At 38.8% G+C, this 144,179-nt stretch overlaps 5 non-coding genes across 5 annotated transcripts; 2 read left to right on the forward strand and 3 right to left on the reverse strand.

Moving 5' to 3' along the window:
- Nucleotides 1–32,039: 32,039 nt before the first annotated feature.
- On the reverse strand, nucleotides 32,040–32,147 carry LOC148571425 (small nucleolar RNA R71). Its single transcript, XR_015908602.1, has one exon. It is a non-coding gene; the product is annotated as a small nucleolar RNA R71 (small nucleolar RNA).
- Nucleotides 32,148–48,746: 16,599 nt separating this feature from the next.
- On the forward strand, nucleotides 48,747–48,854 carry LOC148571426 (small nucleolar RNA R71). Its single transcript, XR_015908599.1, has one exon. It is a non-coding gene; the product is annotated as a small nucleolar RNA R71 (small nucleolar RNA).
- Nucleotides 48,855–54,671: 5,817 nt separating this feature from the next.
- LOC148571427 (small nucleolar RNA R71) lies at nucleotides 54,672–54,778 on the reverse strand. Its single transcript, XR_015908478.1, has one exon. It is a non-coding gene; the product is annotated as a small nucleolar RNA R71 (small nucleolar RNA).
- An 8,646-nt stretch (nucleotides 54,779–63,424) lies between these two features.
- On the reverse strand, nucleotides 63,425–63,528 carry LOC148571428 (small nucleolar RNA R71). Its single transcript, XR_015908368.1, has one exon. It is a non-coding gene; the product is annotated as a small nucleolar RNA R71 (small nucleolar RNA).
- An 8,382-nt stretch (nucleotides 63,529–71,910) lies between these two features.
- Nucleotides 71,911–72,018, forward strand: LOC148571429 (small nucleolar RNA R71). Its single transcript, XR_015908473.1, has one exon. It is a non-coding gene; the product is annotated as a small nucleolar RNA R71 (small nucleolar RNA).
- The last annotated feature ends 72,161 nt before the right edge of the window (nucleotides 72,019–144,179 follow it).

Consider the following 144,179-nt stretch of genomic DNA (forward strand, 5'->3'; position numbering starts at 1 on the left):
AAAGCAAAAAAGTGGCATGACAAGAAATTGTCATCCAGAGTCTTTGAGCCAGGACAAAAAGTTCTGCTGTTCAACTCTAGGCTCAGATTATTCCCCGGGAAATTAAAATACCGATGGAGGGGACCATATGTGATTACAGGAGTGTCACCATATGGATATGTTGAGCTTCAAGATATTGATTCTGACAAAAAGTTCATTGTTAATGGATAGAGAATCAAACATTATCTTGAAAGCAATTTTGAGCAAGAATGCTCAAAACTGAGCTTGAATGAAGCTCAGTAAAGGTCCAGCTAAAGACAATAAAGAAGCACTTGCTGGGAGGCAACCCAGCCATTGGCAAGTTATTTGTTTTAATTAATACTTGTAGAAGTTTGATATACATTTTTCTTCAAAGGTTAATCATCAAAATTGAAAGAATTCACAGAGTTATAGAAGGATTCAGTGCAAAAAGCAGAGAAAAGGAGCTTGCTGGCAACAAAACGCCAGTAAAGGGCATTTTGGGCATTAAACGCCAGAATGGGTACCATTCTGGGCGTTTAACGCCAGTAAAGGTACCATTTTGGGTGTTAAACGCCAGAATGGGTACCATTCTGGGCGTTTAACGCCAGAATTGCAGCATCCTGGGCGTTCAGAAAAATGCCCAGTGATAAAGGGGTTTCTGGCGTTTAACGCCAGCCAGGGTACCTGGCTGGGCGTTAAACGCCCATAATGGCCAACAATTGGGCGTTAAACGCAAGAATGGATACCATTCTGGGCATTTAACGCCAGAAAGGCAGGGGGAGGAGATTTTGTTTCCAACTTCAAATTTTTTTCAAATTTTCATGTTTTGACTCATAATCTTCTGCATAAACATGTTTCAAACTTTCATCATTCACCCTCAATTTTCCAAAATTCAACAATTTTCTAAATTTGTTTTCAATTTTCTTTCAAATCCTTCCCAAATCTTTTCAAAAACTCAATTATCCTCTTAATTTCTTTCCAATTCTTTTTCAACTCATCATATCATCTCTTATTTCTTAGATGCATAACCAAATTTTCAGATTTAACATCTTTATATATTTTTCAATTACAAATCTCATCTTTTTCATATCATGATTTTATTTTCTTCCATCCATCATATCTCTATGTCATATCTCTTTCAATTTTTTTGAAATCCCTCCCCTCCTCCTATAAATATACATTCGGCCATCCCCTCCTCTCCACCATTTGAATTTGCTCTTCTTCTCTCTCTCCCTTTTCCTTTCTTTTGCTTGAGGGCAAGCAAACCTCTAAGTTTGGTGTGTTTTTCCATGATCACTGAGCTAAGACTCATCAAGATCATGGCACCTAAGGGAAAACAAACCAATTCAAGAGGCAAGAAAGAGAATACTTCAAAGAGTCTTTGGAATCAAGAGAGGTTCTTAACCAAAGAGCATGCAGACCATTACCACAAAATAATGGGTCTGAGGTCAATGATCCCGGAAGTTAAATTCAATTTGAAAGAAGATGAATATTCGGAGATCCAAGAGCAAATTCGAAACAGAGGATGGGAAATTCTAGCCAATCCTGAGACAAAGGTTGGAAAAAATATGGTTCTGGAATTCTACTCAAATCTATGGCTAACAAATAAGCAGAGAATATTTGGAACCGCCTTTCACACCTACCGAACTATGGTCAAAGGGAGGCTTATTTACTTCCATCTGGATAAAATAAGAGAGGTCTTCAAACTGCCTCAACTACAAGATGATCCAGAATCCTTTAATAGGAGAATGGTGAGAGTAGATAAAGGGTTTGATCAAGTTCTAAAGGACATATGCCTCCCTGGAACTAAGTGGATAACCAATTCAAAAGGTGTCCCAAACCAACTCAAGAGGGGAGATCTCAAACCAGTTGCAAGAGGCTGGTTGGACTTCATTGGGCATTCTATATTGCCCACTAGCAACCGCTCTGAGGTCACTGTCAAAAGAGCAGTGATGATTCATTGTATTATGCTGGGGAAAGAAGTGGAGATTCATCATCTGATTTCTTATAAGATTTACACAACTGCAAACAAGAACTCCATTGAAGCCAAACTGGCCTACCCAAGCTTAATTTCTCTACTATGTAAAGATGCTGGGGTGAGGATGGGAGTAGATGAATTCATCCCAATCGAACACCCAATCACCAAGAAGTCAATGGAAGGACAAGTGCAAGACAACTCTATCAAAAGGAGGGCGCAGGAGTTCCTCCTAGAAATTCCTGAAATTGACTACTGGACCCGCCTAGAAGCATCTGTTACCAAGCTACAAGAAGTTATGAAACAACTTAAGGAAGAACAGCAGAATTAAAACTGCATGCTCTGCAAGCTGCTGAAGGAACAGGAGAAGCAGGGGCGTGAGCTACAGGAGTTGAAGCGCCAGAAGCTCTCCCTTGAAGGACTAAGCACCCCAGAGATTGAGGGAGCATCCACTTCTCAAAATCAAGGTTGTTGAGTCCTAACTCTGTGATAACCTTTATTATTAAGAGTCTATTTTAAGAGTCATTCATTTTTCTATTTTTAATTATCTGTCTTCTATTATTATGGGTCTGCTCTTGTATTTATTTTTTATTCTTGTTTTTAGTCCATAATCAATAAAATTTAAAGTTTATGTCTTAAAGCTATGAATGTCCCATGAATCCATCACCATTCTTAAATGAAAAAAAAATGTTCTTAATTGAAAAAGAAAAAGAAGTACATGAATTTCGAATTTTAAACAGTTAAATTATTTTGATGTGGTGGTAATACTCTTGTTTTCTAAATGAATGCTTGAACAATACATATTTTTGAATTTGTTGTTTATGAATGTTAAAATTGTTGGCTCTTGAAAGAATAATGAAAAAGGAGAAATGTTATTTGATGATCTGAAAAATCATAAAATTGATTCTTGAAGCAAGAAAAAGCAGTGAAAAGCTTGCAGAAAAAAATATGCGAAAAAAAGAAAGAAAAAGAAAAAGCAAGCAGAAAAAGCCAATAGCCCTTTAAACCAAAAGACAAGGGTAAAATAAAAAGGATCCAAGGCTTTGAGTATCAGTGGATAGGAGGGCCCACAGGAATAAAATCATGGCCTAAGCGGCTAAACCAAGCTGTCCCTAACCATGTGCTTGTGGCGTGAAGGTGTCAAGTGAAAATTTGAGACTGAGCGGTTAAAGTCGTGGTCCAAAGCAAAAAGAGTGTGCTTAAGAGCTCTGGACACCTCTAATTGGGGACTCTAGCAAAGCTAAGTCATAATCTGAAAAGGTTCACCCAGTTATGTGTCTGTGGCATTTATGTATCCGGCGGTAATACTGAAAAACAAAATGCATTGGGTCACGACCAAGACTCATAAAGTAGTTGTGTTCAAGAATCAACATACTTAACTAGGAGAATCAATAACACTATCCGAATTCTGAGTTCCTACAGATGCCAATTATTTTGAACTTCAAGGGATAAAGTGAGATGCCAAAACTGTTCAGAAGCAAAAAGCTAAAAGCCCCGCTCATCTAATTAATACTGATCTTCATAGATGTTTTTGGAATTCATTGTACATTCTATCTTTTTTATCCTATTTAATTTTTGTTACTTGGGAACAAGCAACAATTTAAGTTTGGTGTTGTGATGAGCGGATAATTTATACGCTTTTTGGCATTGTTTTTAGTATGTTTTTAGTATATTTTAGTTAGTTTTTATTATTTTTTATTTAAAATTCACTATTCTAGACTTTACTATGAGTTTGTGTGTTTTTCTATGATTTCAGGTATTTTCTGGCTGAAATTGAGGGACCTGAGCAAAAATCTTATTCAGAGGCTGAAAAAGGACTGCAGATGCTGTTGGATTCTGACCTCCCTGCACTCGAAGTGGATTTTCTGGAGCTACAAAAGCCCAATTAGCGCGCTCTCAATTGCGTTGGAAAGTAGACATCCTGGGCTTTCCATCAATATATAATAGTCTATACTTTTCCTGATATTTGATGGTCCAAACAGGCATTCCAAGTCAGCTCAAGAATTCTGGCGTTTAACTCCAGAACTGACACAAAAGCTGGAGTTAAACGCCCAAACTGGCACAAAAGCTGGCGTTTAACTCCAAGAAAAGTCTCTACACATGAAAGCTTCCATGCTCAGCCCAAGCCCATACCAAGTGGGCCCCAGAAGTGGATTTTTACACTAAACACCCTAGCTTACTCATTTTCTGTAACCCTAGGTCATTAGTTTACTATAAAAACTACTTTTAGTGATTCATCTTGTACCTCATGACACTTTACACGTTTCATATTGTATTCTCTATGGCATGAGTCTCTAAACCCCATTGTTGGGGGTGAGGAGCTCTGCTGTTCTTCATGAATTAATGTAATTACTACTGTTTTCCATTCTATCACGCTTGCTTCTATTCTAAGATATTCATTCGCACTTCAACCTGATGAATGTGATGATCCGTGACACTCATCATCATTCTCACCTATGAACGCGTGCTTGACAACCACCTCCGTTCTACCTTAGATTGAATGCATATCTCTTAGCCTCATGATTCAGATCAGAGTCTTCGTGGTATAAGCTAGAATTATTAGCGGCCATTTCTGAGATCCGGAACGTCTAAACCTTGTCTATGGTATTCTGAGTAGGATCTGGGAAGGGATGACTGCGACGAGCTTCAAACTCGCGAGTGTTGGGCGTAGTGACAGACGCAAAAGGATCAATGGATCCTATTCCGACATGATCGAGAACCGACAGATGATTATCCGTGCGGTGACAGCGCATTTGGAACATTTTCACTGAGAGGATGGGAAGTAGCCATTGACAATGGTGATGCCCAACATAAAGCTTGCCATGGAAGGAGCCTTGCGTGCATGAAGAAGAAGATAGTAGGAAAGCAGAGATTCAAAAGACAAAGCATCTCCAAAGCCTCAACCAGTTCTTCATTACTGCATAACAAATATTTATTTCATGTTCTTTTACTTTTTATAATTAAATCTGAGAATTATTGATATCCTGACTAAGAGTTACAAGATAACCATAGATTGCTTCAAGCTGACAATCTCCGTGGGATCGACCCTTACTCACGTAAGGTATTACTTGGACGACCCAGTGCACTTGCTGGTTAGTTGTGCGGAGTTGCAAAAGTGTGATTGCAATTTCGTGCACCAATTACTCTGTAGGAAGCTCACTCCAGATGATGAAAATAGCTGAAGAAGCTCAAGATCTCATAGACATTGTTGCCAACAATCAATACTTCTATTCTTCTCAGAGGCAACACAACCCACACCAAAGAAAGGTATATTGGAGCTTGAGGGTGTAGATACTATATTATCATAGAACAAATTAATGCATCAACAAATCCAACAGCAGATGGAAATGATGGCAAAAAGAATAGATGGACTTCAACTAGCTGCAGTGAGCTGATACGCGGTAATTTGCCTCTCAACAAATTTCCTTCCGGCAAGTGCACTGGATTATCGTCAAGTAAAAACTCACTGTAGAGTAAGGTTGAATCCCATAGGGATTGGTAGATTGAGCAATGTTAATTGGAGAATTATACTAGTTGGGCAAAATTGAAATTAAAATTGGGAATTGCAGAAAGTAAATTGGCGGGAAGCTTAAATTGCAAGAAAGTAAATGAACAGAAATTAAATTGCTGAAATTAAATGACCGAAGCTTAAATTGAAAGAAATTAAATTGGAATGGGAATTGCATGAAATTAAAGACAGATAGTAAATAGAATGGGTAGATCAGAGATGGGGATTCATTGGGTTTTAGGAGATATTGAATTCTCCGGATCAAATCATTTTCATCTCTTCCTCAATCAATGCATTCATTGACATTGCTTGGCAATCTTAGATTATTGGATCCCAATGTCTTGTCTCACCAATCTCTCTAAGCATGAACAATTTCCCAATGTCTTGATTTAATTGCTCATGAGAATAGTTGAAGTTCGGTCACTAACTATACCACACAAATTCATAGATTAAGGTATTAGTAGGATTACATGTCACTATATCCATCCAACCCACAATCTAATCCAATGTGAGAAAGCAATTCTAGCATGAACTCTTCATTCCTCTCTCGAGGCTCCGAAGAATTCCAATTATGGATAACTTCTCTCTCAAGACAACTATACAATTGAATTAAGACCGAAAGCTTTCTAACAAAATCAAGAGAAAAGAGAGAAGAAGAAGATGTAAACTACTATTGATCCATTGAATTACAATAGAGCTCTCTAACCCAATGAAAGGGGTTTAGTTGTTTATAGCTCTCAAAATGGAAATTACAATTGAAAGAGACATTGCTGAAAATTAAAGAATTGCAGAAAGCTAAATTGAACTGAAAAGTGAAAAAGTCCCGAAAAAGGTCCAAAGGTCCTCTCCAACTTAAATTCTAAGCTATTTATACACTCTCTTCCATTGATCTTCAATCTCTGAATTGGGCTTTTGGCCTTGATGGAATTGGGTTGAATTGACTCCAATTGGTTTCCTTTGCTGTTGAGAAGAGATTGGTTTGAATTGCAGAGTCTGATGCTTCACGTTGGGGTCAATGTTTGATGGCCAACATTGACTCAAATGCTCTTCAGAAAATCCAGAGAAACTTGCTGTCATTGGCATTTGACTCAACATTGGAGGGCCAACGTCCCGCTATCCACGCGTACGCGTGCTTTGCGCGTTTGCGCACAAGGGGAAAAAATTCTCATTCATGCATACGCGTGTGCGTGGATGCAAAGATTTCATTTTACAGCTTTAAAACCATGCAGGGGACGTTGGCCTCAGCATTGGACCTCCAACATTGGCGTTTTCACGGGTGCGTGTACTCCACGCTTACGCGTGAATCCCCCTTTTTCCCATCCACGCGTACGCGTCACTGACGCGTACGCGTTGATTCAAGTTTTTCAAATCCAAAGTCTGGGTTCCTTATCGCGAATGTTGGAGGCTAGCGTTTGAGGCAACGTTGGACTCTAACGTTCGTGTAATGACGCATACGCGTGACCCATGCGTACGCATGGATGGTCAAGTTTTCCATTCCACGCGTGCACGTGACTCACGCTTGCACGTGGATACGAAAATTTTTCTTTTTCACGCGTACGCATCATAGACGCGTACGCGTCACTTGAAAATCATTCAACCCCAGAATTGGTCTTTTTATCAACACGTTGGGGGTAACATTGGACTCCAACGCTCCCTCCAACGTGAGCATCAGCAAAATATGCAGAGAATTTCTCTGCTTCTCTCCCAACATTTGTGGCAACGTTGATGGTCCAACTTGGCCACCAACGTTGCTTTCTCTTCATCTTTTCCGTGCTCCTTCTTAAACCTTCTTCCATGCTTTCCTTCACCTATCATCAACCAATAAATGCATCAAAGCCTTACTAAAGTCATGAGAATTCTTATCATTCTTAACATACAAGTAATCATAGCATGAATCATCATGAAATTACATCAAATTACTCATGGTTGAATGAATCTAGGCATACATGAATTTCTACCCAATTTGCTTACTTATAGCTCAAGAAAGTGCATAAAACCTATTAAAAACAAAGAAAAAGGCTGGTGAAACTAGCTTAAGATGCCCTGACATCACAACACCAAACTTAAATCTTGCTTGTCTCTAAGCAAGTACTGAATTATTAAGAAAGAATGAAACAGAAGGTGATGTTCATATCAGCAAGGAATTATTAGTAGCTCATGGGGTTTTATGCAGACAATGCAGTAGCTCTCCTTTTTATTGATCTTTAGGTATAGACTGTCTCCTTTAAGCATCCATTAACACACTACTATGACCTCTTATTATTCACTCATCCTTGGTACTTGCTTTTCTTTATTTTCTTTTTCTGTAAACTTTAGCTCAGTGTCATGTGTTGTAGAAATTTCTTGGCTTATTTGTACTCAACACATATACTTGGCTCACAATTCTTCTTAAGACATTGATGCCCAACACCTCTTTGGGTCACTAAATGCCTTGTAACTAGGTTGCTCTTGATAATGGACTTTCAATTGATAATACTGGGTTAGTTAACCCAAGTTACCAAGTGTTAAAGCACTCCATAGAACCAAATCATCCAAGAAGATCCTAGTAGAAAGACACCACAGGCATATGTCCTAAGGTCCAAGCTATTGGTGTCTAGCCTTATTATTTGCTTTCTTCTGTTTTTGTTGCTACTTTTGTCTTTTCTTTTCTTTTCTTTCTATTTGTTTTTTCTTTTCTCCAAGGACTTTTATTTGCTAAGATTCATAGACAGCAAGCTAATTTACACTAAAGGGAAACAATCTATCCTTTTATTCATTATAAGTGAGCTACTACATAACCAAACATATATGCCACCACTTACTGTTATTTTACTACTTGCTAAAAAGGAACTGTTCCACTTCTTGTTCAAACATTTCTTTTATTGAACTTGAAAAGACTCTGGAGACAAGATAAGCATTTAACAAGTGACAGTAAAAGCACACACACTTAGCTAGCATACTTATTGCAAAATTAAACACACAGAAAGCAAAACAACTTAAAAAGTTACTATCAACTAAAACAAACATGTTCTTTCTTTATTGAATGTGATAAACAAGGAGCAGTTCCACCTTTTATTTTTTATCCTATTTGTCTTTCTTCTTCTTCTCGCTTGCTTGCTTACTAGTTTCTCCCTTGCCTTTGCCCTTTAGCTTTTGCCAGAATCCAGCTTTCTTCATTGTCTCTTCTACTCTTTTTTCAAGGCGTATTGCTTTGTCTATTTCTCTGTCACTCCTTTCCTTGAAGTATTCATCGTAAATTGGAAAAGCTGGGTCCATGTTTTGCAGATGTTCAGCAATGTAGTTGAGCTTGATTTGGCCATTTATGTTATAATCATCTTGAACTCCATATCTTGCATCCTGAAGGGTCGTGAACTCCTGGAAAGCTCTCATGTTATCAACTTGAAGTTGGGCCAGCTGGTTGAAAGATTCTTGAAATTGTGAAGCTTGTTCCCTTTGCATAACTAAGGATCTTGACTCATAATCTCTCTGTTGACTCATTATTCTCAACTAAAGCTGCTCTTGTCTTTGTTGAGTTCTCATGTATTGTTAATGGAATTCTTCTTGCTTCTCTTGAAATCTCATGTACTGTTTTGATAACCTTTGAATTGCTTCTTGCATCTGCCCCATGTCCATGTTGTTTTGTGGTTGGAATTGTTGCTCTTCTTGTTCTTCTTGTTGTCCTTCTTCCTCCCTTGGTTCTTCTCTCCTTGTCCTCTTTTGTGGTCTTCGACTTTGTTGTGCCTCTATGATATTCATCATCCTTTCGAGGGTCATAGGCATGCCGGGATGTAGCCATGTTGGGTTTGCATCCTCCAGTGGAACTCTGGCCTTCATGCATAACCACATTATAGTGCTGGGGTAGTATAGCCAGGATTCAGCAGAATTTTTCTCTGAGATCTTTTGAATGTCATTTGCAATGATCTCATGAACCTTTACCTCTCCTCCCACTATTATACAGTGTATCATGACAGCCCTTTGCCTGTTAACTTCAGAGGTGTTCACTGTGCCCAGAATTGATCTCTTTATAAGTTCATACCAACATTTTGCCTCAGGAGTGAGATCTCCTCTTCTCAGGTACTTGTGCCCTCCTTCATTGTCTCTTTCCCAGTCAGTATTTATCACACAGATATCATTGCAAATTTCATCATAATCGGGGTTCTCGTTCACTCTTTGTTGGTACCCTAGCTCATCAAAATGTGCTTACCTTAGTCCTAAGACCTTTATAATGGCCTTTGGGCTAAAGTCTACTTCTACACCCCGTACAAAACTCTTGTATGTTGGTGCTTCAGTCATATCCAGCCTTGTAGCATTAGCATAGAACTCCCTTATGATGTTTGCATTAATCCTGGTGATTGGTGAAGTCATCTCTTCCCACTTCCTTTTTTTGATCTTGGCTTTTATTTCTGGGCATCTCTCCTCGGGAAACAGGAAAGAAATTTCTGGATATATCTTTTTGTCATTCATCCACCCAAGTTACATTTGGTGGAACCATGATCTGAACTTCCATCGATCATAGTCATTTTCAGCTTCCTCAGTGACAGGTTCCTTTCCTCTCCTTCTTTTAGAACTTGAAGAAGAAGCCATGCTTCCCTTGATGGTTGGCGGAGTTAAGGTTAAAGGTTTATGAAGAAGATTGGTTGGTGTGATGCACTCTCGGGGGAAAAGTGTTTGAAGTTAAGGTAGTGTTATGGAAGCAAGTAAACAAGGTTGCTTTGTTGCACTAATAACACGGCTATTGGGTTTCAGTTTTAGAGAACACAAGAGTTAAATATTTAAAGTGCAAGAAGTGTGAAACTATAGTTTACATGCACGGTTCAAGGGAGGCCATTTATAGTAAGCTTTAATGAAGAATTGATGGCTAGGATTCTCTGGGACAAGTCATGAATTGATGGTTTGCATGTAAAGATGGATGAAGACAAAAGTTGCCTCTTCCTTAAGCATGTGTGGTCGGTCTTCTAAGGGTTTCTTCCCAAGGATGTGCAGATCTTGATCCTTACAAAGCAACCTTCCAAGCCATGTGACTCACTTTTGTCTTCATGCTAGCTTTACTCTTCCTTGTCTTGTCCCTTTCATCAAAAAATTCTTCTGCATACCTATCGATCATGTCACAATAAATAGAAAGATTAAAATAAGTGGTGGTGAATACATGGCAAGCAATGCTTAAATTTTAACTAAAAATTTGACTAGTGTTCTTTATAATTGCTCATCCATCAGTGACTCCCCCTTTTTTTTATATATATTCTTGGAGGACACCAAACTTAGTGTTTGGTTATATGGTTCAAAGTGTTACTTCCTCCAAGTATTATCATTGAAGTCTCACGGGATTATTGTCACTTTTAGTTGGACCATTATGAGAACACTTTATTATTATTTTTCTATTTCTAAACATGAGCTAAAAATTATAAACATGGTTGCACTTTCATGACTTTCAAAACTCAAAAGAACTTTGACTCTCATGACTTGTTCATGTAATATATAGAACACCAAACTTAATGTTTGGCTATATATTCCAAGAAACACATGTCAAACTGGAACTATGATCATTATTTTTGAAAGGTATCCTAGTGTGCATGTACGCACACCAAACTTAGAATTGGATCATATGTGAAAGATCAGACTTTCTGTCAGTAAAGAATTTTTATAAAAATAATCGCGTTGTAAGTATAGTTTCTAAACCAATAGAGAATCCTTTCGTACAAAAACTTTGGTTGTCACAAGTAACAAAACCCAATAAAATTTATAACCGAAGTATTTAAACCTCGGGTCGTCTCTCAAGGAATTGAAGGGAGGTGTGTTTATTATTGGTTATGGAAAAAGGTATGTTTTTGGATTTTTGAAATAGGGAACAAGTAAAATAAATTGGCAGAAAATTAAATTAACAATTATAAAAATCTCTTGCAAAGGTATAAGAACTGGAAACCCTATCCTAGTTATCCTTATCAGGTGTGATGAGAATTGGATTTTGCTCCCACATAGTTAACCCTTACTAAATAAAGGAAAGTCAAGTGGACCAATCAAATTGATCCTCAAGTCCTAGTCAACTCCTGTGGAAATACTAGCTTCAGAGCGATCCAAATCAATAAGCAATTCCCAAATCTCAATCAACTAAGTTTGACAACTCAAGTGTTACCAATTACTTAACCAAAGCCAAGGGAGAAGAAATCTAATTTAAATTGAAAATATCCATAACATAAATAAATCAAAGAAATCTTAATTTTGAAATATCTCAAATTATATTAAACAAAGAAATCAACTCTAACATGAAGTTCATAAGCCAAATTGAAAAGATAAATAACAATTAAAGTAATAGAATAAATAAAAGTAGAAAATAAAAGTAACATTAAACCTGGCATTGAAGTAATAACCTAAACATAATAGAAATCCTAAATCCTAAAACCTAAGAGAGAGGAGAGTGCCTCTCTCTCTAGAAACTACATCTAAAAACCTAAAATTGTGAATATGAAAGTTGTCTATTCCCCTCCTTTTTGATTCCTCCATTTTTTGACTTATATTTTGTGTTTCTGGCTTGGATTTGGGCCAAAAAAGGCCCAAAAATCACTGAGGGCATTTTCTGTAGATTTCTGCACGTGGCGTCTGTCACGCGTTTGCGTGGGTCACGCAGTCGCATCATTTGGAGTTTTTCCTTGTCACGCGTATGCGTCAATCACGCATACGCGTCATCTGCGTTCTGCTCAAGGCACGTGTCCGCGTGGTCCATGCCTACGCGTCGCTTTCATTTTGCGCTAGGCGCGCGTCCGCGTCGTCCACGCGTACGCGTCGCTGCCTTTCCTTCAAAACTCCATTTTTATGCTTTCCTTCCAATTTTTTATGTTTCCTTTCTGTCTTCTAAGCCATTCCTGCCCTATATAGCCTAAAAATACTTAACACACAGATCACGGCATCGAATGGTAATAAAGGATAATTAAAATTAATATTTTTAAAGCATAGGAAACATGTTTTCACATATATTATAAAATAAGGAAGGAAAAGTAAAATCATGCAAATCATATGAATAAGTGGGTGGAGAATTGATAAAAACACTTAATTTGGGCACAAGATGAATCATAAAATAGGGGTTTATCAACCTCCCCACACTTAAACAATAGCATGTCCTCATGCTAATTCCAAGAGAAAAGGGTAAAGGTAGAATGCTAGAATCTTATGCAATGCAATCTATTCTAAATGCAAGCTACCTAAATGAATCATGCAATTCTAATTACTATCCACCTATATATATAAAGCTTACATGTGGTTAAATTGCTTCATATTTTCAAGGAATCATATATGTATAATTAAGGTCAAACCATATTAAAACATGTTCACAATTGAGTTGAGTTAAAATATTTCACAAACTTGTAAGACAATTAACAATTTAAACATGGATATATGTAAATGAGCTATTGAACCCTCACTGGATTCGTGTTTACTCTCTAGTCACTCAGTGTTTGGGGTTAATCACTCTATTCTTTTCTATTCATGCTTTCTAAAACTTTGTTCTTCATCTAACCAATCAATAAACATATAATGTATACATACAAACATCATGAGGTCTTTTTCAAGGTTGTAATGGGGCCAAGGTAAAGGTAAGAGTATATATATATGGCTAAGTGAGCTAATAATTGAATCCTTAATTAGTCTAAGATCTCACCTAACATATACATATTCTATATATAATTAAAATTATGCTTAGCTTCCCATTATTGTTCCTACTTTCTTATCACATACTCATGTATTAATCTTTTATTTTTGATTTTATCCCATGTGCATTGATTTCTTTACTAACTCAATACTGGGGTAATTTTTGTCCCCTTATTTACTTATTTAATTAAAAAGGATTTTTTTTTGAGACATAAACACAATATTTTCAATGCACATGGTATTTTAATTATTTTGGTTTTACATGAGCATGCTCCCAAATTTTTGATTAATTAATTTAATCCTTTCCTATCAACCCATGTTCCCATGTTTCCCTACACTTGGTTGATACACAATCTCTATCTTAAGCTAACCAAGGATTCAACTTGGGATTTTTAATTTATTTTTCTGCTTAAGGATAGTAATGTGGTTATAGAACAGAATGGGATTAAAAGGCTCAAAGGGGCTAACAAGGGTGATGTAGGAGGTAGGCTTATTTGGGATAAGTGAGGAAAAATTCAAATGATGGCCTCAATCATATGCGGGTATGTATCTACATTCTATATTCGACATATAGATTAAAACAAAGTAAAGATTACAAGCATAAAAAAGAATGGCGAAATACACAGGAATGAAGTTTATGGTTGAATGCAACTATATAATTAAGCTCAAAAACTCACGGGTTGTCTGTTCTTTAGCTCAAAAACCATATATCAGTTATGTATGTCATGCAAGTAGAAATCAAGAGTTTCCATTCAACTCAATGTGAATCTTAGAATGGCTTTTTATAAAATGAGTATTTTCCTTGAAAAATGTTGTCAATTAACCAACATTTATTGTTATATATATATAAGGTATGGATTGTTGTGATTCTGTTATACTAAAGTTTCTAGTTTACTCTTTTTATTTTCAATTAAACCAAATTATCATATGCTAAAAGGGTAAACTAAACTAATTAATCCATATATTCTATATCACAACTTAATAAGCTAAAAGTGCAAACTAAACTAAATATCTAAGATATATATGTATAGACCAAAGTACAAAATGCAGAAATAAAGTAAAAATACAGTAAAAAAAATGTGCAAGTACTGAAAGATAAATAAGTTAAGATAAAATAAAATAAAAATAAAAATACAGAAAATAAACAAAATAGGATAAAAGAGAGTCTGAAAGTGGTTCACCAAAATAAAGTTCGCCAGAGATGGCGACCTCCCCACACTTAAATAATATCATCGTCCTCGATACTCAATCAAGCTGGGTGTGAAGAAGGGTCATCTCTGAACGGATGTGCAGTAGGTGTCTCTGTGGTAGTCTGAGGCTCTACAGTCTGTATGAGTGTCGGAGGGTCTGCCTGCTGAAGCGGAGGCTCTGTCCGTAGAGGGATCTCTGGATCAGCCGGCTATATCTGATGGGCTCCTCATGACGTGGCACAACCTGCTCAGGTCCTCCCTGCTCAACCTCTGCACGTGCCTCTTCCTCGTGATCGTCTGCCTCCGCATCAGATGGCTCTGATGGTGTATCAGGCTCGGAAGGGATGTCGTGGTGGCCAGATCGGATCATCAACTTTAAGTGCAAGCGACGCTCCATACGATCCAACTCTCGAATAGACGGCACACTAAGTGGTAGATGGGCTCTGAAGCAGGTGGAAGTACTGTTGTGGTGGCTGGCGTAGAAGTAGATGAAGGGGCAGCAGAAGATGTGGCTACCTCAACAGAGGCAGTGAGAAATGGAGGTCTGTAGCCCAAAGCCTGAAACTTCCTACTGTGAGGGATGATCTTTTTACAGTCGACGGTGGTTGGCTTCTCATCTGCTAGCTCCCAAGGCACCTCAGCTCGGCGGCCCAACTGGTGATCAAATATGGAATAGGGAGGGTGCCTCTGACATGGACTCTGGCCATGTAATACCGGATAAAGCAGGGAAGATATAAGTCCTTTCTCTCCATCACACACCAGATGAGGGTAATCATGGCAGCTGGCACCTCAGTCTCATGAGTGCTCGGCATCACGTAGTTACTCAAAATCTGCTGCCAAAGCTGAGCCTCATCATTCAGATAAATGAGCTTAATTCCCTTTGGGGCCACTGTGGACTTGCTCATGACCCATGGGACAGTAGGATCAAGAGCTATAGTCCTCTTGTCTGTGTCCCAGTCAAATCTCATGAATCTCATATCCTCCTCAGCCTTTTGGTAACCGTCTGGCTGATCTGACTTAGGCTGAAGTTGGAGGATTTCTTTAATGGCTTCCTCAGTAATCAGAATTTACTTTCCTCTAAGCTGTACTGCATCCAGGGACGTTTTAAAGTAGTTACATTAGAATTCTCTGACCCAGGATGAGTTGACTTCAGTCAAGTTTCTTTCCAAGAAGAACCAGCCTCTCTGTTTAATTTGTTCTGAAGTGTATTGTTTGAGTTCTTCTGGAATTTTGAGGGTCCTTTCCAGGTATAGGTTCCTGGAAGTTGCAAAAACTGGATACTTTAGCTCACAGTATCTGTTAGCAAACTTGACAGGGTCTGTGGCAGGCAGTAGCTGATCAGCCTTTTCCTGCGGTGTAAAGTTCTTTTCCCGCTAGAAATTGTCATGGAGGATATCCAAAATAGAGGTAGAGGATTCTCCTCTTTTCCTTTTGCCAGTAATTGCTTTGCCCTTTCCTTTGCTTTTAGGGTCAGACATCCTTAAAAGCAGAAATTCCAGGATACAGTTTAAGAACTAAAGCAGGAAAATAGGTAAACAAATAGGAATTTATCAATAAAAGCATATAGGCAAAAGTTGAATAAAAGAGCAATATATACATGAATTGAGTCAAACATAAGTAAATTTTGGACTGTATGCAAATGAAAAGTCCGAGAGTAAAAATCACAAACCAAAATCAATAATATGCAAAATTCTTGTTAATCAGGAATAGCAGGCATCATGCCTTGAAGTGGTTTTAAAGTGGTTAGTTGAAAACTAATAGAAAAGTTAGAAAGTTAAAGTAGTTGAGAGTTTTTTTTAAAAAAAAATTGAAGTTAAAGTAAGTGGCATGGTGTTGTGGTTCCTAATTTAACTAAAATGGCACAAACTTGAATAACAAGTAACTCAAATTCAAGAAAATATTGCAGATTATTGATGATTAATCAAAGAAAAGAATTGCAAAATTAAAGTAGAATCATTAATAATGTTATTTAATGAATAAGGGAATCAGAAAGAATAAGAAAGCTAGCCTGCGCATTCATGAATTGCCTTGGTTAAAACCATTTAGTGCAAAATTAGAAATTTCCAAAACTAATTCATGAATGGTAGTTGAGTGAAATAATATGCTGAAAAAAAAAATTTGGGCAGCATTTCGTCTAAAAATTGGACATTCTCGGGTAATAAACAACGGCAAAAATAGTTCATATGATAATAAAATAGTGCAGAAAAGAGTAACAAATAGTAATTCACATGAATTCAAAATAAACAAACTCAATCTGCATCAAAGAATAGTAAAGAACAGCATATGAACAACATCATCATCACAACATATTGAAAATTGCGAAATAGATAAAACAATTAACAAGAACGGTGCAATTATCAGGTCTAAATCCACTAACCACATCCTAGCTACCTAACCACCTAAAATCCACTACGATCATGCATCTCAAACTATCCTAATTTGAGCATAATTTGAAAAAAAAAATGCAACTAACTAACGGAAAGAGGAATCGCTGTTTGGCGGAACCTGGTGTGCAGAGGAACAAGAATTGGGCTCAGAGAGATAGTGGTGGTGGTGGCGTGGCGGTGCTGGGTGGCGAAGCGGTGGCAGTCCGTGGTGGAGGCAGGACGGTGGTTCTGAGTGGTTGGGGGAGAAATGGGGATATGGGGGGAAGGGAAGAAGGGGGCGAGTAGGGTGAGGGTTATGGGGGGTGGTGGTCGGCCAGAGGTCCTGGGATGTAGCGGCAGCGCTGGGGCGGCTCGGTGACGGAGTGGGGCTTGTGGAGGGGGAAGAGTGGTGGGAGAGGAAGAAGGAGAGAGGAAGAGAAGGAGGGGTGGTTCTGGCGACAGTGGTCACGGCAGTCTGGGTTAGCGACGGTGGTGGCGGCGGTCCTGGTCGGCGATGGTAGTGGTATGGTGGTTGGAGAGAGGAGAAGAGAGAGTTCAGAGGGGGATTGGGGGGAAAAGTGATGCGAAATGGGTTAGGGTTTCGTGTGGGTGGTGTTAGTGGATTCGAATCCACGTGAACGCGTAGGTCACGCGATCTCGTGATTGAGGCAAAAAGGGAAATGACGAGAACGCGTCATTGACGCGATCGCGTGATTGAGGGGTAATGAAAGTGATGCGTACGCATGGGGCACGCATACGCGTCGCTCAGAATTGTGCTAAACTCACAATTCTAGTGTCTTTTTGGCGCAACTCTCCGTTTCCTTTTAAAGGGCAATAATATTCATGCGATGCGTACGCGTCGCCCACGCTTTCGCGTGGTGTGTGTGAAGTGAAAGTGACGTGACCGTGTCGTTGACGCGTTCGCGTGGCCCAATTTATGCCTAACGCACAACAGCCGCACGATTCCAGCCCAACTTTCTGGGCGTTGGATGTTTGACGCCGATTTGCAATCGACGCCCACGCGTGGCCCATGCGCACGCATGGCCCATGCGCACGCGTGGGGTGCAAAATTTTTTTTTTATTTTTATATATGCAGTATGCAAATGCAAATGCAGGTATGGATGTTATGAATAATTCCAGGTTCAATAAAAATAGAATAAAATGAAACTTAAAAACAAACAAAACGAAATAAAATTAAAAGTAAAAAAAAAAAAAGAGCGATCATACTATGGTGGGTTGTCTCCCACCTAGCACTTTTGGTTAAAGTCCTTAAGTTGGACATTTGCTGAGCTCCTTGTTATGGTGGCTTGTACTTGAATTCATCTAAAAATCTCCACCACTGTTTGGAATGCCAACAGCCTCCGGGGTCCCAAACTAGGCATATAAAGCCTTTGAGTAAATTCAAACAGGTGTTCAGGTTCCCGGGGTGTTGAATGTCAGAATAGATTCCAGGATCCCAAACCTTGCTTTTGTAACCATCTTTGTCTTGATCTACATTTTTCTAGCCCGGCAGTACGGGATTTGAATTCTCACTAAGATGACCAAACATCCTTCGAAACCCATTCAATCAAACTCAAAATCAATCCTTGTACCTCAAATTGAAGCGTGGAGCTTTATTGAATCTTGCATACCATCTCTGAGTGCGAGCCATTTTCCTCTTACTCTTAAAGCTGCAAAGAGCTCTAAGCTAGCTATCTGTTTCAAGTAAACCATATTCAAGTGGAAAAGTAAATATAAAGGCTAAGAATTTTACCCACTTGAAGTTTGTATTGGATGGTAATCGCCTTGGAAAAGGTGTTTCCAGGGGTTTTGCAAGCTCTACTCCCTTGTATTCTTCTGTGAATTCCTCTATTTTCTTGCAAACTTCTTCAACTGCAACCACGTCTTGATCAATGTCTTCGATATCCTCCTCATCACTCAAGTCATAATTTGGAGGTTGAGAGAAGTCTACCTCCGCATCATCTTCGTATTCACTTGGGGAAGATTCTTCAGTCTCAAAGAATTCACTTGCGGATGCAAGTTCATTACTAGGAGAACTTGACTCGTGATTATCATTATCAAGGAAACTCGCTTCTTGAATTGTTCCATCCAGTTCTTCATAAGATACCTGCTTTGGGGGCTGTGCACTATCCTCATTAGCATCAATTGCAAATTCCATGACGAAATTCTCCACAATTCTGGATTCCCATGGAGGTTCAGCATCTCCTAAGTCTTCAACCAATTCTTCTTCTTCGATAATTTCACCTTCCTCCACTTGTTCCAGTATAAAGTCATGCTCCTTACTGTCCATTGGAGTTTCCAATATCTCCTTCATGCTACGTTCTTCATTAGATTGTCCACATAAAGCCATGGGGGTTCCTTGAGTGTCCGAACGTCGGGAAGGTAATCGATTGATTGCTTGATCCAGTTGGTGAAGGGTTGCATGAAATTTTTCCACTGTTTCCTTGAGATGCTCCCGTGATTCTTGGGTCGATGGATATAGACATGGTGCATAGGGAAGTGGTGGTTCTTGGGAGTAATTGGATTGGAACTGGGGTGAGTAAGGGTTAGGGTCATATGGAGGTGAGTATTGATAGGTGGCTTGTGAGTGTGGTGGTTCATAGTTATGTTGATGAGGTGGCTTATAGGTGTATGATGGGGCTTATTGGTAACCACAAGTGGGTCCACCATATCTATCATCTTGGTACACACCTCGAAATGGCTCTTGACCGTAGTAATTTGGTGGGTGATGGTTGTCACGAAGGGGTCCACCATAACTATTGTCTCGACATGCATTGTTGAATGGTCATCGTCCATGGTACTTTGGAGGGTGTTGTTGCCTAAAGCGTTGATCAGATCCTCATGGCTCCGTCCGTCTCTGATTGTTTTGACCTTGATGCATGTTCCTGTTATAGCATCCATTCCTTTCAACAATATTTGTACCAAACTCAAAGCGACGAGGGTGAGAGTCATTGTAACTAATAGAAAGTTAAAAACAAAAATAAAAGCAAATAAACAAGCAAAATAAAATATTTACAATAACCAATAATAAGGCACACGTTTGCAATTCCCCGGCAACGGCGCCATTTTGAACGATCAGATTTTCTGTCAGTAAAGAATTTTTATAAAAATAATCGCGTTGTAAGTATAGTTTCTAAACCAATAGAGAATCATTTCGTACAAAAACTTTGGTTGTCACAAGTAACAAAACCCAATAAAATTTATAACCGAAGTATTTAAACCTCGAGTTGTCTCTCAAGGAATTGCAGGGAGGTGTGTTTATTATTGGTTATGGAAAAAGGTATGTTTTTGGGTTTTTGAAATAGAGAACAAGAAAAATAAATTGGCAGAAAATTAAATTAATAATTATAAAAATCTCTTGCAAGGTATAAGAACTGGAAATCCTATCCTAGTTATCCTTATCAGGTGTGATGAGAATTGGATTTTGCTCCCACTTAGTTAATCCTTACTAAATAAAGGAAAGTCAAGTGGACCAATCAATTTGATCCTCAAGTCCTAGTCAACTCCTGTGGAAAGACTAGCTTTAGAGCGATCTAAATCAATCAGCAATTCCCAAATCTCAATCAACTGCTGAGTTTGACAACTCAAGTTTTACCAATTACTTCACCAAAGCCAAGGGAGAAGAAATCTAATTTAAATTGAAAATATCCATAACATAAATAAATCAAAGAAATCTTAATTCTGAAATACCTCAAATTATATTAAATAAAGAAATCAACTCTAACATGAAGTTCATAAGCCAAATTGAAAAGATAAATAACAATTAAAGTAATAGAATAAAGAAAAGTAGAAAATAAATTAAAGGAACATTGAACCTGACATTGAAGTAATAACCTAAACATAATAGAAATCCTAAATCCTAAAACCTAAGAGAGAGGAGAGAGCCTCTCTCTCTAGAAACTACAACTAAAAACCTAAAATTGTGAATATGAATGTTGTCTATTCCCCTCCTTTTTTATTCCTCTATTCTCTGACTTATATTCTGTGTTTCTGGCTTGGATTTGGGCCAAAAAGGGCCCAGAAATCGCTGAGGGCATTTTCTACAGATTCCTGCACGTGGCGTCTGTCACGCGTTCGCGTGGGTCACACGGTCGCGTCATTTGGAGTTTTTCCTTGTCTCGCGTATGCGTCAGTCACGTGTACGCGTCATCTGCGTTCTGCTCAAGGCACGCGCCTGCGTCGTCCACGCGTATGCGTCGCTTCCATTTTGCACTAGGCGCGCGTCCGCGTCTTCCACGCCTACGCGTCACTGCCTTTCCTTCAAAACTCCATTTTTGTACTTTCCTTCCAATTTTGTATGTTTCCTTTCTGTCTTCTAAGCCATTCCCGCCCTATGTAGCCTGAAAATACTTAACACACAGATCACAACATCGAATGGTAATAAAGGATAATTAAAATTAATATTTTTAAAGCATAGGAAACATGTTTTCACATATATCATAAAATAAGGAAGGAAAAGTAAAACCATGCAAATCATATGAATAAGTGGGTGGAGAATTGATAAAAACACTTAATTTGGGCACAAGATGAATCATAAAATAGGGGTTTATCAATATGATTCTAAATGTCATGGATAATTGTCAAAATTGTCTTGAATTCATGCTAGAGCAACACTTATTATTCATAATAAATCATTAAAAAAAGGAAAACTAAATCATGGGCTGCCTCCCATGGAGCACTTCTTTAGCGTCACTAGCTTGACAGTTGGTCTTTATCATGGTGGATTGTAGTGCCTTAGGTCTTCTCCCCTTACAGTGAAGCGGTCTCCACTTGATTCCTTAATGATTTCTACATGCTCTAAGGAGAGGACCTTTTTGATGGTGAACACTTGCGGTAATTGAGATGGAATGATTAGAAGTTGGGGTGGTGTTGGTTGATGGTGGGCTGATATTAGCTTGTCTCCAGGGGAGAAACCCTCTGTAGGAATCTTCTTATTTCTCTATCCTCTTGGCAATTTCTTCACAACTCTTTTCTCTTCTTCCAATAGTTTTCTAGTGATCATTGATGAGCGGATAATTTATACGCTTTTTGGCATTGTTTTTAGTATATTTTTAGTAGAATCTAGTTACTTTTAGGGATGTTTTCATTAGTTTTTATGTTAAATTCACATTTCTGGACTTTACTATGAGTTTGTGTATTTTTCTGTGATTTCAGGTATTTTCTGGCTGAAATTGAGGGACTTGAGCAAAAATCAGATTCAGAGGTTGAAGAAGGACTGCTGATGTTGTTGGATTCTGACCTTCCTGCACTCAAAGTGGATTTTCTGGAGCTACAAAACTCAAAATGGCGCGCTTCCAATTGCTTTGGAAAGTAGACATCCAGGGCTTTTCAGCAATGAATAATAGTCCATACTTTGGCCGAGTTTAAATGACGTAAAAGGGCGTTGAACGCCAGTTCTACGCTGTTGTCTGGAGTTAAACGCCAGAAACAAGTCACAAACCAGAGTTGAATGCCAGAAATACGTTACAACCTGGCGTTCAACTCCAGAAATAGCTTCTGCACGTGTAACACTCAAGCTCAGCCCAAGCACACACCAAGTGGGCCCCGGAAGTGGATTTATGCATCATTTACTTACTTCTGTAAACTCTAGTAGCTAGTTTATTATAAATAGGACTTTTTACTATTGTATTAGACATCTTTGGATGCCTAGTTCTTAGATCATGGGAGCTGGCCATTCAGCCATGCCTGGACCTTTCACTTATGTATTTTCAACGGTAGAGTTTCTACACTCCATAGATTAAGGTGTGGAGCTCTGCTGTTCCTCAAAGATTAATGCAAAGTACTACTATTTTTCTATTCAATTCAACTTATTCCGCTTCTAAGATATTCATTTGCACTTCAATCTGAATGTGATGAACGTGACAATCATCATCATTCCCTATGAACGCGTGCCTGACAACCACTTCCGTTCTACCTTAGATTGAATGAGTATCTCTTGGATCTCTTAATCAGAATCTTCGTGGTATATGCTAGATTAATGGCGGCATTCATGAGAGTCCGGAAAGTCTAAACCTTGTCTGTGGTATTCCGAGTAGGACTCTGGGATTGAATGACTGTGACGAACTTCAAACTCGCGAGTGTTGGGCGTAGTGACAGACGCAAAATGAGGGTGAATCCTATTCCAGTATGATCGAGAACCTCAGATGATTAGCCGTGCTGTGATAGAGCATTTGGACCATTTTCACAAGAGGATGGGACGCAGCCATTGACAAGGGTGATGCCTCCAGACGATTAGCCATGCAGTGACAGCGCATCGGACCATTTTCCAGAGAGGATCAAAAGTAGCCATTGACAACGGTGATGTCCTTACATAAAGCCAGCCATGGAAAGGAGTAAGATTGATTGGATGAAGACAGCAGGAAAGCAGAGGTTCAGAGGAACGAATGCATCTCTATACGCTTATCTGAAATTCTAACCAATGAATTACATAAGTATTTCTATCCTTATTTTATGTTTACTTCTTATTTAATTTCGAAAACTCCATAACCTTTTGATATCCGCCTGACTGAGATTTACAAGGTGACCATAGCTTGCTTCATACTAACAATCTCAGTGGGATCGACCCTTACTCGCGTAAGGTTTATTACTTGGACGACCCAGTGCACTTGCTGGTTAGTTGTGCGAAGTTGTGATAAAAAGTTGAGATTACAATTGAGCGTACCATGTTGATGGCGCCATTGATGATCACAATTTCGTGCACCAAGTTTTTGTTGTGATGAGCGGATAATTTATACGCTTTTTGGTATTGTTTTTAGTATGTTTTTAGTAGAATCCAGTTACTTTTAGGGATGTTTTTCTATAATACTTCTGCAAGAGTTTGATATAGAAATAAGAGACAGAAAAGGGACAGAAAACCAAGTGGCTGATCATCTATCCCGGATAGAGCCAGTAGAAGGGACGTCCCTCCCCTCTCTTGAGATCTCTGAGACTTTTCTGGATGAGCTTTTATTTGCCATTCAAGAAGCACCATGGTTTGCAGACATTGCGAACTATAAAGCCGCAAGGTTCATACCCAAAGAGTATAACAGGCAACAAAAGAAAAAACTAATTACTGATGCAAAGTACTACTTGTGGGATGAACCCTATCTCTTTAAGAGATGTGCAGACGGAATAATCCGGAGATGTGTGCCTAGAGAAGAAGCACAGAGGATCCTATGGCATTGCCATGGATCACAATATGGAGGCCATTTCAGAGGTGAGCGGACAGCCATCAAGGTCCTCCAATGTGGTTTCTATTGGCCAACACTCTATAGAGATTTCTGAGAGTTTGTACGTAACTGTGACAGTTGCCAAAGAGCTGGTAATCTGCCCCATGGTTACGCCATGCCTCAACAAGGAATCTTGGAGATTGAGTTGTTTGACGTATGGGGAATTGACTTCATGGGACCTTTCCTACCATCATACTCAAACACTTACATTCTGGTGGCAGTTGACTACGTATCAAAATGGGTAGAGGCCATTGCCACACCCACCAATGATACTAAAACAGTGCTGAAGTTCTTCCAGAAATATATCTTCAGCAGGTTTGGGGTCCCTAGAGTACTAATCAGTGATGGGAGCACTCACTTCTGCAACAAACAGCTTTGCTCTGCCATGGTCCGGTATGGGATTCGCCACAAGGTAGCGACTCCATATCATCCACAGACTAATGGGCAAGCTGAAGTCTCTAACAGAGAGCTAAAAAAAAATCCTAGAACGGACTATAAGTACCCGTAGAAAGGATTGGGCAAGAAGCTTGGATGATGCTCTGTGGGCATACAGAACAGCATTCAAGACTCCTATAGGGACCTCTCCATACCAACTTGTGTATGGTAAGGCATGTCACCTGCCCGTGGAACTGGAACATAAAGCCTACTGGGCAACCAGATTCCTAAACTTTGATGCCAAATTAGCTGGAGAAAAAAGATTGCTCCTGCTAAATGAGCTAGAGGAGTTCAGATTCACTACTTTCGAAAATGCCAAGCTTTATAAAGAAAAATAAAAAAAGTGGCATGACAAAAAGCTGTCATCTAGAATCTTTGAACCAGGACAAAAGGTTCTGTTGTTTAACTCTAGGCTCAGGCTATTCCCCGGGAAATTGAAGTCCCGGTGGAGGGGACCATATGTGATTACAAGTGTATCACCATATGGTTATGTGGAGCTTCAAGATATTGATTCCGATAAGAAGTTCATAGTTAATGGACAGAGAATCAAGCAGTATCTTGAAGGCAATCTTGAGCAAGAGTGCTCAAGGCTGAAGCTAGATTAAAAGCTCAGCAAGGTCCAGCTAAAGACAATAAAGAAGCGCTTGCTGGGAGGCAACCCAGCCATGGGGCATCACTTCCTCTAAGCATTTTGCCCTATTCTTGATTTTTTTGTTTATATAAAGTTCACTGATACTAAGGTAAAGAGTCAATTGTATAAATTCACAGGGTTACAGAAGGATTCTGTACACAAAACAGAGAAAAAGAGCTCACTGGCAAGAAAATGCCAGTAAGGATAGCCATCTGGGCGTTAAACGCCAGAAAGAAGCATCTTCTGGGTATTGAACGCCAGAAAGAAGCTCCTTCTGGGCGTTTAACGCCAGATTTACAGCGTCCTGGGCGTTCAGAAAAATGCCCAGTGATAAAGGGGTTCCTGGCGTTCAACGCCAGAAAGAAGCAACAGCTGGGCGTTGAACGCCCAGGAGAGGCAGCATTTGGGCGTTCAACGCCCAAAATATGCAGCGTTTGGGCGTTCAAACGCCAGGATGGTGGAGAGGAGGTAAATTCGTTTTTTCTTCATATTTTTCATTTTAATCCTAATTTTCATGTTTCAATTCATGATTTCTTGCATAAACATGTTAAGAACCCTGATTTCTAAAATCCCTAATTTATAAAAACCCTTCTTTAAAAATATTAAATGTATCTTAATCCATAAGCACAAATCCTTTTTTTTCAATCCAACTCAACTCTTTTTCAAAATTTTCAAAACAAATCTCTCTCTTTTCATTCAAAAATCTTTTCAACTAAACAATATCTTTTTCAAATCTCCATACTATCTTTTTCAAAATTCCAAATATATCTTTTTCAAATATCTTTCATATCTTTTCAATTTTAAATCATATCTTTTCTTATCATATTTTTTTTCTAAAAATCATATCTTCTATCTTATCTTTCTCCCTATTTTCGAAAACCCACCCCCCTCTCCCTTTAAATATGGGTTCGGCCTCCCTCTCCTCCCATCCACCATTGCACCTAGTTCTCCTTCTCTCCCTCTCATTTCTTTTCTTTTTGCTTGAGGACAAGCAAACCTCTAAGTTTGGTGTGCTTATCCGTGATCACTAAGATCATGGCTCCTAAAGGAAAACAACCCACTCCAAGAGGCAAGAAAGAAAGCGTTCCAAAACCACTTTGGAATCAAGGGAAGTTCTTAACTAAAGAACATTCAGACCATTATTACAAAATAATGGGTCTAAGATCAGTGATCCCGGAAGTTAGATTCGATCTGAAAGAAGACGAATATCCGGAGATCCAGGAGCAAATTCGAATCAGGAACTGGGAGATCCTAGCTAATGCTGAAACGAAAGTGGGAAGGAATATGGTCCAGGAGTTTTATGCTAACATGTGGCATACAGACAGGCAAAGACTATCTGGATCTGCTATCTATGACTATCAGACCTTGGTCAGAGGAAAGATTGTTCATACCCATCCTGACAAGATCAGGGAGATCTTAAAGCTGCCTCAGCTGAAAGACGATCCAGACTCCTTCAATAGGAGAATGATGAGAACAGACAAGGGCCTGGATAAGATTCTAGAGGATATATGTATCCCTGGAGCCAGGTGGACCACTAGCACGAAGGGTGTCCCAATTCAACTCAAAAGAGAAGATCTCAAACCAGTCGCCAGAGGATGGCTGGACTTCATTTGGCATTCTCTGCTGCCCACTAGCAACCGTTCTGAAGTCACTATTAGAAGAACAGTGATGATCTATTGCATCATGATGGAAAAAGAAGTGGAAGTTCATCAACTGATTTCAACTGAATTCTACAAAATTGCAAACAAAAATTCCAAAGATGCCAGGTTAGCTTATCCAAACTTGATTATATGCTCTGTAAAAACGCTGGAGTAAGGATGGGAATAACTGAGTATATCTCAGTTGAGCGGCCAATCACCAAAGCATCAATGGAAAAACAACAAGCACAGGATGACCCCATCAAGAAGAGAACACAGGAAATTCTCCCAGAAATCCCTCAATCTGAATACTGGGAGTATCTGGAAACATCTATCACCAAGATGCAAGAAGCTATGGAACAAATACAGAAAGAATAGAAGGAACAAAGTAGCATTCTTTGCTATTTGCTTAAAGAACAGGAGGAGCAAGGGTGTGATCTAAGGGAATTGAAGCGCCAGAAATTATCTCTTGAAGGACCAAGCACCCCGCAGATTAAAGGAACATCCACCTCCCAGAACAAAGGTTGTTAAATTCCAATCTTAGCCTTAACTCTGTGATAACTGTTTTTATTAGTTTTACCTTAGGAGTCATATAGTAGTAATTAGTATCTATATTTTTTATTTTATCCCCAATTAAGCTATAATTTAATTTTATCATCATCATTAAACATGAATAAAATAGAAGAATTTCTTTAGAATAAGAGGCAATATTTTTCGAGTTTTTAAGATAAATTCTAATTATTTACATGTGGTGGCAATGCTTTCTGTCTTCTGAATGAATGCTTGAACAGTGCATATGTCTTTTGAATTTGATGTTTAAGACTGTTAAATATGTTGGCTCTTGAAAGAATGATGAACATGAGACATGTTATTGATAATCTGAAAAATCATAAAAATGATTCTTGAAGCAAGAAAAAGCAGCAAAGAACAAAGCTTGCAGAAAAAAAAAGCAAGCAGAAAAAGCCAATAACCCTTAAAACCAAAAGGCAAGGGTAAATAAAAAGGATCCCAAGGCTTTGAGAATCAGTGGATAGGAGGGCCTAAAGGAATAAAATCATGACCTAAGCGGCTAAACCAAGCTGTCCCTAACCATGTGCTTGTGGCGTGAAGGTGTCAAGTGAAAACTTGAGACTGGGCGGTTAAAGTCAAGGTCCAAAGCAAAAAGAAGAGTGTGCTTAAGAACCCTGGACACCTCTAATTGGGGACTTTAGCAAAGCTGAGTCATAATCTGAAAAGGTTCACCCAATTATGTGTCTGTGGCATTTATGTATCCGGTGGTAATACTGGAAAACAAAGTGCTTAGGGCCACGGCCAAGACTCATAAAGTAGCTGTGTTCAAGAATCAACATACTGAACTAGGAGAATCAACATCACTATCTGAATTCTGAGTTCCTATAGATGCCAATCACTCTGAGCTTCAATGGATAAAGTGAGGTGCCAAAACTGTTCAGAAGCAAAAAGCTACTAGTCCCGCTCAGCTAATTAGAATCTGAGCTTCACTCCAAAAAAAAACTCTAAGATATTGTTGCTTCTTAAAATTATTTGTATTCTATGTTATTTATCTAGTAGCTTGAGGACAAGCAACAGTTTAAGTTTGGTGTTGTGATGAGCGGATATTTTATACGCTTTTTGGGGTTAATTTCATATAGTTTTTAGTGTGTTTTAGTTAGTTTTTAGTTTATTTTCAGTAGCTTTTAGGCAAAATTTATATTTATGGACTTTACTATGAGTTTGTGTGTTTTTCTATGATTTTAGGTATTTTCTGGCTGAAATCGAGGGAGCTGAGCAAAAATCTGATTCAGGCTGAAAAAGGACTGCTGATGTTGTTGGATTCTGACCTCCCTGCACTCAAAGTGGATTTTCTGGAGCTACAGAACTCCAAATGGCGCACTTCCAATTGCGTTGGAAAGTAGACATCCAGGGCTTTCCAGCAATATATAATCGTCCATACTTTGCTCATGTATAGATGATGTAAACTGGCGTTCAACGCCAGTTCTATGCTGTAGTCTGGCGTCCAGCGCCAGAAACAAGTTAGGAGTTGGAGTTCAACGCCAGAATTAGATCCAAAGCTGGTGTTGAACACCCAAAACAGCCCTATGCACGTGATTAGCTTAAGTCTCAGCCCCAGCACACACCAAGTGGGCCCCAGAAGTGGATTTCTGCACCATCCATCTCAGTTTACTCATTTTCTGTAAACCTAGTTTACTAGTCTAGTATTTAAACAACTTTTAGAGACTTGTTTTATACCTCATGACATTTTAGATCTGAACTTTGTACCTTTTGACGGCATGAGTCTCTAAACTCCATTGTTGGGGGTGAGGAGCTCTGCTGTGTCTCAATGAATTAATGCAAGTAATTATGTTTTCCATTCAAACATGCGTGTTCCTATCTAAGATATCCATTCGCACTTCAATGTGAATATGATGAACGTGACAATCATCATCATTCCCCCACGAACGCGTGCCTGACAACCACTTCCGTTCCACTATAGAATGAATGAATATCTCTTGGATCTCTTAATCAGAATCCTCATGGTATAAGCTAGATTGATGGCAGCATTCAAGAGAATCTGGAAAGTCTAAACCTTGTCTATGGTATTCCGAGTAGGATTCAGGGATTGAATGACTGTGATGAGCTTCAAACTTGAGAGTGATGGGCATAGTGACAGATGCAAAAGGATAGTAAATCCTATTCCGGTACGATTGAGAACCTGCAAATGATTAGCCGTGCGGTGACAGCGCATTTGGACCCTTATCACTGGAAGGATGGATGGTAGCCATTGACAACGGTGATCCACCAACACACAGTTTGCCATAGGAGGACGTGCGTGCGTGAATCAAAAAATAGAGGAAAGCAGAATTCCAGAAGACAAAGCATCCCCAAAACTCCAACATATTCTCCATCAGTGCATACAAGTATAATTTTTGTTCTGCCCCTTTTATTCCTTGCAATCAAAATTGATAAGTGAATTATTTTATTGTTTTCCTGACTAAGAGTTACAAGATAACCATAGATTGCTTCAAGCCAACAATCTCCGTGGGATCGATCCTTACTCATGTAAGGTATTACTTGGACGACCCAGTGCACTTGCTAGTTAGTGGTACGAGTTGTAAAAAAGTGTGATTTACAATTCGTGCACCAAGTTTTCTTTTTGTTTTCTTTTCAAAAAGTTTTCAAAAATTTTTCAAAAATCTTTCAAAAATTTCTCCTTTGTTTTCGAAAAATTTTTAAAATAAAAATGATTTCAAAAAAATATATTTTTCTTCAGAATTTTTAAGAATGAATTCTAGTGTTTCATGAAGCATGTTGAAGCCTGGCTGGCTGTAAAGCCATGTCTAATCCTTCTGGGTAGGGAATGTCAGGCGTGTCATGTCTGAGTTACATACTAAAGCTTGGCTGGCTATTAAGCCATGCCTGACCCTTTGATTGGAGTTTAGACTAAAGAGCATAAGATTCCTGGAATTCATATTAAAAATTTTGGAATCCTTATTTTTCTTTTTCAAAATGATTTTCGAAAAAATTAAAAGAAAATACAAAAAAAATCATAAAATCATAAAAATCAAAAATATTTTTTGTGTTTCTTGTTTGAGTCTTGAGTCAACTTCAAGTTTGGTGTCAATTGCATACTCATCTTGCATTTTTCGAAAATTGCATTCATGCATTGCATTCAACATGATCTTCAAGTTGTTCTTGATAAAACCTTCTTGATTGATCTTCATATTATATTGTTTTGTGTTGTATGATGTTTTTCATATGCATTCTTGAATTCTTAGTGCCTAAGCATTAAAGATTTCTAAGTTTGGTGTCTTGCATGTTTTCTTTGCATTAAAAATTTTTCAAAAATATGTTTTTGATGTTCATCATGATCTTCAAAGTGTTCTTGGTGTTCATCTTGACATTCATACCATTTTTGCATGCATTCATTGTTTTGATCCAAAATTTTCATGCATTGCATCATTTTCATGTTTTTTCTCTCTCATCATTAAAAATTCAAAAATAAAAAAAATACCTTCCCCTTTTTCTCTCTTAAAATTTCGAAAATTAGATTTGACTTTTTCAAAAATTTTTAAAATCTAGTTGTTTTTATGAGTCAAATCAAATTTTCAATTTAAAAATCTTATCTTTTTCAAAATCTTTTTGAAAAAAAAAATCAAATCTTTTTCACTTTTCTTATTTATTTTCGAAAATTATAAAAATATTTTTCAAAAATCTTTTTCTTATCTTTATCACATGATTTTCGAAAATAACATCATCAATTAATGTTTTGATTCAAAAATTTCAAGTTTGTTACTTGCTTGTTAAGAAAGATTCAAACTTTAAGTTCTAGAATCATATCTCATGATTTCTTGTGAATCAAGTCATTAATTGTGATTTTAAAAATCAAACCTTTTTCAAAACTAATTTCAATCATATCTTTTCAAAAATATCTTCTTATCATATCTTTTTCAAAAGCTTGATTTCAAAATATCTTTTCTAACTTCCTAACTCCTTACCTTTTCAAAATTTGTTTCAACTAACTAACTAACTTTTTGTTTGTTTCTTATCTTTTTCAAAACTACCTAACTAACTCTCTCTCTCTAATTTTCGAAAATATCCTCCCTCTTTTTCAAAATTTCTTTTTTATTGACTAATTATTTTAATTTTTTATTTTAATTTTTGAAAAATTACTAACCTTTTTCAAAAACTATTTTCGAAAATCACTAACTCTTTTTCAAAAATAATTTTCAAAAATCCTTCTCCGTCATCTCCTTCTAATTATTTATTCATCTACTAACACTTCTCTTCATCTCACATCACTGCTCATATCCTTACCCATGTGTTTGGATTCTTCATTTTTCTTCACCCCTATTCCTTTTCTTCTTCTACTAACAATAAGGAACCTCTTTACTGTGACATAGAGGATTCCTCTTCTTTTCTTGTTCTCTTCTCTTTCTTATGAGCAGGAACAAGGAAAAAGGCATTCTTGTTGAAGCTGATCCAGAACCTGAAAGGAATCTGAAGAGGAAACTAAGAGAAGCTAAATTACAACAATCCAGAGACAACCTTATTGAAAATTTCGAACAAGTAAAGGAGATGGCAGCCGAACCCAACAACAATAATTCAAGGAGAATGCTTGGCGACTTTACTGCACCTAATTCCAATTTACATGGAAGAAGCATCTCCATTCCTGCCATTGGAGCAAACAACTTTGAGCTGAAACCTCAATTAGTTTCTCTGATGCAGCAGAACTGCAAGTTTCATGGACTTCCATCTGAAGATCCTTTTCAGTTCTTAACTGAATTCTTGCAGATATGTGATACTGTTAAGACTAATGGAGTAGATCCTGAAGTCTACAGGCTCATGCTTTTCCCTTTTGCTGTAAGAGACAGAGCTAGAGTGTGGTTGGACTCTCAACCCAGAGATAGCCTGAACTCTTGGGACAAGCTAGTCACGGCTTTCTTAGCCAAGTTCTTTCCTCCTCAAAAGCTGAACAAGCTTAGAGTGGATGTTCAAACCTTCAGACAGAAAGAAGGTGAATCCCTCTATGAAGCTTGGGAAAGATACAAGCAACTGACCAAAAAGTGTCCTTCTGACATGCTTTCAGAATGGACCATACTGGATATATTCTATGATGGTCTATCTGAATTGGCTAAGATGTCATTGGATATTTCTGCAGGTGGATCCATTCACCTAAAGAAAATGCCTGCAGAAGCTCAAGAACTCATTGACATGGTTGCTAATAACCAGTTCATGTACACTTCTGAGAGGAATCCTGTGAGTAATGGGACGCCTATGAAGAAGGGAGTTCTTGAAATTGATACTCTGAATGCCATATTAGCTCAGAATAAAATATTGACTCAGCAAATCAATATGATTTCTCAGAGTCTGAATGGAATGCAAGCTGCATCCAACAGTACTCAAGAGGCATCTTCTGAAGAAGAAGCTTATGATCCTGAAAACCCTGCAATAGCAGAGGTAAATTATATGGGTGAACCTTATGGAAACACCTATAACCCATCATGGAGAAATCATCCAAATTTCTCATGGAAGGATCAAAAGCCTCAACAAGGCTTTAATAATGGTGGAAGAAACAGGTTTAACAATAGTAAACCTTTTCCATCATCCACTCAGCAACAGACAGAGAACTCTGAACAAAATACCTCTAATTTAGCAAACTTAGTCTCTGATCTATCTAAGGCCACTGTGTGTTTCATGAATGAAACAAGGTCATCCATTAGAAATTTGGAGGCACAAATGGGCCAGCTGAGTAAAAGGATCACTGAAATCCCTCCTAGTACTCTCCCAAGCAATACAGAAGAAAATCCAAAAGGAGAGTGCAAGGCCATTGAATTAAACACCATGGCCGAACCTGTGAAGGAAGGAGAGGACATGAATCCCAATGAGGAAGACCTCCTGGGACGTCCAGTGATCAATAAGGAGCTTCCCTCTGAGGAACCAAAGGAATACGAGACTCATCTAGAGACCATAGAGATTCCATTGAACCTCCTTATGCCATTCATGAGCTCTGATGAGTATTCCTCTTCTGAAGAGAATGAGGATGTTACTAAAGAGAAAGCTGCCAAGTTTCTTGGTGCAATCATGAAGCTGAATGCCAAATTATTTGGTATTGAGACTTGGAAAGATGAACCTCCCTTGTTCACCAATGAACTAAATGATCTGGATCAACTGACATTGCCTCAGAAGAAACAGGATCCTGGAAAAGTTCGTAATACCTTGTACCATAGGCAACATGATCTTTGAAAAGGCTTTGTGTGACCTTGGTTCAGGGATAAACCTCATGCCCCTCTCTGTAATAGAGAAACTGGGAATCTATGGGGTGCAAGCCACTAAAATCTCATTAGAGATGGCAGACAATTCGAGAAAACAGGCTTATGGACAAGTAGAGGACGTGTTAGTAAAGGTTGAAGACCTTTACATCCCTGCTGATTTCATAATCCTAGATACTGGGAAGGATGAGGATGAATTCATCATCCTTGAAAGAACCTTCCTAGCCACAGCAAGAGCTGTGATTGATGTTGACAGAGGTGAACTAGTCCTTCAATTGAATGAGGACTCCCTTGAGTTTAAAACTCAAGGACATCCTTCTGTAAACATGGAGAGGAAGCATAAAAAGCTTCTCTCAAAACAGAGTCAACCAGAGCCCCCACAGTCAAACTCTAAGTTTGGTGTTGGGAGGCCATAACCAAACTCTAAGTTTGGTGTTAAACTCCCATATCCAAACTCTAAGTTTGGTGTTGGGAAGTCTCAACAATGCTCTGAACATTTGTGAGGCTCCATGAGAGCCCACTGTCAAGCTATTGACACTAAAGAAGCGCTTGTTGGGAGGCAACCCAATTTTTATCTAATTTTTATTTTCATGGTTTTTCATGTTTTATTAGGTTCATGATCATGTGGAGTCACAAAATAAATATAAAAATTGAAAACGGAATCAAAAACAGCAGAAGAAAAATCACACCCTGGAGGAGGATCTCACTGGCGTTTAAACGCCAGTAAGAAGCATCTGGCTAGCGTTCAACGCCAGAACAGAGTATGGTTCTGGCGCTGAACGCCCAAAATGGGCAGCATCTGGGCGTTTGAACGCCAGAATTGCACCCTGGAGAAGAGCTGGCGCTGAACGCCCAGAACAAGCATGGTTCTGGCGTTCAACGCCAGAAAAGGGCAACAAATGGGCATTCAACGCCCAGAACAAGCACCAATCTGGTGCTGAATGCCCAGAGTTGTGTGCAAAGGCATTTTACATGCCTTATGGATGCAGGGATGTAAATCCTTGACACCTCAGGATCTGTGGACACCACAGGATCATCTCAGGATCTGTGAATCTCGCAGGATTCCCACCCACCTCACCCTCTCTCTCTCCATTCATGGTCATCCCTTCTGTTTTCCATTCACCATTCACATCCATACACACATCCCTCCATCTCCTCCATATCTTCTTCTTCTTCATCTATTCTTTCTTCTCTTGCTCGAGGGCGAGCAATATTCTAAGTTTGGTGTGGTAAAAGCATAAGCTTTTTGTTTTTCCATTACCATTAATGGCACCTAAGGCCAGAGATACCTCAAGAAAGAGGAAAGGGAAGACAATTGCTTCCACCTCTGAGACATGGGAGATGGAAAAGATTCATCTCACAAGCCCATCACTAAGAAAAGGATGGAGCAAACAAGAGAGCACATTCATGGATCTCAACAGGCACATGAAGAAGCTCATCATCAAGAAACCCCTGAGATACCTCAAGGGATGCACTTTCCTCCACAAAACTATTGGGAGCAAATCAACACCTCCCTAAGAGAATTAAGTTCCAACATGGGACAATTAAGGGTGGAACATCAAGAGCACTCCATCATCCTTCATGAAATAAGAGAAGATCAAAAAGCAATGAGGGAGGAGCAACAAAGACAAGGAAGAGACATAGATGAGCTCAAGGACATCATTGGTTCCTCAAGAAGGAAACGCCACCATCACTAAGGTGGATTCATTCCTTGTTCTTAACTTCTCTGTTTTTCGTTTTCTTTATGTTAAGTGCTTATCCATGTTTGTGTCTTCATCACATGATCATTAGTATTTAGTAACTTTGTCTTAAAGTTATGAATGTCCTATGAATCCATCACCTCTCTTAAATGAAAACTGTTTTAATTCAAAAGAACAAGAAGTACATGAGTTTCGAATTTATCCTTGAACTTAGTTTAATTATATTGATGTGGTGACAATGCTTCTTGTTTTCTGAATGAATGCTTGAACAGTGCATATGTCTTTTGAAGTTGTTGTTTAAGAATGTTAAATATGTTGGCTCTTGAAAGAATGATGACAAGGAGACATGTTATTTGATAATTTGAAAAATCATAAAAAAATGATTCTTGAAGCAAGAAAAAGCAGCAAAGAACAAAGCGTGCAGAAAAAAAAAGAGAAAAAAAAGGTAAAAAAAATATATAGAAAAAGCAAAAGCAAGCAGAAAAAGCCAAAAGCTCTTAAAACCAAGAGGCAAGAGCAAAAAGCCAATAACCCTTAAAACCAAAAGGCAAGGGTAAATAAAAAGGATCCCAAGGCTTTGAGCATCAGTGGATAGGAGGGCCTAAAGGAATAAAATCCTGGCCTAAGTGGCTAAACCAAGCTGTCCCTAACCATGTGCTTGTGGCGTGTAGGTGTCAAGTGAAAACTTGAGACTGAGCGGTTAAAGTCAAGGTCCAAAGTAAAAAAAGAGTATGCTTAAGAACCCTGGACACCTCTAATTGGGGACTTTAGCAAAGCTGAGTCACAATCTGAAAAGGTTCACCCAATTATGTGTCAGTGGCATTTATGTATCTGGTGGTAATACTGGAAAACAAAGTGCTTAGGGCCACGGCCAAGACTCATAAAATAGCTGTGTTCAAGAATCATCATACTGAGCTAGGAGAATCAATAACACTATCTGAACTCTGAGTTCCTATAGAAGCCAATCATTCTGAACTTCAATGGATAAAGTAAGATGCCAAAACTATTCAAGAGGCAAAAAGCTACAAGTCCCGCTCATCTGATTTGAGCTATGTTTCATTGATAGTTTGGAATTTATAGTATATTCTCTTCTTTTTATCCTATTTGATTTTTCAGTTGCTTGGGGACAAGCAACAATTTAATTTTGGTGTTGTGATGAGCGGATAATTTATACGCTTTTTGGCATTATTTTTAGTATGTTTTTAGTAGAATCTAGTTACTTTTAGGGATGTTTTCATTAGTTTTTATGTTAAATTCACATTTCTGGACTTTACTATGAGTTTGTGTGTTTTTCTGTGATTTCAGGTATTTTCTGGCTGAAATTGAGGGACTTGAGCAAAAATCAGATTCAGAGGTTGAAGAAGGACTGCTGATGCTGTTGGATTCTGACCTCCCTGCACTCAAAGTGGATTTGCTGGAGCTACAGAACTCAAAATGGCGCGCTTCTAATTGCGTTGGAAAGTAGACATCCAGGGCTTTCCAGCAATGTATAATAGTCCATACTTTGGCCGAGTTTAGATGACGTAAAAGGGCGTTGAACGCCAGTTCTACGCTGCTGTCTGGAGTTAAACGCCAGAAACAAGTCACAAACCAGAGTTGAACGCCAGAAATATGTTACAACCTGGCGTTCAACTCCAGAAAGAGCCTCTGCACGTGTAACACTCAAGCTCAGCCCAAGCACACACCAAGTGGGCCCCAGAAGTGGATTTATGCATCATTTACTTACTTCTGTAAACCCTAGTAGCTAGTTTATTATAAATAGGACTTTTTACTATTGTATTAGACATCTTTGGATGCCTAGTTCTTAGATCATGGGGGCTGGCCATTCGGCCATGCCTGGACCTTTCACTTATGTATTTTCAACGGTAGAGTTTCTACACTCCATAGATTAAGGTGTGGAGCTCTGCTATTCCTCAAAGATTAATGCAAAGTACTACTGTTTTTCTATTCAATTCAACTTATTCCGCTTCTAAGATATTCATTCGCACTTCAACCTGAATGTGATGAACGTGACAATCATCATCATTCCCTATGAACGCGTGCCTGACAACCACTTCCGTTCTACCTTAGATTGAATGAGTATCTCTTGGATCTCTTAATCAGAATCTTTATGGTATAAGCTAGATTGATGCCGGCATTCATGAGAGTCCAGAAAGTCTAAACCTTATCTGTGGTATTCTGAGTAGGACTCTGGGATTGAATGACTGTGACGAACTTCAAACTCGCGAGTGCTGGGCGTAGTGACAGACGCAAAAGGAGGGTGAATCTTATTCCAGTATGATCGAGAACCTCAGATGATTAGCCGTGCTGTGGCAGAGCATTTGGACCATTTTCACAAGAGGATGGGACGTAGCCATTGACAAGGGTGATGCCTCCAAACGATTAGCCATGCAGTGAAAGCGCATCAGACCATTTTTCAGAGAGGATCAAAAGTAGCCATTGACAACAGTGATGTCCTTACATAAAGCCAGCCATGGAAAGGAGTAAGATTGATTGGATGAAGACAGCAGGAAAGCAGAGGTTCAGAGGAACGAATGCATCTCTATACGCTTATCTAAAATTCTAACCAATGAATTACATAAGTATTTCTATCCTTATTTTATGTTTACTTCTCATTTAATTTCGAAAACTGCATAACCTTTTGATATCCGCCTGACTGAGATTTACAAGGTGACCATAGCTTGCTTCATACCAACAATCTCCGTGGGATCGACCCTTACTTGCGTAAGGTTTATTACTTGGACGACCCAGTACACTTGCTAGTTAGTTGTGCGAAGTTGTGATAAAAAGTTGAGATTACAATTGAGCGTACCATGTTGATGGCGCCATTGATGATCACAATTTCGTGCACCAATCATTATGTCAGGGGCTTCCTCATTAACTGCTCCTTCCAACTCTCGTGGCTTCAGTTCCTTCTTAAGTTCTCTTGGTTGCTGTATCTCTTGAACTTCTTGCTTGTTCACGAAAGACTGTTTCAGTGGTTCAGCTGCTGATTTACTGTTACTTCCCTTTGTGCACATGTTACTGTGATCATTTTTTGACTCCTTAGGTTCTGGCTCACACTCAGATGTAGGTTTGAACACATGGAATGTGAAGTGTTCATCATATATTCTTAGGATTAACTCTCCTTGTTCCACATCTATCAGGGCTCTAGTAGTGGCTAGGAATGGTCTCCCCAGAATAATGGGATGAAGGTAACTTTCCTCCATGTCCATAACAATAAAGTCAGTGGGGAGGAAGTAGTTTCCTATTTTCACCAATAGATTTTCAACTACTCCTTCAGCCTTCTTCTGAGTTTTATCTGCCAATTGGATGATTACATCCATGGATCTCACCTTATTGATTTGCAACTTCTTCATAAGTGATAGAGGCATCACATTTATGCTAGCTCCTAAGTCACAGAATCCTCTGTCAATTTTTGTCTCTCCTATGGCACATGAAATATGAAAGCTCTCTGGATCTTTCTTCTTCATGAGTATGTCTTTCTTGATGAGGGCACTGCATTCCTTATTCATTGTCACTGTTTGTCCCCCTTTTAAGGTTCCTTTCTTGGTCAACAGTTCTTTCATGCACTTCATGTATGTTGGCATCTGTCGGAGAATTTTGATGAAGGGAATGTTTACACTGAGGGATGCAAACATGTCCAGGAATCTTAAATATGACCTGTCTTTCTCACTTCCCTTGAGTCTTTGGGGAAATGGTGCTTGATGACATGTCACCATGTCATGTTTTTCTATGCTTTTTCATTTGTTTTCAATAGGTTTTATGCACTTTCTTGAGCCATAAGCAAGCCAATTGGGTAGATTTTCATCTTTCCTCTGATTTAATCAACCATGTATGAATTCATGCTATTTCATGAGGTTTTATGCTATAATTATCACATATTATGAAAAAATGAATATCTCATGATTTTAAGCATAGCTTTGATGTGTTTGGTTGATTAATGATAGGTGAAGAAAGCTTGGAGAAAGGTTGAAGCAAGAAGGAATGGCTAGGAGTAAAGAGAGGACAATGGAATAAGTGAAAATGAACCAGGAAGCAAAAAGCTGGACCAAAAGTTAGCCTTAAACTTTTGCACAAACTTTTGGGTGAAAAGTTAGCCCCAACGTTAGCCCCTAACTTTTGGGCTAACGTTGGCACATGAAAGTTACTCCCTGGGCACCAAAAGTTTGCGCCAACGTTAGCCCCTAACTTTGTGGCTAACGTTGGCATGAGAAAAACACTCCCTGGGCACCAAAAGTTTGCGCCAACGTTAGCCTCTAACTTTTGGGCTAACGTTGGCACATGAAAAACACAAACGGGGAGCAAAAGTTTGCGCCAACGTTAGCCTCTAACTTTTGGGCTAACGTTGGCGCCATAAGTGCACTAAGGAAGGCCAACGTTGGAGCAAAAGTTAGACCCCTAACTTTTGCACCAACGTGGGTATCAGCAAAACATGGGAGCTGATATGAAAAGTTGGACCAAAAGTTTGCCTCAAACTTTTGGTCAAACTTTTACTCAAACTTTTGCAAAACTCCAACCCGGTTCACTTGGTTCACTTTGGTTCCTCTCCAAACTCCAAGAGCAATCAACCAAGGCCTCTATCAACCCAATTCCATCAAGAGCAAGGGCCCAATTGTCATCACTCAAAGGCACAAGAGATAGATAAAATAGGAATTTCATTTAATTGTAATTTGTTTTGAATTTCATTTTCATTTTGTAAAAATGCCTATATAAGGCATCATTCTCATTTTAGAAAGTAAGCCCGAATAGAGAGAATAGAGGCGAGCTCCACTAGGGAGCATTAGGAATATAGAACTCTCTCTCTTTAGTTTTTCTTTTTGTTTTGAATCTTGGGTTGAGAATTGAAGAAATTCTGTTTCAATTTCAACTTGAGAATTCTCTCTGTTTTCCCCTTCTACAAACTTTCAGTGAATTGCAATTTGAATTAAAACTCTCTTTACTGCTTTCATCTCTATTTCTTCTGCAAATTGTTTACTGTTGAATCAAGGAAGGAATTGAGATCTAGACTTGTTTTCTAGTCTCTTGGATCCCCTGAGATCTTCACTTGTCTTTCTAGATTTCACAATTGAATTGCATTTCATTTTCTGTTCGATTCCTCAATTCAATTTACATTAAGCCTGCTGCAAATCTCATTTACTTTCCTGCACGTGTGTTCCTCTGCATTTTACATTTGAGCCACTGTGATCTGAATTTACTTTTCATGCAATTTTAATTTCCTTGCAATTGTTCTAAGCTTTGATTTACTGCTTTCATTTAATTTCCCTGAACCCAATCCCCTTTACTTTTCTTGCAATTTAAGTTTCAGCTATTTTACTTTCTTGTTCTTTAAGTTACTGTCCAATTTACTTTCTGCACTTTAATTTTCCTTGTCATTTACTTTCTGCTGCATCAATTATCACACAAATGTTAGCTTGACTAAACTAATCACCCACTAAAGTTGCTTGATCCATCAATCCCTGTGGGATCGACCTCACTCCCGTGAGTTTTATTACTTGATACGACCCGGTGCACTTGCCGGTTAGTTTTGGGTGTTTTGGCGAAAATATCCCCGGCAACGGCGCCAAAAACTTGATGGGATATTTTCGCGGAGAAACGAATTTCTCCAAAACACCCAAAACTAACCGGCAAGTGCACCGGGTCGTATCAAGTAATAAAACTCACGTGAGTGAGGTCGATCCCACAGGGATTGATGGATCAAGCAACTTTAGTGGGTGATTAGTTTAGTCAAGCTAACATTTGTGTGATAATTGATGCAGCAGAAAGTAAATGACAAGGAAAATTAAAGTGCAAAAAGTAAATTGGACAGTAACTTAAAGAACAAGAAAGTAAAATAGCTGAAACTTAAATTGCAAGAAAAGTAAATTTGCATGAAAAGTAAAGGGGACTGGGTTCAGGGAAATTAAATGAAAGCAGTAAATCAAAGCTTAGAACAATTTCAAGGAAATTAAAATTGCATGAAAAGTAAATTCAGATCATAGTGGCTCAAATGTAAAATGCAGAGGAACACACGTGCAGGAAAGTAAATGAGATTTGCAGCAGGCTTAATGTAAATTGAATTGAGGAATCGAACAGAAAATGAAATGCAGTTCAATTGTGAAATCTAGAAAGACAAGTGAAGATCTCAGGGGATCCAAGAGACTAGAAAACAAGTCTAGATCTCAATTCCTTCCTTGATCCAACAGTAAACAATTTGCAGAAGAAATAGAGATGAAAGCAGTAAAGAGAGTTTTAATTCAAATTGCAATTCACTAAAAGTTTGCAGAAGGGGAAAACAGAGAGAATTCTCAAGTTGAAATTGAAACAGAATTTCTTCAATTCTCAACCCAAGATTCAAAACAAAAAGAAAAACTAAAGAGAGAGAGTTCTATATTCCTAATGCTCCCTAGTGGAGCTCGCCTCTATTCTCTCTATTCGGGCTTACTTTCTAAAATGAGAATGATGCCTTATATAGGCATTTTTACAAAATGAAAATAAAATTCAAAACAAATTACAATTAAATGAAATTCCTATTTTATCTATCTCTTGTGCCTTTGAGTGATGACAATTGGGCCCTTGCTCTTGATGGAATTGGGTTGATAGAGGCCTTGGTTGATTGCTCTTGGAGTTTGGAGAGGAACCAAAGTGAACCAAGTGAACCGGGTTGGAGTTTTGCAAAAGTTTGAGTAAAAGTTTGACCAAAAGTTTGAGGCAAACTTTTGGTCCAACTTTTCATATCAGCCCCCATGTTTTGCTGATACCCACGTTGGTGCAAAAGTTAGGGGTCTAACTTTTGCTCCAACGTTGGCCTTCCTTAGTGCACTTATGGCGCCAACGTTAGCCCAAAAGTTAGAGGCTAACGTTGGCGCAAACTTTTGCTCCCCGTTTGTGTTTTTCATGTGCCAACGTTAGCCCAAAAGTTAGAGGCTAACGTTGGCGCAAACTTTTGGTGCCCAGGGAGTGTTTTTCTCATGCCAACCTTAGCCACAAAGTTAGGGGCTAACATTGGCGCAAACTTTTGGTGCCCAGGGAGTGTTTTTCTCATGCCAACGTTAGCCACAAAGTTAGGGGCTAACGTTGGCGCAAACTTTTGGTGCCCAGGGAGTAACTTTCATGTGCCAACGTTAGCCTAAAAGTTAGGGGCTAACGTTGGGGCTAACTTTTCACCCAAAAGTTTGTGCAAAAGTTTGAGGCTAACTTTTGGTCCAGCTTTTTGCTTCCTGGTTCATTTTCACTTATTCCATTGTCCTCTCTTTACTCCTAGCCATTCCTTCTTGCTTCAACCTTTCTCCAAGCTTTCTTCACCTATCATTAATCAACCAAACACATCAAAGCTATGCTTAAAATCATGAGATATTTATTTTTTCATAATATGTGACAATTATAGCATAAAACCTCATGAAATAGCATGAATTCATACATGGTTGATTAAATCAGAGGAAACATGAAAATCTACCCAATTGGCTTGCTTATGGCTCAAGAAAGTGCATAAAACCTATTGAAAACAAATGAAAAAGCATAGAAAAACATGACATAGTGACATGTCATCACAACACCAAACTTAAACCTTGCTTGTTCCCAAGCAAGAAAAGAATCATGCAATAAAGATTGACAATCCAAGGCAAGAAGAATAGCAACTCAATGTTCATGGTAAACTAGTTTTCTAAGCATGCTACAATCACAAAATAAATGTAAATGATTGATGCTTTCATCTAGATCAATTTATGAAATCTTTTTCTTATATTTCTTCCTTGAAACAAGCTTTTGATTTTCTTATTAGCTTCTCCTTTTGGGTGCTTTGCCCCATGAGTTGATAACAAAGCTACGACTTCTAAATGCTTTGTTTTCAAGTATTACCACTTGATACATAAGCACCACAAGCATTTGATTAGAGGACTTCATTAAGCTCATTTTTCTTTTCTTTTCTTGACTCTCTAATCCTTGATGCTCAGAGCCTTGAGCTTTGAGGGAGTGCTTTTGCACTTTGAGCCTAACCTTGACTTCTAAGTATTTTGTTTTCAAGCATTTGGCTTGATACATAAACACCACAAGTACTTAACAAATGAATTGCCATTGGTACTCAGAGCCTTCAGCTTTCTCATTTTTTCCCTTTTTCTTTTCTTGCTTTAATTGTATTTGCCTCTTCAAGGTTTTCATGATTTTCAAAAGATTTCACAAAATGTTCTAGATGAAAACTTCAATTAAATAAAATCCAATGCAATTGAGCAACAATTAATCATACTAGCTTTCCAATACTTGTATGCACATGCTAAACTCTTTTTTAGTTCCTTGTTTGTTTATGATCATGATGCTTTACTGCTTTTGAATTCACAAAACTCAAGTTGGTAATCACAATGGCACAACACCATGTTGCAATTTAGAAATCAAACTAGGCCTTTTCATACACTCATGCATACAGAGAAGGTAAAGACAATCATGCAGTTTATAGTGCTTGAAACAAATGAGAGGAAAAGGAACTTTACAACCTTGTAGTTCATCTTCTCTATTGTTGTCATTTTCCTCTCATTCTCCTCCTTCCCATACCAAACTCAGAATGCTTGCTCATCCTCAAGCAACTATTAGAACCGTGGCTATGGGGCTAAGATGGATCATGAATGTCTTACACAATAAATGTTAGTAGTACATGTGTTTCAAGCAAGCAAAATTAAAGATAATAATCAAGTCACAAGAGACAGAGACATTGTGATTGCAAGCTTAAGAGGGTGAGCATAATACTTTGCATAAAGAATAAGTGGCACACCAAACTTAGTGTGACACTTTCACTTGGAATCAATGCAAGTATCCAATAAAGATTTGAAGCAAATTGTGTTGCATAGCAACACCAAACTTAGAATGCAATCCTATGTCCATTTATTTGAATTAAAACCAGGCAAATGAAACTGTTCTTTATTAAATATAATCACTAAGCCAAGAATCTGTCATTAATAAAGCTCTCTTGGTGATGTATTAATAAACACAGCAAATAAGCAAACTAAAATGAAAGCATTAAAAATAAAGAATTAACTAAAGTAAACAGAATAACAAAATATCAAACCAAAAGAAAATTAACACTGCAAAGACATTATGGTTATGCAGACAAGTGGTGTTGCTGAATGATTTGCATAGAAAAATAGGTGGCACACCAAACTTAGAATCTTGGTGTGTCACTTTCATTTTTGATTTGATGCAATCATCCAAAAAGATTGAAAAACAATTTGTTGCAAGGCAACACCAAACTTAGAATGTAACCATATGCCAATTTATTGAATTTAAACAAAACAAAGAACGAAAACAAAGCAGAGAAGAGAAATTATACCTACGGTTGACATGTTGTTCACTTTGTTCCTCTTCTTCCAGTTTGTTAAGAGGAATGACTTCAAGAGAGGAGAAGATTCAGCTATTGCCCCTTGTCTTGGTTTCCTCTTAGCAAGCTTTCTGTTGTACATGGCTTGATTGAGCTTGCTTGCTATTGGTCCAGGGGTTGGATTGCTTGTGGTTGACCTCCTCTTGAATATTGTCCTTGGTAGTTTGGTCACAATCCTCTTCTTGGTGCTTTTGTTAATTGCCTTGACTTCTTTGAATCTAGGTCTTGGTGGTTGTGTGATTGTTGGAGTCTTCTTTTCATCAAGAGTCTCTTGTATTGGTGGTTCCATGAACTCCTCCTTTATGTACTTCTTTGCTTCACTTGAGTTTGGAATTCTTTGGTTGTCTTTCTCACTTTCTTGCTCTTCTACTTCCTCCCTTGCACCCAACATTTGACTTAATAGCTTTTTCATTGAGGAGGTTTGTTGATCTTCCCAATATTTCTTCATCTCCTCTTCATATTTTTCAATCACAGATTCAATTGTTGAGAGTTTTTGGGTCAGGGAAATTTGTGAGAGTTGTGGTTCTTCATGTTCCTTTGTTATCTCAAGTGTAGTTTCATTTTTAACCACCTCATTCTTTATTGAAAGTTCACTTGATGCAGTAGCCTCCTCATCTTGTTTTTCCACTTCCTCACTCACAAATTGGTCTTCATCTTCACTGTTTGATGGTTCTAAGTTCCCCCTTGATTGCCCTGAGGACTCATTCATCTTCTTGAATACGAATTCTTTCCAAGATGGGGATTTTGTGTATCTTTCCACTAGTTTTCTCTGTATTTCAATGGCTTCAAGGTATTCCTCATCTGTTAATTCAAGAGATGAAGGTTGAGAGTAATATTGGTGACGTGAATGTGTTGTGGTGAAGTTGTGTTGATGGGTGTGGAATGAGTTGTGTGATTGATGGGATGACTGGTATGGACTTTGGAGGAAACTTTGTGTTGAGGCATAATTAAGTGATGAAGAACTTTTAAATGAGAGACTGGGACGTGAGGGTGGATGCTCTTTCATTCTTTGGTGATACTCCCATCTACCATGAGGATAATAATTTGAATTATTTTGTAGTGGTGGTTGGTATCCCACATGATTTTCTTTCTCATCTTGTGGTTCTGAAGCATGGCTCCATGAATTGGAGAGCCCAGAATTTGAAGTTTCTTGGTGATATTCCCATCCATCATTAGAGATTGGTGATGGTGGGTGATATCCCATAGAATTTGTTTGATCATAAGATGAGTTGAACTCCATTTGAGTTTTGTAAAACGCACAACCAAGGAAAATTGAAATTACTCATATCAAAGATGAGAATTTCTTAGTGAGGCAAAAACTCAAACACCTTGGTTTCACTTTGAAACAGAAAACAAAAATAAAGAAAATGCTTGATCTAGACTTCTCACCCACATAATCATTGTTGATCTAAATCAATCCCCGGCAACGGCGCCAAAAACTTGATGGGATATTTTCGCGGAGAAACGAATTTCTCCAAAACACCCAAAACTAACCGGCAAGTGCACCGGGTCGTATCAAGTAATAAAACTCACGGGAGTGAGGTCGATCCCATAGGGATTGATGGATCAAGCAACTTTAGTGGGTGATTAGTTTAGTCAAGCTAACATTTGTGTGATAATTGATGCAGCAGAAAGTAAATGACAAGGAAAATTAAAGTGCAGAAAGTAAATTGGATAGTAACTTAAAGAACAAGAAAGTAAAATAGCTGAAACTTAAATTGCAAGAAAAGTAAATTTGCATGAAAAGTAAAGGGGACTGGGTTCAGGGAAATTAAATGAAAGCAGTAAATCAAAGCTTAGAACAATTGCAAGGAAATTAAAATTGCATGAAAAGTAAATTCAGATCACAGTGGCTCAAATGTAAAATGCAGAGGAACACACGTGCAGGAAAGTAAATGAAATTTGCAGCAGGCTTAATGTAAATTGAATTCAGGAATCGAACAGAAAATGAAATGCAGTTCAATTGTGAAATCTAGAAAGACAAGTGAAGATCTCAGGGGATCCAAGAGACTAGAAAACAAGTCTAGATCTCAATTCCTTCCTTGATCCAACAGTAAACAATTTGCAGAAGAAATTGAGATGAAAGCAGTAAAGAGAGTTTTAATTCAAATTGCAATTCACTGAAAGTTTGCAGAAGGGGAAAACAGAGAGAATTCTCAAGTTGAAATTGAAACAGAATTTCTTCAATTCTCAACCCAAGATTCAAAACAAAAAGAAAAACTAAAGAGAGAGAGTTCTATATTCCTAATGCTCCCTAGTGGAGCTCGCCTCTATTCTCTCTATTCGGGCTTACTTTCTAAAATGAGAATGATGCCTTATATAGGCATTTTTACAAAATGAAAATGAAATTCAAAACAAATTACAATTAAATGAAATACCTATTTTATCTATCTCTTGTGCCTTTGAGTGATGACAATTGGGCCCTTGCTCTTGATGGAATTGGGTTGATAGAGGACTTGGTTGATTGCTCTTGGAGTTTGGAGAGGAACCAAAGTGAACCAAGTGAACCGGGTTGGAGTTTTGCAAAAGTTTGAGTAAAAGTTTGACCAAAAGTTTGAGGCAAACTTTTGGTCCAACTTTTCATATCAGCCCCCATGTTTTGCTGATACCCACGTTGGTGCAAAAGTTAGGGGTCTAACTTTTGCTCCAACGTTGGCCTTCCTTAGTGCACTTATGGCGCCAACGTTAGCCCAAAAGTTAGAGGCTAACGTTGGCGCAAACTTTTGCTCCCCCTTTGTGTTTTTCATGTGCCAACGTTAGCCCAAAAGTTAGAGGCTAACGTTTGCGCAAACTTTTGGTGCCCAGGGAGTGTTTTTCTCATGCCAACGTTAGCCACAAAGTTAGGGGCTAACGTTGGCGCAAACTTTTGGTGCCCAGGGAGTAACTTTCATGTGCCAACGTTAGCCCAAAAGTTAGGGGCTAACGTTGGGGCTAACTTTTCACCCAAAAGTTTGTGCAAAAGTTTGAGGCTAACTTTTGGTCCAGCTTTTTGCTTCCTGGTTCATTTTCACTTATTCCATTGTCCTTTCTTTACTCCTAGCCATTCCTTCTTGCTTCAACCTTTCTCCAAGCTTTCTTCACCTATCATTAATCAACCAAACACATCAAAGCTATGCTTAAAATCATGAGATATTCATTTTTTCATAATATGTGACAATTATAGCATAAAACCTCATGAAATAGCATGGATTCATACATGGTTGATTAAATCAGAGGAAACATGAAAATCTACCCAATTGGCTTGCTTATGGCTCAAGAAAGTGCATAAAACCTATTGAAAACAAATGAAAAAGCATAGAAAAACATGACATGGTGACATGTCATCAGTGCTTGTGGCACAAAGGGCTTGAGGTATTCTTTCTTTTTTTGTTCCTTCCTCTGTTCAAGGCAAGCCATTTCTTCTATCTCCCTTACATTCTTCCTTGACTCTCCTTTATTATGCTCTGAGTGTCTGGAGCATTCTTCCTTCAGACCTTCTTCACTGCTTAGATTGATTGACTTGCATTCTTCCCACCTTACCTTCTTCATTTCCCCTCTCGGTTTTTCTCTGTATCACTTGGGAAACTATCAGTGGACTTTGGAGCCTGTTGTAAAAGATGTCCTACCTGAGATTTGATATTCTTAAGAACCTTCCCTCGGCTTTTCATACTACCTCTCAATTCTTCCTGGAATTTTTTCATGTCTTCACACTCTTTGTTAAGGTTTACTATTATAGCTTCTAGTTTTGCCATTCTGTCATCTTCATATGGTGATGGTTGGTTGGAATTGGGGTGTTGAGAGTGGTTGTTGTGGCTTTGGTATGGTGGCTGTGAATAAGTGTTGTGTGGTCTGGTATGGTTTTTGGTTGGAGTTTTGGTGAGTGGAGTTGTTATACTGGTTTGGGTTATGGGGTCTGTGATCTTGGCCTTGGCTTTGTTGGTTCCCCCACCCAAAGTTTGGGTATTTCCTCCAACCAGAGTTATAGGTTTTAGAGTATGGATCATTAGCTTGCCTAGATGAGTTCCCTAGGTAAATTAGCTTCCTCCCAGTTAACTCCTTCTTTTGTATCCAACTCTTCTTGGGGTGATGGTTGAGTATGGATAGCTGCAGCCTGATTCTTCTCCATTTGCTTGGTCAATTCAGCCAGTTGCTTGGTGATCATCTTATTCTGGGCCAGGATTGCATCCATATGGTTTAATTCCAAGACTCCCCTGTTGTTGCTCCTATCTGAGGCATAAAAATACTCATTGTCAACCACTGTCTCTATAACATCAATGGATTCTTCAATGGTCTTCTTCTTGTTGATGGAACCTCTAGATGAGTGGTTTATTGCCTTCCTTGATTCACAATTCAGCCCTTCATAAAAGATGTGGATTTGCACCCACTCATTAAACATGTTAGGGGGGCATTTCTTTGTCAAATCTTTGAATCTCTCCCAGGCTTCATAAAGAGTTTCACCATCTTACTGTCTGAATGTCTGCACTTCAGTTCTTAGCATGTTTACTCTTTGTGGAGGGTAGAACCTTGTTAAGAATCTGTTCATTACATCTTCCCAGGTGGTCAAGCTTTCCTTGGGGAATGATTCTAGCCATTTTGATCCCTTGTCCCTCAAAGAAAATGGAAACAGTAGCAATCTATAGGTGTCAGGATGAACACCATTAGATTTAACTGTGTCACATATCCTTTAGAATTTAGTGAGATGCTCATTAGGATCCTCTTGTGCACTTCCTCCAAAAGAACAGTTGTTCTGGACAAGAGTTATGAGCTGAGGCTTCAATTCGAAATTATTAGCATGGATAGATGGCCTTTGAATGCTGCTACCATAATTTCCTGGATTTGGATTGATGTATGATCCCAAAACTCTCCTCTCTTGTCCAGCAGGGTTAGCTCCACCTCTTCTGGCATGTTTGTTCAAAAGAAATTTGCAGAGAATAAAATGAACAACTGAAATTAAATTGCAATTAATCAAAAGAAAAAGTAAAGTGCTCAATCTAGTTATCCTTCAATTTAGTAATTGTCAATACAAAACCAATCCCTGGCAAAGGTGCCATAAACTTGATGTGCAGTAATTTGCCTCTCAACAAATTTCCTTCTGGCAAGTGCACCGGATTGTCGTCAAGTAAAAACTCACAGTAGAGTGAGGTCGAATCCCACAGGGATTGGTAGATTGAGCAATGTTAATTGGATAATTATACTAGTTGGGCGAAATCGAAATTAAATTAGGAATTGCAGAAAGTAAATTAGCGGGAAGCTTAAATTGCAAGAAAGTAAATGAGCATAAATTAAATTGCTGAAATTAAATGACCGAAGCTTAAATTGCAAGAAATTAAATGGGAATGGAAATTGCACGAAATTAAAGACAGAAAGTTAATAGAATGGGTAGATCAGAGATGGGGATTCATTGGGTTTTAGGAGATATTGAATTCTCTGGATCAAATCATTTTCATCTCTTCCTCAATCAATGCATTCATTGACATTGCTTGGCAATCTTAGATGATTGGATCCCAATGTCTTGGCTCACCAATCTCTCTAAGCATGAACAATTGCCCAATGTCTTGATTTAATTGCTCATGAGAAGTGTTGAAGTTCGGTCACTAACTATACCACACAAATTCATAGATCAAAGTATTGGTAGGATTACATGTCACTATATCCATCCAACCCCCAATCTAATCCAATGTGAGAAAGTAATTCTAGCATGAACTCTTTATTCCTCTCTCGAGGCTCCAAAGAATTCCAATTATGGATAGCTTATCTCTCAAGACAACTATCCAATTGAATTAAGACCAAAAGCTTTCTAACAAAATCAAGAGAAAAGAGAGAAGAAGAAGATGTAAACTACTATTGATCCATTGAATTACAATAGAGCTCCCTAACCCAATGAAAGAGGTTTAGTTGTTCATAGCTCTCAAAATGGAATTACAATTGAAAGAGACATTGCTGAAAATTAAAGAATTGCAGAAAGCTAAATTAAACTGAAAAGTGAAAAATTCCCGAAAAAGGTCCAAAGGTCCTCTCTAACTTAAATTCTAAGCTATTTATACACTCTCTTCCATTGATCTTCAATCTCTGAATTGGGCTTTTGGCCTTGATGGAATTAGGTTGAATTGGCTCCAATTGGTTTCCTTTGCTGTTGAGAAGAGATTGGTGTGAATTGCAGAGACTGATGCTTCACGTTGGGGTCAACGTTGGATGGCCAACATTGACTCAAACGCTCTTCAGAAAAACCAGAGAAACTTGCTGTCATTGGCGTTTGACTCAACGTTGGAGGGCCAACGTCCCGCTATCCACGCGTACGCGTGCTTTGTTCGTTTGTGCACAATGGGCAAAAATTCTCATCCACGCGTACCCGTGCTGCATGTGTGCGCGTGGATGCAAAGATTTCATTTTATAGCTTTAAAACCATGCAGGGGACGTTGGCCTCAGCGTTGGACCTCCAATGCTCCCTCCAAAATTGGCGTTTTCATGCATGCGCATACTCCACGCTTACGCGTGAATCGCTCTTTTTCCCATCCACGCGTACCCATCACTGACGCGTACGCGTCGATTCAAGTTTTTCAAATCTAAAGTTTGGGTTCCTTATCGTGGACATTGGAGGCTAGCGTTTGAGGCAACGTTGGACTCCAACATTCGTGTAATGACGCGTACGCATGACCCATGCGTATGCGTGGATGGTCAAGTTTGCTATTCCACGCGTGTGCGTGACTCACGCTTGCGTGTGGATACGAAAAATTTTGCTTTTTCACGTGTACGCGTCTTAGACGCGTATGCGTCGCTTGAAAATCATTCAACCCCAGAATTGGTCATTTTATCACCATGTTGGGGGTAATGTTGGACCTCCAACGCTCCCTCCAACGTGAGCATCAGCAAAATACCAACGTTGCTTCCTCTTCATATTTTTCATGCTCCTTCTTCAGCCTTCTTCCATGCTTTCCTTCACCTATCATCAACCAATAAATGCATCAAAGCCTTGCTAAAGTCATGAGAATTCTTATCATTCTTAGCATACAAGTAATCATAGCATGAATCATCATGAAATTGCATCAAATCACTCATGGTTGAATGAATCTAGGCATACATGAATTTCTACCCAATTTGCTTACTTATAGCTCAAGAAAGTGCATAAAACCTATTAAAAACAAAGAAAAAGGCTGGTGAAACTAGCCTAAGATGCCCTGGCATCATGAGCACAGCAAGCCAACCTTCAAATGGATGGGATCAATATGATTAAGGTTTTAAGAAATGCAATAATGAGCAGCAGCCTGAGCAAGTTCAGTACATGCGCAACACCTCAAGTTCTTTCCAAAATGACTTCCATGGTGATACATACAATTTATCATGGAGGAGCCATCCTAACTTGAGGTGGGGTGACAATCAAAATCAATGGCAGTGTGATGCCAGGGCATTTTGGCCAGTTTTACTGACCTTTTCTTTACTGTTTTAGGGTAGTTTCATGCACTTTCTTAGGAAATAAGCAAGTTTTGGATAAATAATCATTTACATCTTGATTCAAGCAAACATTGTGAATTTTATATGATTTTATGAGAATTATGCATGAATTGAATGATAAGATGAATGATGCAAGATCTCATGGGTTAGAACCTAGCTTTGATGCACTTTAATTGCTTGATTTCAGGACAAAGGAAGCAAGGAAGATGCCACGTTAATAGCCACGTTAGTCTAACTAACGTGACCATTAACGTGGAATGGAGGATAGCTTGCAACGTTAATGAGAAAAGTGATTGCCAATAACGCCTGCGTGAGCCATCATAGCCCACGTTAGTTGCCACGTTAACTACGTTAACGTGGAAGCTAACGTGGAAGAGAATCAAAGCTCCAATGTTAGTAGTAAAAGTGAATGCCACTAACGTTGGAAAAGGGGGCACACCTAGCCACGTTAAGAGTCACGTTAAGTACACTAACGTGAAAGGAAAGAAGTGCCAACGTTAGTGACACTCACCTTTGTCACTAACGTTGGATATGGCTATCACTACCACGTTAGATGTCACGTTAACCTAAATAACGTGAACTGTAACGTGGGAAGCAGGGTGTTTGAAACGTTATGACAAAGGTAAGTGTCACTAACGTTCTCGAGGCTAAGGCATGCCCACGTTAAGAGCCACGTTAGTTATACTAACGTGGACTCTAACGTGGGAAAAGGAGGTTAAGAGCAACGTTAGTGAAAAAGCTAAACCCCAATAACGTTTGCGAAGAATTAAGAGGCAACGTTAGTGGTCACGTTAGTGCCACTAACGTTCAAGTTAACGTGAACCATCTTGGGCTAGAAACGTTAGTGAAAAAGGTGATTGTCACTAACGTTCTCGAACCCACATTTTCACTTAAACGTTAACGCCACTAACGTCCTAGCTGAAGTCCATGCCTACTTCACACTTTCTCTGCAAGTAAAGCTGAGCCCACTGAAGATTCCAAACTGCTTCAAACTCAAGACCCAAAGGCCCATATCCAAAGACATGAAGAGCCAACTAGAAGATCAGAAGAGTAGTATATATAGGAGTAGTTTTGAACTAGAGAAGGGAGCTTTTGGGGGATTGGGAGAACTACTCTCTGTATAATTTTACTTCCTCTGCAACTTGTAGTTTTACTTTCATAATGCATTCTCCATCTTTATTTTCTACTCCTAGAGCTATGAACAACTAAACCCCTTTCATTGGGTTAGGGAGCTCTGTTGTAATTTGATGGATCAATAATAGTTTTCATTATCCTTCCTCTTTCTTTTCTCTTGATTTTACTAGAAAGCTTTCAATCTTCATCCAATTGGGTAGTTATCTTGGAAAAGAAGCTATTCATACTTGGATCTCTTCGGAACCTTGGAAGAGGAATGAAGAGATCATGCTAGAAATGCTTTCTCATGTTGGACCAAATTGGGGTTTGGATGGATATAGTGACATATAATCCTACCAACATTTTGATTTGGAAATACATGTGGTATAATCAGTTGACCATACTTCATCTCTTCTCATGAGCAATTAGACCAAGGAATTAGCTACTGATCAAGATTTGAGAGATTGAATTACCAAGGAATTGGAATTCAATCACTTAAGATTGCCAAGGAGATCAATGAATGCATTGATTGAGGAAGAGATGAAGATGAACTTGATCCGGAGAATACAACATCTCCTAAGCCCAATGAACTCCCCATATCCTATCTCACCCATTCTATTTAATTTCTGCAATTACTTTCCGCCATTTACATTCAGCTCTTTATTTCTAGTATTTACATTTTCTGCTATTTACTTTCCCGCCATTTAATTTTCTGTAACTCTCACATTAAATTCTGCTTAGCTCAACTAGAACGTTCCTCTAATTAAAGTTGATTGACCAATCAATCCCTGTGGGATTCGACCTCACTCTATTGTGAGTTTTTACTTGACGACAATTCGGTATACTTGCCGAGGGAAATTTGTTGAGAGACAAGTTTCCGTGCATCAAGTTTATGGCGCCGTTGCCGGGGATTGATTTTGTATCAACAATGATTAAATTGGTGGATAACTAGATTGAGCATTTTTTTTACTTTGTTTGATTTCATTTGACTAATTCACTTTCAGTTTAGCTGTTTTCCTTTTTTTCCTTACCCTTGTCTTAGTTGTTTACAGTTCAGTTCACTAACCCACTAACTATTTGGTATATTGCATCACTCACACTAACAGCATTTCTAACAAGAATACTCTCTGCATCTACCCCTTCTTGCTTTTGCCTTGTTGGTTGTATGACAGGTAGAAGAAGCGGGGCTTCAACTTCTTTTGATTCTGAACCTGAGAGGACCTTCCTTAGATTAAGGAGGGAAGCAAGAGGAAAGAGAGTAGTTGGTACGGAGGAAGAAGAGGAGTATTTTGAACCAGACATGGATGAGAATATGGAGAACCATCATGAAGAAAAAGCTCACGACCATGGCAGAGAAGGCCCTGTGCATCATGCTGGGCAAGAGAGAAGAGTTCTGGGATCTTACATCAATCCAAACCCAGGAAACTGTGGAAGTAGCATCCAAAAGCCAACCATACATGCCAATAACTTTGAACTTAAGCCATAGCTCATCACCCTTGTTCAGAACAACTGTTCGTTCGGAGGAGGTGTCCAAGAAGACCCCAATCAACATCTAACCACCTTCCTGAGGATATGTGATACTGTGAAGTCTAATGGTGTTCTTCCTGACACCTATAGACTGCTCCTATTCCCCTTCTCACTCAAGGACAAGGCATCTAAATGGCTGGAATCCTTCCCGAAAGAAAGCTTAACAACCTCGAAAGATGTAGTGAACAAATTCTTGGCGAGATTCTATCCTCCTCAAAGAATCAACAGGTTGAGAGCTGAGGTCCAAACTTTCAGACAACAAGATGGTGAGATTCTATATGAAGCATGAGAGAGGTTTAAGGATCTGACAAGAAGGTTCCCCCCAGATATGTTCAATGAATGGGTACAGCTACACATTTTTTATGAAGGCCTTTTTTATGAATCAAAGAAGGCAGTAGACCACTCATCCGGGGGATCTCTAAACAAGAAGAAAACCATTGAAGAAGCCATAGATGTCTTTGAAAGGGGCAACACTAGAGGAGTAATGGAGCTAAACAACGTGGATGCACTGCTGGCCCAGAACAAGCTGATTACGAAGCAGCTGGCTAACCTTACCAAGAAGATGGAGAGGAACCAAGTAGCAGCAATCACCACCTCATCAGTAACTCAAGAAGGAGTGAATGCAGAGGCAGAGGGTGATCAGGAACAAGCCAACTACATTGGAAACTCACCCAGGCAGGCACATGATCCATACTCCAAGACTTACAATCCTTGTTGGAGGAACCACCCAAACTTTGGGTGGGAAAACCAACAAGACCAAGGCCAAGATCAGAGACGTCACAACCCCAACAATAATGCAGCTTACCAACATTCCACACAGAGATCATATCAGCACCTACCTAACAACACACCTCAACATCCATACCAAAGCCCGAATGGCCCTTCTCATCACTCCAACTCTAACTCACCATCATCCGAGGACAGACTCTCAAGGATAGAGACTTTACTTGAAGGAATATGCAAAGAAATTCAAGATAACAAGGTGTTCAAAGAGGAGGTGCGAGCTAATCTCAAAAACCAGGGAGACACCATTCAGAGGCTAGAATTTCAAGTGGGATACCTCTTTGAGAAGATTCCCAAACCCACTGACAGCTTCCCAAGTGACACAGAGAAAAATCCGAGAGGTGAAGCAAAGAAAGTAAGATAGGAAGACTGCAAGATGGTCACTACAAGTGATAAAGGGACTGAGGAAAATCCGAACAAACCATTAGAACAACCTGGAGACACATCAGCAGAGAAACAGGAAGAGGATCACCAAGAAACCAAAATTACACAGAAGGAGCTGCTGAGGCTCTATGCTCCTTTTCCCCAAAGACTCAAGGGTGGTGTAGAAAAGAGAATATACTCAAAGTTCCTTGACATATTTGCATCTCTCCATGTGAACATACCATTCATCAAGGCTCTTCAACAAATGCCCTCATACATTAAGTATATGAAAGAATTGTTGACCAGGAAAAGCTCACTCAAGGGAGGGAAAACAATAGTGATGAATAAGGAGTGCAGTGCTCTCATTCAGCCAGAGTTGCCTACAAAGAGGAAGGACCCAGGGAGTTTTCACATCCCCTGCGCCATAGGAGAAACAATGTTTGACAACGGACTCTGTGACCTGGGAGCAAGCATCAACTTAATGCCTTTATCCCTTATGAAGAAGCTGCAGATCAATGAGCTAATGCCCACAGACGTAGTCATCAGGCTGGCTGACAAAACTCAAAAACAAGCAGTGGGAGTGGTTGAAAACGTGTTGGTAAAGGTTGGGAACTACTTCCTTTCCACAGACTTTGTCATATTGGAAATAGAAGAGAGTCACATCCACCCAATCATATTGGGAAGACCGTTCCTAGCTACAGCCAGAGCGCTCATAGATGTGGAGCGAGGAGAGCTAATATTGAGGATACATGACAAACAACTCGCATTCAATGTCTTCAAACCCTCACAAGAAGCAGATCAGAAAAGCAAGGAACTAAGGAAAGAGCACGACAAAGCACTGGTGGAAGAAACAAGCATTGAAGCACAGGGAATTCCTTTGGTTGATGAACAAGATAATCAGCAGCTATCACAACATAAGGAAAATCAGGAGGAACCAAAACCACCAGAGTCATGAGAGACCAGCAACAAAATTTCCTTGAAAGAAGAGGTCACAAAGAATACGGCAATGTCAAAAGAAACAAAGAAGAAGGCACCACAAGGGGGTGGAGGAACAAGAAGATCCCTACAGAGGATTTCTCCCCAAGGGATAAAGTGATCTAAGCTTATTTCCCAGTTATCCCACCTCATCTCCCCACCATCCCATCTCAGCTACCTAAAGTTTTCACCATCAACAGGATTCTCTCCTTAGAACATGTGGAGATCCTTGATAAAGCCAATGGAGATAGATTTACTGCGAGGGGGGAAGCTTTGAAGCATTACCAACCACCCTGACAAAGTCAGAACGTCAAGCTAGTGAAGCTAAAGAAGCGCTTCATGGGAGGCAACCCATGTTTTATATGCTTTTAAGTAGTTAATGATGCAAGGTTCATGAATTCCAATTCAACTCTGACATATACTTAAATGAATCCTTTTATGCAACATATAGTGAAGAACAGGTTTGGTGTTCAAGGCACACTAAGAGAACATGAATTCAATTCATATCATGTCACTCTTAGAACCTTGAACAAAACTTTGTACACCACATGGCCACAAACTAAGTTTGGTGTCACCAATGTTGCATACATGGACAATTCAATAGACAGTTGGTTTGCAGTCATGAATAGCACTTAGTTAGTTAGAAACAAAAACTTTAAAAAAGTAGCTATCCCATTTTGTTTTAAATTTTGCTGCCACTTTCCACAATATCATTAATCACATCCCTTTTATTTTGTAGGAAAAGTGATGGGACAATTGAAAGAGGAAGGGTTCGGCCACCACAAAAGAAGAGGACTATACACGTGTCTTCATGGGGAATGCATTGGGAAATGTTGCCATGCAACATTGGAAGAATGACACGCTCGGAAACTGAACCAACCCCCTTCATAAAGTTGATGATCCTTGTGCTCATCCTATGCTAAACCTCATCCGTTCATCACACAACCACTCCATCAATCCACACCTTTCATTCACTCCCCATATCCCTATATAAGTGACTCTTATTCCATACTCCCTTTCACATTCCAATTTTCATCCTTTACACTTCCCACTCTCGGCACCCAACTCCCTTTTTTACCCATCAAAGACACACTCCCCACCTTCACAGATCAACTCCTACTCATGGCGTTATCGAGCTCCAGGAGACAAAAGAGGAAGGAACCGCTGGAGAGCATCCCTTTCGATGAAGGAAAATTCAAAATTGCATTCCATGAACTCGAATTCGAACGGATAAAGCTCAAAAAGATATTGCCTGAGTTAACATTCTAGTTTAACGAGGATGAGTGCCCACAGATTCGAGAGAAGATTGAACAAAAGGGCTGGCAAAGGCTCACGAACCCAGAAGCAAGGATAAATGCAAACCTCATCAAAGAGTTCTATGCAAATGTGGTCAGAGAAGACAAAACCAAGGCCCCCACCTTCAAAAGTTATGTGAGAGGAACAGAGGTGGACTTTAGCCCAAATGCCATAACAAGGACTCTTCAGCTGAAATCGCCACATTTTGATGAGCCCAGCTATCATGTAAGAATAAATAATGGCCCCGACAATGATGAACTTGAAGAAATTATGAACGATATGTGTGTTATAGGATCTGACTGGGAAAGGTATTCGGATAGGAGACCTCGGTTCATCAGGAGAGGAGACCCTATCCCGGAAGCCAAGGGATGGTTTGAGCTTGTGAGGAGATCTATCCTCCCAGCCGCGAACAATTAGAAGGTTAACACTACTCGAGCTACTATGGTACATTGCTTAATAAAGGGTGGAGGCATCAATGTGCACGAGATTATAGCTGAGGGGATTCAAGAGTCAGCCGAGAAGAATGATCCAGGTGCTAGACTTTGGTACCCTAGCACCATCCTTAGACTGTGTACGAAAGCCAAGGTAGTCTTCGAGGACAGCAATCCAAGTTGGGTGAACCCTGGAAGGTCAGTCATGCTACAACGAATAACTTATGTGGCACCTGCCCAACAACAAAGAAGGCCTCAAATAAGGAAAAGAACATCACAAGAGGGACCTCACCGAGAAGGAGCTCATCAAGAAGAATACCAGCAAGAAGAGTACTATGATCCAACTAACATCAACTTGAATCACATTCACGGAGCCATTGAGGAGCTAGCAAGGAGTTATATGGAGGGATAAGAACAACAACTGCACATTCAAGCCCAAAGGATGGATTGTCAAGAAGAACTGCTCTCTAATTGGATGGGTCAGCAGAGGGAGTGGCAGAAGCAACAAATAGAGTAGCAACAGGAGCAATACTCCCAGCTTACTCAAGCCATCAATCAAGTCACTGAAAGGCAAGAGTGTCAAGACAAACGCCTTCAAGAACTCAACCAACGTCAGCTAGCTCAAACAAAAGCATTCAATGAGTTCAGCATGCTCAATGAGGGACAACAACTACATAGGGAAGAGTTCAACATAAACACTCAAGCCAAGTTGAACTATATGTCTAGGCATATGCATAATTTGCACTCTGCAATCCCTAGGTATGATACAGTCCAAAAAGATCTAACAGAACAAGAGGAAAGGAAGGTGAAACAGCAGAAGAAAACATTGAAAAAGAAGATGGAAGATGCTGGCTTCTGGAAAAAGTTGATTAGAAAAAGCAAGGGAAGTGGGGGTTCAGGCTCTCAAGAAGGACACAAAGAGGACAAACAAGAGGGAGAGCATGAGCACTCCAATGATTAAAAGGTGGTGGAGTTCCCCCTTTGTTCCATCTTTTTCATGTTTTAAATAAGGAAAATCATGTATGAAATAGAACATGCTTCCATGGTAATTTAGGATTTTAAATTCTGCCTTTAAGTTCATTGCTTAGGTCTATGCTAGCTGTGCCAAATTATCTGCTGCATTTTCACCTTGCTTACTTGTATGCTTGTCCTTTGAAGTCAAATAAAAAGAGATGTTATGAAAGACCAGAGTGATGTTCAAGTTGTGGATTAAAGTTCTTAAGCTTGTGGTGTAGTAATCACTTAGCTAAGTTGGTTCACCAACAAGGTAGGAAGGCAACTATCTGTCCTGAATCATATGCTTGAAACACACCCCATGAGACTAGCTACATAATAAGATCCTAATAAGAAAAAGGAAAATAAAAATGAAAATTGAGAAATAAAGAAAAAGAGTAAGAAATAAGGCTAGGCACCAAGGGTTGAATCTTAAGGCATATGTCTGTGGTGCTCCTGTGCAAAGGATATACTTGGATGAATAAGCTCTCAGGGGTGCCTTATCACTTGGTAACTTCGGTTAACTAACCCGGGATTATCAGCTGAAAGTCCACTATCAAGAGTAACCCTTGCTACAGAGCACTTAGTAACCCAAAGAGGTGCTGGACACCATGGTCTCAAGAATAAAAATAACAAACCATGTGCCTGTGGTGTGAATGTATGGGGGAAAGAGACTTGAGGGAGTAAGTCCTTAGGAGTGTCTTAACACCCAGCACCTTGGACCAACTGGTTCGGGAGTGCTGGCTGAAAGCTTATCTTAAAGAGTCGCCCCCTTACAAAGCACCTAGTCTAAAGAACACAATCAAACCCTGAAAAGAAAAAGGGATCAATAAATAAAAGTCTCATAGGGTGCAGTCAAGTGAGTATTCCAAGGCATGGTAAAGGTCTGAAAGCCAATAAAGGAATGAACCTAAGTTTCCATGCATGAAACCCCATAAAACCAAGGACATGACTTCCAAAATAATGATTCATTTCTCTTGTCATTCATTCATCATTCTTATGTTTCAGTACTTGCTTAGGGACAAGCAAGCTTTAAGTTTGGTGTTGTGATGCCAGGGTATTTTGGCCAGTTTTACTAACCTTTTCTTTACTATTTTAGGGTAGTTTCATACACTTTCTTAGGAAATAAGCAAGTTTTGGGTAAATAATCATTTACATCTTGATTCAAGCAAACATTGTGAATTTTATATGATTTTATGAGAATTATGCATGAATTGAATGATAAGATGAATGATGCATGATCTCATGGGTTAGAACCTAGCTTTAATGCACTTTAATTGCTTGATTTCAGGACAAAGGAAGCAAGGAAGATGCCACGTTAATAGCCACGTTAGTCTAACTAACGTGACAATTAACGTGGAATAGAGGATAGCTTACAATGTTAATGAGAAAAGTGATTGCCAATAATGCCTGCGTGAGCCATCATAGCCCACGTTAGTTGCCACGTTAACTACGTTAACGTGGAAGAGAAACAAAGCTCCAACGTTAGTAGTAAAAGTGAATGCCACTAACGTTGGAAAAGGGGGCACACCTAGCCACATTAAGAGTCACGTTAAGTACACTAACGTGAGCTCTAACGTGGAAGGAAAGAAGTGCCAACGTTAGTGACACTCACCTTTGTCACTAACGTTGGACTAAGCCACTATTAGCCACGTTAGTTGCCACGTTAATTGCATTAACGTGGAAGCTAACGTGGAGGAAAGGAATGATGAGCCAACGTTAGTGACACTCACCTTTGTCACTAACGTTGGAGATGGCTATCACTAGCACGTTAGAAGTCACGTTAACCTAAATAACGTGAACTCTAACGTGGGAAGCAGGGTGTTTGGAGCGTTAGTGACAAAGGTAAGTCTCACTAACGCTCTCGAGGCTAAGGCATGCCCACGTTAAGAGCCACGTTAGTTATAACTAACGTGGACTCTAACGTGGGAAAAGGGGGTTAAGAGCAACGTTAGTGAAAAAGGTAAACCCCAATAACGTTCGCAAAGGATTAAGAGGCAACGTTAGTGGTCACGTTAGTGCCACTAACGTTCAAGTTAATGTGAACCATCTTGGGCTAGAAACGTTAGTGAAAAAGGTGATTGTCACTAACGTTCTCGAACCCACATTTTCACTTAAACGTTAACGCCACTAACATCCTAGCTAAAGTCCATGCCTACTTCACACTTTCTCTGCAAGTAAAGCTGAGCCCACTGAAGATTTCAAACTGCTTCAAACTCAAGACCCAAAGGCCCATATCCAAAGACATGAAGAGCCAACTAGAAGATCAGAAGAGTAGTATATATAGGAGTAGTTTTGAACTAGAGAAGGGAGCTTTTGGAGGATTGGGAGAACTACTCTCTGTATAATTTTACTTTCTCTGCAACTTGTAGTTTTACTTTCAAAATGCATTCTCCATCTTTATTTTCTATTCCTGGAGCTATGAACAACTAAACCCCTTTCATTGGGTTAGGGAGCTCTGTTGTAATTTGATGGATCAATAATAGTTTTCATTATCCTTCCTCTTTCTTTTCTCTTGATTTTACTAGAAAGCTTTCAATCTTCATCCAATTGGGTAGTTATCTTGGAAAAGAAGTTATTCATACTTGGATCTCTTCGGAACCTTGGAAGAGGAATGAAGAGATCATGCTAGAAATGCTTTCTCATGTTGGACCAAATTGGGGTTTGGATGGATATAGTGACATATAATCCTACCAACATTTTGATTTGGAAATACATGTGGTATAATCAGTTGACCATACTTCATCTCTTCTCATGAGCAATTAGACCAAGGAATTGGCTACTGATCAAGATTTGAGAGATTGAATTACCAAGGAATTGGAATTCAATCACTTAAGATTGCCAAGGAGATCAATGAATGCATTGATTGAGGAAGAGATGAAGATGAACTTGATCCAGAGAATACAACATCTCCTGAGCCCAATGAACTCCCCATATCCTATCTCACCCATTCTCTTTAATTTCTGCAATTTACTTTTATGATCATCTTTCCAAATCCCCATTTAACATTCTGCAATTTACTTTCTGCCATTTACATTCAGCTCTTTATTTCCAGTATATACATTTTCTGCTATTTACTTTCCCACCATTTAATTTCCTGCAACTCTCACATTAAATTCTGCTTAGCTCAACTAGAACATTCCTCTAATTAAAGTTGATTGACCAATCAATCCCTGTGGGATTCGACCTCACTCTATTGTGAGTTTTTACTTAACGACAATTCGGTATACTTGCCGAGAGAAATTTGTTGAGAGACAAGTTTCCGTACATCAAGTTTATGACGCCGTTGCCCGGGATTGATTTTGTATCAACAATGATTAAATTGGTGGATAACTAGATTGAGCATTTTTTTTACTTTGTTTGATTTCATTTGAGTAATTCACTTTCAGTTTAGCTGTTTTCCATTTTTTCCTTACCCTTGTCTTAGTTGTTTACAGTTGAGTTCACTAACCCACTAACGTTTTGATATATTGCATCACTCACACTAACAGCATTTCTAACAAGAATACTCTCTGCATCTACCCCTTCTTGCTTTTGCCTTGTTGGTTGTATGACAGGTAGAAGAAGTGGGGCTTCAACTTCTTTTGATTCTGAACCTGAGAGGACCTTCCTTAGATTAAGGAGGGAAGCAACAGGAAAGAGAGTAGTTGGTATGGAGGAAGAAGATGAGTATTTTGAACTAGACATGGATGAGAATATGGAGAACCATCATGAAGAAAAAGCTCATGACCATGGCAGAGAAGGCCCTGTGCATCATGCTGGGAAAGAGAGAAGAGTTCTGGGATCTTACATCAATCCAAACCCAGGAAACTGTGGAAGTAGCATCCAAAAGCCAACCATTGATGCCAATAACTTTGAACTTAAACCACAGCTCATCACCCTTGTTCAGAACAACTGTTCGTTTGGAGGAGGTGTCCAAGAAGACCCCAATCAACATCTAACCACCTTCCTGAGGATATGCGATACTGTGAAGTCTAATGGTGTTCTTCCTGACACCTATAGACTGCTCATATTCCCCTTCTCAATTAAGGACAAGGCATCTAAATGGCTGGAATCCTTCCCGAAGGAAAGCTTAACAACCTGGGAAGATGTAGTGAACAAATTCTTGGCAAGATTCTATCCTCCTCAAAGAATCAACAGGTTGAGAGCTGAGGTCCAAACTTTCAGGCAACAAGATGGTGAGACTCTATATGAAGCATGGGAGAGGTTTAAGGATCTGACAAGAAGGTGCCCATATATGTTCAATGAATGGGTACATCTACACATTTTTTATGAAGGCCTTTCTTATGAATCAAAGAATGCGGTAGACCACTCATCCGGGGGATCTCTGAGCAAGAAGAAAACCATTGAAGAAGCCATAGATGTCATTGAGACTATAGCCGAGAATGACTACTTCTATGCCTCTGAAAGGGGCAACACTAGAGGAGTAATGGAGCTAAACAACGTGGATGCACTGCTGGCCCAGAACAAGCTGATTACCAAGCAGCTGGCTGACCTTACCAAGAAGATGGATAGGAACCAAGTAGCAGCAATCACCACCTCATCAGCAACTCAAGAAGGAGTGAATGCAGAGGCAGAGGGTGATCAGGAGCAAGCCAACTACATTGGAAACTCACCCAGGCAGGCACATGATCCATACTCCAAGACTTACAATCCTAGTTGGAGGAACCACCCAAACTTTGGGTGGGAAAACCAACAAGACCAAGGCCAAGATCAGAGACGTCACAACCCCAACAATAATGCAGCTCACCAACATTCCACACAGAGATCATATCAGCACCTACCTAACAACACACCTCAACATCCATACCAAAGCTTGAATGGCCCTTCTCATCACTCCGACTCTAACTCACCATCATCCGAGGACAGACTCTCAAGCATTGAGACTTTACTTGAAGGCATATGCAAAGAGATTCAAGATAACATGGTGTTCAAAGAAGAGGTGTGAGCTAATCTCAAAAACCAGGGAGACATCATTCAGAGGCTAGAATTTTAAGTGGGATACCTCTCTGAGAAGATTCTCAAACCCACTGACAGCTTCCCAAGTGACACAAAGAAAAACCCGAGAGGTGAAGCAAAGAAAGTAAGATGGGAAGACTACAAGATGGTCACTACAAGTGATAAAGGGACTGAGGAAAATCCGAACAAACCATTAGAACAACCTGGAGACACATCAGCAGAGAAACAGGAAGAGGATCACCAAGAAACCAAAATTACACAAAAGGAGCTGCTGAGGCTCTATGCTCCTTTTCCCCAAAGACTCAAGGGTGGTGTAGAAAAGAGAATATACTCAAAGTTCTTTGACATATTTGCATCTCTCCATGTGAACATACCATTCATCAAGGCTCTTCAACAAATGCCTCATACATTAAGTATATGAAAGAGTTGCTGACCAGGAAAAGCTCACTCAAGGGAGGGTAAACAATAGTGATGAATAAGGAGTGCAGTGCTCTCATTCAGCCAGAGTTGCCTACAAAGAGGAAGGACCCAATGAGTTTTCACATCCCCTGTGCCATAGGAGAAACAATGTTTGACAAAGGACTCTGTGACCTGGGAGCAAGCGTCAACTTAATGCCTTTATCCCTTATAAAGAAGCTGCAGATCAATGAGCTAATGCCCACAGACGTAGTCATCAGGCTGGCTGATAAAACTCAAAAACAAGCAGTTGGAGTGGTTGAAAACGTGTTGGTAAAGGTTGGGAACTACTTCCTTCCTACAGACTCTGTCATATTGGAAATGGAAGATAGTCACGTCCACCCAATCATATTGGGAAGACCGTTCCTAGCTACAGCCAGAGCACTCATAGATGTGGAGCGAGGAGAGCTAATATTGAGGTTACATGACGTACAACTCCCATTCAATGTCTTCAAACCCTCACAAGAAGCAGATCATGAAAGCAAGGAACCAAGGAAAGAGCATGACAAAGCACTAGTGGAAGAAACAAGCATTGAAGCACAGGGAATTCCTTTGGTTGATGAACAAGATAATCAGCAGCTGTCACAGCTCAAGTAAAAACAGGAGGAACCTAAACCACTAGAGTCATACGAGACCAGCAACAAAACTACCTTGAAAGAAGAGGTCATTGGTGCACGAAATTGTGATGTCCAGGCTCAAACTATTCCTGGCAACGTGAGCAACTTGGTGCTCTGATCTCAATACATAATTGTCACAACTTCGATACAACTAACCAGCAAGTGCACTGGGTCGTCCAAGTAATACCTTACGTGAGTAAGGGTCGAATCCCACAGAGATTGTTGGTATGAAGCAAGCTATGGTCACCTTGTAAATATCAGTCAGGCAGATATAAAGTGATAATGGTGTTTTCGAATATTATATAATAAAATAAGGATAGAGATACTTATGTAAATCATTGGTAGGAATTTCAGATAAGCGAATGGAGATGCTTTTTGTTCCTCTGAACCTCTGCTTTCCTGCTATCTTCATCCAATCAGTCTTACTCCTTTCCATGGCTGGCTTTATGCAAGGGCATCACCGTTGTCAGTGGCTACATCCCCTCCTCTCAGTGAATAATATGCTCACGCACCCTGTCACGGCACGGCTATTCATCTGTCGGTTCTCGATCATGCTGGAATAGGATTCACCCTCCTTTTGCGTCTGTCACTAACGCCCAACAATCGCGAGTTTGAAGCTCGTCACAGTCATTCAATCATTGAATCCTACTCGGAATACCACAGACAAGGTTTAGACTTTCCGGATTCTCTTGAATGCCGCCATCATTCTAGCTTACGCCACGAAGATTCTGGTTAGGAGATCTAAGAGATATTCATTCTAGCTTATTTCATGTAGAACAGAAGTGTTTGTCAGGCACGCGTTCATAAGGGAGAAGGATGATGAGCGTCACACATAATCATCACCTTCATCACGTTCTTGGGTGCGAATGGATATCTTAGAAGCGAAATAAGATGAATTGAATAGAAAACAGTAGTACTTTGCATTAATCTTTGAGGAACAGCAGAGCTCCACACCTTAATCTATGGAGTGTAGAAACTCTACCGTATGAAAATACATAAGTGAAGGTCCAGGCATGGCCGAGATGGCCAGCCCCCTAAAACGTGATCACAGGATCAAAATACAATCCAGGATCCAGAGATGGTCAAAAAGACGTCTAATACAATAGTAAGAGGTCCTATTTATAATAAACTAGTCACTAGGGTTTACATGAGTGAGTAATTGATGCATAAATCCACTTCCTGGGCCCACTTGGTGTGTGTTTGGGCTGAGCCTGAGTGTTGCACGTGCAGAGGCCATTTGTGGAGTTGAACGCCAGTTTCTGTGCCAGTTTGGGCGTTCAGCTCTGGTTTTGGATCCTTTTCCGGCGCTGGACGCCAGATTTGGGTAGAAGGCTGGCGTTGAACGCCAGTTTACGTCGTCTATTCTTGGCCAAAGTATGGACTATTATATATTGCTGGAAAGCCCTGGATTTCTACTTTCCAACGCAATTGGAAGCGAGCCATTTCGAGTTCTGTAGCTCCAGAAAATCCACTTTGAGTGCAGGGAGGTCAGAATCCAACAGCATCAGCAGTCCTTCTTCAACCTCTGAATCTGATTTCAGCTCAAGTCCCTCAATTTCAGCCAGAAAATACCTGAAATCACAGAAAAACACACAAACTCATAGTAAAGTCCAGAAATGTGAATTTAACATAAAAACTAATGAAAACATCCCTAAAAGTAACTAGATCCTACTAAAAACATACTAAAAACAGTGTCAAAAAGCGTATAAATTATCCGCTCATCACAACACCAAACTTAAATTGTTGCTTGTCCCCAAGCAACTGAAAATCAAATAGGATAAAAAGAAGAGAATATACTATAAATTCCAAACTATCAATGAAACAGAGCTTCAATCATATGAGCGGGACTTATAGCTTTTTTTGCCTCTTGAATAGTTTTGGCATCTCACTCTATCCATTGAGGTTCAGAATGATTGGCATCTATAGGAACTTCAGATTTTGAATAGTGTCATTGACTCTCCTAGTTCAGTATGATGATTCTTGAACACAGCTTCTTTATGAGTCTTGGCCGTGGCCCTAAGCACTTTGTTTTCCAGTATTACCACCGGATACATAAATGCCACAGACACATAATTGGGTGAACCTTTTCAGATTGTGACTCAGCTTTGCTAGAGTCCCCAATTAGAGGTGTCCAGGGTTCTTAAGCACACTCTTTTGTTGCTTTGGACCTTGACTTTAACCGCTCAGTCTCAAGTTTTCACTTGACACCTACACGCCACAAGCACATGGTTAGGGACAGCTTGGTTTAGCCGCTTAGACCAGGATTTTATTCCTTTAGGCCCTCCTATCCACTGATGCTCAAAGCCTTGGGATCCTTTTTATTTGCCCTTGCCTTTTGGTTTTAAGGGTTATTGGCTTTTTCTGCTTGCTTTTTCTTTTTCTTTCTATTTTTTTTTCCATTATTTTTTTTTTCGCCTCTTTTTTTTTTCTTTTTTTTTTTTCTGCAAGCTTTGTTCTTTGCTGCTTTTTCTTGCTTCAAGAATCATTTTTATGGTTTTTCAGATTATCAAATAACATGTCTCCTAGTCATCATTCTTTCAAGAGCCAATATATTTAACATTCTTAAACAACAACTTCAAAAGACATATGCACTGTTCAAGCATTCATTCAGAAAACAAGAAGCATTATCACCACATCAATATAATTAAGCTAAGTTCAAGGATAAATTCGAAACTCATGTACTTCTTGTTCTTTTGAATTAAAACATTTTTCATTTAAGAGAGGTGATGGATTCATAGGACATTCATAACTTTAAGACAAAGTTACTAACTACTAACGATCATGTAATGAAGACACAAACACAGATAAGTACATAACATAGAAAACGAAAAACAGAAGAAATAAGAACAAGGAATGAATCCACCTTAGTGATGGTGGCGTTTCCTTCTTGAGGAACCAATGATGTCCTTGAGCTCTTCTATGTCTCTTCCTTGTCTTTGTTGCTCCTCCCTCATTGCTTTTTGATCTTCTCTTATTTCATGAAGCATGATGGAGTGCTCTTGATGTTCCACCCTTAGTTGTCCCATATTGGAACTTAATTCTTCTAGGGAGGTGTTGATTTGCTCCCAATAGTTTTGTGGAGGAAAGTGCATTTGAGGCATTTCCGGAATCTCATGGTGATGAGCTTCTTGCGCTTCTTGAGCTCCATGACTGGGCTCTCTTGCTTGCTCCATCTTTTTCTTAGTGATGGGCTTGTCCTCTTTGATGAGGATATCTCCCTCTATGTCAATCCCAGCTGAATTGCATAGGTGGCAAATGAGGTGAGGAAAGGCTAACCTTGCCATGGTGGAGGACTTGTCAGCCACCTTGTAGAGTTCTTGAGGTATAATCTCATGAACTTCCACCTCTTCTCCAATCATGCTGCTATGGATCATGATGGCCCGGTCTATAGTAACTTCAGACCGGTTGCTAGTGGGAATGATTGAGCATTGAATAAACTCCAACCATCCTCTAGCTATAGGCTTGAGGTCCAATTTTCTTAGTTGAACCGGCTTGCCTTTGGAGTCAATCTTCCATTGAGCTCCTTCTACACATATGTCCATAAGGACTTGGTCCAACCTTTGATCAAAGTTGACTCTCCTTGTGTAGGGGCGTGCGTTCTCTTCCATGTATGGCAAGTTGAACACCAACCTCACATTCTCCGGGCTAAAATCTAAGTATTTCCCCCGAACCATTGTAACATAGTTCTTTGGATCCGGGTTCTTACTTTGATCATGGTTCTTGGTAATCCATGCATTGGCATAGAACTCTTGAACCATTAGGATGCCGACTTGTTGGATGGGATTTGTTAGAACTTCCCAACCTCTTCTTTGAATTTCATGTCGGATCTCCGGATACTCATTTCTTTTGAGTTTAAAAGGGACCTCAGGGATCACCTTCTTCTTGGCCACAACATCATAGAAGTGGTCTTGATGGGCTTTGGAGATGAACCTTTCTATCTCCCATGACTCGGATGTGGAAGCTTTTATCTTCCCTTTCCCTCTTCTAGAGGATTCTCCGGTCTTAGATGCCATCAATGGTAATGGAAAAACAAAAAAGCTATGCTTTTACCACACCAAACTTAGAATATTGCTCGCCCTCGAGCAATAAACAAAAGAATAGAAGAAGAAGAAGAAGAAATATGGAGAGGGAGAAGGAGATGTGGTTTCGGCCAAGAGGAGTGTAGAGGGGTGTGTTATGTGAATTTGGTGAAGAATGGAGGTCTTTATATAGGGTAGGGAGGTGGGGTATTGGTTCGGCCATATGGGTGGGTTTGGGTGGGAAATTGGTTTTGAATTTTGAAGGTAGGTGGAGTTTATGAGGTAGGTTTATTGGGAAGAGTGGGTGGATGTGAGTGGTGAAGGTTTAGTGGGGAAGAGAGATTGAGGTGATTGGTGAGGGGTTTTTAGGGAAGAGTGTTTATGGGGTTGTGTGAAAGAGAGTGGTGAGAAGAAGTGAGTGGAGGTAGGTGGGGATCCTGTGGGGTCCACAGATCCTGAGTGGATCCTGTGGGTCCACAGATCCTGAGTAGATCCTGTGGGGTCCACAGATCCTGAGGTGTTCAAGGATTTACATCCCTGCACCCATTAGGCATGTAAAAATGCCTTTGTACCCAACTCTGGGCGTTCAGCGCCAGGTTGGTGGCCATTTTGGGCGTTCAACGCCCATTTGTGTGCCATTTCTGGCGTTGAACGCCAGAACCATGCCTGTTCTGGCGTTCAGCGCCCAGAAGCTGCCCATTTTGGGCGTTCAGCGCCAGAACCATGCTCTGTTCTGGCGCTGAACGCCAGACAGATGCTCCTCCAGGGTGTGATTTTTCTTCTGTTGTTTTTGATTCCGTTTTCAATTTTTATATTTATTTTGTGACTCCACATGATCATGAACCTAAGAAAACATGAAAAACAATAAAAATAAGAATTAGATAAACATTGGGTTGCCTCCCAACAAGCGCTTCTTTAATGTCAATAGCTTGACAGTGGGCTCTCATGGAGCCTCACAGATGTGCAGAGCTTTGTTGAGACTCTCCAACACCAAACTTAGAGTTTGACTGTGGGGGCTCTGGTTGACTCTGCTTGGAGAGAAGCTTTTTCTGCTTCCTCTCCATGGTTGCAGAGGGAGATCCTTGAGTTTTAAACACAAGGGAGTTCTCATTCCATTGAAGGAATATTTCACCTCTGTCAACATCAATCACAGCTCTTGCTGTGGCCAGGAAAGGTCTTCCCAGGATGATGGATTCATCCTCTTCCTTTCCAGTATCCAGGACTATGAAATCAGTAGGTATGTAAAGGCCCTCAACCTTTACTAATACATCTTCTACTTGTCCATAAGCCTATTTTCTTGAGCTGTCTGCCATCTCCAGTGAGATTTTAGCAGCTTGCACCCCATAGATTCCCAGTTTCTCTATTACAGAGAGGGGCACGAGGTTTATCCCTGAACCAAGGTCACACAGAGCTTTAAAGATCATGGTGCCTATGGTGCAGGGTATTATGAACTTTCCAGGATCTTGTCTCTTCTGAGGCAATGTCAGTTGATCCAGATCACTTAGTTCATTGATGAACAAGGGAGGTTCAACTTCCCAAGTATCAATGCCAAATAATTTGGCATTCAGCTTCATGATTGCACCAAGAAACTTGGCAGTTTGCTCTTCAGTAACATCCTCATTTTCTTCAGAAGAGGAATACTCATCAGAGCTCATGAAGGGCATAAGGAGGTTCAATGGGATCTCTATGGTCTCTAAATGGGCCCCAGAGTCCTTTGGTTCCTCAGAGGGAAGCTCCTTATTGACCACTGGACGTCCCAGGGGGTCTTCCTCCTTGGGATTCACGTCCTCTCCTCTCCTCACAGGTTCGGCCATGGCGCTTATGTCAATGGCCTTGCACTCTCCTTTTGGGTTCTCTTCTGTATTGCTTGGGAGAGTACTAGGAGGGATTTCAGTGATCCTTTTACTTAGCTGGCCCACTTGTGCTTCCAGATTTCTAATGGAAGACGTTGTTTCATTCATGAAACTTACAGTGGCCTTAGATAGATCAGAGACTAGATTTGCTAAATTAGAAGCATTTTGTTCAGAGTTCTCTGTCTGTTGCTGAGTTGATGATGGAAAAGGCTTGCTATTGCTAAACCTGTTTTTTCCACCATTATTAAAGCCTTCTTGGGGCTTTTGATCCTTCCATGAGAAATTTGGATAATTTCTCCATGTTGAGTTATAGGTGTTTCCATAAGGTTCACCTAAGTAATTTACCTCTGCTATTGTAGGGTTCTCAGGATCATAAGCTTCTTCTTCAGGAGAAGCCTCTTGAGTACTGTTGGATGCAGCTTGCATTCCATGCAGAGTCTGAGAGATCATATTGACTTGCTGAGTCAATATTTTATTCTGAGCCAATATGGCATTCAGAGTATCAACTTCAAGAACTCCCTTCTTCATAGGCGTCCCATTGCTCACAGGATTCCTTTCAGAAGTGTACATGAACTGGTTATTAGCAACCATGTCAATGAGTTCTTGAGCTTCTGCAGGCGTTTTCTTTAGGTGAATGGATCCACCTGTAGAAGTGTCCAGTGACATCTTTGATAGCTCAGATAAACCATCATAGAATATATCCAGGATGGTCCATTCTGAAAGCATGTCAGAAGGATACTTTTTGGTCAACTGTTTGTATCTTTCCCAAGCTTCATAGAAGGATTCACCTTCTTTCTGTCTGAAGGTTTGAACATCAGCTCTAAGTTTGCTCAGCTTTTGAGGAGGAAAGTACTTGGCTAAGAAAGCCGTGACCAGCTTATCCCAAGAGTTCAGGCTGTCTTTGGGTTGAGAATCCAACCATAATCTAGCTCTGTCTCTTACAGCAAAAGGGAAAAGCATGAGCCTGTAGACTTCAGGATCTACTCCATTAGTCTTAACAGTATCACATATCTGCAAGAATTCAATTAAGAACTGAAAGGGATCTTCAGATGGAAGTCCATGAAACTTGCAGTTCTGCTGCATCAGAGAAACTAATTGAGGTTTCAACTCAAAGTTGTTTACTCCAATGGCAGGAATGGAGATGCTTCTTCCATGTAAATTGGAATTAGGTGCAGTAAAGTCACCAAGCATCTTCCTTACATTATTATTATTTTCGGCTGCCATCTCCTTTTCCTGTTCGAAAATTTCTGAAAGGTTATCTCTGGATTGTTGTATTTTAGCTTCTCTTAATTTTCTCTTCAGAGTCCTTTCAGGTTCTGGATCTGCTTCCACAAGAGTGTTCTTATCCTTGCTCCTGCTCATATGACAAAGAAGAAGGCACAGAAAAGTAATAATAATAATGGAGATCCTTTATACCACAGTATAGGGATCCCTTTGTAAGTGGAAGAAAAGGGGGAGATAAAGAATGTAATATAATGGAAGAAACACAACTGTGAGGATGGAAGAGAGGTGAGATGAGATGTTAGGATATGAATGAATAAATAGAATGAGATGGGGGAGGGAATTTTCGAAAATTTTTGAAAAGGAGTTAGTGATTTTTGAAAATGGTTTTTGAAAATTGTTAGTATTTTTTTTTTTCAAAAATTTTTGAAATTAAAAATAAAAAATAAAAATAATTAGTTAATTAAAAAGATATTTTTGAAAAAGAGGGAAGATATTTTCGAAAATTAGAGAGAGAGAGAGTTAGTTAGGTAGTTTTGAAAAAGTTAAGAAACAAACAAAAAGTTAGTTAGTTAGTTGAAACAAATTTTGAAAAGATAAGAAGTTAGGAAGTTAGAAAAGATATTTTGAAAAGATATTTTTTTTTTTTGAAAAAGATAAGATAAGAAGATATTTTTGAAAAGATATGATAGAAATTAGTTTTTGAAAAAGATTTAATTTTTAAAATCACAATTAATGACTTGATTCATAAGAAATCACAAGATATGATTCTAGAACTTAAAGTTTGAATCTTTCTTAACAAGCAAGTAACAAACTTCAAATTTTTGAATCAAAACATTAATTGATTATGTTATTTTCGAAAATTTGGTATAAAAATAAGAAAAAAATTTTTGAAAAAAATTTTTGGAATTTTCGAAAATAACTAAGAATTTTGAAAAAGATTTGATTTTTGAAAAAGATTTTGAAAAAGATAAGATTTTCAAATTGAAAATTTGATTTGACTCATGAGAAACAATTTGATTTTTAAAAATTTTTGAAAAAGTCAACTCAATTTTCGAATTTGATGAGAGAAAAAGGGAAAGATTTTTTTTTTTTTATTTTTAAATTTTTATGATGAGAGACAAAAACACTAAAAAGATGCAATGCATGAAATTTTTTAGATCAAAACAATGAATGCATGCAAGAATGCTATGAATGTCAAGATGAACACCAAGAACACTATGAAATTCATGATGAACATCAAGAACATAATTTTTGAAAAATTTTTTAATGCAAAGAAGACATGCAAGACACCAAACTTAGAATTCTTTAATGCTTAGGCACTAAGAATTCAAAAATGCATATGATAAACATGAAAAGACACAAAACAAAAAATCATCAAGATCAAACAAGAAGACTTACCAAGAACAACTTGAAGATCATGAAGAACACTATGAATGCATGATATTTTCGAAAAAATGCAAGATGCATATGCAAGTGACACCAAACTTATGATATGACTCAAGACTCAAATAAGAAACACAAAATTTTTTTATTTTTATGATTTTCTAATTTTTTTGGATTTTTTTCGAAAAGTTATTAAAAAGGGAAAATAAGGATTCCAAAATTTTTAATATGAATTCCAGGAATCTTGCATTCTTAGTCTAAAGCTTCAGTCCAGGAATTAGACATGGCTCACTAGCCAGCCAAGCTTTCAATGAAAGCTCCGGTCCAAAACACTAGACATGGCCAATGGCCAGCCAAGCTTCAGCATGTAATTCAGACATGACACGCCTGACATACCCTACAGTCGTGTAAGAGCTGATGGTTGGAAGCCTCAGTCCAAAAGAATTTAGACATGGCTTTACAGCCAGCCAGGCTTCACATGCTTCATGAAACACTAGAATTCATTCTTAAAAATTTTGAATAAATTTTTGAAAACATTTTTATTTTTTTCGAAAACAAAAGAGAAATTTTTTTGAAAATATTTTTGAAAGATTTTTGAAAAGAAAACGAAAAGAAAGTTACCCAATCTGAGCAACAAGATGAACCGTCAGTTGTCCAAACTCAAACAATCCCCGGCAACGGCGCCAAAAACTTGGTGTTGTTGCCGGGATTGGGATCTTTGACAACTCTTGCCGAAAACTCAGACGATTCTTGGCGCCAAACAGGAATAAACAAATCCCCGGCAACGGCGCCAAAAACTTGGTGCACGAAATTGTGATGTCCAGGCTCAAACTATTCCTGGCAACGTGAGCAACTTGGTGCTCTGATCTCAATACATAATTGTCACAACTTCGATACAACTAACCAGCAAGTGCACTGGGTCGTCCAAGTAATACCTTACGTGAGTAAGGGTCGAATCCCACGGAGATTGTTGGTATGAAGCAAGCTATGGTCACCTTGTAAATCTCAGTCAGGCAGATATAAAGTGATAATGGTGTTTTCGAATATTATATAATAAAATAAGGATAGAGATACTTATGTAAATCATTGGTAGGAATTTCAGATAAGCGAATGGAGATGCTTTTCGTTCCTCTGAACCTCTGCTTTCCTGCTATCTTCATCCAATCAGTCTTACTCCTTTCCATGGCTGGCTTTATGCAAGGGCATCACCGTTGTCAGTGGCTACATCCCCTCCTCTCAGTGAATAATATGCTCACGCACCCTGTCACGGCACGGCTATTCATCTGTCGGTTCTCGATCATGCTGGAATAGGATTCACCCTCCTTTTGCGTCTGTCACTAACGCCCAACAATCGCGAGTTTGAAGCTCGTCACAGTCATTCAATCATTGAATCCTACTCGGAATACCACAGACAAGGTTTAGACTTTCCGGATTCTCTTGAATGCCGCCATCATTCTAGCTTACGCCACGAAGATTCTGGTTAGGAGATCTAAGAGATATTCATTCTAGCTTATTTCATGTAGAACAGAAGTGTTTGTCAGGCACGCGTTCATAAGGGAGAAGGATGATGAGCGTCACACATAATCATCACCTTCATCACGTTCTTGGGTGCGAATGGATATCTTAGATGCAAAATAAGATGAATTGAATAGAAAACAGTAGTACTTTGCATTAATCTTTGAGGAACAGCAGAGCTCCACACCTTAATCTATGGAGTGTAGAAACTCTACCGTATGAAAATACATAAGTGAAGGTCCAGGCATGGCCGAGATGGCCAGCCCCCTAAAACGTGATCACAGGATCAAAATACAATCCAGGATCTAGAGATGGTCAAAAAGACGTCTAATACAATAGTAAGAGGTCCTATTTATAATAAACTAGTCACTAGGGTTTACATGAGTGAGTAATTGATGCATAAATCCACTTCCTGGACCCACTTGGTGTGTGTTTGGGCTGAGCCTGAGTGTTTCACGTGCAGAGGCCATTTGTGGAGTTGAACGCCAGTTTCTGTGCCAGTTTGGGCGTTCAGCTCTGGTTTTGGATCCTTTTCCGGCGCTGGACGCCAGATTTGGGTAGAAGGCTGGCGTTGAATGCCAGTTTACGTCATCTATTCTTGGCCAAAGTATAGACTATTATATATTGCTGGAAAGCCCTGGCTATCTACTTTCCAACGCAATTGGAAGCGCGCCATTTCGAGTTCTGTAGCTCCAGAAAATCCACTTTGAGTGCAGGGAGGTCAGAATCCAACAGCATCAGCAGTCCTTCTTCAACCTCTGAATCTGATTTCAGCTCAAGTCCCTCAATTTCAGCCAGAAAATACCTGAAATCACAGAAAAACACACAAACTCATAGTAAAGTCCAGAAATGTGAATTTAACATAAAAACTAATGAAAACATCCCTAAAAGTAACTAGATCCTACTAAAAACATACTAAAAACAGTGTCAAAAAGCGTATAAATTATCCGCTCATCAGTCATAAAGAACAGGGCAACGTCAAAAGGAACAAGGAAGAAGGCACCAAAGGGGTGGAGGAACAAGAAGATCCCTACAGAGGATTTCTCCCTAGGGGATAAAGTGATCTCAGCTTATTTCCCAGTTATCCCACCTCATCTCCCCACCATCCCATCACAGCTACCTAAAGTTTTCACCATCAACAGGATTCTCTCCTTAGAACATGTGGAGATCCTTGATGATGCCAATGGAGATAGATTTACTGTGAGGGGGGAAGATTTGAAGCATTACCAACCACCCTGACAAAGTCAGAACGTCAAGCTAGTGACGCTAAAGAAGCGCTTCATGGGAGGCAACCCATGTTTTATATGCTTTTAAGTAGTTAATGATGCAAGGTTCATGAATTCTAATTCAACTCTGACATATACTTGAATGAATCCTTTTATGCAACATATAGTGAAGAACAAGTTTGGTGTTCAAGGCACACTAAGAGGACATGAATGTAATTCATATCATGTCACTCTTAGAACCTTGAACAAAGCTTTGTACACCACATGGCCACAAACTAAGTTTGGTGTCACCAATGTTGCGTATATGGACAATTCAATAGACAGTTGGTTTGCAGTCATGAATAGCACTTACTTAGTTACAAACAAAAACTTTAAAAAAGTAGTTATCCCATTTTGTTTTAAATTTTGCCGCCACTTTCCACCATTTCATTAATCACATCCCTTTTGTTTTGTAGGAGAAGTGATGGGACAATTGAAAGAGGAAGGGCTCGGCCACTACAAAAGAAGAGGACTATACACGTGTCTTCATGGAGAATGCATTGGGAAATGTTGCCATGCAACATTGGAAGAATGACACGTGATGGTTTCAGTGGCTAAGAGAAGGGGGGGTTGAATCTTAGCCCCCTTTTTTGTCTTGGTAACACTTGCTGAACTTTGAGGAGACTTTTCTGTTTTTATCTCGTCCCTAGCCACGAGAATTTTTATTTTTGTCTCGTCACTTGGCACAAGATATTTTTGGTTTTAGCTCCTGTGTAGTAGAACCAGAAATGAAGTAGTAGAGAAAGAAGATTACACCCAGATATATCCTGGTTCGGCTGCTAAGTGCAGTGCAGCCTACATCCAGTCTCCATCACAACCATGATGGAATTTCACTATAATCAACTTGATTACAAACTGTAAAGTGCTAACCCAACTTACAAGGGGATTCCCACAGAATCATGAAACACAACATAGATGAACAAAGGAACTCTAAGACATCTATGGCTTTTTCTTTTAATTTTGCACTCTCTGCCTTTTTCCGCTCTATGGCTTTTTCATACAAACCTCAATGTTTGCCTTTTTTCCATGAGACTCGACATGACAAAATTAAACAGAAAAAATACTAAACGGAATACATTGAAGGAGAAGAAAAACTGCTAGCTTAGCTAGCTCTGAGACTTCTGTGCCTTACACTCTCAAATCTTACTCCTTGAATCAAACTGTGGCTGTTCTCCCTTTTTATAGAAGAGGGAAGCCTCCATAGTTGAACCAAAAACCCAAGCTCAACTTCTTTTCCTTCACATATAACCGGTTCGGCTACAGAGAAAGAGAAGGTAATTCATGCAAAACCCAACATGCAAATACCTCTAGTTCTTCCTTGGTCATTACTCTTCATCAATCCGAGCACTCTATCCTTAGCTTGCTCTCCAAGATGGATTTCTGGCCCTTGATGCTTCATGATGATGATGGCTTCATCTGCTCCAATCTCTGCCTCTTCCATCACTTCGCCACTCTAGCTACTTCCTGTGGTGGTTGAGCAGAATCAAAGACAAGCCATGCCTCCAAGAATCTCTTCCTTGCTGGCCGATATCTTCTCTACCATTTTTGGTATGAAGAAGCCAAGATCTCATCACCATATCTTATCATTCATGCTTGAAGATCTTAGCCACAGCATACTTTTCTTTTTCTTTTTCGTGCCATCATTTTGATGGTCTTGTAGCGTGCTTCTTTTTCTCTTCGGTGGCTATGCTTAGCTTCCATGGTTTCTCTATCTTATGACCGAAGGTTAGAAGCAAAAGAGAGAAGAAAGGAAGGTATGAACATTAACTAAAGGATTTAGACAAAATAAATTAAATGTCCACTTCCTTTTTGTTTCTTGGTAGCGTGCCTTTCATTAAAGGCCATCAATCAAATCAATGAAACTTTCTCTCTCATATTTCCCATGCATTTATTAGCTTTACTCAATAAAATTTTGAATTCCACTTCATGATGAGTAAAGAAGTTCCGTTGGAAGCAATGGAACTTTGCTTTCTATGCTTAGTGGATTCGGATCATGCATTGGGTCTTGTAGCATCAATAATTTGGGCTTTTAGCAATAATAGCTTCAATTTGGCCCAAATAATATCACAACAATTCAGTCATACTTCTTTGAACATTTTTTGAATCAAAGCTGAATTAGAAATAAAATCACACTTGGGCTTGTAGCAATTATATTTTATTTTCGGCCCAATTATAAAATCTGCAACACAAAATTATTAATTAACATATGTTAGATGAAAATCAAATTAATAATTTTGTAATTAATTATTTTAGTCATCACAAATATTAATTTAGAGTTTTCCAAACTCATCAATCTCCCCCTTGATGACAAACATTATTAAAATTGAAATGGAAAGAAATTTAAAGATTTGAGTATAAAGTACTCCCTTTAAATATTTGAATTTCTCCCCCTTTCAAATTGTCATATGACTTCCCTTTAATATATGCCATTTTTACCAAGGGAAGCACTAACCTGTAACATTTTAAGCAAGCTTCAAGTAACAATATTATTTAGCATATTCATTACATGATGCTAAATGCTTGATTTATGAGCAGAGTTGGATGATAATCAAAACTTATTCGTTATCATAAATTGATTTTCTGCTCAAACTATAATCAACCAAAAAGTCTTTTGAAAATAAATTGCTATTTAAAATATTTTTCATTCAAATAAGAGCAAAGTAATTATGATAAGGAAAATATTTTTAATCAAGCTTGATCCTTTCAAACCATAGCAATTTTCAAACTTCATGTTTATATCACAGTTTAAAGGAACTGCCAAAGACAATTCAAAACAGCAACCTAAACAACAAAAATTTTATCAAGGTAGGTCAAATGTCATACAACAAATATTTTACCAAGATAAATATTAAATTACAAACTTCAAAGCTTCAAGCATTAACTCAAAACAGCAAGCATCAATCAGATGCATTATTAACATCAAACACATAACAAAATATTGAAACTTAAAACGAGGGAGGTCATGAATCCAAACAAGAATTTCATCCCTGTTTTGTTAATTTCAATTTTCAGCACTTTCTCCCCCTTTTAGCATCAAGGGGCACTGCAAAATAAATGAGAACAACATACAAAAGGCAAAATATTTGTTTTTCACCAAAACACAATGGTCCAGTCAGCACACAAGCATTTGAGCAAATGACAATCAAAGCTTAACTCGAAATTAATCCACTAACACAAAGTGTTCAAAATAGAGCCAGATCAGACCATAAAACAAAGCAAAACAGGGCAACACATTATACAAAGCAAAACAAGTTTAATGAAACATAACAGTTTCAATTCAGCCCTTTTTCTCTTCTCCCCCTTTTGTCATCAAGGAGGGACCCTGCAAAGCAATGCAATCCATAATAATTCAAGCATAAAACAAAACAGCATTGAGTTAAGTTTGGTACAATCATCCAAGACACATGAAAATAGTTCCCCAGAGTCAAATACACATAGAGCAAAATTACAGAGCATTCAGCAGCAGCAACAGGTAACCAAAACTCAACATGTTCAAAAATATTTCCTGCCAAACAATTCAATCAAGCAAAAATATCCAGCAACATAAAGTTCAACCAACATATCAGATTAAATAAAATTGGCAGGCAGTAAACATCAGAAAATTCAGAGTAATATTAGATCAGTCACTCTCTTTTTCTACTATCCTCCCCTATTAAGATATGATGTGATAATCTCCAAAAATTATTATTATTATTATTATTATTATTATTATTATTATTATTATTATTATTTTTAATAAAAATATGATGAAGAACTCAAACGGGCCAGAGTCATGGAGTGGGTAAAAGAAATTGGTTGGGCCCATGATTATTAATATCAGAATCTGTCTCCCCCTGTATCAGTGCCAGTTCATCACGTCCTCAATTTTGTCTCCTGATTTCCTACGAGACAAAAACAAACAGAATCAAAAAATTTACAAATTCTCAACAGAACTTAATTTTATCATTTCCAAACTATTTCTCAAGGTGCAGAATCTGTCTTCACAGAGGGGCTTAGTGAAAATATCCGCAAGTTGATCTTTGGATTTCACAAATTGAATATCAATAGTTCCCTTTTGTACATGTTCTCTAATGAAATTATATTTTATCTCAATGTGCTTTGTTCTTGAGTGCAAAACAGGATTTTTTGAAATATTTATGGCACTCATGTTGTCACAGAACAAGGGTATGCTATTGATCTTTAATTTGTAATCTTCCAATTGGGTTTTTAACCAAATTAATTGAGAGCAACATGCAGATGCAGAAATGTATTCTGCTTCAGCTGTGGATAAAGCCACTGTGGCTTGCTTCTTGCTTGAGCACATGTTGAGTGAGCTTCCAAGGAAGCAACACATGCCTGATGTGCTTCGTCTATCCACTCTATCTCCCGCATAATCTGCATCACAAAACCCTACTGCACAAAAGTCATCAGATTTAGGATACCATAATCCAAAATTGTAAGTCCCCTTAATGTATCTAATGATGCGTTTAACGGCCGTAAGATGGGATTCCTTTGGGTGAGATTGAAACCTTGAGCATACACCCACACTTTGGACAATATCCGGTCTAGAGGAGGTAAGGTACATTAATGAACCTATCATTCCTCTATACCGTGTTTCATCCACATCTTGACCATCATCATCCTTTTCAAGTTTTGTGTTGGGATGCATTGGTGTACCCCTTGGTTTGGAATTTTCTAGGCCAAATTTTTTGATAAGTTCTTTTGCATACTTTCCTTGGTGAATAAAAGTACCACTAGGAGTTTGTTTGATTTGGAGGCCAAGAAAGAAAGTAAGCTCTCCCATTAAACTCATTTCAAACTCACTAGTCATAAGTTTTCCAAACTCTTCACACAAGGATACATTGGCCGATCCAAATACAATGTCATCAACATAAACTTGAAGAAGGAGTATATCATCATTAGATGCTTTAATAAATAAAGTAGTGTCGGTGGTACCCCTTTGAAATTGGTTTTCCAACAAGAAGGCACTAAGCCTTTCATACCAAGCTCTTGGAGCTTGTCTAAGACCATAAAGAGCTTTCGATAGTTTGAAAACATGATTTGGAAACTCTTTATGTTCAAAACCGGGAGGTTGTTCCACATACACTTCTCTATCAATAAAGCCATTAAGGAAAGCACATTTAACATCCATTTGAAACATTTTGAAACCCTTATGGGCAACATAGGCAAGAAGCAACCTGATTGCTTCCATTCTAGCTACCGGAGCAAAAGACTCATCAAAATCTATACCCTCTTCTTGATTGTAACCTTGGGCCACTAATCTAGCCTTGTTATGAAAAACTTGTCCATCCTCACCAAGTTTATTTTTAAATACCCATTTAGTACCCGTAATTTTCTTACCATCCGAATGGGGTACTAGTGTCCAAACCTCATTCTTGTCGAATTGAGCAAGCTCTTCTTGCATGGCTTTGACCCATGATGGATCTTCAAGGGCTTGTTTGACATTGTTGGGCTCCATTTGTGACAAGAGAGCGAAATTGCTAGGTTCGGTTTGCCTTTTGGTGGAAGATCTTGTAGTTACACCTTGAGAGGGATCACCAATGATGAAGTCATGAGGATAACCCCTCATGGATTTCCATTCTCTAGGCTTTCGGACAGGTGTTGAGCTTTGATGAACTTCTGGTGGTCTCACTGTTTTAGTTTCTCGTGCTTGCTCAGGAGATGATGCACGGAAAACTTGTCTCATAACAAATTTCCTTCGGCAAGTGTACCGAATTTGTCGTCAAGTAAAAACCCACAATAGAGTGAGGTCAAATCCCACAAGGATTGATTGATCAAGCAACTTTAATTAGAGGAATGTTCTAGTTGAGCGAATCCAGGATTTGAGTTTAGAATTGCAGAAAATAAAATGGCGGGAAGGTAAATGACAGAAAAAGTAAATGCTAGAATTAAAGAACTGAAAGTAAATGACTGAAAGTAAATTGCAGAATTGTAAATGGGAATGGGGGAATTGCTCATAAAAGTAAGTAACAGAAATTAAAGAGAATGGGTAAGATCAGAAATGGGGGGTTCATTGGGCTTAGGAGATGTTGCATTCTCCGGATCAATTTCATTTTCATCTCTTCTTCAATCAATGTACTCATTGATCTCCTTGGCAATCTTAAGTGATTGAATTACAATTTCTTGTAATTCAATCTCTCAAATCTTGATCAATAGCCAATTTCTTGGTCAATTGCTCATGAGAAGAGATGAAGTATGGTCACTGATTATACCACATGCATTTTCCAAATCAAGTGTTGAGAGGATTATAGTCACATATCCATCCAAACCCAATTTGGTCCAGCATGAGAAAGCATTTCTAGCTTGATCTCTTCATTCCTCTTTCAAGGTTCAGAAGAGATCCAAGTATGAATAGCTTCTTTTCCAAGATAACTACCCAATTGGATGAAGATCGAAAGCTTTCAAGTAAAATCAAGAGAAAAGATAGAAGAAGAATAATGAAAACTAGTATTGATCCATCAAATTACAACAGAGCTCCCTAACCCAATGAAAGGGGTTTAGTTGTTCATAGCTCTGGAAAATGAAAACAAAGATGGAGAATACATGATGATACTAGAAGTGCAGAGAAAGTAAATACAGAGAGTAATTCTATGCCAAGAGGCTCCCTATATTTTCCAACTCCCTAAATAATTCAAAGCTACTCCTATATATACTACTCTTCTACTCTTCTAGTTGGTTCTTCAAGTCTTGGGTCTGGGCCTTTGGATCTTGAGTTTGAAGTAGTTATCTTCTTCATTGGGCTTGGCTTTACTTGCAGAGAGAAAGTGTGAAATGGGCAGAGACTTTAGCTCAGGACGTTAGTGGTGTTAACGTTCAGTGAAAATATGGGTTCGAGAACGTTAGTGGCATTCAAATTTTTCACTAACGTTCCTTACCCAAGTAAGAGCCACGTTAACCTCAACGTTAGTGGCACAAACGTTGCCACTAACGTTGCCTCTTTGTCCTTCGCGCACGTTATTGGGACTCAACTTTCCCAATAACGTTGAGAAGCCTCCCCCTTCCCTACATTAGAGTCCATGTTAACTTAGTTAACGTGGCTCTTTTAACGTAGGCTTGCCAACCTTCGAGAACGTTAGTCACACTTAACATTGTCACTAACGTTCCAATGTGCTCCTTAGCTCCCACGTTAGAGTCCATGTTAACTAGGTTAACGTGGCTTCTAACGTGGCCATGCTAGCCATCTCCAACGTTAGTGACAAATTTGAGTGTCACTAACGTTGGCTCAACATTCCCTTATCCACGTTAGCTTCCACGTTAACTAAGTTAACGTGGGAGTTAACATGGCTCATGGTGGCATGTGTGGGCTTCTTCCAACGTTAGTGACAATGTTGGGTGTCACTAACGTTGGGATCACCTCCCTTCTTCACGTTAACTTCCACGTTAACTAAGTTAACGTGGGAGTTAATGTGGCTTATTGGGGCTTGTATGGGTTCCTTCCAACGTTAGTGACAATGTTTAGTGTCACTAACGTTGTCGACCACCTTGTTTCCTCACGTTAACTAGGTTAACGTGGGAGTTAACGTGGCCTAGTGTGACTTGGCCAACGTTAGTGATAATGTTGAATGTCACTAACGTTGGCTTCCCCCTTTCTTCTTAACGTTAGAGGTTAGTTAACGTGGTGACTAACGTGGCCACTTATGAGCTTGGTCCAACGTTAGTGATAATGTTAACGTGGGCAATGACGGCTTCGAGAGCGTTATTGGCAATCACTTTTCTCATTAACTTTGCAAGTTACTCCCATTCCACGTTAGTGTTAATGTTAGTGTAACTAACGTAGCCACTAATGTGGTTCTTCTTTGCTTCCTTTGTCCTGAAATCAAGCAATAAAGTGCATCAAAGTTCTAGTCCAAGTCATGGGAAGTGCAACATCCAATTTGTCCTTAAATTCATGCAAAATCCTCATGAAATCATGTAAATTGCACAATGCATGCTTGAATCAAGATGTAAGTGAATATCTACCCAAAACCAGCTTATTTCCTAAGGAAATACATGAAACTACCCTAAAAACAGTAAAGAAAAGGTCAGTGAAACTGGCCAGAATGCCCTGGTATCACAACACCAAACTTAAAGCTTGCTTGTCCCTAAGCAAGTACTGGAGCAAGAGAATGATGAATGGAATGCCAAGAGAAATGAGTCATTCTTGTGGAAGTCATGTCTCTGGTTTTATGGTGGTTTCATGCATAGCAACTTAGGTTCATTCCTGGCTTCCAGACCTTTATCATGTCCTAGAGTACTCACTATGATTGCATCCCATGAAACTTTTATTCATTGATCCTTTTGTTGTCATTTCAGGGCTTATTTTTGTTCTTAGGCTAAGTGTTCTGTAAGGGGGCAACTCTTTAAAATAAGCTTTCAGCCAACACTCTCGAACCAGTTGGTTCAAGGTGCTAGGTGTTGAAGCACCCCTAAGGACTTACTTGCTCAAGTCTCTCCCCCATACATACACACCACAGGCACATAGTTTATTTATTTTCTTTTCCTGAGACCTTGGTGTCCAGCACCTCTTTGGGTTACTAAATGCTCTGTATTGAGGGTTACTCTTGATAGTGGACTTTCAGCTGATAATCCTGAGTTAGTTAACCCAAGTTACCAAGTGATAAGGCACCCCTAAGAGCTTATTCATCCAAGTAGATCCTTCACACAGGAGCACCACAGACACATGTTTCAAGACTAAAACCATTGGTGCCTAGCCTTATTGCTTACTCTTTTTCTTTTATTCCTAAACTTTGATTGTTCTTTCCCTTTTTCTTATTAGGATCTTCTTATTTAGCTAGTCTCATGGGGTGTGTCTCAAGCATAGTATTCATGACAGACAATTGTCCTCCCACCTTATGGTTGAACCAACTTAGCTAACTTATGACTATACCATAAACTCATGAACTTACTCCATAGTATGAACTCTTCTCTGGTCTTTTGTAAAGCACTCATTCTCTTTTCATTTAATTCAAAGGGACAGGCTTACAAGTAAGTAAGGAGATGATGTAGTAACATAAAGACTAGCAAACATAGACCTCTTCAACACAAAAACTTAAAAGACAGAATTTAAAATGGTTCAAACTAGCATGTAACTATTAATCAAGATTGCATTCGGTCTTCCAATTTTCAACATTCTAAGTTCATGGAGTTAAGTGACAATACAACCTTCAGGTGATGGTTTCTAATTGCCCTCTATTTGTCATCATCCTGGTCTTTGCTACCTCAGTTCCTTGGGTGAAGGTGCACCATTTCCGCATAAGATTCCTGCAAAGTTATTGGAAGTTGCTTGTTTCCAAAGCACTTGAGAAATAGTTAGCTTGCATGTATGCTTGTGACTTCTGAACTTAATTTGGTGTGTCAACACCAAACTTAGTTCCTTCCCCAGTACAGAACATTGCATATTTGCAGAGAACCTCATATCTTGTTGTTTAACAAAACAATTATCAACTTAAATCTAACTAAATCTAAGTGGTTTCCATTGATTGATTGGAGCTAGCAATGTGCTTTGGGAATGGAGTGTGATTGTAACTAAATTCCTTTGGTGGGACACCAAACTTAGAATCACACTTTCACTCTTGAATCGTTTTGGTGTGGAACACCAAACTTAGCTCCTCGCAATACATAGGAAACAACTTGTGATCCTTATTGAAATAAAGATGAAAAGGAAACTACCTGAGGTTGGGTTGCCTCCCAACAGAGCACTCTTTTATCGTCGCTAGCTCGACAGTTCCTCCTTTACTTGAGATGGTAATTTACTCTGGGGTTTTCCCCCATGTTGCCCAGATAATGCTTGAGTCTTTGTCCATTCACTGTAAAAGTCCTTTCAGAACCTTCATCCATGATTTCGATGTGTCCATAAGGCGAAACTTTTGTGACAAGAAAAGGTCCGGACCACCTTGATTTGAGTTTTCCTGGGAATAGTCTCAATTTGGAATTGTAAAGGAGTACTCGCTGCCCCTTTTCGAAACTCCTGGGTGCAAGATGCAGGTCATGTCTTCTCTTTGCCTTCTCTTTATACATCTTGGTATTTTCATAGGCTTGTGACCTGAATTCCTCCATTTCTTGCAGCTGCAAGATCCTCTTTGCACCAGCAGCAATGCTATCAAAGTTTAGTATCTTGATAGCCCAGAGAGCCTTGTGTTCCAGCTCCAGTGGTAAATGACAAGCTTTCCCATACACTAGTTGATATGGGGACATTCCAAGTGGTATTTTGAATGCTGTTCTGTATGCCCAAAGAGCATCATCCAACTTCTTCGACCAATCCTTTCTTGATGCACCCACAGTCTTTTCCAGAATCCTCTTTAGCTCTCTGTTGGATATCTCAGTTTGTCCACTTGTTTGGGGATGGTAAGGTGTGGCTACCTTGTGTTTTACCCCATATCGTAGGAGAAGAGCTTCTAGTGGTCTGTTACAAAAATGGCTCCCTCCATCACTGATAAGTGCTCGTGGGACTCCAACCGGCTAAAGATATTCTTCCTGTGGAAGTTCATGACTACCCTGTTATCATTCGTTGGGGTTGCAATAGCCTCTACCCATTTGGAAACATAATCGATTGCTACCAAGATGTATTTGTTTGCATATGAGGTTGGGAATGGTCCCATGAAATCGATTCCCCACACATCAAACAATTCCAGTTCCAAGATGAAATTTTGTGGCATCTCATTTCTTTTGGGCAAGTTTCCAGATCTTTAGCATTCATTGCAGCTTTTTACTAGTGCTTTGGCATCCTTGAAAAGGGTGGGCCAAAAGAATCCACTTTGCAACACCTTAGCTGCAGTTCTATCCCCTCCAAAGTGGCCTCCATAGCATGAGCCGTGGCAATTCCATAGTACCTCTTGTCCTTCTTCTTCCGAAACACATCTTCTAAGGATTCCATCTGAACACTTCTTGAATAGATATGGCTCACCCCAGACAAAGTACTTTGCATCATTCATGAGCTTCCTTTTTTGATGTTTATTGATCTCTGGAGGCAATGCCCCAGTTGCCTTGAAGTTGGCAATGTTTGCGAACCATGGTGCTTTGTGAACTGTCATCAACTGCTCATCAGGGAAGAACTCGTTCACACTTGTATCAGGTGTTCCACCTTTATCATGAGGAATCCTGGATAGGTGATCTGCTACTTTGTTCTCCACTCCTTTCTTGTCTCTGATTTCGATATTGGATTCCTGCAGCAATAAGATCCATCTTATTAGTCTTGGTTTTGATTCTTGCTTGGCAAACAAATATTTAAGTGCTGTATGATCTGTAAAAACAATCACTTTAGCACTAATGAGGTATGATCTAAACTTGTCAAATGCAAAAACTATTGCTAGTAACTCCTTTTTAGTAGTGGTATAATTTCTTTGAGTATCATTAAGGACTTTGCTAGCATAGTGTATCACATGGACTAAGTTGTCTTTCCTCTGTCCTAACACTGCCCCAACTACAAAATCAGATGCATCACACATCAATTCAAACGGTAAATTCCAATCAGGTGGGGAAATGATAGGAGCAGAGGACAACCTCATTTTCAAATTTTCAAAGACTAACATGCATGTTTCATCAAAGATAAATGGTGTATCAGATACAAGGAGATTGCTTAAGGGCTTGGCTATTTTTGAAAAATCTTTAATAAACCTTTTGTAAAAACCAGCATGCCCCAAAAAGCTCCTAATTGCCCTGACATCACTGGGTGGAGGCAGATTTTCAATAAGTTCTACTTTGGCTCTGTCAACCTCAATGCCTTGGTTAGAAACTTTGTGACCAAGGACTATTCCTCCAGTCACCATAAAGTGACATTTATCCCAGTTCAAGACCAGATTGATCTCTTGGCATCTTTTCAATACCAAGGCGAGGTGATGTAGGCAACTAGAAAAGGAATCTCCGAATACCGAGAAATCATCCATAAAAACTTCAATGAATTTTTCTATCATATCTGAAAAGACAGAAGGCATGCAGCGTTGGAACGTCGCAGGTGCATTACATAGCCCAAATGGCATGCGCCTGTAGGCAAACACTCCATACGGGCAAGTGAAAGAGGTTTTCTCTTGATCTCTGGGATCAACCACTATTTGGTTATATCCTGAATAACCGTCGAGAAAACAATAATAGGCGTGCCCTGCGAGTCTTTCCAACATCTGATCCATGAATGGAAGGGGGAAATGGTCTTTTCGTGTAGCCTCATTGAGCTTCCTGTAGTCTATGCACATCCGCTATCCTGTGACTGTCCTTGTAGGAATTAGTTCATTCTTCTCATTGGGAACCACGGTAATTCCTCCCTTTTTTGGGACAACATGCACGGGGCTAACATAGGGGCTGTCTGAGATCGGGTAAATTACCCCTCCCTGCCATAACTTCATAACTTCTTTCTGTACCACTTCCTTCATGATTGGGTTCAACCTCCTTTGGGATTGGATGGATGGTTTGGCATCATCTTCCAGCAGTATCTTGTGCATACATTATGAGCGGATAATTTATACGCTTTTTGGCATTGTTTTTAGTACGTTTTTAGTAGAATCTGGCTACTTTTAGGGATGTTTTTGTTAGTTTTTATGTTAAATTCACATTTCTGGACTTTACTATGAGTTTGTGTGTTTTTCTGTGATTTCAGGTATTTTCTGCCTGAAATTGAGAGACTTGACCAAAAATCAGATTCAGAGGTAGAAGAATGACTACTGATGCTGTTGGATTCTGACCTCCCTGCACTCAAAGTGGATTTTCTGGAGCTACAAGAATTAAAATGGCGCGCTTCCAATTGCGTTGGAAATTAGACATCCAGGGCTTTCCAGCAATTTATAATAGTTCATACTTTGGCCGAGTTTAAATGACGTAAAAGGGCGTTGAACGCCAGTTCTACGCTGCTGTCTGGAGTTAAACGCCAGAAACAAGTCACAAACCAGAGTTGAACGCCAGAAATACGTTACAACCTGGCGTTCAACTCCAGAGAGAGCCTCTGCACGTGTAACATTCAAGCTCAGCCCAAGCACACACCAAGTGGGCCTCGGAAGTGGATTTATGCATCAATTACTTACTCCTGTAAACCCTAGTAGCTAGTTTATTATAAATAGAACTTTTTATCATTGTATTCGTAGTCTTGGTTACTCCGGTTCCCCTCTGGGACCGAGACCAATGAACTCCATTATCACTTATGTATTTTCAACGGTAGGGTTTCTACACTCCATAGATTAAGGTGTGGAGCTCTGCTGTTCCTCAAAGATTAATGCAAAGTACTACTGTTTTCTATTCAATTCATCTTATTTCGCTTCTAAGATATTCATTCGTACTTCAACCTGAATGTGATGAACGTGACAATCATCATCATTCCCTATGAACGTGTGCCTGACAACCACTTCCGTTCTACCTTAGATTGAATGAGTGTCTCTTAGATCTCTTAATCGGAATCTTTGTGGTGTAAGCTAGAATGATGGCGGCATTCAAGAGAATCCGGAAAGTCTAAACCTTGTCTGTGGTATTCCGAGTAGGATTCAATGATTGAATGACTGTGACGAGCTTCAAACTCGCGATTGCTGGGCGTAGTGACAGACGCAAAAGGAGGGTGAATCCTATTCCAGCATGATCGGGAACCTCAGATAATTAGTTGTGCCGTGACAGGGCATCTTGGACCATTTTCACAAGAGGAGGGGATGTAGCCACTGACAACGGTGATGCCCTTGCATAAAGCCAGCCATAGAAAGGAGTAAGACTGATTGGATGAAGATAGCAGGAAAGCGGAGGTTCAGAGGAATGATTGCATCTCTACACGCTTATCTGAAATTCTCACCAATGATTTACATAAGTATTTCTATCCTTCTTTTATTACTACATTTTGAAAACTACATAACTATTTTATATCCGCCTGACTGAGACTTACAAGGTGACCATAGCTTGCTTCATACCAACAATCTCCGTGGGATTGACCCTTACTCACGTAAGGTTTATTACTTGGACGACCCAGTGCACTTGCTGGTTAGTTATGCGAAGTTGTGAAGACATGTTTAGACCTTGGTTCTGTGCATCCATTTTTGGTGCCATTTCCAGGGAATCAATTTCGAACAACAATTCACAACCTGAGTAACAATTTCGCATACCAAGTTTTTGGCGCCGTTGCCGGGGATTGTTCGAGTTTTCGGCAAGCTTTTGGTCCGGTAACATCAGTGCCAAATTTTGATCCGGCAACAACACCAAGTTTTTGGCGCCGTTGCCGGGGATTGTTCGAGTTTGGACAACTGACGGTTCATCTTGTTGCTCAGATTAGGTAATTTTCTTTTTATTTTATTTTAAAAAATTTTTCAAAAATCTTTCAAAAATTTCTCATCCGTTTTTGGAAAAAAAAATGTTTTCAAAAATATATTTTTCTTTAAAATTTTTAAGAATGAATTCTAGTGTTTCATATAACATGTTTTAGCTTGGCTGGCTATTAAGCCATGTCTAATTCCCAGGATTTTGATTGAGGACTATGAATTCATTACTTCCTTTCTCCCAAATATTTTCGAAAAAATTAAAAGAAAATACAAAAAAATCATAAAATCAAAAAAATCTAAAATATTTTTGTGTTCTTGTTTGAGTCTTGAGTCATGTTATAAGTTTGGTGTCAATTGCATATTCATCTTGCATTTTTCAAAAATTCATGCATTCATAGTGTTCTTCATGATCTTCAAGTTGTTCTTGGTAAGTCTTCTTGTTTGATCTTTGCATTTGCTTGTTTTGTGTCTTTTCTTGTTTTTCATATGCATTCTTGAAATCTTAGTGTCTAAGCATGAAAGATTTCTAAGTTTGGTGTCTTGCATGTTTTCTTTGCATTAAAAATTTTTCAAAAATATGTTCTTGGTGTTCATCATGACATTCAAAGTGTTCTTGGTGTTTATCTTGACATTCATAGCATTCTTGCATGCATTCATTGTTTTGATGTAAAAATTTTCATGCATTGCATCATTTTTATGTTTTTCTCTCTCATCATTAAAAATTCAAAAATAAAAAAAATATATCTTTCCCTCTTTTCTCTCATAAATTTTGAAAATTAGATTTGACTTTTTCAAAAATTTTTAAAAATCAAGTTGTTTCTTATGAGTCAAATCAAATTTTCAATTTAAAAATCTTATCTTTTTCAAAATCTTTTTCAAAAATCAAATCTTTTTTATTTTTCTTAGTTATTTTCGAAAACTCTAAAAATATTTTTCAAAAATCTTTTTCTTAATTTTAACTCAAACTTTCGAAAATAACAATAACAATTAATATTTTGATTCAAAAATTTCAAGTTTGTTACTTGCTTGTTAAGAAAGATTCAAACTTTAAGTTCTAGAATCATATCTTGTGATTTCTTGTGAATCAAGTCATTAATTGTGATTTTAAAAATCAAATCTTTTTCAAAACTAATTTCAATCATATCTTTTCAAAAATATCTTCTTATCTTATCTTTTTCAAAAAAAAATTTGATTTTAAAATATCTTTTCTAACTTCTTATCTCCTTATCTTTTCAAAATTGATTTTCAAAACTTGTTTCAACTAACTAACTAACTTTTTGTTTGTTTCCTATCTTTTTCAAAACTACCTAACTAACTCTCTCTCTCTAATTTTTGAAAATATCTTCCCCTCTTTTTCAAAATTTCTTTTTAATTAAACTAATTATTTTATTTTTATTTGAATTTTCGAAAAACTATTAACCCTTTTCAAAATTAATTTTCGAAAATTACTAACCTTTTTCAAAAACTATTTTCAAAAATCACTAACTCTTTTTCAAAAATTATTTTCGAAAATCCTCTCCCTCTCTCATCTTATTCTATTTATTTATTCATCTACTAACATCTCTTCCTCACATCACTCACCAAATTCGAACCCCCTCTTCTATCTGTGTTCGAATTTTTTTTCTCTTCTTTTCTTCTTCTACTAACAATAAGGAACCTCTTTACTGTGACATAGAGGATTCCTCTTCTTTTCTTTTTCTCTTCTCTTTCTTATGAGCAGGGACAGAGAAAAAGGCATTCTTGTTGAAGCTAATCCAGAACCTGAAAGGACTCTGAAGAGGAAACTAAGAGAAGCTAAATTACAACAATCTAGAGACAACCTTATTGAAAATTTCGAACAAGTAAAGGAGATGGCAGCCGAACCCAACAACAATAATGCAAGGAGGATGCTTGGTGACTTTACTGCACCTAATTCCAATTTACATGGAAGAAGCATCTCCATTCCTACCATTGGAGCAAACAACTTTCAGCTGAAATCTCAGCTAGTTTCTCTGATGCAGCAGAACTGCAAGTTTCATGGACTTCCATCTGAAGATCCTTTTCAGTTGTTAACTGAATTCTTGCAGATCTGTGATACTGTTAAGACTAATAGAGTAGATCCTGAAGTCTACAGGCTCATGCTTTTCCCTTTTGCTGTAAGAGACAGAGCTAGAATATGGTTGGACTCTTAATCCAAAGACAGCCTGAACTCTTGGGATAAGCTGGTCACGGCTTTCTTAGCCAAGTTCTTTCCTCCTCAAAAGCTGAGCAAGCTTAGAGCTGATGTTCAAACCTTCAGACAAAAAGAAGGTGAATCCCTCTATGAAGCTTGGGAAAGATACAAACAGCTGACCAAAAAGTGTCCTTCTGACATACTTTCAGAATGGACCATCCTGGATATATTCTATGATGGTTTATCTGAGCTATCAAAGATGTCATTGGATACTTCTGCAGGTGGATCCATTCACCTAAAGAAAATGCCTGCAGAAGCTCAAGAACTCATTGACATGGTTGCTAATAACCAGTTCATGTACACTTCTGAGAGGAATCCTGTGAGTAATGGGACGCCTCAGAAGAAGGGAGTTCTTGAAGTTGATACTCTGAATGCCATATTGGCTCAGAACAAAATATTGACTCAGCAAGTCAATATGATTTCTCAGAGTCTGAATGGAATGCAAGCTGCATCCAACAGTACTCAAGAGGCTTCTCATGAAGAAGAAGCTTATGATGCTAAGTACCCTGCAATAGCAGAGGTAAATTACATAGGTGAACCATATGGAAACACCTATAATCCATCATGGAGAAATCATTCAAATCTCTCATGGAAGGATCAAAGGCCTCAACAAGGCTTTAATAATGGTGGAAGAAATAGGTTTAACAATAATAAACCTTTTCCATCATCCACTCAGCAACAGACAGAGAACTCTGAACAAAATACCTCTAATTTAGCAAACTTAGTCTCTGATCTATCCAAGGCCACTGTAAGTTTCATGAATGAAACAAGATCTTCCATTAGAAATTTGGAAGCACAAGTGGGCCAGCTGAGTAAAAGGATCACTGAAATCCCTCCTAGTACTCTCCCAAGCAATACAGAAGAGAATCCAAAAGGAGCGTGCAAGGCCATTGACATAAGCACCATGGCCGAACCTGTAAGGGAAGGAGAGGACGTGAATCCCAAGGAGAAAGACCTCCTGGGACGTCCAGTGATCAATAAGGATCTTCCCTCTGAGGAACCAAAGGACTCTGAGGCTCATCTAGAGACCATAGAGATTCCATTGAACCTCCTTATGCCATTCATGAGCTCTGATGAGTATTCCTTTTCTGAAGAGAATGAGGATGTTACTGAAGAGCAAGCTGCCAAGTTCCTTGGTGCAATCATGAAGCTAAATGCCAAATTATTTGGCATTGATACTTGGGAAGATGAACCTCCCTTGTTCACCAATGAACTAAGTGATCTGGATCAACAGACATTGCCTCAGAAGAGACAGGATCCTGGAAAGTTCTTAATACCTTGTACCATAGGCACCATGATCTTTAAGGCTCTGTGTGACCTTGGTTCAGGGATAAACCTCATGCCCCTCTCTGTAATAGAGAAACTGGGAATCTATGGGGTACAAGCTGCTAAAATCTCATTAGAGATGGCAGACAATTCAAGAAAACAGGCTTATGGACAAGTAGAGGACGTGTTAGTAAAGGTTGAAGGCCTTTACATCCCTGCTGATTTCATAGTCCTGGATACTGGAAAGGAAGAGGATGAATCCATCATCCTAGGAAGACCTTTCCTAGCCACAGCAAGAGCTGTGATTAATGTGGACAGAGGATAATTGATCCTTCAATTAAATAAGGACAATCTTGTGTTTACAACTCAAGGATCACTCTCTGTATCCATGGAGAGGAAGCATAAAAAGCTTCTCTCAAAGCAGAGTCAAACAAAGCCTCCACAGTCAAACTCTAAGTTTGGTGTTGGGAGGCCACAACCAAACTCTAAGTTTGGTGTCAAACCCCCATATCTAAACTCTAAGTTTGGTGTTGGGAGGTCTCAACAGAACTCTGCACATCTGTGAGGCTCCATGAGAGCCCACTGTCAAGCTATTGACATTAAAGAAGCGCTTGTTGGGAGGTAACCCAATGCTTAATTATCTAATTTTAATTTTGTTTTTCATGTTTTATTAGGTTCATGATCATGTGGAGTCACAAAATAAATATAAAAATTGAAAACGGAATCAAAAACAGCAGAAGAAAAATCACACCCTGGAGGAAGACCTTTCTGGCGTTTAAACGCCAGTAAGAAGCATGTTTTGGGCGTTCAACGCCAGAACAGAGCATGGTTCTGGTGCTGAATGCTAGAAATGGGCAGCATCTGGGCGTTTGAATGCCAGAAATGCACCCTGGAGGAGAGCTGGCGCTGAACGCCCAGAACAAGCATGGTTCTGGCGTTGCATGGTTCTGGCGTTCAACGCCAGAAATAGGCTACAAATGGGCGTTCAACGCCCAGAATAAGCACCAACCTGGCGCTGAACGCCCAGAGTTGTGTGCAAGGTTGTAAATCCTTGAACACCTCAGGATCTGTGGACCCCACAAGATCACCTCAGGATCTGTAGACCCCACAGGATCCCCACCTACCTCCACTCACTTCTTCTCACCCCTCTTTCACACAATCCCATAAACACTCTTCCCCAAAACCCTTCACCAATCACCTCAATCTCTCTTCCCCATCACCTCTTCACCACTCACATCCATCCACTCTTCCCCATAAACCTACCTCATAAACTCCACCTACCTTCAAAATTCGAAATCAATTTCCCACCCAAACCCACCCTAAATGGCCGAACCTTCACCCCCTCCCTTCCCTATATAAAGCCTTCCATTCTTCCTCATTTTCACACAACACAACCCTCTCTTCTCTTCTTGGCCGAAACACACCTCCCCCCTCTTCTCCATCTTTTCTTCTTCTTCTTCATCTTTTCTTTCTTCTCTTGCTCGAGGGCGAGCAAAATTCTAAGTTTGGTGTGGTAAAAGCATAAGCTTTTTGTTTTTCCATTACCATTGATGGCACCTAAGACCGGAGAATCCTCTAAAAAAGGGAAAGGGAAGACAAAAGCTTCCACCTCCGAGTCATGGGAGATGGAAAGGTTCATCTCCAAAGCCCATCAAGACCACTTCTATGATGTTGTGGCCAAGAAGAAGGTGATCCCCGAGGTCCCTTTCAAACTCAAAAGAAATGAGTATCCGGAGATCCGACATGAAATTCAAAGAAGAGGTTGGGAGGTTCTAACAAACCCCATCCAACAAGTCGGCATCCTAATGGTTCAAGAGTTCTATGCTAATGCATGGATCACTAGGATCCATGATCAAAGTAAAAACCCGAACCCAAAGAATTATCTCACCATGGTTCGGGGGAAATACTTAGATTTTAGTCCGGAAAATGTGAGGTTGGCGTTCAACTTGCCAAACATGGAAGAGAACGCACGCCCCTACACAAGGAGAGTCAACTTTGATCAAAGGTTGGACCAAGTCCTCATGGACATATGTGTAGAAGGAGCTCAATGGAAGATTGACTCAAAAGGCAAACCGGTTCAACTAAGAAGACTGGACCTTAAGCCTGTAGCTAGAGGATGGTTGGAGTTCATTCAATGCTCAATCATTCCCACTAGCAACCGGTCTGAAGTTACTGTGGATCGGGCCATCATGATTCATAGCATCATGATTGGAGAGGAAGTAGAAGTTCATGAAGTCATCTCCCTTGAACTCTACAAAATAGCCGAAAAGTCATCCCCCATGGCAAGGCTAGCTTTTCCTCAACTTATTTGCCATCTATGTTACTCAGCTGGAGCTTTCATAGAAGGAGACATTCCCATTGAGGAAGAGAAGCCCATCACTAAGAAAAAGATGGAGCAAGCAAGAGAGCCCATTCATGGAGCTCAAGAGGCGCATGAATCTCATCACCATGAGATCCCGGAGATGCCTCAAATGCATTTTCCTCCACAAAACTATTGGGAGCAAATCAACACCTCCCTAGGAGAATTAAGTTCCAACATGGGACAATTAAGGGTGGAACATCAAGAGCACTCCATCACCCTTCATGAAATTAGAGAAGATCAAAAAGCAATGAGGGAGGAGTAACAAAGACAAGGAAGAGACATAGAAGAGCTCAAGGACATCATTGGTTCCTCAAGAAGGAAACGCCACCATCACTAAGGTGGATTCATTCCTTGTTCTTATTTTCTCTGTTTTTCGTTTCTATGTTAAGTGCTTATCTATGTTTGTGTCTTCATTACATGATCATTAGTATTTAGTAACTTTGCCTTAAAGTTATGAATGTCCTATGAATCCATCACCTCTCTTAAATAAAAACTGTTTTAATTCAAAAGAACAAGATGTACATGAGTTTCGAATTTATCCTTGAACTTAGTTTAATTATATTGATGTGGTGACAATGCTTCTTGTTTTCTGAATGAATGCTTGAACAGTGCATATGTCTTTTGAAGTTGTTGTTTAAGAATGTTAAATATGTTGGCACTTGAAAGAATGATGACTAGGAGACATGTTATTTGATAATCTGAAAAATCATCAAAATTGATTCTTGAAGCAAGAAAAAGCAGTAAAGAAAAAAGCTTGCAGAAAAAAAAAGAAAAAAACAGCGAAAAAAAAATAAGAAAAAGAAAAAGCAAGCAGAAAAAGCCAAAAGCTCTTAAAACCAAGAGGCAAGAGCAAAAAGCCAATAACCCTTAAAACCAAAAGGCAAGGGTAATAAAAAGGATCCCAAGGCTTTGAGCATCAGTGGATAGGAGGGCCTAAAGGAATAAAATCCTGGCCTAAGCGGCTAAACCAAGCTGTCCCTAACCATGTGCTTGTGGCGTGAAGGTGTCAAGTGAAAACTTGAGCTGAGCGGTTAAAGTCAAGGTCCAAAGCAAAAAAAGAGTGTGCTTAAGAACCCTGGACACCTCTAATTGGGGACTTTAGCAAAGCTGAGTCACAATCTGAAAAGGTTCACCCAGTTATGTGTCTGTGGCATTTATGTATCCAGTGGTAATACTGGAAAACAAAGTGCTTAGGGCCACGGCCAAGACTCATAAAATAGCTGTGTTCAAGAATTATCATACTGAACTTCAATGGATAAAGTGAGATGCCAAAACTATTCAAAAGGGAAAAAGCTACAAGTCCCGCTCATCTGATTGGAGCTATGTTTCATTGATATTTTGGAATTTATAGTATATTCTCTTCTTTTTATCCAATTTGATTTTCAGTTGCTTGGGGACAAGCAACAATTTAAGTTTGGTGTTGTAATGAGCGGATAATTTATACGCTTTTTGGCATTGTTTTTAGTACGTTTTTAGTAGAATCTGGCTACTTTTAGGGATGTTTTTATTAGTTTTTATGTTAAATTCACATTTCTGGACTTTACTATGAGTTTGTGTGTTTTTCTGTGATTTCAGGTATTTTCTGGCTGAAATTAACAGACTTGACCAAAAATCAGATTCAAAGGTAGAAGAAGGACTACAGATGCTGTTGGATTCTGACCTCCCTGCGCTTCAAATTGTGTTGGAAAGTAGACATCCAGGGCTTTCCAACAATGTATAATAGTCCATACTTTGGCCGAGTTTAGATGACGTAAAAGGGCGTTGAATGCCAGTTCTACGCTGCTGTCTGGAGTTAAACGCCAGAAACAAGTCACAAACCAGAGTTGAACGCCAGAAATACGTTACAACCTGGCGTTCAACTCCAGAGAGAGCCTCTGCACGTGTAACATTTAGGCTCAGCCCAAGCACACACCAAGTGGGCCCCGGAAGTGGATTTATGCATCAATTACTTACTCCTGTAAACCCTAGTAGCTAGTTTATTATAAATAGAACTTTTTATCATTGTATTCACAGTCTTGGTTACTCCGGTTCCCCTCTGGGACCGAGACTAATGAACTCCATTATCACTTATGTATTTTCAATGGTAGGGTTTTTACACTCCATAGATTAAGGTGTGGAGCTCTGCTGTTCCTCAAAGATTAATGCAAAGTATTACTGTTTTCTATCCAATTCATCTTATTTCGCTTCTAAGATATTCATTTGTACTTCAACCTGAATGTGATGAACGTGACAATCATCATCATTCCCTATGAACGTGTGCCTGACAACCACTTCCGTTCTACCTTAGATTGAATGAGTGTCTCTTAGATCTCTTAATCGGAATCTTCGTGGTGTAAGCTAGAATGATGGCGGCATTCAAGAGAATCCAGAAAGTCTAAACCTTGTCTGTGGTATTCCGAATAGGATTCAATGATTGAATGACTGTGACGAGCTTCAAACTCGTGATTGCTGGGCGTAGTGACAGACGCAAAAGGAGGGTGAATCCTATTCCAGCATGATCGGGAACCTCAGATGATTAGCCGTGCCGTGACAGGGCATCTTGGACCATTTTCACAAGAGGAGGGGATGTAGCCACTGACAACGGTGATGCCCTTGCATAAAGCCAGCCATAGAAAGGAGTAAGACTGATTGGATGAAGATAGCAGGAAAGCGGAGGTTCAGAGGAACGATTGCATCTCCACACGCTTATCTGAAATTCTCACCAATGATTTACATAAGTATTTCTATCCTTCTTTTATTACTACATTTCGAAAACTACATAACTATTTTATATTCGCCTGACTGAGACTTACAAGGTGACCATAGCTTGCTTCATACTCACGTAAGGTTTATTACTTGGACGACCCAGTGCACTTGCTGGTTAGTTATGCGAAGTTGTGAAGATATGTTTAGACCTTGGTTCTGTGCATCCGTTTTTGGTGCCATTGCCAGGGAATCAATTTCGAACATCAATTCACAACCTGAGTAACAATTTCGCATACCAATACATATGGCCGAACTTATCCCTTTCAAGTCAGCAAGAGTCCAACCAATGGCATCTTTGTGGTTTCGCAATACTTTGAGCAGTTCATCCTCTTGATCTTGGCTGAGGCATGAGCTTATAATTACTGAGTAATTTTTATCTTCTCCTAAGTATGCATATTTGAGAGAGGGTGGCAATGCTTTGAGTTCAAGTTTGGGTGCTTCTGACTTTTCGTTCTCTTCCTTTGGTGCCCCCTTGTATTTGAATTTCTGCTGTTGCAACCTCTTCACTAAACGTAGACTCCTCCTCTATTATACCTTCAGGTTCTTCCTCTTCAAAACTTTCCTGCACTGCGTCTTCAAGTGAGTCCAACCTCATACACTCTCCCATTTGCTCTGGTGGGTAACTCATGGCCTTGAACACATTGATCGGCATCTTTTCATTGTGTAATCTTAGGGTGAGATCTCCTTTTTGTACATCAATGACAGCTCCAGCAGTGGCCAAGAATAGCCTTCCCAGGATGATGGAAGCCTTGGCTTCCTCCTGCATGTCCAGTACTACAAAGTCTGCTGGGAAGATAAAATCTCCCACTTTCACCAGCAAATCTTCTACGACGCCATGCGGGAACTTGAACGATCGGTCTGCCAATTGTAAGGCCATCTTTGTTGGTTTAGCTTCCTCAATCTTCATCTTTCTCATCATAGCTACCGACATCAAATTGATGCTGGCTCCTAAGTCACAAAGAGCCTTTTCCACTGTGATTTCCCCTATAATACAAGGGATCTGAAAACTCCCAGGATCCTTCAATTTCTAGGGCAGTTTGTGCTGAATGATGGCACTACATTCTTCGGTTAATATCACAATCTCGTTGTTCTTCCAGCTTTTCTTCTTAGTCATAAGCTCCTTCAAGAACTTGGCATAGAGTGGCATTTTTTCTATTGCTTCAGCAAAGGGTATGTTGATTTGCAGTTTCTTGAAGATTTCCAAAAATCTCAAAAACTGATTGTCATCTCCCTTCTTCTTTAATTGCTGAGGGTATAGGACTCTTGGGGCGTCTGGCTTCATCACTTCTTCCCCTTTTTGTGAACTCAAAGTGGGAACTCGAGCTTCGTCCTGCTCTTCTTTCTCTTTATTTGAGTTCTCTTCTTGTGGTTTTTGGGGGGTTTCCTTCAGTTCCTTCCCACTCCTAAGGGTGATAGCCTGACACTCCTCCCGTTGTGTTGAGCTAGTATTGCTGCGAAGGTTATGACTGGAAATTTGCTTGAATAAGTAGCCAATTTGTGTCTCAAGTTTCTTGATGGCAGCATCCTGATTCTGCATATTGGACGTCACCTCTTCTCGGAACGCTTTACTATCTCGAATCTCTTTGCTTATGCCTTCGAGTAGATTCTCAATCTTTGAGATTCTTTCATCAAATGATGATAGGTCAGGCTGAGGAGGGTTATTCTGGCCTTGATATGAATGTTGAGAGGTGTTGTTATGGGGGTGTTGATATGGTCTAGATGTGAAGTGTTGGTGGGCTGCATTGTTTGGATTTGGGCGTCTTTGATCAAGGCTTTGGTCTTGTTGATTTCCCCACCCAAAGTTTGGGTGATTCCTCCATCTAGGGTTGTAGGTCTTGGAGTATGGATCATGGTTTTGCCTAGGTGAATTCCCAATGTAGTTGGCTTGCTCCTGACTACCCTCTGCTTCTTCATTCACTCCTTCTTGGGTTGTTGATGAAGTGGAGATTGCTGCTACTTGCTTCCTCTCCATCTTCTTGGTGAGGTCAGCCAGCTGCTAGGTAATAAGCTTGTTTTGGGCCAGCAGAGCATCTACATTGTTTAGCTCCATTACTCCTCTTGTGTTCCCTCTTTCGGAAGCATAGAAGTAGTCGTTCTCTGCTACTGTTTCAATGACATCTATGGCCTCCTCAATGGTCTTCTTCTTGTTCAAAGATCCTCCGGATGAATGGTATACGGCCTTCTTTGACTCATAAGAGAGCCCTTCATAGAAAATATGCAGCTGCACCCATTCATTGAACATATCTGGGGGGCACCTCCTTGTTAGGTCTTTAAACCTCTCCCATGCTTCATATAGAGTCTCATCATCTTGTTGCCTGAAAGTCTGGACCTCAGCTCTCAGCCTATTGATTCGTTGAGGAGGGTAAAATCTTGCTAAGAATTTATTCACCACATCTTCCCAAGTTGTCAAGCTCTCCCTTGGGAAAGACTCCAGCCACTTGGCTGCCTTATCCTTGAGTGAGAATGGAAATAAGAGCAGTCTATAGGCGTCAGGATGAACACCATTAGACTTCACCGTGTCACATATTCTCAGGAAGGTGGTTAGATGTTGATTGGGGCCCTCTTGGACACTTCCTCTGAACGAACAGTTGTTCTGAACAAGGGTGATGAGCTGTGGTTTTAGTTCAAAATTGTTGGCATGGATAGTTGGCTTTTGAATGCTACTTCCACAGTTTCCTAGGTTTGGATTGATGTAAGAGCCTAAAACTCTTCTATCCTCCCCAGCATGATTTGCTCGACCTCTTCCCCCATGGTTGTGAGCCTCTTCCTCACGATGGTTTTCCATATTTTCTTCCATGTTTGGTTCAAAGTATTCCTCAAAGTGTTCCTCCTCTTCTTTAGCACCAACTACACGTTTTTCTCTTGCCTCCCTCCTTAGTCTAAGGAAGGTTCTCTCAGGTTCAGAATCAAAGGAAGTTGAAGCCCCGCTTCTTCTCCCTGTCATACAACCAACAAGTACAAGCAAAGAGAATAGGTGCAGAAAGTATATCTGTCAGAATTACTGTTAGTGTGAGTGATGCAATATATCAAACAGTTAGTGGGTTAGTGAGATGAATAGTAAATAACAAAGAAAAAGTAGGGGGAAGGGAAGAAATTAACTAAAACAGGAAGTAAATGACTCAAACAGAAAATTAAATCAAACAAGAATAAAATGCTCAATCTAGTTATCCTCCAATCTAATCATTGTTGATGCACAATCAATCCCCGGCAACGATGCCATAAACTTGATGCACGGAAAACTTGTCTCATAACAAATTTTCTTCGGCAAGTGTACCGAACTTGTCGTCAAGTAAAAACTCACAATAGAGTGAGGTCAAATCCCACAAGGATTGATTGATCAAGCAACTTTAATTAGAGGAATGTTTTAGTTGAGCGAATCCAGGATTTGAGTTTAGAATTGCAGAAAATAAAATGGCGGGAAGGTAAATGACAGAAAAAGTAAATGCTAGAATTAAAGAACTGAAAGTAAATGACTGAAAGTAAATTGCAGAATTGTAAATGGGAATGGGGGAATTGCTCATAAAAGTAAGTAACAGAAATTAAAGAGAATGGGTAAGATCAGAAATGGGGGGTTCATTGGGCTTAGGAGATGTTGCATTCTCCGGATCAATTTCATTTTCATCTCTTCTTCAATCAATGCACTCATTGATCTCCTTGGCAATCTTAAGTGATTGAATTATAATTTCTTGTAATTCAATCTCTCAAATCTTGATCAATAGCCAATTCCTTGGTCAATTGCTCATGAGAAGAGATGAAGTATGGTCACTGATTATACCACATGCATTTCCCTAATCAAGTGTTGAGAGGATTATAGTCACATATCCATCCAAACCCAATTTGGTCCAGCATGAGAAAGCATTTCTAGCTTGATCTCTTCATTCTTCTTTCAAGGTTCAGAAGAGATCCAAGTATGAATAGCTTCTTTTCCAAGATAACTACCCAATTGGATGAAGATCGAAAGCTTTCAAGTAAAATCAAGAGAAAAGATAGAAGAAGAATAATGAAAACTAGTATTGATCCATCAAATTACAACAGAGCTCCCTAACCCAATGAAAGGGGTTTAGTTGTTCATAGCTCTGGAAAATGAAAACAAAGATGGAGAATACATGATGATACTAGAAGTGCAGAGAAAGTAAATACAGAGAGTAATTCTATGCCAAGAGGCTCCCTATATTTTCCAACTCCCTAAATAATTCAAAGCTACTCCTATATATACTACTCTTCTACTCTTCTAGTTGGTTCTTCAAGTCTTGGGTCTGGGCCTTTGGATCTTGAGTTTGAAGCAGTTATCTTCTTCATTGGGCTTGGCTTTACTTGCAGAGAGAAAGTGTGAAGTGGGCGGAGACTTTAGCTCAGGACGTTAGTGGTGTTAACATTCACTGAAAATATGGGTTCGAGAACGTTAGTGACATTCAACTTTTTCACTAACGTTCCTTACCCAAGTAAGAGCCACGTTAACCTCAACGTTAGTGGCACAAACGTTTCCACTAACGTTGCCTCTTTGTCCTTCGCGCACGTTATTGGGTCTCAACTTTCCCAATAACGTTGAGAAGCCTCCCCCTTCCCTACGTTAGAGTCCACGTTAACTTAGTTAACATGGCTCTTTTAACGTAGGCTTGCCAACCTTCGAGAACGTTAGTGACACTTAACATTGTCACTAACGTTCCAATGTGCTCATTAGCTCCCACGTTAGAGTCCACGTTAACTAGGTTAACATGGCTTCTAATGTGGCCATGCTAGCCATCTCCAACGTTAGTGACAAAGTTGAGTGTCACTAACGTTGGCTCAACATTCCCTTATCTACGTTAGCTTCCACGTTAACTAAGTTAACGTGGGAGTTAACGTGGCTCATGTTGGCATGTGTGGGCTCCTTCCAATGTTAGTGACAATGTTGGGTGTCACTAACGTTGGTGTCACCTCCCTTCTTCACGTTAACTTCCACGTTAACTAAGTTAATGTGGGAGTTAACGTGGCTTATTGGGGCTTGTGTCGGTTCCTTCCAACGTTAGTGACAATGTTTAGTGTCACTAACGTTGTCGACCACCTTGTTTCCTCACGTTAACTTCCACGTTAAACGTGGCCTAGTGTGACTTGGTCAACGTTAGTGATAATAATGTTGAATGTCACTAACGTTGGCTTCCCCCCTTTCTTCTTAACGTTAGAGGCCACGTTAACTAAGTTAACGTGGTGACTAACGTGGCCACTTATGAGCTTGGTCCAACGTTAGTGATAATATTAAGTGTCACTAACGTTGGCTCCATTTCCTTTCTTCCACGTTAGAGTTCACGTTAACTTAGTTAACGTGACTCTTAACGTGGGCAATGATGGCTTCGAGAGCATTATTGGCAATCACTTTTCTCATTAACTTTGCAAGTTACTCCCATTCCACATTAGTGTTAACGTTAGTGTAACTAACGTAGCCACTAATGTGGTTCTTCTTTGCTTCCTTTGTCCTGAAATCAAGCAATAAAGTGCATCAAAGTTCTAGTCCAAGTCATGGGAAGTGCAACATCCAATTTATCCTTAAATTCATGCAAAATCCTCATGAAATCATGTAAATTTCACAATGCATGCTTGAATCAAGATATAAGTGAATATCTACCCAAAACCAGCTTATTTCCTAAGAAAATGCATGAAACTACCCTAAAAACAGTAAAGAAAAGGTCAGTGAAACTGGCCAGAATGCCCTGGCATCAGGAGACAAAACGGAAATGTCTCCTCCAATCTGACGAGACAAAATTGGGCTGACAGATTCTTCAGTTTGCACAGATTTGGGATTTTCTTTACTTGTTCCAGCCTCTTCACAATCTGAATCATTATCCTTTACAATACTGGAAATAAGTTAGAATCACAAAAAGTAACATGTATGGATTCCTCTATAGTTCTATACTCTTTGAGATAAACTCTATAGTCCTTGCTTGTGGTGGAATATCCAACAAACATTCCTTCATAAGATTTTTGATCAAACTTTCCAAGGTTTTCCTTATTGTTAAGTACAAAGCATTTGCATCCAAAAACATGAAAGTACTTAAGATTTGGAAGGGTTCCTTTCCATAGCTCATAAGGGATTTTCTTTAATCCTTTTCTAATAATTGTTCTATTCAAAATATAACATGCTGTGTTCACAGCTACAGCCCATAAAAATTTAGGAATCTCATTCTCACATAGCATAGCCCTAGTCATCTCTTGAAGGCTTCTATTCCTTCTTTCAACCACCCTATTTTGTTGGGGGTTCTAGGGCATGAAAAATTATGAGAAATTCCTAAGTCATCATAGAATTTTTCAAAATCTTGATTTTTAAATTCTCTTCCGTGATCACTTCTCAAATGGGCAATTTTCAAATCCTTTTCATTTTGAATTTTCTTGCAAAGGGTGGAAAAGGCATGAAAGGCATCATTCTTTTGAGCAAGGAAAAGTACCCAACCAAATCTAGAGTAATCATCTACCACCACATGACCATAGCGTTTACCTCCTAAACTTTGAGTTCTAGTAGGACCAAAAAGATCAATATGTAACATCTCTAATGGCCTTTTGGTTGAGATTCCATCTTTTGATTTAAAAGATGATTTTACTTGTTTGCCCAATTGGCAAGCATCACAAGTAAGATCCTTATCAAACTTAATATTTGGAATTCCTCTAACCAAATTCTTTTTGACTAGCTTAGAAATTTGGTACATGCTAGCATGACCCAAATTTCTATGCCAATGCCATTTTTTAGATTCAAGAGATGTAAAGCATGTTACATTTTGTTCCTTTAAATCCTCAAGAGTTAATCCATACACATTGTTGCATCTTTTGGCTTCAAATAAAATTTTCCCAGTTTTCTCACAAACAACCAAACAAACAAACTTCTTAAAAATAACTTCAAAACCTAAATCACACAATTGACTAACACTAAGTAAATTATGTTTCAAACCATTCACAAGAAGAACATCATTTATACAAGAAGAAACGTTTTTACCAACTTTCCCAACAGCCACTATTTTTCCTTTTGCATCATCACCGAAAGTGACAAGTCCTCCATCATATTCATCAAGCTTTATGAAGAAGGTTGTCTTTCCGGTCATATGCCTAGAGCATCCGCTGTCCATATACCACATATTTTCTTTTCGTTTGGATGCTAGGCACACCTACAAAGCAAGCTCAAGTGACCTTAGGTATCCAAATTTTCTTGGATCCTTTCACGTTAAACCATCTCCTATGTCCTAAGCAATTGTAATCAAAAACAACTTTACAAACTTTATCACCAATCATTCTTTCACCAAAGAAACATTGAATAGGAAAGTGTCCATTTCAATTGCATAGCCTACAAAATCTTGGAGTTGCTGTTTTGTTAAAGTAGGTGGGGTCTTGATACCTTGTATCATTTGAAAATGAAACAATGTTTTCAAAATGAGATTTTTCAGATTTATAAAACCCCAACCCAGCCTTGTCATAAAGAGGTTTTTGACTAGCCAAGATTTGATTTAAATTTTCAGAACTTTGGGTGAATTTGGCTAAGTCTTCCTTAAGCCTTTTAACCTCTTTAAGCAACTCTTCATTTCTTTTAAAACAATCTACATATGCAAGAACGGAATGATCACTTTCACAGCTCTTAATTTGGGCTTTTAACTGCTTATTTTCTTCAACAAGATCACAAGCAGTTTCGGCCTCCCTTACTTTTTCTTTAAGAAAACTGTTTTCAGCTTTAAGAATGGTGATTTGTTGTTCAAGTTCTTGATTTTCCAGCAGAAAGCGTCTTATTTTTTCAGAAATGTGGTTTATCATAAGATGAAGATCTTCAGTGTTAGGATTATGAAAGACTACCTGATCTATGTGATCTGCCATGAGACAAGGTTATGACTTGGTCTCGGATTCCTCATCATCATCATCCGAGTCATTTTCCAAATCTTCCCATGAAGCCATCAGTCCCTTCTTCTTTCCTCTTTTTGGCTTCTCTTCCTTCTTCAACTTGGGACAATCAGATTTGAAATGCCCCATTTTCTTGCAGTTGTAACAAGTTACTTTGCTAAGGTCTTTCTTCATTTTCCTTGAGCTGCCGCCTTTGCCTTTGAGCTTCACCATTTTCCTGAATTTTTTTGCAAATAACACATTCATTTTCAGATGAGTTATCACTGGATTCATCATCCAGAGGGTTAGTGACAGAAGAAAAAGCTATTCCTTTCTTTTTTGAATCTTTTTTCAAGTAGGTATTTTCAAAAGCAAGTAAATTTCCTCTCAAATCATCATAAGTCATAGAGTTAAGACCACTACTCTCAGAGATAATTAAAGCTTTTGTTTCCCACTCTTTTGTGAGACATCTCAACACTCTTCTCACTAGCACAGATTCAGGATACTTGATTCCCATAGCATCCAAGCCAACAATGATGGTGTTGAAGCGTTCAAACATCTCATCAATGGATTCTCCTTCCTTCATTGCAAACATTTCATACTCTCTGTTTAACATATCAATCCTGGTCTTTTTCACAATGGTTGTTCCTTCATGAGTAACTAGGAGTTTATCCTAGATTTCCTTTGCTGTTGTGCAACGTGATACCCGTCGGTACTCCTCAAAGCTGATAGCACAGTTGAGCAGATTGATAGCCTTGGCGTTGAGCTCCACCTTTTTTCTATCTTCATCCATCCAACTTGCTTCAGGTTTAAGAGAAACAACTCCTTCGGCACTTGTAACAGTTGGATATTGAGGCCCTTCTAGGATGATCTTCCAAAGTCTATAATCCACTGCTTGTACAAATATCTTCATCCTCTCCTTCCAATAGGTATAATTTTTCCCATTGAAAAGAGGAGGTCTATTGCTTGATTGTCCTTCGGTCAAATTGTAGGACACCACATTTGAGCCACTGTTTTCTGCCATGAGGATCTTTACTCCAAGCTACAAAGCTTGATATTTTTGAGACCAAGCTCTGATACCAATTGATGGTTTCATTGGCTAAGAGAAGGGGGGATTGAATCTTAGCCCCCTTTTTTGTCTTGGTAACACTTGCTGAACTTTGAGGAGACTTTTCTGTTTTTATCTCGTTCCTAGCCACGAGATTTTTTATTTTTGTCTCATCACTTGGCACGAGATATTTTTGGTTTTAGCTCCTGTGCAGTAGAACCAGAAATGAAGTAGTAGAGAAAGAAGATTACACCCAGATATATCCTGGTTCGGCTGCTAAGTGCAGTGCAGCCTACATCCAGTCTCCATCACAACCATGATGGAATTTCACCATAATCAACTTGATTACAAACTGTAAAGTGCTAACCCAACTTACAAGGGGATTCCCACAGAATTATGAAACACAACATAGATGAACAAAGGAACTCTAAGACATCTATGGCTTTTTCTTTTAATTTTGCACTCTCTGCCTTTTTTTCGCTCTATGGCTTTTTCATACAAACCTCACTGTTTGCCTTTTTTCCATGAGACTCAAGACATGACAAAATTAAACAGAAAAATACTAAACAGAATACATTGAAGGAGAAGAAAAACTGCTAGCTTAGGTAGCTCTGAGACTTCTGTGCCTTGCACTCTCAAATCTTACTCCTTGAATTAAACCGTGGCTGTTCTCCCTTTTTATAGAAGAGGGAAGCCTCCACAGATGAACCAAAAACCCAAGATCAACTTCTTTTCCTTCACACATAACCGGTTCAGCCACAGAGAAGAGAAGGTAACTCATGCAAAACCCAACATGCAAATACCTCTAGTTCTTCCTTGGTCAACACTCTTCATCAATCCGAGCGCTCCATCCTTGGCTTGCTCTCTAAGATGGATTTCTGGCCCTTGATGCTTCATGATGATGATGGCTTCATCTGCTCCAATCTCTGCCTCTTCCATCACTTCGCCACTCTAGCTACTTCCTGTGGTGGTTGAGCAGAATCAAAGACAAGCCATGCCTCCAAGAATCTCTTCCTTGCTGGCCGAGATCTTCTTCTACCATTTTTGGTATGAAGAAGCCAAGATCTCATCACCATATCTTATCATTCATGGTTGAAGATCTTAGCCACAGCATACTTTTCTTTTTCTTTTTTGTGCCATCATTTTAATGGTCTTGTAGCATGCTTCTTTTTCTCTTCGGTGGCTATGCTTAGCTTCCATGGTTTCTCTGTGTTATGACCGAAGGTTAGAAGCAAAAGAGAGAAGAAAGGAAGGTATGAACATTAACTAAAGGATTTAGACAAAATAAATTAAATGTTCACTACCTTTTTGTTTCTTGGTAGCGTGCCTTTCATTAAAGGCTATCAATCAAATCAATGAAACTTTCTCTCTCATATTTCCCATGCATTTATTAGCTTTACTCAATAAAATTTTGAATTCCACTTCATGATGAGTAAAGAAGTTCCGTTGGAAGCAATGGAACTTTGCTTTCTATGCTTAGTGGATTCGGATCATGCATTGGGTCTTGTAGCATCAATATTAATTTGGGCTTGTAGCAATAACAGCTTCAATTTGGCCCAAATAATATCACAACAATTCAGCCAAACTTTTTTGAACATTTTTTGAATCAAAGCTGAATTAGAAATAAAATCACACTTGGGCTTGTAGCAATTATATTTTATTTTTGGCCCAATTATAAAACCTGCAACACAAAATTATTAATTAACATATGTTAGATGAAAATGAAATTAATAATTTTGTAATTAATTATTTTAATAATGTTTAGTCATCACAAAATATTAATTTAGAGTTTTCCAAACTCATCAACACGCTTGGAAACTGAACCAACCCCCTTCATAAAGTTGATGATCCTTGTGCTCATCCTATGCTAAACCCCATCCGTTTATCACACAACCACTCCATCAATTCACACCTTTCATTCACTCCCCATCTCCCTATATAAGTGACTCTTATTCCATACTCCCTTTCACATTCCAATTTTCATCCTTTACACTTCTCACTCTCGGCACCCAACTCCCTTTTTACCCATCAAAGACACACTCACCACCTTCACATATCAACTCCTACTCATGGCGTCATCGAGATCCAAGAGGCAAAAGAGGAAGGAACCGGTGGAGAGCATCCCTTTCGATGAAGGGAAATTCAAAACTACATTCCATGAACTCGAATTCGAACGGATAAAGCTCAAAAAGATATTGTCTGAGTTAACATTCCAGTTTAACGAGGATGAGTGCCCACAGATTCGAGAGAAGATTGAACAAAGGGGCTGGCAAAGGCTCACGAACCTAGAAGCAAGGATAAATGCAAACCTCATCAAAGAGTTCTATGCAAATGTGGTCAGAGAAGACAAAACCAAGGCCCCCACCTTCAAAAGTTATGTGAGAGAAACAAAGGTGGACTTTAGCCCCAATGCCATAACAAGGACTCTTTAGCTGAAATCCCCACATTTTGATGAGCCCAGCTATCATGTAAGAATAAGTAATGGCCCCGATAATGATGAACTTGAAGAAATTGTGAACGATATGTGTGTTATAGGATCTGAATGGGAAAGGTTGTAAATATCCCTTCCAGCAAAATACCTTGCTTAAGTCAGGGTATTTCTACTAAAAAGAACATTACGTAACCTTTTCTAGTATTAACTACTTAATTATCGAGCCTTTGTATCGAGTTCGCGTTTTAGTTTTAAAGAAATGCCAGAAAATTTTTGTTTTTATTCTGTAAAGTCATGTTTCAAAGATTTCCAACAAATAATAATCATATAAATATTATTAATAATAACTCTTAATACAAAAGAAACCAAATAAAACTCAAATACAATATACTAAACCTACCCTTCTATGTAAAATAAAATCTCAAGGGACAACAGTGAGGGGACTCTATGAAAGCAATTAAAATCGTAAAGAAAGCCTACTAATTGCTTGCAGCTTCATATTGCATCTTCAAACTTGTGTCACTAAAAGGGTGGAAAATTTGGGGGTGAGAACCAAACCACATGTTCTCAGTAGAGGTCGAGAATGCCGTGAAAGTAAAGAATAAAGCGCAAATAGTTAATTTCATTCAGAGACATCTAAAAGAAAATTAACCTTCTTTAAAAGCATTAGTTAATTATTCAAAATCCTAGACCTATATTTTCTTTATAAAGCTCTTAAAAGTTTTCCTAGACTGTATGAATGACCAACCTGTTCTAAGCATAGGTTCATTAAGTCTATGCTGAACCAGTTTGATTTTTCATACTTTACTAGACCATAACATAAGAGAAGTTACCTACGCGGTATAAATGATCATCCTACTCCAAGCATAGGTTCATTAAGTCTATGCTGAATCAATCAGATACTTTATACAAAACTAGACCTCAAACGTACCAGTCATGGCCTTAGGCCCAAACAACTCAATCAACATCCAATCATCACAATCCAAACAATCAGTTACAAACATAGGTAATGAGGTTCAAACACAATCAACAGCAATTACATCAAGTATAGCAATTAGCAATTAAATAGAATTATTCACTTAGGCAAACTAATTACAATATACACACCCAAACAATGTCACATAGATGCGTATGATGAATGTCTAGTCCTAGTGCAAGCCATGAGCTCATGTGTCGGTTAGCACCTGCATTCCCGACATTTATCCGGTCACGAGTTCACGATTTCCCGAATACGATTTTCCATTCAAATAAATGCGCATATAATTATTAGCAGCTCTATTGAGACAGCCTCTGCTTTCTACTCGCAGGAAATATACTCTTTGGAACAGAAAATTGCTGTAGGTATCCTAGTTTCCCTACAGAAGCTCTTGGGTTGCTTTAAGCAATAGATAAATAAATATTATCTCTTGGGTTGCATTAAGCAACAAATAAGAAAACAATATATCTTGGGTTGCCTCAAGCAACAAACAAACATCTCTTGGGTTGCTTCAAGCAACAAACAAATAAACAAATATCTCTTGGGTTGCCTCAAGCAACAGATAATCATACAATAAGTACTTTACTCTTTCCTTTTCCTTTCATAATTGCAAATACGCAAGCGGGACTAGACCCACGCCCTTGCCAACAACCTCATAAACCAAATAATCTTTTCTTAAAAGAATCAGTGAAGTTATCATCAAGCCTTAAATTTATTTTAATTAAATCCTTATACTTTTATAAAAATTTGGACATAATTTCCTCTAAAAATAGGACTTAGCCACCCTTTCGGGTCCTTCTTTCTCAACATTTCACAACCTCTTATCAGCAATTGCCACAACAATATATTCTCAAAAACATTTGATAATAGTATAGAAAATCTATTTTCTTAAATTCCATATCCAACATCGGCAATCTAATTTCAATTTTCTTTTTAAAATATCAAACAAATTCGGAATTATGCAAACCTTATATCCATGCGACCGTCTCGGATTAAGCTTATTATTAAACCAAAAATCACAATTTTTTGCTGACTCTAGCTTCGGGAATATAAGCAAAACCGTGACTGCTCTGTAGTGCCTTAAAACCAGAAGAACAGCAGCAGCATGTGATATTCAAAATTCAATATAAAATCCAAGTTAAATCCAATGACTTTAAAAATTAATATAGTTTAACTTCACTCATCCAGGTTTCTTTTTCAATTGGTCCCAGGTCAACATCATTTTTAATGAAGAAGTTATATAACCTAGAAGTTGACTAATTTTCTGCAGAATTCTGTTTTAAAACTTAATGAACTTATCTTCTTCCAAGTCCCATAACTTACTCATTAAAATATGGATAGCCCTGAAATTTAAGTCAGATATGCTAAACATACTTAATTTTCACTTCCAATTGGTTTCACCTCGATATCCAACCAGGTTCAAAAGTTATAAACTCCCAAATTTACTGATTTAAGAAAACAAAATCTAGCCTTTCCTACATAATGCATCGTATTTCAAAAATTCGTATCTTTTAAACTACAAGTTCAACCGTTCTGGAATTTTAAGACATTAAAATAATAGGACTAAAGTTTCATTTAAAATTTGTTTCACTTCAAAATTCAATTCGAAACATTCACAGCAGAGCCAACAAGTTACTGCTGTTCCAAAAATTCTGCAGTAAAAATCAGATCCCACAACTATTACTCAAAAATTCACCATAAATCTTATATTTAATGAAAAGATCTCAAACTCTCCAATTCAGTCCCAATTATTCCCAAGTTTAACCAGGACTTAATTCAATGCAATTTCGATCATCACAGAATTAGTTACAGTCTTTCGAAGTTACTGTTTTCACTTAAAGATAATGCAGAAAATAACATTTTACGGCTTAACTTTGAAAAATTATAACTAAATCTTCAGTTAATACAAAACCTTCAAATTTAAATCCTAACAACTACACTTGTTAAAGTTTACTCAAATTTTAATCTCATACCATTTCGATCACTAACAAATTACTAGGCCGTCCTCAAAGTAACCATTCTATTTTGAAAACCAGATTCTTAATAATAGGTTAGTCTTTTAGGCCCTAATTCTTCAACAATTCTCAATCCAGTATCAAATATATCAAATGATTATCTTAGTCTCAACCATTTATACATAATCAGTCAAAACCACAATCCTCTACTAATCTCAAGTCACTCTCACAGCAATAGCAATATACCAAACAACCATTTCAACAACCAACAATCAATAATTCAATCATCTACCATACATAATTATAATCAATTCAATCAGAGCACCAAGCACAACTGCAATCACAATCCAACATTCATATAATCAATTAATTACTCCTAACTATTAATACTATTTGCAGTTATTCAGTAAACCTTGTTGGCATTCCTAAAATAAAATCATTTTAAACCCCCTACCTCAATGTCGCGATTAAAAGAACCCGGAGGGGGGATTATAGCAAGGCAGCTGGCTGGACCAATACTAGCTATGCAACAGTTTCAATCAAGATAGCAGCGGCATTAGCTCCCACAACAGTGATCATGGTTGCAACGAAACGAAGATTTCAAATTCAATAGAATCGAAAGCAGAAGCGGCTCTGAAAATTTAAAACAGAGCACAAGCCAAATTTGAATTAAAACAAGAACAAGCAGTTTAATAAGAAATCGACAGAATAGAGCGTGCAATTGGAGCAAAAATAAGGGGAAAAGGCTAACCCATGCCAATGGATGTTGAACCTAAGTATAGCGGAAGCAGGGCAGCAGCGATTTCCTAACAACACCCTGCGGTGGTTCCGGCAGCAACAACCTCCCGCTAGTGGCTCCATTGAGACAAGCTCCAACAAACATAACATAGCCAAGAACATCAGAGGTAGATACAAGGTATTTACAGAGTGACAAGGGTTCAAAGATAGTGGTTCTCATGGCTAGGGCTTAACTGACTCACCATTAATGATGGTGGTGACCAAAGATTCCGGCGGTGACCAAAGATTCCGGCGGTGATGGCGGCAGTTGAAAGGTCCCTCCTCCGTGCGTCACTCTTTCCCACACGTCTCGCCCTTCCCCTCTGCGTTTCGTGATTCTAGCAGCAATGCGGGCTTAGACAGAATCAAAATCAGCGATGTCATCTCCTCCTCTTATGTGCAACAACGACGATGGAGCTTCTGCGATGGTGATCAGGGCAACCCATAGCGTCAACAGGATAGAACCGTGCCTCCCTCTCTTGACTCTCACGACGCTCATTCTGTGTGTGTCTCTCTCTCACTCTCACGTGCGGCACAACGGCGGCGGCGCTGGCGGAGAGCAGACCACCACCGAGTGCTTCCCTTCTTCCTCCTCTCCTCTTCTTTCCCTTCGTCCTTCCCTCCTCTGGCATTTCCCTCTTCTCCCTTTCTGTTTAATTTTAGATGATGTGGTATACGTTTGTCTTGGGAGCAAGTGGTAAAGAATAAAGGAACGTGGATCATTAGGGAAAGGATGAGTGGCAGTGTGCGTGTGCATGTGCGTGTGTGATTAGTTAGGGAGTATACGTATTAGATAATAACAGTACATATAAAATAAGAAACATAAGACTAGAAAAATATATATACAGTAATTTAACAATTTTACAAGACATTTATGATAGGATAACAATTTAGAATTCCAATATAATGCTATAAAAATTACTTTTAAAACGTATTAGATTTTATCTATCAATCTATTAACGAGCTCAAATAATTATTTCTAATTTAAATTATAAAATAAGCATATTAATCACATTTTTATAAAATATAGTTTAAACTCAATACTAATTATTCAAATTAAATGATATAATTTTTTATTATTTTTCTATCACTGAAACTTTAATTTCAATTTACAAAATACCTAATTATACTAAAATTACTTAAACTTAAAGTATTTATAAAAATCCATTTAATCGTTCCTAATAAATTAATCTCTAGGAGCTCAAACTAATAAAATAAACCGTAATTTATCCATAATAGAAATTATTTAAATTAAATTATATAATTTTCAAACTATATAAAATAACCAACTATAAAAATTTACACAAGAATATTAATTGAATTAACTCCAAATATTAGTAAACTAATTTAATTACTCTGAATTTATTGATTTATAAAATAAGATATCAAATTAATAAAATAAATCGTAACTTTTTCAGGATAAAAGCTACTTAAATTAAATTGTACAATTCTTTCTTATTTTTCAATTACTAAAATTATACAAAATATTCTATTATAATAAGATTACTTAAAAATATTAATTGATTTAAAATAAAACTATATCCGAGTCTATTTAATTATTTCTAACAAAATAATTTCTAAAATTATAAAGTTTAAACTTAATAAAATAAGATCATAATTTATTCATAATTAGATTTTCAAAAATTCAGGATGTTACAAAGGTATTCGGATAGGAGACCCCGGTTCATCAGGAGAGGAGACCTCATCCCGGAAGCCAAGGGATGGTTTGAGCTTGTGAGGAGATCTATCCTTCCAGCCGCGAACAATTCGGAGGTTAACACTACTCGAGCTACTATGGTAAATTACTTAATAAAGGGTGGAGGCATCAATGTGCACGAGATTATAGCTGAGGGGATTCAAGAGTCAGCTGAGAAGAATGATCCAGGTGCTAGACTTTGGTACCCCAGCACCATCCTTAGACTTTGTATGAAAGTCAAGGTAGTCTTCGAGGACAGCAATCCAAGTTGGGTGAACCCTGGAAGGTCAGTCACGCTACAGCGAATAACTTATGTGGCACCCGCCCAACAACAAAGAAGGCCTCAAATAGAGAAAAGAACATCACAAGAGGGACCTCACCGAGAAGGAGCTCATCAAGAAGAATACCAGCAAGAAGAGTACTATGATCCAACCAACATCAACTTGAATCACATTCACGGAGCCATTGAGGTGCTAGCAAGGAGTTATATGGAGGGACAAGAACAACAACTGCACATTCAAGCCCAAAGGATGGATCGTTAAGAAGAACTGCTCTCTAATTGGATGGTCAGCGGAGGGAGTGGCAGAAGCAACAAATGGAGCAGCAACAGGAGCAATACTCCCAGCTCACTCAAGCCATCAATCAAGTGACTGAAAGGCAAGAGCGTCAAGACAAATGCCTTCAAGAACTCAACCAACGTCAGCTAGCTCAAACAAAAGCATTCAATAAGTTCAGCGTGCTCAATGAGGGACGACAACTACATAGGGAAGAGTTCAACATAAACACTCAAGCTAAGTTGAACTATATGTCTGGGCATATGCATAATTTGCACTCTGCAATCCCTAGGTATGATACAGTCCAAAAAGATCTAACAGAACAAGAGGAAAGGAAGGTGAAACAGCAGAAGGAAATATTGAAAAAGAAGATGGAAGGTGCTGGCTTCTGAAAAAAGTTGATTGGAAAAAGCAAGGGAAGTGGGGGTTCAAGCACTCCAGAAAGACACAAAGAGGACAAACAAGAGGGAGAGCATGAGCACTCCCATGAGTAAAAGGTGGTGGAGTTCCCCCTTTGTTCCATCTTTTTCAAGTTTTAAATAAAGAAAATCATGTATGAAATAGAACATGCTTCCATGGTAATTTAGGATTTTAAATTCTGCCTTTAAGTTCACTGCTTAGGTCTATGCTAGATCTGCCAAATTATCTGCTGCATTTTCACCTTGCTTATTTGTATGCTTGTCCTTTGAAGTCAAATAAAAAGAGATGTTATGAAAGACCAGAGTGATGTTCAAGTTGTGGATTAAAGTTCTTAAGCTTGTGGTGTAGTAATCACCTAGCTAAGTTGGTTCACCAATAAGGTAGGAAGGCAACTATCTATCCTGAATCATATGCTTGAAACACACCCCATGAGACTAGCTACATAATAAGATCCTAATAAGAAAAAGGAAAAGAAAAATGAAAATTAAGAAATAAAGAAAAAGAGTAAGAAATAAGGCTAGGCACCAAGGGTTGAATCTTAAAGCATATGTCTGTGGTGCTCCTGTGCAAAGGATATACTTGGATGAATAAGCTCTCAGGGGTACCTTATCATTTGGTAACTTGGGTTAACTAACCCGGGATTATCAGCTGAAAGTTCACTATCAAGAGTAACCCTTGCTACAGAGCACTTAGTAACCCAAAGAGGTGTTGGACACCAAGGTCTCAAGAATAAAAATAACAAACCATGTGCCTGTGCTGTGAATGTATGGGGGAAAGAGACTTGAGGGAGTAAGTCCTTAGGGGTGTCTTAACACCCAGCACCTTGGACCAACTGGTTCGGGAGTGCTGGCTGAAAGCTTATCTTAAAGAGTCGCCCCCTTACAAAGCACCTAGTCTAAAGAACACAATCAAACCCTGAAAAGAAAAAGGGATCAATAAATAAAAGTCTCATAGGGTGCAATCAAGTGAGTATTCCAAGGCATGGTAAAGGTCTGAAAGCTAATAAGGGAATGAACCTAAGTTGCCATGCATGAGAAAAGTGATTGCCAATAACGCCTGCGTGAGCCATCATAGCCCACGTTAGTTGCCACGTTAACTACGTTAACGTGGAAGCTAACATGGAAGAGAAGCAAAGCTCCAACGTTAGTAGTAAAAGTGAATGCCACTAACGTTGGAAAAGGGGGCACACCTAGCCACGTTAAGAGTCACGTTAAGTACACTAACGTGGAAGTAAAAGAAGTGCCAACGTTAGTGACACTCACCTTTGTCACTAACGTTGGACTAAGCCACCATTAGCCACGTTAGTTGCCACGTTAATTGCATTAACGTGGATAAAAGGAATGATGAGCCAATGTTAGTGACACTCACTTTTGTCACTAACGTTGGAGATGGCTATCACTACCACGTTAGAAGTCACGTTAACCTAAATAACGTGAACTCTAACGTGGGAAGCAGGGTGTTTGGAGCATTAGTAACAAAGGTAAGTGTCACTAACGCTCTCGAGGCTAAGGCATGCCCACGTTAAGAGCCACGTTAGTTATACTAACATGGACTCTAACGTGGGAAAAGGGGGTTAAGAGCAACGTTAGTGAAAAAGGTAAACCCCAATAACGTTCGCGAAGGATTAAGAGGCAACGTTAGTGATCACGTTAGTGCCACTAACGTTGAAGTTAACGTGAACCATCTTGGGCTAGAAACGTTAGTGAAAAAGGTGATTGTCACTAACGTTCTCGAACCCACATTTTCACTTAAACGTTAACGCCACTAACGTCCTAGCTAAAGTCCATGCCTACTTCACACTTTCTCTGCAAGTAAAGCTGAGCCCACTAAAGATTCTAAACTGCTTCAAACTCAAGACCCAAAGGCCCATATCCAAAGACTTGAAGAGCCAACTAGAATATCAGAAGTGTAGTATATATAGGAGTAGTTTTGAACTAGAGAAGGGAGCTTTTGGGGGATTGGGAGAACTACTCTCTGTATAATTTTACTTTCTCTGCAACTTCTAGTTTTACTTTCAGAATGCATTCTCCATCTTTATTTTCTATTCCTAGAGCTATGAAAAACTAAACCCCTTCATTGGGTTAGGGAGCTCTGTTGTAATTTGATGGATCAATAATAGTTTTCATTATCCTACCTCTTTCTTTTCTCTTGATTTTAATAGAAAGCTTTCAATCTTCATCCAATTGGGTAGTTATCTTGGAAAAGAAGCTATTCATACATGGATCTCTTCGGAACCTTAGAAGAGGAATGAAGAGATCATGCTAGAAATGATTTCTCATGTTGGACCAAATTGGGGTTTGGATGGATATTGATAAAACCCATTTGTAGGGTTTATCTTGTATTGATTTTTGATGATTTTATCAACTTTTACCCACATTTATTCAATGAAATAGCATGGTTTTATAACTTCTCCTTTAATTGTGCTTAAGAGTGAAAACATGCCTTTTAGGACTTAAAATAGCTAAATTTAATTCACCTTGATTCTATTAGATGCCTTGATATGTTTGTTAAGTTATTTCAGATTTAGGAGCCAAAGATTGGATTAAGGAAATGAAGAAAAAGCATGTAAAGTTTGAGAACTCATGAAGAATGATGGAACCAAAAAGCTGTCAAGCCTGACCTCTTCGCACTTAATTGACCATAACTTGAGCTACAGAGGTCCAAATGATGCGGTTCTAGTTGGGTTGGAAAGCTAACATCCGGGGCTTCGAAACGATATAAGATTTACCATAGTTGCATCGCGCATAAGGGCGCGCATGCGCACGGTACGCGGACGCGCCGTTGGTGGCACATGACTCACTTAATGCAACACGTGGCCAGCGATTTTAGAAGCCTTGTGGGCCCAATCCAACTCATTTCTGATGCTATTTAAGCCAAGGATTGAAGAGGAATGGATATACTTTTAATCATTAGTCATAGTTTAGTTTTAGAAGTAGTTAGAGTTAGAGAGAGAAGCTCTCTCTTCTCTCTAGAATTAGGATTAGGAATTAGGGTTAGATTAGGATCTCATAGTTCTAGGTTTAATTCAAGTCTCCTTCTACTTCTACCATCAATTGATGATTGCTACACTTTGGTTCTTCTCTCTATCCCTATTCTCTTGTTGTAATGTCTCTTATTTTGTTTCTAGGTTTTGTAATTGAGATACTCTTGTTCTCTTTATTTTCTTTCAATAATGCAATTTGAGGTAATTCATGATAATTGTGATTTCCTTGATTGTTGTTGTTAATTCTTTACATTCAATTGTAGTTAGAATTCATTCTTGTTGTGATTGACTATACTTTTCTTTTGTGCCTTCCAAGTGTTTGATTAAATGCTTGGAAGAATGTTAGACTAGAATTTTATGTTCTTGGCTTGAGAAGGTAACTTAGGATTTCTTGAGTCACTAGTGTCCAATTGATTGATAGTTGATAGCCATTAACTCTAGCCTTCATTAATCCAATTAGTGAAAAGCTAGGACTTATGGACTAGGATTGATATAACTCACTTGACTTTCCTTTGTTAATCGATTTAAGGATGACTAAGTGGGAGTAATCCTTGTAACTACCATACTTGTGGCTAGTGATAACGATGAAGACCCTTGACAACCAAACCTTGCCAAGACCATTTGTGAATAAAGTTTTCCTACCATTTACTATTCACATTCCTCATCCAAAACCCCAAAATAAACAAGTCCATAACCAATAACAAGAACACTACCCTGCAAGTCCTTTGAGAGACGACTCGAGGTTTAAATACTTCGGTTTATAGATTTTAGGGAATGTGAACTTCAATGCTAACATGTACCAAGGATGGAACACTCCAAGATGGGAGGAGCCTCAAGGAATTGATCACTCCTATTGGCATCAACCTCCGGAGACTTATAGGTATAATTCTCATCCTAATGCATGTCAATTCAATGGCTATGGTGACTCCTTTTATGACAATCAACCACCACCATATGCCTATGAATCTTATCCTCAACATGATGCTCAACCATACTCACAAGCCCCTTTCTACCAAGTACCTTTATGTGACCCTTATCCATCATATAACCAATCACCCATACCACATCTTTGTGATCATTATGAGCAAGAACCTTTAGAACCACCACAACCCTATCAAGATTACTACCATGAACCACCTCAACCCTCACCATCTCCATACCCTTACCAAGAAGAACCACCTTCCTACTATGAACCCTCTCTCCAAAATAATGAACCTTCCTATTCACCCCAAGCCCCAATAGACGATCTTCTCACTTTGTTACTCCAAGGACAAGAAGCCATGAAGCGGGATACACTTGAGTTTGTGACCAATTTGACCAAGGTGGTGCACACTTTAGCCCACCAATGCTTGAATACTCAAGGTACTTCCGTGACCACATGGGAAAAGTCAAAAGAAGAGCAAAGCATGAAGGAGAAATTGGAAAATTCGGTGGAGAAGGAGGAGTCAAATTTTGTGTTGGAACAATTGGAGGAGCCTATGATCATTGAAGAAAAGGAAGAGGTGGTTGAAGATTTAGGAGATGTTGAAAGTCCAAGGGAATGTAGCATCATGGAGCACTCTTCCAAGAAGCTTGATATTGATGCTGAGGAGGGTGCGCAACCTCCAAGGCATATCATCGTTGGAGACTTAGAAGAGGCTTATCAAGAGATGGATTCAATCATGGATGAATTTCTCTCTACAATGGAATCCTCTTCCATTGGACATGGAGTTGAAAGTATAAAAGAGTGTGCACAACCTCCCATACCCTTGGTGAGCAATGAGAAAGAGAGCTACCAAGAGGAAAACGTTGGCATAGTGTATATCGAAATTGAAGAATATGAAGAGGTTGACCAAGAAATGGATTTATTCATCAATGAATTTCTATCCAAATTAAACCACCTCCCATTAGGCAAGAAATCAAAGTTCTTGAAGACAACACCAAGCTATGTGATAAAAGGGGAAAGGTTGAAATCAAGGAAGCTCGCAAAGAGGTGGAAATACACAAAGAAGAGCACAAGGAAGTAGACCTTGCATTGTCTAAGTGTGGGGAGGTCTCCCTTCCCAAGTTACCATCCAATACAACATTTAATTAGGTAAAATCTCTATCTCTAAGCTTTAATTTCTCACTTGAATATGGTTTGATTGAAAATAATGGACAACTTAGAGCTCTTTGTGGACTTAAAGGAAAAAGAGAATTGTGTAGTGGTTGCAAGTTAGGAATTAGGCTCATTAAGGTCAAGGTTTCAAGGTATAGGAACGATGATTGGAAGAATGCCACATTGCATGGGTCTCAACGGAAGGCTTAGTATGTTAAAGAGAATTCTATATGTCTACCACCCGGAAGGAAAAAGTATGAAGATCAAATTGAAGACGGGTGCGAAGATAAGATATGGGACCCCGGCTCGCTGAATGAAGACCAACTATGGGGACTCATATCTTGGGTTGAACTTTGCCCAAGCTTGGTGAAGACGGTTGGATATTCTGTCAACCAATTGAGAGGCAAAGATCCTTGGAGATTCAAGGATGAGTACAAACATAAGCCACCATGACAATGAGCCCCTCAAAAAGTCCAACTTAAGGACTTAAACTAAAAGTGCTAGGTGGGAGACACCCCACCATGGTAACCTTTTTCCATTCTCTTTTGGTTTTGTATAATAAGTGATTTGAGTTGCCATTGTAGGTAGATTTTCATTTCATATTGATTTGTTTGTAAAGATTGGTTGTTAGTATGTTGTATTCATTAGTAGTAGATGAATAAATCCTAAAATCAAATTGCATTTTTGTGAATTGTTTGATATTTGATTGAATAAAGAAGAGTTTTGGACATTATAGGGAGCTCTTGGGTATTTTTTCTGCTTTTTGGGCAAAAAAAAAAAAAAAACGGCCATCGGCGCGCTAGCACGCTGTGCGCGCGCGCGCACATTGCACTTCCGCAACTTCTGGTACAAAAACCAGAGAGTTGTGCGCGCGTTGTGCTAGCATTGTGCTGGGAGCACAAGCTCATCCACGCGTAAGCGCGCTGTGCGCGCGCGCGGATCGTCCCTGCTGCATCCACGCGTGAGCGCACTGTGCGCGCGCGCATGGATTTGCACCCTGCTTTTCTCCTTCCTCCTTTCTCCTTCTTTCCTCTTCTCTTCTTCTTTCTTTCTCATTTTTTTCTTCTTCCTCTCTTGAAAGATTTTTTTTCTTTTCTCTTTTAATATAAATAAAAAAAAGAAAAATTTTTTTTTAATAATAAAAAAAATATAATAATAAATAAATAAATAAATAAATAAAATACTAAAAAAATTAAAAATATAAAAAAAAAATTTTTTTTCTCTTCTTCCATTTTCTTTTGTCTATTACATTTGCATACTTTTACTCTTTGCATTTTAATTCTATTTGTTCTCATTTTATTTTCTAAATTTCTCATTTTAATAACGGTGTTGAATTCTCTCACTCAATTGTTGAGAATTTCTTGCATTTGTTTTGGTGCTTCATGACTTGTTACATTAATTGTAATATTTGTCAACACACAAGATTAGTGCTTTAGTCCTTCCTAATTCATTACCCTTTGTTTTTTTTCTTGTACCGCTTCATCATTGAGTTAGGATAGAATCAAATGCTTTCATGCGTATCACTAATCTTGTTTGTGTCAATTCTTATTTGATCTTGATGCTCAATATACTCTCCATGCTTTAACTTTACTCTTGCATCAAGTATCAGTTGATATGCCTTTTGCTTATATTGATTTCTCACTCACATGTTGTACCTACCATGTAGTAGAGAATCATACTCTTATTTGGCATTAGCCCCCGCCTATGTTCTATTTACTTTGATATCTTTGTTGTAGGCTTAATTTTCTTTCTTTTTCTCTCCTTTTAGGTTGGCCACCAAAAAAGGAGGAAACGGAAAAGCTTTTAAATGGGGCAACAAACAAGTCATCCGCACAACCTTTCGAAGAAGCTCATCAATTGTAGCAACCCATCCACCTTGCTCTTCTTTGCATGCACCGAGGACGGTGCACTCTTCAAGTGTGGGGAGGTCATTCGACCGATCTCCATGGGTAAAAAAAAAAAATTCCTTTTCAACACCAAATTTTTTATTTTCTTTGATTAGATTAGCTATTGCATTGCATGATAGGTTGCATGTTAGTTAGAATTTGTACATATTTTTACCACTTCTTTGTTATTAGGACTACTTGGTTAGGGTGATGATTTTCTTTCCAAGAAACCGTTTTAGGGCAACCTACCAATTTGAAAACTTTTTGTTGAACTTGCTTGAAAGAATGTATTTTGGAACATGGTTTTTGAGCTAAGAACATAAGCAAGTGAGATTTGTGCCTAATTGCGTGGTTACATCTTATAACCACTTATTTTTCCTTTTTGTGTGCATTATTCTCTTCCTATGATTGTGATCTTTGATTTGTTTGATTCTTTATGTCCATTATTTTGTGTATTCATGCATTTATATGATTGAGGCCATCATTTCATTAGCTCACTTACCCAAATGGCCTTACCTTCTATCTTCCTTTGTTAGCCAAATTTGAGCCTACGATTAACCCACTTTGTTCTTAATTTAGCACATTACAAGCCTTAAAGCGAAAAACAATAAAAGTCCTTATTTGGATCTTTGATTAGCTTAGGCTAGTGTGTGTGAGTATCATTCAAGTGTGGGAACCTTGGGACATTGGGTGAATAAAAGGGTAGTTTTGTATTATTATTGTAAATATTGGGAATTGGGTACATACTCATGCGTTAATTAAATGTATAGACCTTATGCATTGATGTTCTTGTGTATAGTTTGAAAGAAAAAGAAAAAAATGAAAAGAAAAAGAAATAAAAGTGAAAAAGAAAAAAAGAAAAGAAAAGAAAAAATGTATATAGAAAAAGAAAGAAAAAAAAGAAGAGCAATAAAGGGGACAAAATGCCCCAAAGTGAAGCTCAATAAGAATCAATGAATAAGTGTTGTAAAATGAAAAGAAAATGCATGAGTATGTGAAAAAGTGAGGAATGGGTAGTTAGATTAGTACTTAATTGTATAGGTCATTATATAGGTTAGGTGGGAAAGTTTAAGTTAATCAAAGATTCAAATCCTTAAGTCCACTAGCCATATATGATCCTACCTTGACCCTAGCCCCATTTCAACCTAAAGAAAAGACCTCATGATACATGTATGCATGCATTGAATAATTTTTGATTGTTAGAAGAAAAACAAATTTTGGAAAGCATGATTAGGGGAGAATTGAGAGAATCAACCCCAAACACCGAGCGACTAGAGTGCAAACACTTCCGGTGAGGGTTCGATGCTCAATTCCTTGATTCCCGGCTTTCATGAGCGTTCTTCTCGCAAGTCTACTTGAACTTCATTTTGATATTCGAATTGGTAGGATTCATGAATCGCTATATGATCTTGGCCCTACTTGTGCACGTATGACTTGGAGGATTGATTTATTTTTAACCAAGTAGGTAAAACCATTTTGCATTTAGTTGCATCCATTTAGATAATTGCATATAGTTTAGGTTGCATATAGTTTATTTACATTGAATAAATGTTGATACCCTTTGTTTCTCTCTTGGCTTAAGCATGAGGACATGCTTGGATTAAGTGTGGGGAGGTTGATAAACCCCATTTGTAGGGTTTATCTTGTATTGATTTTGGGGATTTTATCAATTTTTACCCACATTTATTCAATGAAATAGCATGGTTTTATAACTTCTCCCTTAATTGTGCTTAAGAGTGAAAACATGCTTTTTAGGACTTAAAATAGCTAAATTTAATTCACCTTGATTCTATTAGATGCCTTGATATGTTTGTTAAGTGATTTCAGATTTAGGAGGCAAAGATTGGATTAAGGGAATGAAGAAAAAGCATGTAAAGTTTGAGAACTCATGAAGAAATGATGGAACCAAAAAGCTGTCAAGCCTGACCTCTTTGCACTTAATTGACCATAACTTGAGCTACAGAGGTCCAAATAATGCGGTTCTAGTTGGGTTGGAAAGCTAACATCCGGGGCTTCGAAACGATATAAGATTTGCCATAGTTGCAATGCGCATAGGGGCGCGCACGCGCACGGTACGCGGACGCGCCGTTGGTGGCACATGACTCACTTAATGCAACACGTGGCCAGCGATTTTAGAAGCCTTGTGGGCCCAATCCAACTCATTTCTGATGCTATTTAAGCCAAGAATTGAAGAGGAATGGATATACTTTTAATCATTAGTCATAGTTTAGTTTTAGAAGTAGTTAGAGTTAGAGAGAGAAGCTCTCTCTTCTCTCTAGAATTAGGATTAGGAATTAGGGTTAGATTAGGATCTCATAGTTCTAGGTTTAATTCAAGTCTCCTTCTACTTCTACCATCAATTGATGATTGCTACACTTTGGTTCTTCTCTCTATCCCTATTCTCTTGTTGTAATGTCTCTTATTTTGTTTCTAGGTTTTGTAATTGAGATACTCTTGTTCTCTTTATTTTCTTTCAATAATACAATTTGAGGTAATTCATGATAATTGTGATTTCCTTGATTGTTGTTGTTAATTCTTTACATTCAATTGTAGTTAGAATTCATTCTTATTGTGATTGACTATACTTTTCTTTTGTGCCTTCCAAGTGTTTGATTAAATGCTTGGAAGAATGTTAGACTAGAATTTTATGTTCTTGGCTTGAGAAGGTAACTTAGGATTTCTTGAGTCACTAGTGTCCAATTGATTGATAGTTGATAGCCATTAACTCTAGCCTTCATTAATCCAATTAGTGGAAAGCTAGGACTTATGGACTAGGATTGATATAACTCACTTGACTTTCCTTTGTTAATCGATTTAAGGTTGACTAAGTGGGAGTAATCCTTGTAACTACCATACTTGTGGCTAGTGATAATGATGAAGACCCTTGACAACCAAACCTTGCCAAGACCATTTGTGAATAAAGTTTTCCTACCATTTACTATTCACATTCCTCATCCAAAACCCCAAAATAAATAAGTCCATAACCAATAACAAGAACACTACCCTGCAAGTCCTTTGAGAGACGACTCGAGGTTTAAATACTTCGGTTTATAGATTTTAGGGAATGTGAACTTCAATGCTAACATGTACCAAGGATGGAACACTCCAAGATGGGAGGAGCCTCAAGGAATTGATCACTCCTATTGGCATCAACCTCCGGACACTTATAGGTATAATTCTCATCCTAATGCATGTCAATTCAATGGCTATGGTGACTCCTTTTATGACAATCAACCACCACCATATGCCTATGAATCTTATCCTCAACATGATGCTCAACCATACTCACAAGCCCCTTTCTACCAAGTACCTTTATGTGACCCTTATCCATCATATAACCAATCACCCATACCACATCTTTGTGATCATTATGAGCAAGAACCTTTAGAACCACCACAACCCTATCAAGATTACTACCATGAACCACCTCAACCCTCACCATCTCCATACCCTTACCAAGAAGAACCACCTTCCTACTATGAACCCTCTCTCCAAAATAATGAACCTTCCTATTCACCCCAAGCCCCAATAGACGATCTTCTCACTTTGTTACTCCAAGGACAAGAAGCCATGAAGCGGGATACACTTGAGTTTGTGACCAATTTGACCAAGGTGGTGCACACTTTAGCCCACCAATGCTTGAATACTCAAGGTACTTCCGTGACCACATGGGAAAAGTCAAAAGAAGAGCAAAGCATGAAGGAGAAATTGGAAAATTCGGTGGAGAAGGAGGAGTCAAATTTTGTGTTGGAACAATTGGAGGAGCCTATGATCATTGAAGAAAAGGAAGAGGTGGTTGAAGATTTAGGAGATGTTGAAAGTCCAAGGGAATGTAGCATCATGGAGCACTCTTCCAAGAAGCTTGATATTGATGCTGAGAAGGGTGCGCAACCTCCAAGGCATATCATCGTTGGAGACTTAGAAGAGGCTTATCAAGAGATGGATTCAATCATGGATGAATTTCTCTCTACAATGGAATCCTCTCCTATTGGACATGGAGTTGAATGTATAAAAGAGTGTGCACAATCTCCCATACCCTTAGTGAGCAATGAGAAAGAGAGCTACCAAGAGGAAAACGTTGGCATGGTGTATATCGAAATTGAAGAATATGAAGAGGTTGGCCAAGAAATGGATTTATTCATCAACGAATTTCTATCCAAAATTGAACCACCTCCCATTAGGCAAGAAATCAAAGTTCTTGAAGACAACACCAAGCTATGTGATAAAAGCGGAAAGGTTGAAATCAAGGAAGCTCGCAAAGAGGTGGAAATACACAAAGAGGTGGAAATACACAAAAGGGAAAGGTTGAAATCACTGCTTAGATCTATGCTAGCTGTGCCAAATTATCTGCTGCATTTTCACCTTGCTTACTTGTATGCTTGTCCTTTGAAGTCAAATAAAAAGAGATGTTATAAAAGACCAGAGTGATGTTCAAGTTGTGGATTAATGTTCTTAAGCTTGTAGTGTAGTAATCACCTAGCTAAGTTGGTTCACCAATAAGGTAGGAAGGCAACTATCTATCCTGAATCATATGCTTGAAACACACCCCATGAGACTAGCTACATAATAAGATCCTAATAAGAAAAAGGAAAAGAAAAATGAAAATTAAGAAATAAAGAAAAAGAGTAAGAAATAAGGCTAGGCACCAAGGGTTGAATCTTAAAGCATATGTCTGTGGTGCTCCTGTGCAAAGGATATACTTGGATGAATAAGCTCTCAGGGGAACCTTATCATTTGGTAACTTGGGTTAACTAACCCGGGATTATCAGCTGAAAGTTCACTATCAAGAGTAACCCTTGCTACAGAGCACTTAGTAACCCAAAGAGGTGCTAGACACCAAGGTCTCAAGAATAAAAATAACAAACCATGTGCCTGTGGTGTGAATGTATGGGAGAAAGAGACTTGAGGGAGTAAGTCCTTAGGGGTGTCTTAACACCCAACACCTTGGACCAACTGGTTCGGGAGTGCTGGCTGAAAGCTTATCTTAAAGAGTCGCCCCCTTACAAAGCACCTAGTCTAAAGAACACAATCAAACCCTGAAAAGAAAAAGGGATCAATAAATAAAAGTCTCATAGGGTGCAATCAAGTGAGTATTCCAAGGCATGGTAAAGGTCTGAAAGCCAATAAAGGAATGAACCTAAGTTGCCATGCATGAGAAAAGTGATTGCCAATAACGCCTGCGTGAGCCATCATAGCCCACGTTAGTTGCCACGTTAACTACGTTAACGTGGAAGCTAACATGGAAGAGAAGCAAAGCTCCAACGTTAGTAGTAAAAGTGAATGCCACTAACGTTGGAAAAGGGGGCACACCTAGCCACGTTAAGAGTCACGTTAAGTACACTAACGTGGAAGTAAAAGAAGTGCCAACGTTAGTGACACTCACCTTTGTCACTAACGTTGGACTAAGCCACCATTAGCCACGTTAGTTGCCACGTTAATTGCATTAACGTGGATAAAAGGAATGATGAGCCAATGTTAGTGACACTCACTTTTGTCACTAACGTTGGAGATGGCTATCACTACCACGTTAGAAGTCACGTTAACCTAAATAACGTGAACTCTAACGTGGGAAGCAGGGTGTTTGGAGCATTAGTAACAAAGGTAAGTGTCACTAACGCTCTCGAGGCTAAGGCATGCCCACGTTAAGAGCCACGTTAGTTATACTAACATGGACTTTAACGTGGGAAAAGGGGGTTAAGAGCAACGTTAGTGAAAAAGGTAAACCCCAATAACGTTCGCGAAGGATTAAGAGGCAACGTTAGTGATCACGTTAGTGCCACTAACGTTGAAGTTAACGTGAACCATCTTGGGCTAGAAACGTTAGTGAAAAAGGTGATTGTCACTAACGTTCTCGAACCCACATTTTCACTTAAACGTTAACGCCACTAACGTCCTAGCTAAAGTCCATGCCTACTTCACACTTTCTCTGCAAGTAAAGCTGAGCCCACTAAAGATTCTAAACTGCTTCAAACTCAAGACCCAAAGGCCCATATCCAAAGACTTGAAGAGCCAACTAGAAGATCAGAAGTGTAGTATATATAGGAGTAGTTTTGAACTAGAGAAGGGAGCTTTTGGGGGATTGGGAGAACTACTCTCTGTATAATTTTACTTTCTCTGCAACTTCTAGTTTTACTTTCAGAATGCATTCTCCATCTTTATTTTCTATTCCTAGAGCTATGAAAAACTAAACCCCTTCATTGGGTTAGGGAGCTCTGTTGTAATTTGATGGATCAATAATAGTTTTCATTATCCTTCCTCTTTCTTTTCTCTTGATTTTAATAGAAAGCTTTCAATCTTTATCCAATTGGGTAGTTATCTTGGAAAAGAAGCTATTCATACTTGGATCTCTTCGGAACCTTAGAAGAGGAATGAAGAGATCATGCTAGAAATGCTTTCTCATGTTGGACCAAATTGGAGTTTGGATGGATATAGTGACATATAATCCTACCAACATTTTGATTTGGAAATACATGTGGTATAATCAGTGACCATACTTCATCTCTTCTCATGAGCAATTAGACCAAGGAATTTGCTATTTATCAAGATTTGAGAGATTGAATTACCAAGGAATTGGAATTCAATCACTTAAGATTGCCAAGGAGATCAATGAATGCATTGATTGAGGAAGAGATGAAGATGAACTTGATCCGGAGAATACAACATCTCTTGAGCCCAATGAACTCCCCATATCCTATCTCACCCATTCTCTTTAATTTCTACAATTTACTTTTATGATCATCTTCCCAAATCCCCATTTAACATTCTGCAATTTACTTTCCGCCATTTACATTCAGCTCTTTATTTCAAGTATTTACATTTTCTGCTATTTACTTTCCCGCCATTTAATTTCTTGCAACTCTCACAATAAATTCTGCTTAGCTCAACTAGAACATTCCTCTAATTAAAGTTGATTGACCAATCAATCCCTGTGGGATTCGACCTCACTCTATTGTGAGTTTTTACTTGACGACAATTCGGTATACTTGCCCAGGGAAATTTGTTGAGAGACAAGTTTCCGTGCATCAAGTTTATGGCGCCATTGCCGGGGATTATTTTTGTATCAACAATGATTAAATTGGTGGATAACTAGATTGAGCATTTTTTTTACTTTGTTTGATTTCATTTGAGTAATTCACTTTTAGTTTAGCTATTTTCCTTTTTTTTCCTTACCCTTGTCTTAGTTGTTTACAATTCAGTTCACTAACCCACTAACTGTTTGATATATTGCATCACTCACACTAACAGCATTTCTAACAAGAATACTCTCTGTATCTACCCCTTCTTGCTTTTGCCTTGTTGGTTATATGACAGGTAGAAGAAGCGGGGCTTCAACTTCTTTTGATTCTGAACCTGAGAGGACCTTCCTTAGATTAAGGAGGGAAGTAAGAGGAAAGAGAATAGTTGGTACGGAAGAAGAAGAGGAGTATTTTGAACCAGACATGGATGAGAATATGGAGAACCATCATGAAGAAAAAGCTCATGACCATGGTAGAGAAGGCCCTGTGCATCATGCTGGGCAACAGAGAAGAGTTCTGGGATCTTACATCAATCCAAACCCAAAAAACTATGGAAGTAGCATCCAAAAGCCAACCATACATGCCAATAAGTTTGAACTTAAGCCACAGCTCATCACCCTTGTTCAGAACAACTGTTCGTTCGGAGGAGGTGTCCAAGAAGACCCCAATCAACATCTAACCATCTTCCTGAGGATATGTGATACTGTGAAGTCTGATAGTGTTCATCCTGACACCTATAGACTGCTCCTTTTCCCCTTCTCACTCAAGGACAAGGCATCTAAATGGCTGGAATCCTTCCCAAAGGAAAGCTTAACAACCTGGGAAGATGTAGTGAACAAATTCATGGCGAGATTCTATCCTCCTCAAAGAATCAACAGGTTGAGAGCTGAGGTCCAAACTTTCAGGCAACAAGATTGTGAGACTCTATATGAAGCACGTGAGAGGTTTAAGGATCTGACAAGAAGGTGCCCCGCCAGATATGTTCAATGAATGGGTACAGCTACACATTTTTTATAAAGGCCTTTCTTATGAATCAAAGAAGGCAGTAGACCACTCATCCGGGGGATCTCTGAACAAGAAGAAAACCATTGAAGAAGCCATAGATGTCATTGAGACTGTAGCCGAGAATGACTACTTCTATGCCTCTGAAAGGTGCAACACTAGAGGAGTAATGGAGCTAAACAACGTGGATGCACTGCTGGCCCAGAACAAGCTGATTACCAAGCAGCTGGCTGACCTTACCAAGAAGATGGAGAGGAACCAAGTAGCAGCAATCACCACCTCATCAGCAACTCAAAAAGGAGTGAATGCTGAGGCAGAGGGTGATCAAGAACAAGCCAACTACATTGGAAACTCACCCAGGCAGGCACATGATCTATACTCTAAGACTTACAATCCTGGTTGGAGGAGCCACCCAAACTTTGGGTGGGAAAACCAACAAGGCCAAGGACAAGATCAGAGACGTCACAACCCCAACAATAATGCAGCTCACCAACATTCCACACAGAGATCATATCAGAACCTACCTAACAACACACCTCAACATCCATACCAAAGCCCGAATGGCCCTTCTCATCACTCCAACTCTAACTCACCATCATCCGAAGACAGACTCTCAAGGATTGAAACTTTACTTGAAGGCATATGCAAAGAGATTCAAGATAACAAGGTGTTCAAAGAGGAGGTGTGAGCTAATCTCAAAAACCAGGGAGACACCATTCAAAGGCTAGAATTTCAAGTGGGATACCTCTCTGAGAAGATTCCCAAACCCACTGACAGCTTCTCAAGTGACACAGAGAAAAACCCGAGAGGTGAAGCAAAGAAAGTAAGATGGGAAGACTGCAAGATGGTCACTACAAGTGATAAAGGGACTGAGGAAAATCTGAACAAACCATTAGAATAACCTGGAGACACATCAGCAGAGAAACAGGAAGAAGATCACCAAGAAACCAAAATTACACAGAAGGAGCTGCTGAGGCTCTATGCTCCTTTTCCCCAAAGACTCAAGGGTGGTGTAGAAAAGAGAATATACTCAAAGTTCCTTGACATATTTGCATCTCTTCATGTGAACATACCATTCATCAAGGCTCTTCAACAAATGCCCTCATATATTAAGTATATGAAAGAGTTGCTGACCAGGAAAAACTCACTCAAGGGAGGGCAAACAATAGTGATGAATAAGGAGTGCAGTGCTCTCATTCAGCCAGAGTTGCCTACAAAGAGGAAGGACCCAGGGAGTTTTCACATCCCCTGCGCCATAGGAGAAATAATGTTTGACAAAGGACTCTGTGACCTAGGAGCAAGCATCAACATAATGCCTTTATCCCTTATGAAGAAGCTACAGATCAATGAGCTAATGCCCACAGACGTAGTCATCAGGCTGGCTGACAAAACTCAAAAACAAGCAGTGGGAGTGGTTAAAAACGTGTTGGTAAAGGTTGAGAACTACTTCCTTCCTACAGACTTTGTCATATTGGAAATGGAAGAGAGTCACATCCACCCAATCATATTGGGAAGACCGTTCCTAGCTACAGCCAGAGCGCTCATAGATGTGGAGCGAGGAGAGCTAATATTGAGGATACATGACGAACAACTCGCATTCACTGTCTTCAAACCCTCACAAGAAGCAGATCAGGAAAGCAAGGAACCAAGGAAAGAGCACGACAAAGCACTGGTGGAAGAAACAAGTATTGACGCACATGGAATTCCTTTGGTTAATGAACAAGATAATCAGCAGCTGTCACAGCTCAAGGTAATTCAGGAGGAACCTAAACCACCAGAGTCAGACGTGACCAGCAACAAAATTTTCTTGAAAGAAGAGGTCACAAAGAACAGGGCAACATCAAAAGGAACAAAGAAGAAGGCACCAAGGGGGTGGAGGAACAAGAAGATCCCTACAGAGGATTTCTCCCCAGGGGAGAAAGTGATCTCAGCTTATTTCCCAGTTATCCCACCTCATCTCTCCACCATCCCATCTCAGCTACCTAAAGTTTTCACTATCAACAGGATTCTCTCCTTAGAACATGTGGAGATCCTTGATGAAGCCAATGGAGATAGATTTACTATGAGGGGGAAGATTTGAAGCATTACCAACCACCCTGACAAAGTCAGAACATCAAGCTAGTGACGCTAAAGAAGCGCTTCATGGGAGGCAACCCATGTTTTATATGCTTTTAAGTAGTTAATGATGCAAGGTTCATGAATTCCAATTCAACTCTGACATATACTTGAATGAATCCTTTTATGCAACATATAGTGAAGAACAAGTTTGGTGTTCAAGGCACACTAAGAGGACATGAATGCAATTCATATCATGTCACTCTTAGAACCTTGAACAAAACTTTGTACACCACATGGCCACAAACTAAGTTTGGTGTCACCAATGTTGCATACATGGACAATTCAATAGACAGTTGGTTTGCAGTCATGAATAGCACTTAGTTAGTTAGAAACAAAAAATTTAAAAAAGTAGTTATCCCATTTTATTTTAAATTTTGCCGCCACTTTCCACAATTTCATTAATCACATCCCTTTTGTTTTGTAGGAGAAGTGATAGGACAATTGAAAGAGGAAGGGTTCGGCCACCACAAAAGAAGAGGACTATACACGTGTCTTCATGGGGAATGCATTAGGAAATGTTGCCATGCAACATTAAAAGAAGGACACGCTTGGAAACTGAACCAACTCCCTTCATAAAGTTGATGATCCTTGTGCTCATCCTATGCTAAACCCCATCCGTTCATCACACAACCACTCCATTAATCCACACCTTTCATTCACTCCCCATCTACCTATATAAGTGACTCTTATTCCATACTCCCTTACACATTCCAATTTTCATCCTTTACACTTCCCACTCTCGGCACCCAACTCCCTTTTTACCCATCAAAGACACACTCCCCACCTTCACATATCAACTCCTACTCATGGCGTCATCGAGCTCCAAGAGGCAAAAGAGGAAGGAACCGGTGGAGAGCATCCCTTTCGATGAAGGGAAATTCAAAACTGCATTCCATGAACTCGAATTCGAACGGATAAAGATCAAAAAGATATTGCCTGAGTTAACATTCCAGTTTAACGAGGATGAGTGCCCACAGATTCGAGAGAAGATTGAACAAAGGGGATGGTGATGAGCGGATAATTTATACGCTTTTTGGCATTGTTTTTAGTATGTTTTTAGTAGAATCTAGTTACTTTTAGGGATGTTTTCATTAGTTTTTATGTTAAATACACATTTCTAGACTTTACTATGAGTTTGTGCGTTTTTCTATAATTTCAGGTATTTTCTGGCTAAAATTGAGGGACTTGAGCAAAAATCAGATTCAGAGGTTGAAGAAGGACTGCTGATGCTGTTGGATTCTGACCTCCCTGCACTCAAAGTGGATTTTATGGAGCTACAAAACTCACAATGGCGCGCTTCCAATTGCGTTGCAAAGTAGACATCCAGGGCTTTCCAGCAATATATAATAGTCTATACTTTGCCCAAGTTTAGACGACGCAAACTGGAGTTCAACGCCAGCTCTCTGCCCAATTCTGGCGTCGAACGCCAGAAACAAGTTGCAAAGCGGAGTTCAACGCCCAAACTGGCACAAAAGCTGGCGTTCAACTCCAAGAATGACCTCTCCATGTGTAGACTTCAAGCTCAGCCCAAGCACACACCAAGTGGGCCTCAGAAGTGGATTTATGCATCATTTACTTACTTCTGTAAACCCTAGTAGCTAGTTTATTATAAATAGGACTTTTTACTACTGTATTAGAGATCTTTGATCAGTTGTATGCTATCTTAGATCACGTTTTGGGGGCTGGCCATTCGGCCATGCCTGGACTTTTCACTTATGTATTTTCAACGGTAGAGTTTCTACACTCCATATATTAAGGTGTGGAGCTCTACTGTTCCTCAAAGATCTTTGATCAGTTGTATGCTATCATTCCCTATGAACGCGTGCCTAACAACCACTTCCGTTCTACATTAGATTGAATGAGTATCTCTTAGATCTCTTAATCAGAATCTTCATGGTATAAGCTAGATTGATAGCGGCATTCATGAGAGTCCGGAAAGTCTAAACCTTGTCCGTGGTATTCCGAGTAGGACTCTGGGATTGAATGACTGTGACGAACTTCAAACTCGCAAGTGATGGGCATAGTGACAGACGCAAAAGGATAGTAAATTCTATTCCAGTATGATCGAGAACCTCAAAGATGATTAGCCATGCAGTGACAGCGCATCGGACCATTTTCACAGAGAGGAATAGGATGCAACCATCGACAAGGGTGATGCCTCCAGACGATTAGCCGTGCTGTGACAGAGCATTTGGACCATTTTCCCGAGAGGATTGAAAGTAGCCATTGGCACCGATGACATCCTTACAAAAAGCCAGCCATAGAAAGGAGTAAGACTGATTGGATGAAGACAGCAGGAAAGCAGAGGTTCAGAGGAACGAAAGCATCTCTATGCGCTTATCTGAAATTCTCATCAATGATTTACATAAGTATTTCTACCCTTATTTTATTATATTATCTTTTTTCGAAAACTCCATAATTATTTTATATCTGCCTGACTGAGATTTACAAGGTGACCATAGCTTGCTTCATACCAACAATCTTCGTGGGATCGACCCTTACTCACGTAAGGTTTATTACTTGGACGACCCAGTGCACTTGCTGGTTAGTTGTATCGAAGTTGTGACAAATTATGAATTGAGATTAGATCACCAAGCCTTTGGAGCCATTACCAGAGATCACAATTTCGTGCACCAAGTTTTTGGCGCCATTGCCGGGGATTGTTCGAGTTTGGACAACTGACGGTTCATCTTGTTGCTCAGATTAGGTAATTTTCTTTTTGTTTTCTTTTCAAAAATTTTTCAAAAATCTTTCAAAAATTTTCTCATCTGTTTTCTAAAGAAAAATGTTTTCAAAAATATATTTTTCTTCAGAATTTTTAAGAATGAGTTCTAGTGTTTCATGAAGCATATGAAGCCTGACTGGCTGTAAAGCCATGTCTAAATTCTCTTAGACTGAGGCTTCCAAACCATCAGCATAGAAGCAAGTTACCTTGATAACTAATGAGCAGTATATTCTCTGATGTTACATGCTAAAGCTTGGCTGGCTATTAAGCCATGCCTGACCCTTTGATTGGAGCTTTAGACTAAAAAGCATAAAATTTCTGGAATTCATATAAAAAATTTTGGAATCCTTATTTTTGTTTTTCAAAATGATTTTCGAAAAAATTAAAAGAAAATACAAAAAAATCATAAAATCATAAAAATCAAAAAAATTTCATGTTTGAGTCTTGAGTCAAGTTGAAAGTTTGGTGTCAATTGCATATTCATCTTACATTTTTCGAAAAAATTCATGCATTCATAGTGTTCTTCATGATCTTCAAGTTGTTCTTGGTAAGTCTTCCTGTTTGATCTTGATGTTTTCTTGTTTTGTGTCTTTTCTTGTATTTCATATGCATTTTTGCATTCATAGTGTCTAAACATGAAAGATTTCTAAGTTTGGTGTCTTGCATGTTTTCTTTGCATATAAAAATTTTCAAAAATATGTTCTTGGTGTTCATCTTGACATTCAAAGTGTTCTTGGTGTTCATCTTGACATTCATAGAATTCTTGCATGCATTCATTGTTTTGATCTAAAAATTTCATGCATTGCATCATTTTCATGTTTTTCTCTCTCATTATAAAAATTCAAAAAAAATATCAAAAAAATATCTTTCCCTCTTTTCTCTCATAAATTCGAAAATTTGAGTTGACTTTTTCAAAAATTTTTAAAATCAAGTTGTTTCTTATGAGTCAAATCAAATTTTCAATTTGAAAATCTTATCTTTTTCAAAATCTTTTTCAAAAAAAAAAATCAAATCTTTTTCAATTTTTTAGTTATTTTCGAAAATTTCAAAAATATTTTTCAAAAATCTTTTTCTTAAATTTACATCATATTTTCGAAAATAACATCATCAATTAATGTTTTGATTCAAAAATTTCAAGTTTGCTACTTGCTTGTTAAGAAAGATTCAAACTTTAAGTTCTAGAATCATATCTTGTGATTTCTTGTGAATCAAGTCATTAATTGTGATTTTAAAAATCAAATCTTTTTTAAAAACTAATTTCAATCATATCTTTTCAAAAATATTTTCTTGTCTTATCTTTTTCAAAATTTGATTTTAAAATATCTTTTCTAACTTCTTATCTTCTTATCTTTTCAAAAAAATTGATTTTCAAATTTGTTTCAACTAACTAACTAACTTTTTGTTTGTTTCTTATCTTTTTCAAAACTACCTAACTAACTCTCTCTCTCTAATTTTCGAAAATATCTTCCCTCTTTTTCAAAATTTCTTTTTAATTAACTAATTATTTTAATTTTTTATTTTAATTTTCGAAAACTACTAACCTTTTTCAAAAACTATTTTCGAAAATCACTAACCCTTTTTCAAAATAATTTTCGAAAATTCTTCTCCCTCATCTCCTTCTAATTATTTATTCATCTACTAACACTTCTCTTCATCTCACATCACTACTCCTATCTTTAACCTTGTGTTTGGATTCTTCATTCTTCTTCACCCCTATTTCTTTTCTTCTTCTACTAATAAGGAACCTCTTTACTGTGACATAGAGGATTCCTCTTCTTTTCTTATTCTCTTCTCCTTCTTATGAGCAGGAACAAGGAAGAAGGCATTCTTGTTGAAGCTGATCCAAAACCTGAAAGGACTCTGAAGAGGAAACTAAGAGAAGCTAAAATACAACAATCCAGAGATAACCTTACAGAAATTTTTGAACAGGAAGAGGAGATGGCAGCCGAAAATAATAATAATGCAAGGAGAATGCTTGGTGACTTTACTGCACCTAATTCCAATTTACATGGAAGAAGCATCTCCATTCCTGCCATTGGAGCAAATAACTTTGAGCTGAAACCTCAGGTAGTTTCTCTGATGCAGCAGAACTGCAAGTTTCATGGACTTCCATCTGAAGATCCTTTTCAGTTCTTAACTGAATTCTTGCAGATCTGTGATACTGTTAAGACTAATGGAGTAGATCCTGAAGTCTACAGGCTTATGCTTTTCCCTTTTGCTGTAAGAGACAGAGCTAGAGTGTGGTTGGACTCTCAACCCAAAGACAGCCTGAACTCTTGGGATAAGCTGGTCACGGCTTTCTTAGCCAAGTTCTTTCCTCCTCAAAAGCTGAGCAAGCTTAGAGCGAATGTTCAAACCTTCAGACAGAAAGAAGGTGAATCCCTCTATGAAGCTTGGGAAAGATACAAGCAGCTGACCAAAAAGTGTCTTTCTGACATGCTTTCAGAATGGACCATCCTGGATATATTCTATGATGGTTTATCTGAGCTATCAAAGATGTCATTGGATACTTCTGCAGGTGAATCCATTCACCTAAAGAAAATGCCTGCAGAAGCTCAAGAACTCATTGACATGGTTGCTAATAACCAGTTCATGTACACTTCTGAGAGGAATCCTGTGAATAATGGGACGCCTATGAAGAAGGGAGTTCTTGAAATTGATACTCTGAATGCCATATTGGCTCAGAACAAAATATTGACTCAGCAAGTCAATATGATTTCTCAGAGTCTGAATGGAATGCAAGCTGCATCCAACAGTACTCAAGAGGCATCTTCTGAAGAAGTAGCTTATGATCCTGAGAACCCTGCAATAGCAGAGGTGAATTACTTAGGTGAACCTTATGGAAACACCTATAACTCATCATGGAGAAATCATCCAAATTTCTCATGGAAGGATCAAAAGCCTCAACAAGGCTTTAATAATGGTGGAAGAAATAGGTTTAATAATAGTAAACCTTTTCCGTCATCCACTCAGCAACAGACAGAGAATTCTGAGCAGAATCCATCTAGCTTAGCAAACTTAGTCTCTGATCTATCTAAGGCCACTATGAGTTTCATGAATGAAACAAGGTCCTCCATTAGAAATTTGGGGGCACAAGTGGGCCAGCTGAGTAAGAAGATCACTGAAATCCCTCCCAGTACTCTCCCAAGCAATACAGAAGAAAATCCAAAGAGAGAGTGCAAGGCCATTGATATTACCAAAATGGCCGAACCCAAAGAGGGAGAGGAAGACGTGAATCCCAGTGAGGAAGACCTCCTGGGACGTCCAGTGATTAATAAGGACTTTTCCTCTGAGGAACCAAAGGAATCTGAGGCTCATCTAGAGACCATAGAGATTCCATTAAACCTCCTTATGCCCTTCATGAGCTCTGATGAGTATTCCTCTTCTGAAGAGAATGAGTATATCACTGAAGAGCAAGCTGCCAAGTTCCTTGGTGCAATCATGAAGCTGAATGCCAAATTATTTGGTATTGAGACTTGGAAAGATGAACCTCCCTTGTTCACCAATGAACTAAGTGATCTGGATCAACTGACATTGCCTCAGAAGAAACAGGATCCTGGAAAGTTCATAATACCTTGTACCATAGGCACCATGCTCTTTGAAAAGGCTCTGTATGGCCTTGGTTCAGGGATAAACCTCATGCCCCTCTCTGTAATAGAGAAACTGGGAATCTATGGGGTGCAAGCTGCTAAAATCTCACTAGAGATGGTAGACAATTCAAGAAAACAGGCTTTTGGACAAGTAGAGGACGTGTTAGTAAAGGTTGAAGGCCTTTACATCCCTGCTGATTTCATAGTCCTAGACACTGGAAAGGAAGAGGATGAATCCATCATCCTAGGAAGGCCTTTCCTAGCCACAGCAAGAGCTGTGATTGATGTGGACAGAGGAGAATTGATCTTTCAATTAAATAAGGACAACCTTGTGTTTACAACCCAAGGATCTCTCTCTGCATCCATGGAGAGGAAGCAAAAAAAGCTTCTCTCAAAGCAGAGTCAACCAAAGCCCCCACAGTCAAACTCTAAGTTTGGTGTTGGGAGGCCATGTAACAACCCTGATTTTCGAGTACATGAGATCTTTTCTAAAAGTACGGATTTCTCCGGAAGATCAGTAAAGGGAACACCTCTGTTATATCATCAAGCATCTCAATCCTCATCATCATTATGTCATCCTTAAGCTAGAACCTTTTCCGAGGCAAGCTCGATAACGCGGTCACGAAGAACTTAGTTTTTGAACCGTATCGGTTGGCAGTTTTGATTCTGATTTTCGTAAATAGTCTCTGTTTGACGAACCGGACTTGATTCATGAGAGGAGAGAGATAATAGTATAATATTATCATTATATTAGTATTAGAACATGCTTGAATGATATTATAAGGTTATCTGGTCTGTTTTTGTTAAACACAGAAAATCGGTTTAATCGGGTTTACGGTTTACTGATGCAGCTTAGCACCAGCACTCTCTGATGAATTTAGCAATGCTAAGGCCTTATTATACATGTTTTATTCTTATAATAAATATGTTACTAGTGTCATTTATGCTAGTAGCTCAAAAAATAATTTTTAGAGATGTTTTTACAAGTGTTCCGATACATCTAGTTTTAGTAGTTGTACACTTGAGATATTTTAATATTATTTTAACCCACTTCCAAGCCAACCAATCACAACTCACCTTACACCCCCAAGACCTCCAAGACTGTCTCATTTCATCATTTTTGCCGAAAATAACAAGAGAGAAAAGAGAGAAACTTTCATGAACACTTAATCTTCAAAGCTTGATTTCTTCTGAACTAAAACTCAAATCAAAACTCCGATTTCACCAAAATGATCCTCTCTTCTTCCTCTACATAACCATGTGACTTATCAAGGCTGGGAATAGGGTGACATGGCTGTCTCCCTCCCATTTCAATTCGATTTTCAAGGAAAACCATGCAAAACATGTGTTTTCTTGATGTTCTTCCTTAAGAATCATGCTTAACTTGACTTGAGGGCCAAGAAACGTGAATTTCCAGCAAGTCTAGGGTGAGATATCTCTTCCTAACATACTGAGTGTGATTTGGTCAGTTGAGAGTTTTTGGATTTAAAGTTGTTCTTGATGTGATTTAGAAGGAAAAAGTGCTTAAGGACCACCTGAAAGTTTAACCGAATTAGGAGCAGCAAAACCAGGTAGGGTTTGGTAAAATTAATGTTGATTGATTTTTTTTGAATTGTGTGATTATGATATGGTTTGGTTATGCTTGAAATTGATTGTTTATATGAGTGATTCTTGTTGAAATTTTGGTGAAAATTTGATGAAATTTGATGATATTCAACTTTGAATTTGTGTTCTTCATGGCTGCTGGAAAAACGAACCCTAGACCTTAAATTGGGGTTCAATTTGTGTTAAAATCATGTAGAAAAGATGGGGTTTTAGTGGCTGCAAATTTATTATGAATTATGGTAAAAATCGGTTGCTGAAAAGACGGAAAAACGGGTAAAAATAGAGAAAGAATCTGAAGAATATACGAAGAACACTTTGAGTGTGGTGAAGAACATTGAAGAACACCTTTTAGATCTTAGAAAGGGCAAGGAAGTAAAATTTTTTGTGTTTAAGGGGTTATATGGTAATTTCTGAAAGTTAGGGTGGTAAAAGTAGAAATATTAAAAGTTACGGGTGGTAAAAAGTGAATTTTAAAGGTTAAAGGTAAAGTTAAGGTAATTTTCGAAAAAATATTAATAAAATAATAAATAATAATATTTAATTAAAAATAATATTTTAATAAAAATAATAAAATAATGTGAAAAAGGCAGTTTTCTGTAAAAGTTTTAGAAAGACAACTTTAAGCGCAGAATCTCATAATTACCTTCATAAAACACTTAGGGAGTGGTAATAACATGATAGTGAGGCAAAGATAAAGAAAAGATAAAAAGTTAAAGAAAAGATAAAAACCAAAGAAAATTCTGTAAGGTTTTAATGACAGAAAAACAGATAGAAATTAGTGAACGAACTAGGGCAACATAGTTAGTCCTTGAGTTGCGACTAGGGTTAGGTATTATATGAAAAGTTAAATTGTTTCAGTATAGACTTAATGAACCTATACTTGGGACAGGCCAACTATTCATACCGAAATTTACATAAGCTTTAAATACATACGTTAAGCAGAGAAATCAGAGCAGAGTAAAGAAAACACAGAGAACAGAGTAACCAGAGAAAAGTAAAGAGATACAGAGAAAAGAGTAATCAAAGCAGAGTAAAAAGACAAAGTGAAAAGAGTAATATGATAAAGAGAAATGGTTTGAGCCAAGATATTATGAAATTGAAAGATGTAAAGTTTGTATAGTATGATTGAATAGAGAAAGAAAGAAGTACTGCATAAGAATGTGAAAGTGATGATGAATAATGAGAATGATATTGAATGATGATAATGAGAAAAGAGTAATATAACAAAGAGAATAGAGGAGAAGAGTATAAAAATAAAGAGTTAAGCCTTGTGGCATGATATTCTATTATATGTTCATCTGATGCTTTTCTATTGGCCCTAGAGGTCCTGTAGGCCCAAGTTCACCTACAGTAAGTTGTTATTCCTGTAGGCCGAATTTCACCTGCAGTGAATATCAATTGTGTATCTCAGGGTGTTGCTTCTGTAGGCCGAAGTTCACCTACAGAGAGTTGTGATACCTGTAAGCCGAAGTTCACTTACAGGGGCGCTATTTCTGTAAGCCGAAGTTCACTTACAGAGGTGTCATTTCTGTAGGCCGAAGTTCACCTACAGAAAGTTGTTGTGCTGTAATTAGAATTTTCTGTAAGCCGAAGTTCACTTACAGAGGTGTTATTTCTGTAGGCCGAAGTTTACCTACAGAAAGTTGTTGTGTTGTGTTTAGACTATTCCTGTAAGCCGAAGTTCACTTACGGGAGTGCTATTTCTATAGGCCGAAGTTCACCTACAGAAAATAAGCCATATCTAGGACTAGTTCCTAGGTAATGTCGGGCTACGGGGTGTAAACCGACACGTGAGCTCATGGCCTGCATAGGACAGACATGCATCATACTTGGTTGCGCATTTCCTCTGTTATGATTGTTGTTTGAATGTATGCTTTCTTTGTTTTTATTCTATTCTCTGTGTCTGTGTTTTGTTTTCTTGTATTCTTTTGTTTGTGTTTTGCTTTCTAGTTTCTCTATTTATTTGTTTCTTCTGTCTACTGCTTCTCGGTATTCTGCTATTTATCTGCTAAACAAAATGGAATTAATGAGCTTAACTAATAACCCCGACCGTACTAAGAACTCCCCAGTTCTTACCCCTTCTCTCTCTCTTCCCCCTTCAGATGGAAGTAAGAGTATCTTACAGTAGCTCGT

This window comes from Arachis ipaensis, chromosome B3 (genome assembly GCF_059453495.1).
Source record: "Arachis ipaensis isolate K30076 ecotype BB chromosome B3, ASM5945349v1, whole genome shotgun sequence".
Lineage (NCBI taxonomy): Eukaryota > Viridiplantae > Streptophyta > Magnoliopsida > Fabales > Fabaceae > Arachis > Arachis ipaensis.